Here is a 144,179-nt window from a genome sequence, read left to right as displayed (position 1 = left end):
GTACACAAATAATTGTGAGTACATGTTAGTTTTGGTGAAACTCAACGATATAAGTAAGGAGTCCTTTTATGTCGTGGCAAATTCGATAGGTTTACCTAATAAGTTCTTAGACGTACCTATCAACCAAGAATAGTTTCTAGACTATTAGCAAAAGGCTTTTGCTTACCTAAGATGTTCTAGGATTAAGTCGACAAACTGTGCTTAGTTCTTCAATGATTTTAGGATCTTGGAATCATTTTATTCACACCTGCCGGAACACATAACTTGAATAAAATGCTTAATAAACATTGAATTATGCATGAATGCTAGAATTTAAGTTTATTAAGAGAAACTGTGAATGGTTATTTATTTGTTTATTCTTTTCAATTGTAGTTTTTAATATGGCAAACAACAATTCATTCAACATTCGATCAATTCTCGAAAAGGAGAAGTTGAACGGGAAAAACTTCCTTGACTGGCAAAGGAACTTGCAAATAGTTCTTATGCAGGAAGAAAAGGAGTATGTCCTAGATGAGGCGATGCCCGAAGCTCCAGGCGACGGGATCACTCAGGCAGCCCTCAATCGTTGGATTGATGCCAACAAGGATGTGAAATGTCTAATGCTCGCCACCATGAGTGCGGATCTGCAGAAAACGTTCATCAACTCAGATGCTTTCACAATCATCAGTGAGTTGAAGAACATGTTCCAAGATCTGGCTCGAGTCGAAAGATTCGAGACTCATAGGCAAATTCTTGAGACCAAGCTTAAGAAAGGCGAGCCCGTAAGTCCACATGTTCTCAAAATGATTGGACTCATTGAGAATATGAGTCGGCTGGATCAGCAATTTTCTCAGGAAATGGCTATAGACACCATCCTCCATTCTCTTCATAGCGGGTATGATCAGTTCAAACTGAACTACAGTATGAATAGTCTGGACAAAACGCTCACTGAGCTTCACGGTATGCTGAAGACCGCTGAAAAGACGCTCAAAAGTGATAAGCAAGATGTGCTTATGGTGCGTGGGGGCAAGTTCAAGAAATCTGGAAAGAAGAGGAATGCTAAGAAAGGTGGCAACAAGGCCAGCCCAACTAAGCAAACTGGCGCCAAATCTGCAAAGAGGAAGGTCAGTCAACCCACTTCTGAATCCGAATGCTTCTACTGCAAGAAGAAGGGGCATTGGAAGAGAGATTGCTTGAAGCTAAAGGAAGATCAGAAGAACGGAACAGTCGTTCCATCTTCAGGTATTTTCGTTATAGACTGTATACTTGCTAATTCAACTTCTTGGGTATTAGATACAGGTTGTGGCTCACACTTATGTTCCAATCCACAGGGACTAAGAAGAAGTAGAAAGTTAAGCAAGGGTGAAGTCGACCTACGAGTGGGAAATGGAGCACGGATTGCTGCATTAGCTGTAGGAACATACTATTTGTCGTTGCCCTCCGGGCTAGTTTTGGAACTGGAAGAATGTTTCCATGTTCCAAGTCTTACTAAAAACATCATTTCAGTTTCTTGCTTAGATGCTAAGGGATTTTCCTTTATAATAAAAGACAATAGTTGTTCGTTTTATTTTAAAGAGATGTTTTATGGATCTGCTAGATTAGTCAATGGACTTTATTTATTAGATCACGACAAACAAGTATATAACATAAATACCAAAAAGGCCAAAAAGGATGATTCAGATCTCACCTATCTGTGGCATTGTCGATTAGGCCATATAAACTTGAAACGCTTAGAAAGACTTCAAAGGGAAGGAATTCTAGAACCATTTGACTTAGAGGATTATGGTAAATGCGAATCATGTTTACTTGGCAAAATGACAAAGCAACCTTTCTCTAAAGTTGGAGAAAGAGCAAATGAACTATTGGGTTTAATCCATACAGATGTATGTGGACCAATGAGTACAAATGCTAGAGGTGGTTTCAGCTACTTTATCACTTTCACTGATGACTTCAGTAGGTATGGTTATGTCTACCTAATGAAGCATAAGTCTGAATCCTTTGACAAATTCAAGGAATTTCAGAGTGAAGTAGAGAATCAATTAGGCAAGAAGATTAAGGCACTGCGGTCTGATAGAGGCGGTGAATATCTGAGCTATGAATTTGATGACCATCTGAAAGAATGTGGAATTCTATCAGAATTGACTCCTCCTGGAACACCACAATGGAACGGTGTGTCAGAACGGAGAAACAGAACCTTGCTAGACATGGTCAGGTCAATGATGGGTCAGGCCGAACTTCCATTAGAATTTTGGGGACATGCACTAAATACAGCTGCACTCACTATAAATAGAGCTCCGTCTAAAGCTGTCGAAAAGACTCCATACGAATTATGGTTTGGAAAGCCTCCAAATGTGTCTTTTCTTAAGATTTGGGGATGTGAAGTATACGTCAAACGATTAATTTCAGACAAACTTCATCCAAAATCTGACAAATGTATCCTTGTGGGCTATCCAAAGGAAACAAAGGGGTATTACTTCTACAATACATCTGAGAACAAAGTGTTTGTTGCTCGAGATGGTGTCTTTTTGGAGAAAGATCACATTTCCAAAATGACAAGTGGGAGAAAAGTAGACCTCGAAGAAATTCGAGTCGAACAACAAACTCTAGAGAATGCTCAAGATGACATTCAGGATGAAACTCAGAGACCTTTAGAAGAATCTGGTGAGAATCATGGTCAATCTAGAAATGTTACCCCGCGTAGATCGCAAAGATATAGATCTCAACCGGAAAGGTACTTAGGTATTTTGACGAACGAGAGCTATGACGTTCTATTACTTGAAAGTGATGAACCTGCGACTTACAAGCAAGCTATGACGAGCCCTAGCTCCAAGCAATGGCAAGAAGCCATGCAATCTGAATTAGACTCCATGTCTGAAAACCAAGTATGGGATTTGGTCGATTTGCCAGATGGCTACCAAGCCATTGGAAGCAAATGGGTTTTCAAACTGAAAAAGGACAAGGATGGGAAACTTGAAGTTTTCAAAGCTAGATTGGTTGCGAAAGGTTACAGGCAAGTCCACGGTGTGGATTACGATGAAACCTTTTCACCAGTTGCAATGCTAAAGTCTATTCGAATAATGTTAGCAATCGCTGCATATTACGATTACGAAATATGGCAGATGGATGTCAAAACTGCTTTCTTAAACGGCGTTTTAACAGAAACTGTGTTTATGACACAGCCTGAAGGTTTTGAGGATCCAAAGAATGCTAAAAAGGTATGCAAGCTAAAGAAGTCAATCTACGGATTGAAGCAGGCATCCAGGAGCTGGAATATACGTTTTGATGAAGCAGTCAGTGACTTTGGTTTCATCAAGAACGCGGACGAATCTTGTGTATACAAGAAGGTCAGTGGGAGCAAAATTGCTTTCCTAGTATTATATGTCGACGACATATTGCTTATCGGAAATGACATTCCTATGTTGAACTCTGTCAAGATTTGGCTTGGGAAATGTTTTTCGATGAAGGATCTAGGGGAAGCACAGTACATATTGGGCATCAAGATTTACAGAGATAGATCTAAAAAGATGATTGGACTTAGTCAAAGCACTTATATCAATAAGGTGCTTGATAGGTTCAAGATGGCGGACTCCAAGCGAGGCTACCTACCCATGTCTCATGGAATGACTCTAAGCAAGACTCAGTGCCCAAAAACACTTGATGAGCGTAGACGAATGAATGGGATTCCATATGCATCATTGATTGGTTCAATAATGTATGCTATGATATGTACACGCCCGGATGTTGCGTACGCACTCAGTGCTACGAGCAGATACCAGTCAGACCCAGGAGAGGCGCATTGGACTGCTGCCAAGAACATTCTGAAGTACCTGAAAAGGCACAAAGATGACTTCCTGGTCTATGGTGGAGATGATGAATTAATTGTTAAAGGCTATACGGACGCAAGTTTCCAAACCGACAAAGATGATTTCAGATCACAGTCTGGGTTTGTCTTCTGCCTCAACGGAGGAGCAGTAAGCTGGAAAAGTGCTAAGCAAAGCACCATTGCGGATTCTACAACTGAAGCGGAGTACATTGCTGCACATGAAGCAGCAAAGGAAGCTATATGGCTAAGGAAGTTCATAGGAGAACTTGGTATAGTCCCCTCCATTAAAGGACCAATAGCCCTGTATTGTGATAATAACGGAGCTATTGCACAGGCAAAAGAGCCTAGACACCACCAGAGAGTCAAGCATGTACTTCGTAGATTTCACCTTCTACGAGAGTTCGTTGAAAGAAAAGAAGTCGAGATAAGCAAAATTGGAACTGATGACAACATATCAGATCCATTAACTAAACCTCTGCCGCAAGCGAAGCACAACTCGCACACTGCAGCTATGGGAATCAAGCATATTGGAGAATGGCTTTGATGTCTCTGTTTAATGTTTTAAAGTTTTAGAGTTTAAATCTTTGTAAAACATTATTGGTTAATCATTCACAATAAATGAAAGGAATTCATTTTTCCATTTAATTTGTGGTTTATTAAATGATGAGTCCCTTCAACTTGACGATATATTCAAGATAGACTGTCAGGACCAGTCCTGTGACTAAGAAATGTCTATCAAGTGAACTTGAATGTCAAAGGTTGAAAATGGTCCCTAGTCGGAGTTTTCTATAAAATTGGACGCATAGAAAACGTTAGACGATTAGAATGCAAGATGACTAGTAGTTCTGTTTCTTGAACTATGTGGACATGGCAATGTCATAATCATTTGCATAGATACTTACTTTGGGAAGACTAGTATCGGACAAGACCTATGAAACTTTACTGTAAGAGATGAAAGTCTGTCATAAGTAAATTTCATTAAATTATTAGACACTAAATCCTCAATACCTGAGTGATTTGAGATTACTTGTTTGAGAACTGGTTGCTTTGACGTTGACCAACCGTCGCACCGTAAAAGGAGGCTATAAAGGCAACGCTCAGGTAATCACCTATCAAACGAAGTCTAATCTCAAGATCGCAAGATTGGGATTGTCCTCCCATAAATCGGGATGAGATGCTTAAAAGTTGTACAAGGCCACTCGGAGAGCTAGAAACTGTGAAATGCATGGCCGTGCTCGGATGAATCATAGGCTATGATTATCTGTTTATTTGATCAGTTGAACTCTAAAACCGAGGAACACCTCTGGACATAATAAGGATGACAACTCTTACCTTATGTTCAAGAGCAAGCATCGAGCGACAAAGGAATTAGGAAATGCACACTTGTCCCTAAGGACAAGTGGGAGACTGAAGGAAATAATGCCCTTGGTCCAAGTATGCATTCTATGTTAAGTCTAATAAATGCGGTTCAGTATTAATTAACAAGTTAATAATTCAGTGAGATCAAGTGAGCTGAATGCCTAGCTAGAGGCCGCTTCAGTTCAAGTGGAATTAATGATATTAATCCACAGCTTACTCTTGACTGAACCCGTAGGGTCACACAAATAGTACGTAAACGGATCAAGTATTTAATGGCATTAAATACTCCATCTATGAATATTCGGAACCGACGGATCTTGGTTTCAGTGGGAGCTAAGATCGTCACAGGCAAGAAATGAATACTCCGGAAACGATGATATTGCCGGAAACGGAAATATGGATCGTATCGGAAATATGAATATTATCCAAGTCGTAGATGTTGCCGGAAACGGAAACATGGTACGTATCGGAAAATATTATTGGAAATGGAAATATTACCAGAATCGGAAATATTGCCGGAAACGGAAATATTGTCAGAATCGGAAATATTGCCGGAATCGGAAAATAATTCCGAAAACGGAAATATTAAATATTTGTTCGAAACGGAAATTAATTCCGGAATCGGAAATATTAAATATTGTTCGTATCGGAAATAGATTCCGGAAATGGAAATTTAATCGGAAGCGTATCGTACGAATTAGCATCGGACGAGGCCTGCCGGACGAAGGCCCAGCACGAAGCCAGGCCATCGCCCAGCAAGCACGCACGCCACAGCCCAGCGCGCACAAGGCCGCGCATGCGTGGGCCGCGCTGCGTGGGCTGCTGCTCGCATGCGTGGGCAGCCCCTTGTGGCTGCCGTGTGTGTGTGAGTTTGAGCTCATGCGAGATTCCTGAATCTGCAAGAGTCAGTGTATGATTAAATGTCTATTCCTATTGGATAAATTGATTAAGTAGAATTCATGTAGAATTCTAATTCCAATTAATTCGCATCCTACTAGGATTACGATTCCTTTTCCATAACTCTATAAATAAAGGCCTAGGGGTCATAATTTATACATAAGTTTCAAAGTATTCAAAAGTGAGGTTTTTGAGAGAAAATTCAAACACCCATCTTGCCCCAAAAGTGCCGAATTTTCTGAGTACCTTAAGGGCGATTCTAGTTGGTCAATCTTAAGGCGGATCCGGACGTGCTGTGGACTTTCTACGGAGGGACGACACTTGGAGTCCTAAAAGACTTGTTCTTGTTCGGTTCGGGCGCAGCTAGGGAAGGCACGCAACAAAGAGTATGCATCTAATTATGCTATATGATTATGTGTAAATAATATGTTTCCTGGGTTAATGGTTGTTTCCGCATGATCTATGTAAATGTCATATGTATCATAACCTAACAGGGTGAAGTCGACCTACGAGTGGGAAATGGAGCACGGATTGCTGCATTAGCTGTAGGAACATACTATTTGTCGTTGCCCTCCGGGCTAGTTTTGGAACTGGAAGAATGTTTCCATGTTCCAAGTCTTAATAAAAACATCATTTCAGTTTCTTGCTTAGATGCTAAGGGATTTTCCTTTATAATAAAAGACAATAGTTGTTCGTTTTATTTTAAAGAGATGTTTTATGGATCTGCTAGATTAGTCAATGGACTCTATTTATTAGATCACGAAAAACAAGTATATAACATAAATACCAAAAAGGCCAAAAAGGATGATTCAGATCTCACCTATCTGTGGCATTGTCGATTAGGCCATATAAACTTGAAACGCTTAGAAAGACTTCAAAGGGAAGGAATTCTAGAACCATTTGACTTAGAGGATTATGGTAAATGCGAATCATGTTTACTTGGCAAAATGACAAAGCAACCTTTCTCTAAAGTTGGAGAAAGAGCAAATGAACTATTGGGTTTAATCCATACAGATGTATGTGGACCAATGAGTACAAATGCTAGAGGTGGTTTCAGCTACTTTATCACTTTCACTGATGACTTCAGTAGGTATGGTTATGTCTACCTAATGAAGCATAAGTCTGAATCCTTTGACAAATTCAAGGAAATTCAGAGTGAAGTAGAGAATCAATTAGGCAAGAAGATCAAGGCACTGCGGTCTGATAGAGGCGGTGAATATCTGAGCCATGAATTTGATGACCATCTGAAAGAATGTGGAATTCTATCAGAATTGACTCCTCCTGGAACACCACAATGGAACGGTGTGTCAGAACGGAGGAACAGAACCTTGCTAGACATGGTCAGGTCAATGATGGGTCAGGCCGAACTTCCATTAGAATTTTGGGGACATGCACTAAATACAGCTGCACTCACTATAAATAGAGCTCCGTCTAAAGCTGTCGAAAAGACTCCATACGAATTGTGGTTTGGAAAGCCTCCAAATGTGTCTTTTCTTAAGATTTGGGGATGTGAAGTATACGTCAAACGATTAATTTCAGACAAACTTCATCCAAAATCTGACAAATGTATCCTTGTGGGCTATCCAAAGGAAACAAAGGGGTATTACTTCTACAATACATCTGAGAACAAAGTGTTTGTTGCTCGAGATGGTGTCTTTTTGGAGAAAGATCATATTTCCAAAATGACAAGTGGGAGAAAAGTAGACCTCGAAGAAATTCGAGTCGAACAACAAACTCTAGAGAATGCTCAAGATGACATTCAGGATGAAACTCAGAGACCTTTAGAAGAATCTGGTGAGAATCATGGTCAATCTAGAAATGTTACCCCGCGTAGATCGCAAAGATATAGATCTCAACCGGAAAGGTACTTAGGTATTTTGACGAACGAGAGCTATGACGTTCTATTACTTGAAAGTGATGAACCTGCGACCTACAAGCAAGCTATGACGAGCCCTAGCTCCAAGCAATGGCAAGAAGCCATGCAATCTGAATTAGACTCCATGTCTGAAAACCAAGTATGGGATTTGGTCGATTTGCCAGATGGCTACCAAGCCATTGGAAGCAAATGGGTTTTCAAACTGAAAAAGGACAAGGATGGGAAACTTGAAGTTTTCAAAGCTAGATTGGTTGCGAAAGGTTACAGGCAAGTCCACGGTGTGGATTACGATGAAACCTTTTCACCAGTTGCAATGCTAAAGTCTATTCGAATAATGTTAGCAATCGCTGCATATTACGATTACGAAATATGGCAGATGGATGTCAAAACTGCTTTCTTAAACGGCGTTTTAACAGAAACTGTGTTTATGACACAGCCTGAAGGTTTTGAGGATCCAAAGAATGCTAAAAAGGTATGCAAGCTAAAGAAGTCAATCTACGGATTGAAGCAGGCATCCAGGAGCTGGAATATACGTTTTGATGAAGCAGTCAGTGACTTTGGTTTCATCAAAAACGCGGACGAATCTTGTGTATACAAGAAGGTCAGTGGGAGCAAAATTGCTTTCCTAGTATTATATGTCGACGACATATTGCTTATCGGAAATGACATTCCTATGTTGAACTCTGTCAAGATTTGGCTTGGGAAATGTTTTTCGATGAAGGATCTAGGAGAAGCACAGTACATATTGGGCATCAAGATTTACAGAGATAGATCTAAAAAGATGATTGGACTTAGTCAAAGCACTTATATCAATAAGGTGCTTGATAGGTTCAAGATGGCGGACTCCAAGCGAGGCTACCTACCCATGTCTCATGGAATGACTCTAAGCAAGACTCAGTGCCCAAAAACACTTGATGAGCGTAGACGAATAAATGGGATTCCATATGCATCATTGATTGGTTCAATAATGTATGCTATGATATGTACACGCCCGGATGTTGCGTACGCACTCAGTGCTACGAGCAGATACCAGTCAGACCCAGGAGAGGCGCATTGGACTGCTGCCAAGAATATTCTGAAGTACCTGAAAAGGCACAAAGATGACTTCCTGGTCTATGGTGGAGATGATGAATTAATTGTTAAAGGCTATACGGACGCAAGTTTCCAAACCGACAAAGATGATTTCAGATCACAGTCTGGGTTTGTCTTCTGCCTCAACGGAGGAGCAGTAAGCTGGAAAAGTGCTAAGCAAAGCACCATTGCGGATTCTACAACTGAAGCGGAGTACATTGCTGCACATGAAGCAGCAAAGGAAGCTATATGGCTAAGGAAGTTCATAGGAGAACTTGGTGTAGTCCCCTCCATTAAAGGACCAATAGCCCTGTATTGTGATAATAACGGAGCTATTGCACAGGCAAAAGAGCCTAGACACCACCAGAGAGTCAAGCATGTACTTCGTAGATTTCACCTTCTACGAGAGTTCGTTGAAAGAAAAGAAGTCGAGATAAGCAAAATTGGAACTGATGACAACATATCAGATCCATTAACTAAACCTCTGCCGCAAGCGAAGCACAACTCGCACACTGCAGCTATGGGAATCAAGCATATTGGAGAATGGCTTTGATGTCTCTGTTTAATGTTTTAAAGTTTTAGAGTTTAAATCTTTGTAAAACATTATTGGTTAATCATTCACAATAAATGAAAGGAATTCATTTTTCCATTTAATTTGTGGTTTATTAAATGATGAGTCCCTTCAACTTGACGATATATTCAAGATAGACTGTCAGGACCAGTCCTGTGACTAAGAAATGTCTATCAAGTGAACTTGAATGTCAAAGGTTGAAAATGGTCCCTAGTCGGAGTTTTCTATAAAATTGGACGCATAGAAAACGTTAGACGATTAGAATGCAAGATGACTAGTAGTTCTGTTTCTTGAACTATGTGGACATGGCAATGTCATAATCATTTGCATAGATACTTACTTTGGGAAGACTAGTATCGGACAAGACCTATGAAACTTTACTGTAAGAGATGAAAGTCTGTCATAAGTAAATTTCATTAAATTATTAGACACTAAATCCTCAATACCTGAGTGATTTGAGATTACTTGTTTGAGAACTGGTTGCTTTGACGTTGACCAACCGTCGCACCGTAAAAGGAGGCTATAAAGGCAACGCTCAGGTAATCACCTATCAAACGAAGTCTAATCTCAAGATCGCAAAATTGGGATTGTCCTCCCATAAATCGGGATGAGATGCTTAAAAGTTGTACAAGGCCACTCGGAGAGCTAGAAACTGTGAAATGCATGGCCGTGCTCGGATGAATCATAGGCTATGATTATCTGTTTATTTGATCAGTTGAACTCTGAAACCGAGGAACACCTCTGGACATAATAAGGATGACAACTCTTACCTTATGTTCAAGAGCAAGCATCGAGCGACAAAGGAATTAGGAAATGCACACTTGTCCCTAAGGACAAGTGGGAGACTGAAGGAAATAATGCCCTTGGTCCAAGTATGCATTCTATGTTAAGTCTAATAAATGCGGTTCAGTATTAATTAACAAGTTAATAATTCAGTGAGATCAAGTGAGCTGAATGCCTAGCTAGAGGCCGCTTCAGTTCAAGTGGAATTAATGATATTAATCCACAGCTTACTCTTGACTGAACCCGTAGGGTCACACAAATAGTACGTAAACGGATCAAGTATTTAATGGCATTAAATACTCCATCTATGAATATTCGGAACCGACGGATCTTGGTTTCAGTGGGAGCTAAGATCGTCACAGGCAAGAAATGAATACTCCGGAAACGATGATATTGCCGGAAACGGAAATATGGATCGTATCGGAAATATGAATATTATCCAAGTCGTAGATGTTGCCGGAAACGGAAACATGGTACGTATCGGAAAATATTATTGGAAATGGAAATATTACCAGAATCGGAAATATTGCCGGAAACGGAAATATTGTCAGAATCGGAAATATTGCCGGAATCGGAAAATAATTCCGAAAACGGAAATATTAAATATTTGTTCGAAACGGAAATTAATTCCGGAATCGGAAATATTAAATATTGTTCGTATCGGAAATAGATTCCGGAAATGGAAATTTAATCGAAAGCGTATCGTACGAATTAGCATCGGACGAGGCCTGCCGGACGAAGGCCCAGCACGAAGCCAGGCCATCGCCCAGCAAGCACGCACGCCACAGCCCAGCGCGCACAAGGCCGCGCATGCGTGGGCCGCGCTGCGTGGGCTGCTGCTCGCATGCGTGGGCAGCCCTTGTGGCTGCCGTGTGTGTGTGAGTTTGAGCTCATGCGAGATTCCTGAATCTGCAAGAGTCAGTGTATGATTAAATGTCTATTCCTATTGGATAAATTGATTAAGTAGAATTCATGTAGAATTCTAATTCCAATTAATTCGCATCCTACTAGGATTACGATTCCTTTTCCATAACTCTATAAATAAAGGCCTAGGGGTCATAATTTATACAGAAGTTTCAAAGTATTCAAAAGTGAGATTTTTGAGAGAAAATTCAAACACCCATCTTGCCCCAAAAGTGCCGAATTTTCTGAGTACCTTAAGGGCGATTCTAGTTGGTCAATCTTAAGGCGGATCCGGACGTGCTGTGGACTTTCTACGGAGGGACGACACTTGGAGTCCTAAAAGACTTGTTCTTGTTCGGTTCGGGCGCAGCTAGGGAAGGCACGCAACAAAGAGTATGCATCTAATTATGCTATATGATTATGTGTAAATAATATGTTTCCTGGGTTAATGGTTGTTTCCGCATGATCTATGTAAATGTCATATGTATCATAACCTAACAACCAGACCCTATAGCAACTAGACAATCTACCAGGACTCACAAATCTCCAGCTTGGTCCGATGATTATGTCTGCATAGTCTCATACAACATCTGGTGTAATATTGTTTCTTACAATGATTTACTAGTTCTGCACAAAGCTTTAGTGAATCAAGTTATTAAAGAAACTAAGCCAGCTAGTTTCTTTGAAGCTTCTCAATCCCATGACTGGGTTGCATCCATGAATAAGGAGATTGAAGCTCTTACTTCTAATAACACTTGGGAGATTTGTGTTCTTCCTAAAGGCAAGAAACCCATTGGTTGCAAATGGGGGTACAGAGTTAAACTGGAGAAAGATGGGTCTGTTGAAAGGTATAAAGCTAGACTTGTGGCCAAAGGTTTCACACAGAAGTATGGGGTGGATTATGAGGAGACCTTTTCTCCAGTAGTTAAAATGGCCACAGTTAAAATGGCCACACGTGTCTAATTGCTTTGGCAGTCACTAATGCATGGGTTGTTCATCAATTCGATATTAACAATGCTTTCTGCATGGTGATTTGACTGAAGAAGTGTATATGAAGATCCCTGAGGGAATTCCTAATCCTGATAACAAAGTTTGCAGGCTCAGAAAGTCTCTATATGGATTGAAGCAAGCTAGCAGACAATATGGTTTGCAAAGCTCACCTCTGAACTAAATATTCTTGGTTTTATTAAGTCAGAGAATGATTATTCTTTGTTTATTAAACGAGTTCACAATATTCAGAATTTGGTTGCAGTCTATGTTGATGATATTCTGATCACTAGTCCAGATAATACAGAGATCACTGCTTTGAAAACTCACTTGCACCAAAAATTCAGCATTAAAGATTTGGGAGAGCTAAGTTACTTTCTTGGAATTGAAATCTCTAGGGTTCAAAATGGTGTTATTCTAACACAATCTAATTTCACAGGGGAGCTCCTTTCAGAAAGTGGACTAGATGTCTCTAAGACAGCCAGAACACCTCTCCCAATCAACTCAAGTTGACTGCTTCAGATGATGAGCCTTCTGCAGATCCCACTAAGTATAAATGCTTAGTTGGCAAGCTTAACTTCCTAACTCACACTAGACCTGATCTATCCTTTCCAGTACAAACCCTAAGTCAATTTATGGTCTCCAAAAGCATCTCATCAACAAGCCTTGGATCACTTACTTAGGTATGTTGCTCATACAGTGGGTCAAGGAATTACCATCAACTCCTCTTCACAATTGGTTTTACAAGCTTATTGTGACTCTGAGTTGGATGCTTGCCCTGGAACCAGAAGATCAGTCACTGGTTATGTAATTCTTCTAGGAAACCGTCCCATTTCTTCGAAATCCAAGAAACGAAACACCATTTCAAGATCATCTTCTGAAGCTGAGTACAGAGCAATTAATGGCTGATGCAGCTTCAAAAATCACTTGGTTAGTCAGATTATTGCAAGAGATGGGGTTACCTAATCTTACTCCTATTCAACTAAAGTGTGATAATTAGTCTGCCATACACATTGCCAAGAATCCAGTTCATCATATTGAGAGAACTAAACACATAGAATTGAACTGTCATTTCACCAGAGATAAGGTCTTAGAAGGCCTAATTGAGCTCACTTATGTTCCTATGTTCTCACCAAAATCGTGTCCTCTCCTCAACACTCTGAAATTATCTCCAAGCTAGGAATGCTTCCTATTGAACCAGTTCCTAGCTTGAGGGGGGCTAATGGAGAACATGATGCATATGCAACAACACATGATATAGATGCATCGAGCACCAACAAACACAACAAACACAACAGTGAGCTACTTGCTACTTTGGTGACTCAATTACTAAACCTTGAAGATCAAGACACATGGATTACTGACTTGTAATCAATGCGCATGGATTACTGACTTGTAATCAATGCACATGGATTGCTGACATGTACTAGGTTGTTAGAGGTTGTTGTAGGTTGTTATAACTAACTGATCCTAATTATCAGTTTTGATGTAGGCAATCACACTATTATATAAGCTGAGCAACTTGTTAAGCTTAGTTCTTGTAATAAGAGTTTTAACTCTCTCGATAAATAAAGTATAGTTCTCCTCTCTTTCTTTCTTTCATTCGAAGTTCTGAATTAAGAATTTCTTCATGGTGAAAGTATTTGTCATTTACACCTAATTTGTTGACACATATGAACGATAAATAACTCCCTCCTTGATCACATCTCATATAAAAAATGTGCTTTTTCTCTAATGGAACACTAAATGTTGGGTAATGAGAAGAGCAAACCGACTATCACAAAGTATTGTTAATTATATCTTGATTGTCTTCCACTCCTAAATTTTTTTGTAATTGTTTTAACTCACATGGCAACGCTGATGGTATTTTGTTTCTTAGTATTCAAGGACATCGGTGAGAAACCAAGTAACTAACACGAACTATCTAGTCAGCGAGTGATGAATCGACAAACAATTCAATTTGAGTCACATCATCCTGTTAGTCGTAATGTACTATCAGAACGTAAAGAGAATGTTTTGACCTCGACCCTTTTCAAGTATCGTACTACACTCAATGCTCGTCTTTCGATGTTTGCATAAATTGGAATAAACTGTGCACCGAATATGTCAAATCTGGCCGAATTACAATTAAGTAAATTAGACGACCTATTATGCACCTATGGTATCAGACCCTAATGAGATCCTAGAGACCATCTACAAAATTACCCCCTGCCAGTGGGTGAGAAAATACAACCCACCGGCAGGATTTTAATATAGCTTGTAAGTAGCTTGTAAATAGCTAGTATGGGCATTTCAGATTATTTCATAGGGAACACCAAAAAGTCGATCATTTACAATAATAATTTCAGATGTTTCATTAACCCACTTGCTTTTCTTTTCCTCTGTTTGTTTTTTTTTAGTAAAGTGGGAATGTGGTTTGGTGCAATCTTTTAGGGACGGGGGGAGTATAAACCATTTTTAATGAATGGGTCAAACAATTAGAGATAGAGGGGAATGGTAGAGTATCGTGTTACGTACGTAGTTGTTAAAAACATTTCCTATACATAGAAAATGGCTTCCTCAAGCTTGCCAACACACTTTCTCATTGCTCACAGAAACTAACTGGAAAAAAAATTAGCCGGAAAAAAAAATGGGGATTATGGAATTGGGGTTGAACAAATACTTCATCCGTAGTTTCGATACAGAAGCTCTGTGGGTGTATGAATTATCAAAAGATTTGGGAAACACGGATGCATTCGAAGAGAAAGATTGGACCCGATATGAAGGTCCAATCGGGTTAACCCATCCTTTTGATAGCTTGAGTATTGCAAACCAAGAAATCAAAGGAAATAATCTAAAGAAACTGATAAAGCTGCTTTGCTATTCCAGGTTGATAGTTAACAACCAAGGTACGTGTTTCTTAGACACAATGGGATTAGACAATGATAATGATTCTGAATTCCAGTTGCAGTATCAAATGATCCGAAGTGTACTCGATTGGTCCAACTTTCATCTAAACAAACCTTCACCGGACACCACAGTAGACAACAACGACAACGACGACAACAACAACAACAACGACGACAACAACGACAACGACGACGACAACAAGGAGTGTGGTGAAAAAGTTGTCGATCTTGAGAAGGAGCTGAAACAACGTGTTTTTGACAAGAGTGGTCAATCTGGTAAGGATTTCTTTTCTGGGACAGTATCTCGAAGTCGAGTACCCTTCCCTTCTGGTAAGTTTTCTGTAGGATCTATTGAAGCTACTGTAGGAACTATGACTAATAAGAACAATAATTAGAACAAGCTTATCTGTAACAATGTCGTGGCGTGACACCAATCACTGCCCTAAAGTCGAATTTGCCCCGCTAAGTACACGCGGACTCGTAGCAACCGACCCCCAGGGATACACTACTCCAATCCTTCGGTGTACGACGAAGAACTAGATTGAGAACACCCTTAAGCAATGCCCAGAACAATGGAGGTTTTGTGTTTTTATTTCGGAGAAGAGGAAAAGAACAATTTTTTTGTGTGTTTTCTGTGGAAAAAGATGATGAATTTATAGAGAGGTTTTTGGGGAACTGTAACAGCCATAAACGGCTAGTGGAGCAGTTACCGGAGTAATGGGGAACTGCAACAGTCATAAAACGGCTAGTGGGGTTAATGGAGCAGTTTCCAGAGTTAGTGGGTTGATTAAGTCTCCTGATTTAATCAAAACCCACCCCATGCCCGCGGAGGCCCAAGGCCCAAGGCCCACGGCCCTCGCCCGAGCCCGGCGCGCGCGCGCGCGTGTGTTGTGACCACCCATGCCACTCTCAAGCACTCTTAAACAAATGATTAAAGGGTAGTGCAATATATAAAGAAGGTAGTATGTGGGTTTTTTATCAATGTGGGACAATTGGTTTTTCATTCTTTTGAAGCATTCCTTTTTGGAGGAACAAACTCCAACATTCCCCCACATGATTCAAAAGAAGGACGGCTTTGGTAATGAAAGATGTTCTGGGCAAGGGATACTTCGTTTTGCAAGTATCAATGTCTTGTGGACTTGAATTGATACCTAGTGCATACTAGTATGTCATACAGCCATATAAGGTGGATTTATCCTTGAACCCTGCATGGGGATTGTAGTAACACAACAGCGCACCAAACTTTTCTCAAAACAAGTAGTGTTCTCGCGAACTTTAATAGTCAGTGCCCCACAAGTTCCTGGTATTTCATGAACTCTCTAGAGGTCCTAAGCCAAGGGACCTCATAGGGGGTTGGGAGTAGCCCCCACATTCACATAGGTAAGTTCATCAGGTTTATACTGTCATAAACCACCTCAATAGGCTATGAACTTATTAAGAGTTTTGGCTCATCCTTACTCATTTGACAGTAAGACAAAATACTATATCACTTTATTAATAGGAATGGCAGTAGTATACAAAACGCGAGTTCTTTTGTGACTTAGTTTGACCCATTGAACTTAGATTTCTCCAAGATGGGTATCCATCACAATTCACTCCTCAATAGGCTTTAAACCCATTCCATGTGCTGACTCATGCACCATTTTCTTACAAAGGCCTTTGGTGAGAGGATCTGCAATATTCCTCTCCGACTTTACATACTCAAGTGATATCACATTATTTCTGATCAGATCTCTAACAATTGCATGCCTCACGCGAATGTGCCTCCTTTTTCCATTATAGGATTGATTGTTCGCTACCCCAATTGCAGCTTGTGAGTCACAATGCATGGACACTAATGGAGTTGGCTTCCCCCACAATGGTATGTCAGCTAGCAGGCTCCTTAGCCACTCGGCTTCTTGACCTGCCAATTCTAAAGCAATAAACTCAGATTCCATTGTAGATTTAGCAATACAAGTTTGTTTAGATGATTTCCATGAAATAGCACCACTAGCAAGAGTGAAAACATAGCCACTAGTAGAATGAATCTCATCATTATCTGACACCCAATTAGCATCGCAATATCCTTCTAAAACACATGGTGTCCTATGATAGTGCAAACCCCAATTGATAGTGCCTTTCAAGTACCTCAATAGTCTTATTAAAGCATTCCAATGATCACGATTAGGACTATGAGTATACCTACTCAATCTACTAACAGCATATGCAATATCTGGTCTAGTATAATTCATTAAAAACATCACACTTCCAATGATCTTGGCATATTGTTCCTGGGACACACTATCACCTTTATTTTTCTTCAAAGTAATATTAGAATCATATGGGGTTTTCGCAGGTGTACAATCAAATTGATTAAATTTCTTTAAAATTTTCTCAACATAATGAGATTGGTTTAAAGACAGCCCATATGAAGTTCTAATAATTTTTATGCCAAGAATAACATCCGCCTCTCCCAAATCCTTCATTTCAAAACAAGAATTTAAGAAGGCCTTAGTTGCATTAACAACATCTATATTGGTTCCAAAAATTAACATATCATCCACATATAGACATATGATCACACAACCAAACTTGTCAAGTTTAGAATACACACAAGCAACAGAATCATTAACACAAAAACCATCAGAAATAATAGTTTGATGAAACTTGTCATACCATTGCTTAGGTGCTTGTTTTAGACCGTATAACGATCTAATGAGCTTACATACCTTGTTTTACTGTCCAGGAGCAATACATCCCTCTGGTTGCTTCATGTAAATCTCCTCTTTCAAATCACCATTCAAAAAAGCAGTTTTCACATCCATTTGATGCACAATAAGATCATGAATAGATGCAAGTGCAATTAAAGCTCTAATGGTAGCAACCTTTGTCACAGGAGAATAGGTATCAAAGAAATCTAGACCTTTCTTTTGATGATGACCACCAACTACTAATCTAGCTTTAAACTTGATCAAATTTCCATTAGTATCCTCTTTCTTTGTAAAAATCCACTTACTTCCTAAAGCTTTACAACCCCTAGGAAGTTCAGTCAAAACCTAAGTATTGTTACTCATAATAGACTCTATCTCACTATTTATGGCCTCTAACCAAAAACTAGAGTCAACAGACCTCATAGCCTCCCCATATGTCCTAGGATTTTCTTCTAAAATAAATGCATCTATCTCATGCTCATTCAGAAACTCATTTTCAATAAGAAATGCAGTTATGAAATCAGGACCAAAACTAGACTCAGTTCTAGCTCTCTTACTCCTTCTAGGTTCTACATTAGATGATGCAATGTCATGATGCACAACAGAAGAAGATGGAGATGGAACAGGTAAACTTGCTTGCACATTCAATTTCATAGGAAAAATATGCTCAAAAAATTCAACATCCCTTGACTCACGAATTGGACCAAAACCAGATGCATCCTTAAGAATGAGTCTATATGCAGCACTGTTAGAAGCATAACCAATAAAAATCCCATCAACAGTCTTAGGCCCAATCTTACTCCTTTGAAAATCAGGAAGTCCTATTTTTCCTAGACACCCCCACACTTTAAGGTAACTCAGGTTTGGTTTAAAACCTCTCCATAGCTCAAAAGGGGTTTTATCTAGTTTTTTATGGGGAACACGATTAAGCACATAGCAAGCAGAAAGAATGGCCTCACCCCACATGTTAGTAGGCATACCCGAACTAATAAGCATAGCATTCATCATATCCTTAAGGGTTCTATTTTTCCGCTCAGGTATTCCATTTTGTTGGGGGGTATAAGGAGCTGTAGTCTCATGAATAATACCATTAGTTTCACAAAATTTCTTAAGGGGATTGCTATCATACTCTCCACCTCTATCTGATCTCAGCCTTTTAATCTTAAGGTTTAATTGGTTTTCAACTTCAGCCTTATAGATAAGAAACTTTTCTTCAGCCTAATCTTTAGTACTCAACAAATAAACCTTAATAAATCGGGAAAAATCATCAACAAAAGTAATATAGTAATGCTTACCTCCTCTACTCATTGAATTCTTAAAGTCACCTAAGTCACTATGAACTAACTCAAGTAAAGAAGAAGTACGAGATACACTTTTGTTAAACACTTTCTTAGGGTGTTTAGCCTCCACACATACTTCACACTTATCGAAAGAAGTATTGCTAAAGTCAGGAATTAAACTAAGTTGTTTAAGTCGTTTAACAGATGCAACATTCACATGACCTAGTCTAGAATGCCATAAAGAAACACTCAGCAATATAAACAGAAGCAGTAGGAGTTTTATTATCAGAAACAACATCAAGCACAAACAAACCCCCATTACAAAATCCCTTTCCCACAAAATCCCCATTTCTGGTGAGTACAAGTTTATCAGATTCAAAAGTTAATTTGATGCCAGCTTTGTTCAATAATGCACCAGAAATGAGGTTTCTGCGAATATCAGGTACATGTAAGACATTTTGCAAAGCAATGGTTTTTCCGGAAGTTAATTTCAGAAAAACCTTTCCTTTGCCAAGAACACTCACAGTGCTTGAGTTGCCCATGAAGACACATTCTCCTTCAGAAACTTTTTCGTACTCCTTGAACATCTCCTTGCTAGAACAAATATGACGAGTTGCACCGGTATCAAGCACCCATTCTGTTACGTTGCTCACCAAGTTTACTTCCGACACCACAGCAGCAATGATTTCATCCTCAACAAGATTGGCTTGAGCTTTATTCTCCTTTGCTTTGTTGTTCGGTCCATGCCCTTGTCTGCAATCTTTAGCAATATGCCCGAACTTACCACAAGTGAAGCAGTTTCCCTTGAATTGCCTATTTCCCTTGAAGTTGTTGTTGGCTTGTCTGGTCCCATGAAGTTGATTAGAACCTTTGCCTTTCGAACCTTTATTATAACCTGCATTTTTAGATTCATCAAGGTTAGCAGTAGAAGAGGAATGATCCTGAGATTTCCCTTTGGTTTGGATGCGATTCTGCTCTTCTATCTTGATCCCAGAAACCAACTCTTGGAGGGTGAAATCCTTCTGTTTATGCTTCATGGAGTGAACATAATTCTGCCAGGAAGGAGGTAGTTTTTCAAGAAGACAATTGGCTTGAAACTGATCACAAAACTTCATTCCTTCATCAATAATATCAGCACATAGATTCTCATACTCATGTACTTTATCTAAAACAGGCTTATCATCAGTCATACGAAAATTTAACCAACGAGAACAAGCATACTTCTTAGTCCCAAAATCATCAGTACCATACTTAGATTTCAAAGCATCCCAAATATCCTTTGCATTCTTTGACTTACTATGAATCATGTAAAGGGAAGTAGTCATATAATGCAACAACATACCACGACACGTCTTATTATCCTTATCGAAATCCCTAATAGAATTAACAGGGGCTACATCAATAAGGAGAGTATAATCTACCCCAATTTGACCCAAGAAAAATTCCATTTTATCAGACCACATCCTATAGTTTTTCCCATCAAAATGTTGCATTTTCGACATATCAGGAATGAAAGCATGGGAAAGCATGGATGAGGAAAGGGGTATAGCAGTAGGAATATTATCAGCCATAATTCACGAAAAGAAAACTAATTCGACTTTAGATTGTAGGAACTATGACTAATAAGAACAATAATTAGAACAAGCTTATCTGTAACAATGTCGTGGCGTGACACCAATCACTGCCCTAAAGTCGAATTTGCCCCGCTAAGTACACGCGGACTCGTAGCAACCGACCCCCAGAAATACACGACTCCAATCCTTCGGTGTACGACGAAGAACTAGATTGAGAACACCCTTAAGCAATGCCCAGAACAATGGAGGTTTTGTGTTTTTATTTCGGAGAAGAGGAAAAGAACAATTTTTTTGTGTGTTTTCTGTGGAAAAAGATGATGAATTTATAGAGAGGTTTTTGGGAAACTGTAACAGCCATAAACGGCTAGTGGAGCAGTTACCGGAGTAATGGGGAACTGCAACAGTCATAAAACGGCTAGTGGGGTGGTTAATGGAGCAGTTTCCAGAGTTAGTGGGTTGATTAAGTCAGCCCTACCAAGGCCCAAGTACACGGCCCTCGCCCGAGCCCGGCGCGCGCGCGCGTGTGTTGTGACCACCCATGCCACTCTCAAGCACTCTTAAACAAATGATTAAAGGGTAGTGCAATATATACAGAAGGTAGTATGTGGGTTTTTTATCAATGTGGGACAATTGGTTTTTCATTCTTTTGAAGCATTCCTTTTTGGAGGAACAAACTCCAACAGCTACAAATGAGTTTAGTGGGTCTGCAATAAAACAAAGTGAATAGATAAGGCAGTGACACCCATGGACACCAAGACGGATACTTCATCTTTCCCAGAAGTTCCTGTGGCGGTTAGCTACGGAGAATTTGACACCAATAGTTGGTGGGTGATTACGGTTGCAACTACTAAGAGTAACGGTTGGGAAACTGATGTGAAGCGACTCATTTACTATGACCATGAAACCGGAAACCGTCGTCAGAGGATTGGTGATAGGAATATTCCAGTTCCTTTTCAAGTTGGAGCCGAATTTAGATTCAAAGATGGCTTCGGTTTACATGTCATTCATGGTGTTGGTGTAAGATTTGTTTTCTTTGTTTAAAACTTTGTTATCTTAATCATCATGCATGATCCATGGAGGATCAGTGGAAACTGATTTTAGTACACTTACGTGTGAAAATATCACCCCAAAAAAATGCATTATTATAATAATAGGTGTGTCAAAATTCATTTGTGGCATGAAGTCATTTCCTAGATGATTGATGCAACTTGTATTGCAGAATAATCACGAGTATATCAAAATATGTGTGCTATTTTTATGTAATCCATTTTTCAAGTTGGCCAGTACTCCGATGTGTTGTAATAATGAAATATTTCCAACGATATTTAATTAGGTGATGAATTTCTATTTATTATAATTATTAATCAGTTAGGGTGTGACTGTTATTCTAATAGAGGGCAAGTATTGCTTTAGAAAATTTGCTCTAGAAAATAGTTAGGAAATAAGACTGTAGAATCCGAAAATGATAAGAAAATGTGGGCCGAATATTTGATGTATATAAAGCTGCGACGTGTTATAAAACATTGTCTTATAAGTGAAATTCGTCCCGACAACGGTGTAATCGAAATAGGCGTTGCCCCCCAAGATTTTACACAGCAATTCGTTTTAATTTGCACTCAAATAAAACCCGTTTTCGTAAATCAAGCGACAGTTATGAAGTGGACTTTGTATGCCACAAACCGGCCGGACGGCGACGGCGGCGCGCGTGGGAATGTCTCCTTCTAGTCCACTTCAAACATAATAAAGCTTACTACTTTATTTAAACTAAAGGAAACATCATTTTCCCCTCAATGTGGGACAACCACATTAATATTTAATAGTAGGCTTCAAAGCCATCCTTTTGCATTTCTACCAATGTGGGACAAACCCATTTTCACAAAATGGTGGAGTTTAAAAACTAACTCTTTACATTATATCCAACAACCTTATAGTATATATACCAGTTTACCTTTTAGAAAATAGTTACCTTTTACCGAGTAGAAAATTTCCTTTTAGAAAAGTTAAGGCTCGTTCAGTATCACTGTAAGTTTTTAGTTTTTGGTTTTCTGGTTTTGAAAGTCATATGATTTTAGATTGAATCATGAACTAAAAATTAATTAGTCATACTAGTAATCGTGTTAATTTTGAAAAATGACAACAAAAAACTGGAAACTACTTTTTATGCTTTTCATATTTTGGTTTTTAGTTTTATAAAAAACAGAAAACTGGAAACAAAAAATGATACCGAACGGGACCTTACCTTTTAGTTTACTAGTTTTGTAAACAACTACTTTTACTTAGTTTTTTTATTTTTTTAAAAACCTTTAACTAGTTTTTTTAAGGATTGTAGCTCTTACAAGTGTCTTCAAGCCCAAAGTTATATAAATGTGTAACTAATCAAATTATTTTACTATCAACTATATATTTTTACTATGAAAATATTTAAATATGGTAATCCGTTAGAAAGAAGGAAATAATTTTTATTTGTAATTATAGTACATATATATATTTCCTTTTATCTTGTAAATTAAAAATTAAAAAATAGAAATTACAATCAAATAATATATTTTTATGTAATTACACTATAAAATTTTGTATCTTTAATGAAAACCTAATTACGACGGGTCAAAAATCTCGTCGCAAAAGCCTTTTGCGACGGGGCTAACAGCCTAACAACCAAATAAAGACGGGAATAACCGTCGCAAATGTCTTTTACGACGGGTTAACGACGACTCCCTTTTATGACGGTTTCGCGACAAAAAATCCCGTCATTAATCAATGATTAGGCCTTTAGCGACGGAATTTCCCGTCATTAATGGTACAATTTCTTGTAGTATTAAAAAAAAGTTACGACATAAATAATTTGTCGCAACTTGCAACTTTTTGCTATAAAAAATGTGGTGTGCTAAAATTATTTTCTTAAATGATTTCAAAATATGTGGGGTGTTAAAATTATTTTTCTTGAATGATATGATTGATGCAACTTGTATTGAAGAATAACTACTAGTATATCAGAATATATGTGCTATTTTATCTAGTGTTCTCCAGTTGCTCAAGTATGGTTATAACCGATGGGTTCACTACAAGAAAACGTGTTATTAACGACTGCATTTATCGACCTCCAACGTTGTAACTTAATTTGGTGATCAACGAATATATATTTGTTTGATAACTTAGCCCGTATGTTCACCTCATTTTCACTTATTTTAGCAGAAATAAGTTCAAATTTAAATAAGTTCAGTAAAAATAAAGGTTATCTAAGTATAATTTATGCTGATTAACTTTTTTTTTTTTTGACGGGCTATTTATAACTAAAATAAGTTCAAATAAGCCCGGGTAAATTCATATAAGTTCGGATAAGATAAGCTAGTAAAAATTAAGTGCAATTCAGATGAGTAGAACACACGTACCTTTAATTCCAGATTTTAATTACCCATCAGTTAGGGTATGGGTATCCTACTAGCTAATGGGTAATTATGCTATTGAATGTTTTTTGATGAAATAATGCGAAAAAGTGAATAACTATATATTGCATGTGAATATGTGATGGTGAAATGTGAGAGAGTATACCTTAGATTGTTGTTCTCCAAATCTCCAATATTTGGGCTTTCCCATACAGTTTTAAGCATTGTACATTTGTACGTACGTAGCTCGTACGAGTGTCTTAAAGCCTAAAATTTATACGTGTATAACAAATTCCCTCCTAATTATTTCCGAAGTTGGTATCAAGAAAATGAGTTCACAAATTCTTATTTATAACTACACCGAAGTAAAAGTTGACTCAAAATGCTTAAAAGTTACATTTATATATGTAAAAGTTATCTATTTTTTAATGATAAATTTTTTCATTTGAATAAAAATTATTTCTTCAAAATCACTAATAATATATTAATTAATCATTTAACCCTTTAAAATGTCACTACAAAGATTTAACATTTTCAAAAAAAAGGTTTTTCTCTCTCTCGAGCTTGGGCGCACGTTAAGGGCACTTCACTAACGTACACCACCCTCCATTGATGGCGAAGAAAAAGAAGCCTGCACTCAACATGGGTTCTGCGAAAGTTTCTACGAAGGATTCCATATTGATTCCATGTATTTCTGAAGCTAAATCTGACCAGGAGGAGACCCAAAAATCATACCCAGATGATAATGCTCTGGTTTTCGATTCAGATGGGGAAGAACTGATGCACTCGCCCTTAGTTCATCCATCTGCTGGTATGATTTCGCGTAAACTTCATAATACTATTATTCAATTGAATCGTGAGTTAGGACTTGTGGGAAATGACCATGTGATTGGGATTCCAAACCCAAATCAAGGTAGTATGGGAAATGCTAGCAAACCAGATGGGTCTGGAAATGTGACGCGTGTAGTTGCACCTACTGAACCTTGGAAGAATTTGTTTAATGGGTCAAAAATGGCTGCCAAAGGGGCCTCATTGACATTTGTTACTCCAGTAGTTCAGGAGGGGAAGAAGGTGGCTCAGTTGCAGAAGAGTGAGTTGAGGGATTTAACTGAGAAGTGGCAAGCATCTATGGTGATGTATGTAGTAGGAGAATCGCCTACTATAGCTTCTGTTAGGAGATTTATGGAGGGGGTATGGAATACTGTAACTCAACCACAAGTTTTCTATCATGATGAGGGTTACTTCATCATCAAGTTTGCCACTATTGAGGATAGAAACCAGATTATTGCAGGGGGGCCATATTCTTTTTATGGGAAGCCTGTGATTATTAAACCATGGACAGCTGATTTTAACTTCTATGAGGAAGTTCTAAGGGTGATTCCACTGTGGGTGAAGTTCCCTAACTTGCCTCTTAATTGTTGGGGAACAGAATCATTGAGCAGAATTCGTAGTTTGCTGGGTGTGCCATTGTTTGCAGATGAATGTACAACCAGGCAGGATAGAGTGTCCTTTGCTAGAGTTCTGATTGAGATGGATATTACCATCCCTTTGCCTGATCATGTCTGGATTGAGGATGCCTCTGGAAGGGTCTTTAGACAGGTAGTGATGTATGATTGGAAACCTGTGTATTGCAAGAAATGTGGCACTGCAGGGCATGATTGTGACAAGAAAACCAATCCAGTTGCTCCAAAACCAGCTCCTAAGAAAGTGTGGGTTCCAAAGCCAGTTCAGAAGGTTCAGCCAGTTGTGGCTCAACAACAGAATGGTACCACTCATATCTATACTCCCCCTGTAATGCACAACTCTGTTGTGACTGAACCGAACCCCTGGAAGATTGTTACTAGAAGGACTAAAGGCTTGTCTAGAATGAGATCTTTGACTCCCAACAACCCATTCAATGTGCTATCTGGAGAGTTGGGATTTAAGGACATTTCAGATGGAAACATGGAGAATGAAGATGAGGGACTGGGTGATCAGGTTGACACTGTTAATGAAGAAGGTTAACCTGTGTAGCTGGAATGTGAGGGGCCTTAATGATCCTATTAAGGTTCATGAGGTAAAGAATCTAATCAATTTGCATAATATTCAGATTATTGCTTTATTAGAAACCAGAGTTAAAAGTAACAATTTTAATAAAGTCATTAGTAAATTTGGTAGGCACTGGAAGTGGGAGAATAACTATGCTATGAATACTAGGGGAAGAATTTGGCTTGGTTGGCAATTTCTGGAATTAGATGTTCAAGTTTTGCTTGTGCATGAGCAGTTTATTCACTGTGAAATAAAAGATAGAACAGGTATAGTGGTTATGTTTGTTACCATGGTGTATGGTTTGCATACCATTGATACAAGGAAACCTATGTGGGGTTTCCTTCTGTCCCTTGCTGGTAGTGTTGGGAGTTATCCTTGGATCATTTCTGGGGATTTGAATTCACCTCTTTCTGTAGCTGATAGAATCAATGGAGCACCTGTTACAGATGCAGAAACAAGAGATTTTGATGAATTTGTTACAGCAGCTGGTTTGTGTCCTCTGAAAAGTGTTGGTCATTACTTTTCTTGGCATAAAGGTGTGGGAGAGGGGAAAGTAGCCAGTAGGATTGATTGGAGTTTGGGGAATCCAAGTTGGGTTCACCAATATGGTAATGTAAATGCTGAATATCTAAATCCCTCTATCTCTGATCACTCCCCAATTGTAATCAATTGTCTACCTGATAAAGTTGATGGTGGAAGGCCTTTTAGATTTCTTAACTACTTGGCTGATCATAGCAAGTTCATGCCTATCATTCACTCTGTATGGGAGGATAACTCTATCACTGGGTCAGCTATGTTTAGACTGTGGTGTAAGCTGAAAAAAGTGAAGTATCACCTTAAGCAGTTACACAAGGAAGAGTTTGCTGGTATTACAGATAGAATTTCCCAAGCTAGACAGGATCTTGATGTGGTTCAGTCTGCTCTACAACATTCTTCTACTCCTGATCTGCTCAATAAGGAAGCTATCTGTGTTGAGAACCTCAGGAAATGGTTGAGAGTGGATGAGATTGCTTTGAGACAAAAATCCAGAATTCAATGGTTGCAGCTTGGTGACTCTAACAATCAATTCTTCTTCTCCAATATGAAAGAAAGAAATAGACTGAACAGAATTTCTATCCTCTATGATGATAATGGTACTAGATTGGTGGATCCAGAACAGATTCAAAATGAAATTTTGGCTTTTTACAAGAAATTGTTGGGGTCTTGTGCTCAGAATCTTTCCTCTATTCATGTTCCTACAGTTAGAAGTGGGCCTACACTATCTGATGCAGCAAGAAATGAGCTATGCAAGGAAGTAACAAATTATGAAATTGATTCTGCAATCAAAGGCATTGGCAATGACAAAGCACCTGGCCCTGATGGATTGAATGCAGTGTTCTTCAAGAAAGCTTGGCCTGTTATTAAACAGGATGTGTACCAAGCAGTGAGAGAAGTTTTCAGTTCCAACCAAATGCTTGCTCAGTATAACTGCACTTCTATTACTCTCATCCCCAAGATTCCAAATCCCACCAAAGTGAAAGAGTATAGACCCATTGCATGCTGTAATGTGGTATACAAGATTGTGTCTAAGATTTTGACCTCCAGAATGCAAGGTGTTATTGGTCAAGTGGTGAGTGACAGCCAGTCTGGGTTCATTCCTGATAGGCTAATTTCTGACAACATCTTACTTGCTACTTAGCTCATTAAAGGCTATACTAGAGGCCATCTGTCTCCTAGGTGCATGCTGAAAATAGATTTAAAAAAAGCTTATGACTCCATTGAATGGAGTTTTCTATATAATGTCATGATAGAGCTGGGGTTTCCTAAAATCTTTGCTGATTGGGTGTTCACCTGTATATCAACTGTTTCTTACAGTATTTTGATCAATGGAAAGCCAAGTGTACCTTTCAGAGAAAAGAAGGGATTGAGACAAGGTGACCCTATGTCTCCTTTTTTATTTGCTATTGGCATGGAATACTTGTCTAGGCACTTGCATCAACTGAAACATCAGCCTGATTTCAACTTCCATCCAAAGTGTGAGAAGCTGTCTTTGACTCATATGTTATTTGCAGATGATTTGCTCATGTTCTGTAGAGCTGACTCCATTTCTATTGCCTTTCTCCTTGATGCTTTTAACAAATTTTCTTTGGCCTCAGGGCTAGAAGCTAACATGGATAAAAGTAATATCTATATTGGGGGGGTGTATGGTGATGACAAAGCTGCTATTCTGGATTCTGTTAGTATTCCTGCAGGATCTTTCCCTTTTAGATATCTTGGTGTTCCTCTTACAACCAAGAAGTTGGGTTATAACCAGTGTAGACCTTTGATTGACAAAGTGATTGCAAGGGCTAAAACTTGGACTGCTAAGCACCTTTCCTATGCAGGCGGGTTACAGCTTGTTCAAACAATCTTGTTGAGTCTGCAATCATTTTGGTGTCAGATTTTCATTTTTCCCAAGAAGGTCATTAAAGAAATTCAGAGGTTCTGTAGGATCTTCCTGTGGACTGGTAATATTGATCCCTCTAAGAAAGCTCTGGTGGCTTGGCAAACCATGTGCTTACCTAAATGTGCAGATGGTCTGAACCTCAAAGACATGTGTATTTGGAATAAGGCAGCAGTGACTAAGCTTCTCTGGGCTATTACTTATAAGAAAGACAAGATGTGGTGTAAATGGGTTCACACCTATTATATCAAGGGGAGAGATATTAGGAATGTTCAGTGGCCTAAGTCTATTTCTTGGTCACTGAAGAAGGTGTTGGGATCTCAGAAGATGATTGATGATGCTGGGGGGGTGGTCTGTTGTGTGCAAAAATAGCTCCTACTCTATCAAAGCTATGTACCAGAGGTTATTGGGGCCATATGAGAAAGTCAGATGGAGAAGGCTTATCTGACAGAACAAGGCTTCTCAAAAAAGCTTATTCATTACTTGGGTGGCTATTCGGGGTAGGCTTCCTACACTTGATAGGCTGTTAAGGTGGAAAGTGGTGGATAGCAACATTTTCCCTTTGTGTAGCAATCAGCCAGAATCTGTTCAGCATCTGTTTTTTGAGTGTGGTTACTCTGCAGTCATTTGGTCTCATGTGTTGAGAAGCTTGCAGTTTACTAGAACAGTGGGGAAGTTTGATGATGAAATGACTTGGATGATGAAAGCTGCAAAGAGAATAGGAGATAGGTTTAAGCTGTTGATCAACTACTTTGCTGAATGTATCTATGGTGTATGGTTGCAAAGGAATGCTAAGGTGTTCACTGGCTCTTGTAGAAGTCCCCATGAAATGCTAAAGGATATCAAGTTCAGAGTAGCTTGTAGGGCTACTGATAGGCAGCAGCTGTTGTTGCTTGATTAGTGTTTCTTTGTTGTTTTCTTTGGCTGTTAGCTTGTGTAGTTTAGCTACTGATTAGTGGTGTTTGTGGTGTTTTGGCTGCTGGGCCTTGTATTCTTTTGCTAGTTTTCTAGCTCTCTTGGTAATAATATATTATTATTTGCTAAAAAAAAAATGTCACTACAAAAATTTGTATCTTTTATGACAACCTAATAACAATGGGTAAAAATCCCGTCGCAAAAGAGCTTTTGCGATGGGGATAACACCCAACAAAGACGGGAAAAACCGTCGCAAATGTCTTTTACAACGGGTTAATGACGGGATTTTCCATTAACGACGGCCCCCTTTTATGACAGGTTCGCGACGGAAAATCCCGTCGTTAATAAACAATTATTGGCCTTTAGCGACGGGAATTCCCGTCGTTAATAGTACAATTTCTTGTAGTGTGTTTATCTATCAACTTTTTAATTTTATAATATAAAAGTTACAGAAAAATAGGTTAAAGTTACAAAAAACTGCATAAAAGTTATCTTGGTGTACAATAAATTTATTGTACACCTTGTGCGCGCAAGACCTTTTGAAATTAGTTTGATGTCCGTTTTGTGGTTATACCTCTGGTTATTTTAGTTGTTCCATTCTTAATTTTAACGTTATTTATCTACTTTGCTTATTCGTAATGACGGATTAATTCAGTACTCTTTAAGTTTTTCCATACAATTATGTTACTGGCTAAGATAACTACTACACCCGTCTGATCCAATTTGAGGGATACGTAGTATATATGTATATGACAACGTGCACTACAAGAAATTGTACCATTAACGACGAGAAATCTCGTCGATAAAGGTAAATAATCATTGATAAATGATGGGATTTTCTGTCGTGAACCCGTCATAAAAGGAGGCCGTCGTTAATGGAAAATATCGTCATTAACCCATCATAAAAGACATTTGCAACGGTTGTTCCCGTCTTTGTTTGGTTGTACCCCGTCGCAAAAGCCTTTTACGACGAAATTTTTGACCCGTCGTAATTAGATTGTCATTAAAAATACATATTCTTGCAGGGGTGAATAGGTGGATGACGCTTTCATATTAGGGCCAGGTTTTAAATAATCTCTTGTTGGATTTTAAAATGGTTAAATTGCATGTTATATATAATTGAATAATCTCTTGTTGGAGTTTTTAAATAACATGTTATAATGTTATAACTAGTGTGTGGACCGGGGGATGCCCCGATTGCTACATTGAATAACTAAAGTTTTAAATTTTTCTTGAGCTCAATACTTGACCAAAATACTTGTATTCTATAGAATGAAAAATATCCGTTATGTTCGTCAAACACAGACGTGCTAAGTCATTTATCATGGCAAGTAAGTTTTCAATCATATCATCTTACAATTTGTATAATTTGTTTTTACGTGGAACTAAGTGCGTCAAATTAATAAACACCAAATTAGATATATATGCAACTATGTAAGGCAATCTTATAGTTGATTCTTATGAGTCTTAAGACATTATGTTTCTTCATGGTTGTCATAATGCTTTAATTTTTTTTTCTTTTCAAAATAGTCCATAGACATTAAAAAGTCACATACAAATTTATTTGTTTTAGACTTCATGTGAACATTTATTTATAAATTAATGTGAAGAGATAAACCACAATTGGTGGTTGGTTAAGATGGTAATGAGAACTACCATCAACACTTGAGGTTTGGTGTTCAAACCTCATTGTAATGATTTTTGGTTGTCTATTATATAATACTTGGTGAGTGGATGATGTGGCGTAAGGAGAGTAATACGTGACACATATACATTTTCCACAACGCCTTTTAATATATTAGTATAGATTGGACGAACCCGTCTTGTCATTGCTTATATATATATATATATATACTTAATGCTACAGGCATATGTAACTATTTAAGCAATCTTGTAATTGCCAACTAATCCTACCGGCCACCATTTTAATTAGCAGATACACCTACCATTTTATTAAGTAAGGTAAATAAATCCAAGGACTGTACATGCGAACAAAATATCGAAAGTTATAAATATTAACTAGCTTAGTTGGTTGTCGGGAATGTTATTTATTTAATATTTAACATTTATGACAAATTCTTGTCTACATCATTGCTCTTTTGAGTCTTTCTACACCAAAAAATAATTCGTAGTATTAGGAGTTGGCCGGTTATGATAATCCCCAAATTAATTATAGATTTATAGTACTAATTAAGGAATAATAAAAAGTTTCGTCGGCCTCCAACTTTACATACGGTCTATAAATGTAAGCTTTTCAAAGCCAAAAAAAGTTGTAGATTTCCAAATCCATTTGGTTTACAAAATTGTAGCTAGCTGTGAGTTGTATTGACCTGGTCTGTTGGAGCAATTCTCTTCATCCCATCTCTCTTTTGGTATGTACACTTGTTTCAACTTTAACTTAAGTATATAATCATTTTCTTCAAATATTTATTTCTTTTGTAAAAAGAATAGTTCAATTTGACTAGCTTGTAACCATTTCGCAGAAAATATGGCAGCTTATACAATGAATTCAGACAAGGTTTTTCTACGATGTTTAGACATGGGAGAGATTCAAGTTTATGAGTTAGACAGCCTTTACATGTTACCGGTGAACGGAAAACATTGGCTCCATCTTGGAATCATTATAGGGCCTGGAAAAAAGTATGAAGCATTGAAGATCGGAAACAAAGAGATAAAGGGTGTTGATTTGCAAAGACTTATTAACGAACTTTTCAATTCACGATTGATAGTTAATCGTGAAGGACTTGGGTTCCTTGGAATGACAGGTGTCACAGCTACGCTCTTTGAAGTAGAGTATTACAGGTTGTTTGATCTTTTCAATTGGTCTCAATATCAAGTCATAACAATAAGGAACACTAGATGGGTTAAAAGAGGCATTGTGGATGGTCGTCCCATGGTTATAGAAACGGAGCAAAATTCTAGCAATAGTAATAATGAAGATAAGAAAAAATTGAGGGAGAAGGAAAAGGAATTAGAGGTGGAGAAGTGTAAGCATGAAGGGGAGTTAGCGGAGGCAAAGAGCGAAAAAGAGAAAGAATTGAGGGAGAAAGAGAAGGAATTAGAGGAGGAGAAGCGTAAACATGAAGGAGAGTTAGCGGAGGCAAAGAGCGAAAAAGAGAAAGAATTGAGGGAGAAAGAAAAGGAATTAGAGAAGGAGAAGCGTAAGCATGAAGGGGAGTTAGCGGAGGCAAAGAGTGAAAAGGAGAAAGAATTGAAGAAGAAACAAGAGGAGATGGACAATTTAGTGAGAGAAGGGTACAGAGATCGTAGGCTAGATGACTTGAAGAATAGGAAGATGGAAAAGGAGATACGTGAGTTGAAACGTAAGCACACGGAGGAGGAACAAAAAAAGCAACAAGAGTTAGAGAAGAAAGAAGAAGAGATTAATGAGTTAAAGAAGAAAGAAGAGAACGTAGATAAGTTGAAGCATAAGCATAAGGAGGAGTTAGAGGATTGTGAGAAGGAGCTAAAAATGTATGTATATATGAGAAGTGATTTACAAGGTAATTATATCATTACGGACTTTTACAAAAATATGGTGCACAAGTTGCAACAAACCTTACCTCCTTCAAAGGTTGTCTTTGAGCGGAGCACTAGGGTTCGAAAATATAAGGGGCATCCAATCCGCGAAGGTCAATCTCCTAGTATATATGTGCCTTTAGCACCAATTCAGTCAGGAATCAAAGATATAAAGGTATCATATGTTGATCCTAATATCCCAATGGCTTTTGACCGCAACAATTGGCGAGTTCTTCATGTCGCAGAGGCAAGAACATATCCATTAAGCAGTGGTTTTCAGGTTTATCAAAAACACATAGCATATTACAATGGAAATAAGTATCAAGCGGATGCCTACGTTGGTCGTTTTTATAAGGATAACACGGTATCAATTCCGGCTCCATGTTCTGATGAACACATGTGTGCCGCCATACACTATCATGATATAGCGCATATTCTTGGTGTCGGTTTTAGGGTGTGTTTATCTGTTAACATCGCTTAAATCGATCCTTGTTTTCTTTCCACATTGTTTAGGGTTCGGAAAACTAACATACTTTGTTAGTAGATCGATCCTTGTTTTCTTTCCACATTTTTTGTGTTTTGATGGCCTTGGCATTATGACATACACATATTTGGTAGTAATACTAAGTACGGAGTATTCGATATACAAACAACATGATGTATAAAAAATTATTCTATGTTCTTTATATACGAAGTATTAAATAATTTGGATACAAAATAATAGAAGTCTAATAAAAAGTTTATTTGGCATGCAATCTTAAAATAATAAAGTGGTCTACATTTGATCGTGAACTCAAAAGTCAATCGGTCCATAGAACACAAAAATTCAAGCCTAACCCGATCTAAACTCGAATTGCAAACTCACCCGCAATTGATACGAATTCAAGGTACATTTGATCCGTACTTTAGCGGAACCTGAGATTCACCGGTCCAAACTTGAACAGAACGCAAGACTTATCCGATACTAACATAAACCATGCTCGACGTAAATCCGGTCAAAATTGTACCACAATCCGAAATACACCAAAGCCAAACTCGACCTGAACCAAATCAAACTGGTACTAAACCGTTAAAACCCGAACTAGTTCAAACCGAACCCGAGATAACCCGAATTGAAATTACTGGAATCGAAACCGAACCAGACCCGATATAATGTATGACCCGAATTCATCTGAATTCAAAGTTACCCGAGCCGATTTGAATTGTCTTGAATAGAACATCGACCCGATATTATCTGGTATTGACATGACCCGAACCACTCAAAACCAATCCGTTGACCTGATTTGACAACCCTAGGAAGTCCCATTCAGCTAGTTTTGTGTGTGATTTGTCCCAAGAGTGTAACGACCACTTAGTCTTTATTCTTCTGAACTTTATTTGGCTGAACTAAGGTGAATTGAACTTAACAGTATGAAACTGAGCTGAAATGAATTTATGGAGAAAAAATGAACTGAGATAATGAAATTTAAATAAATCCCAAAAGAATATGTGTGAGGGGGGTCGGAAAAGACGGGTTTAAGGCATTTTCTTACTTCTTCCCTCGCGGATGTGTAACAAGCAATTTTAAGTAAAATCGGACTAACTATGGGCAATTAGTCTCTTTTTACTAGCTTATGGAGTCGTCAATCAGGTTTACAAAACTGAAAAAACCCGGTTATTGTGATACGTGAGTACAAGCATGTGAGACCCGGGCTCAACGTATTTGACCACAACGGCCTTAGGTTCCCTTGTGATTCCTGGTGTGGGAATCGCTCAACATACATCCATCGGAGTAGAGATTGAGGGTTCGGGGGACATTTACTAATACGGGGAGTGTCATGCGTTAGCCCATGAAGCGGTCTTTACTAGTTCAATGTAACAAAGATGGGACATGTGTTAGACTACATTCCTAAGGTGATTTAGATTGATTTAAGGTACCTAACAATAAATTCGGATTGTCCAAAGAATATCTTGTTAGGCGTGATAAATAATCAAATTAGGTTTGACAGATTTATAAGTGATTAAAGCAATAAATCAGATTATGGCACTTTACAATATAGTTTTGGCTATATTGCTGTTCTCAGAAACTAACCACTTGCCTTTACTCGTTTTCCTTTTATTCAGCGAATGTTCCTCAACTTGACTAGACTCTTGGGAAGGATCCAGGCTTTAATTCGGGCGCTTATTCGGACAACGTTCCGCTTAACAAGAGTTAAAACGGCGGAACTACGGGACGTATAGGCGATTTTAGGGAGTATAGGGACCTTTGGCTTAAGCTTAGAGCTGGTGGGTAGTATGAGAATATAATTTGGTTCCTTTACTTCGACTGATTTAGCCTTTATTTATAGTGAAAAGGTGGGGTTAAAGATAGGGATTTGTAGGAGTTTCAGATATGCTAAAAAGCATATGGGCGCAAGAAATAATTCGCGCCTGGAAGCTGGGCTTGAAAAATGTCTCACGCTCAACACCTGGCGCAAGATTTGCTTGGGGTTTGAGTTAGAATTGAATTAGAATTGTGACGTGAGAAAAGAAATTGCGCATGAATGTTGGCGTGAATAATCAGCTGCGCTGGGCCCAGTGCGTAAGAAATTTCTTGCGCACGACTCCGATTTCATCTGTTTTTCTCTCTTTTTCTGATTTTAATTCGGTTTTATGCCGCATTAAAACTCTTTTTCATCCTTATTTTCTAGTTTATTCAACTAAACTCTGTTTAACCCTTTTCTATATTTTTAGGATTTTAGGAATTCAATCGTAATGCGACTAGAATTCTCAAATGCTTCTCAATCTTTCTTAGGATTTTAATTGCAACTAAAATTCTCATAAATCTTAGAATTTTAATTGGAATGCAATTAAAATTCCGTTGATACAAATCTATCTTTGGATAGTTTACATTTTAGCTGTTACTTAAAGAAGCAGCTACTATAAATAGTAGTTACTATAAATGGAAACTTTAGGCTTTGTAATGTTCGTCGTTTAGGAATGCGTTTGCCAAGTGGTTGTTATGTTTCATCATCGAACTTATCGCTTCTAGCCGAACACCAAATGTAAACGTCTACAATATGAATAAACATGTTCGTCCATCTCTTCCGAATTGAATCGGTGTATTTCCTACCCAGACGAATATTTTCTTCTCCGCTGAAGCCGAGTGATCGGAGTCATACGGACATACCAACCAAGGTATTGAAGGTAGTACTAAATCATTTTCTACTTCAGTCGTGGTAATACGGACATTTCGCCCAACAACTACCACTTGTCCACTTCAAAATCACAAGCGTTTACCTTAATGGCATTATACAGAGTCATACAAGACTGTTGGGGCAAAACTTGTTCAACCATAAAACCACTTCTAATCGGTTTTATCAATTGAAATGCAGAGATGGAACTGTACAAACGATGCACATGGAAATGAAGAATGGAAATATTTTGTTGAAAATGAAGATGATTCTACACAAAACTAGACTTTAAGACTTAACCCCTTTCGTTCTTTTACAACTCCTACGACATACTCTGTAGTACTCTGTAGCAGCAAAAAACAGAGGCAAAAGATCATTCGCAAAATTTTCTGCAACTGTTCAGTTTTACTTCCTAAAACAGTACATACCGAATTCCTCTCAACAACATGCAAAATTTAGCAGCTGACAAAATTACAATACCCACTTTCCAAATTACAAGCCCATTATCTTCTTGAGTTGAACACAGGTTCTCGAGCTTCCTCTGAAACTCGGTGAGGGTTACCAGCAAACTATTCTTCCTCGTCACCTTCTTCTTTTTCATCGTCTTCTTCTTCTTCTTCTTCTTGGCTATCTTCCTCTTCTTCCTCATCATTTTCATCCTCTTGAGTCCTCTTACCACCACATTTTCCTATTGTGGATCCAAAAGAGAAATGAGAAACTGATAAGATGAATAACTTAAAAAAGTGAAGCACGCAGAAAAAAATCCTAGCAAATTCAATTATCGAGAAATAAAATGAATTCAGAGAAAGATGGTTTAAGTTGCAATGAGTGTCACGACACACAATGACGATGAAGAAAGTATGATTTACCCTACGGCCTTGATGGAATTCTGCTTCCTCCTCAGGGAAATATAATTTTCAACATAAAAAAATTTCAAAGGAAAATATAATTTTTCCATGGAAAACAATTTAACATCAAGGGAAAATAGTTTTCCGTTGTTTCCTTACAAGAAAAATTATAAAGAAAAAGACATAGAAGTAGAAATGAGAGGAGAGAAAAGGAAATGTAAAGGATAATGGCATTCCTTCTTTTCAAAAGAAAAGCTAGTTTTCCTCTAAAGAGAGTTGTTTTCCACCGTTGGGGAAATTGTTTTCGACCCTTAACAAAGCAAAGGAAAATGGGAAAATCATTTTCCGGGAAGTGTTCCCATCAATACAAACGGAGCCTTAATGAAGATAGCCCTTCTGATGGTAAAGCACAGAGCTCACAACAAAAGAATGGTCTTCCAATAACATGTATGGAGTAAAAGAGTTTGAACCGCCAGACACAAGAAGAGCCATAACCTTTTAACAGAAAAATGCTGCTGCTGAGTGCTGCGTCTTCCATGTACCATCAAGTATATACAATAATTTATAAAAGATGCTCCCGTAAGGCGATAACAAAAACATATGACTCAAGCAGCAGCCCCACTTAAGGGTATCGGTAAATGCTAAAGAGTGGTTACATTTGTTTCCCCAATGAGGTAAATGTTTCCTTGCGAAAAAGGGAGGGCTGCTGAAGCACGGATAAATTTACTGGTTCTCTAGGCTCACTTAACTCCAGCAATACAAAATTTTGTGAACAATTAACCCAAAATTTAAAATACCAAGTGTCCTCGATGTTTTTCCATTCCAAAATGGGACAAAACAAGGGAAGAACTTCCTTTAGGCACAAAGGGGCTTGACCTGTCCAACCTATACTAATATTTTAAAACAGAAAAACTTGCACACTACTTGTCACATTTTTAAATTTATTTCATTTTTCATTTTTTAAGAATCTTGAATATTTTTTTTAAATTAAAAACTCATTCACGATCTCCTTTCATCATATTTTAAAGCATGAAATTTTACATGCCTTTATCACATTTTTTAACTTCACAGATACTTCCACTGTATTTATTTAAGGGATACACTTGCCTTTTCCGGCCGTATTTATTTAAGAGATACACTTGCCATTTTAGTAACTTATAAACCCCACTATCTAATTAAATAATCTATCTACACCCCACCCCCACTCCCTAAAATGACATGGTCCCCACTTATTTTTCTTGTTAAAATATCTACTCAACTCTACTTGTTTTATTACTTCATTTCATTTAATTCTTCTTCTTAATACCCGTGCCCGGCCAAGTGTATCTCTTAAATAAATATGGAGGGAATACTTCCTCAATTCTTTTTACTTGCACCATTTGGGTTGGGCACAAAGATTAAGAAAAATTGTAAATATCAAAATTGTTTGTATGATAACAAACAAAAGAGTGGAAAGTTTAGGTAACAATAGTAGATGTGAAGTGTGAGTAAGGGTAAAGTGGGTATTTAGTGTGTGAATACACCAACAAGAATGTGAAAATATACCGTAAAAGGAAATGGTGCAACTAATATGCAACGGAGGAAGTATATCAATAGTCTCTCTTGAAATTTTAATTAGGAAAACACTTAGTACTTATAAGTTATAAAATCAATTTATTCATCAATCTATTTACATATCTTTAGTTTCATTTTTCCTCGAACTTTTTCATCTAACATCTTTGTGACAAGTATTAGATAAATGGTTTTCAAATGTCAAATTTATGTGAACGTAATAGGTAAAAACATGCCCGTGGGTCGCAGAGGCTAAAGCCTAGTTCATTTAAAGGGTACAGGGGGTTTAGGGGAGAAAATGTTGATATGAAATTGGACCCGTCGAACTCTGATATGGGATCAACGTTCCTCATAAAGGGTGAATGATACAAGTAAATTAGAACTCAGGATGCTTTTTTGGACCAAAAAACCTAGATAAACCTGGTATGCGTCAAGAGCTTTCATCACCCATACTCTGATTCTAAATTTATTATTAAATCCCACGACGCCTCATTGTACAGTGTATAGTTTCGTATTTTGACAAATTTAGTTGTTCACTTATTTCAAAAATAAAACAAAACTAATAAAATCACATCACATGATGCTAAGCATTTACAATAGGAAATTAACTTCTGACTGATTTTATCTCCAACGCGTTTACTACAATTTTGGTGATTTTATTGGTATGTTTGTATTAAGAATATATAAAGAGCACCCCATCCCCACGCCTAAAGCTATTACTAAATTTTTAAGACAGAAAATAGAGCGAATAAGTCAAAAGGAGATACAAGATGCGCCTACCATCATTACTGAACAGCATTTGACCAGAACACATTCCATCCTCAATTTTGATCAGTTCAAGAGTCATCCTTGGTCCAATCTCTTGAAGCTTGACAGCACTTTTAGTAGATGCACGGTTGACTCTACCAAGATCACTCACAAGGCTAACAGTTGCAGCTTCATCATCGGCTTCACTTTCAGATCCATAACCAGCCCTACCATAAAGAAAAAGAATACATTAGAGCAAAAGATGAAGGTAAAAGTATAGAAAACAGTCATTTAACTGAGAAGTTAAAGACTAGCAAAGGTTTCTGAACTTTAACATGTTCATTACCCATTAACATAATGATCATCCATCAACCAGGACAAGTACCTAAATGTGGCATATGATAATATTAATAAAATAAATTCATATTGTTATCAAGACCACCAAAAGACAAAAAAAGCACCTTTTAACCTATTTCAACCATGCTTAAACACATTTATAAGAAACAAAAATGAGGGATCATCAAATTTTTGGTATAGAGAAATTATGACTCACAGATGCTTACTATCTATACAACATGGAGAACATGCAATTTAAAATATCCAGAAGCCTGGAGGATAGAAGAAACAAAGTGCCAAAACTCTGGTCAATTGTCAAAGCAATCAATCAAATCCCAAGTTTTATAGACGACCAAAATTAGTGATTTCCTATTACGGTAAAAGAAATCAAAGGCAAGGAAACTCAGAGACTTGTATTACCTTGTTACAAAATCACTAACATCCTGCAGATTCCTTAAATCAGGAACCTGGTGGTTCTGCACAAACTTTCTGAGTCTACGGGATACACCAACAGGTTGTAATCTTATAGAATAATGCCGAAAGTCTATGCGCTTACTTTCTTTGTTGTAGTGAACCAACACTATTCTCTGACACAAAGCAAGTTTGACCTGTAAAAAGAAAACAACAAAATGAGTCCAAAATAGCATAGTCCAACAAGTGAAATACTAGTTGTTTGAATCATGTCACTTACTGTGTTAACATCAATAGATGGAAACATGTGTTGAAACATTCTAGTTATCAAAGTCAAATGCTCCTCGCCGGTGCCAAAACCAGACAGAACAAGCTGCCAAATTTTATAAAAAAAAATTAGGATAAAGATTAGTTACACATCAGAGAAGATCGTGCATGGATAAATGCCCAAGATTAGTTACAGATCAATGACCACTAGATAAAAGCCTGAACCATTCAAACCCAAACAAAGAAGCAACATAATTTACTCCATTCCACAACATTCCAGTGCTCTTTTTCTCCTGAAAACTCCTAAATTCAATTTAAGAGAACTCAGGACTAAGTAACTTAGATTTAAACTTATCTTAACATTTAGGACTTATCTTAACTTTTAAATGAACTTGTTTTTGGGTGAAAATTGAACTTACTAACCCTTATAAGAAACTTACAAGCCTTACCACAACATATGTAAACTTACAGACCTAAAACTTGTTTTTTTAAGGTGAAACTGCCTAGCTTAAGTTTTTTGGTAGAAAGAAAACAAAGAACAAATGAATTCCAATTTTGAGAAACAAAGCATAGAATCACCATGTCAACTTCTCTTGCTCACTTCACATATCCCACATTCCCACTTGCATCAACCCCACCACAAAAAAAGTATGATCCTTAGTAGACTTAGATTTAAACTTATGTTAACATTTAGCTCTGATATGAAATTGTTTCTGGTGAAAATTGAACTTACTACCCATTAATCCCTTATCCGAATTCATTAGTCTTGCCACAACATGTCTACACTTAAAGACTTGAAACTTTTTTCTTAAGGGTGAAAGTGCATAGCTTAAGCTTTGTGATTGAAAGGAAGCCCAAAAAATATACGTGAACTCCAATTTTGAAAACGCAGCATAGAATCACCATGTTACAAGATATATTTGCCTTGGTCACTCCCAAATCCCAGTCGCATCAACTACACCACAAAAATATGGGCAGACCCGAAACGCAACACCCCGATCAAAGAAAAAAGAAGTCTTCCAAAAATAATAAGCATCATGACACTTGACAAAGATGGAAGACATGCGCACGGGTCTCACAGAAAGCATGGCTAAGCAAACAAATATTACTTGCGAAGTAGCCAACCTTGGCCTCCTTTGGAACATATCAACCGTAATCATAACATTTGCCAAAGCTAGCACCCACACAAAAGATCTCACCTTAAGCAATACCTTTAGCTTCAAAATGAAATAGGCCACATGAAAATGGAATACTGAGGCAACAAGCTCAAGCAATAAGCAACGTAGAAGAGATTTTCATTAAAATATTCTTGAAGGATCCGCTGCACACCCTATAATCACTGATTGAATATTCAAAACTCCACTAACAACGTAAGTTACAGGACCACCATTAAGTGTTGGAAGTTAGAAAAGACTAGGGAGTCGAATGTAGATAGGCTACTCCCCTCTCCATACATCCTCCCAAAACGTTGACCGTTTCCTAACTTATACCTGACTGACAGGAAAAAGGCAGAGGCCCTCAGATCGAAGAGATTATCTTTGACAAGCATATTGAGAAACAAAAGGGGCTTGGATTTGAGGAAGGATAAAGAGGGAAAAGAAATGATACTGTCGCTTAACACGTGCCTTGTAGTTCAACTTAGTGTACTTTCCTTCAAGGACCCCCTCCCCCTCCCCCCCCCCCCCCCCCCCCCCACCCCCACCCCCACCACCCAAAGTGATATGAAAGGTTAATCAACACACTAAAATCCATCTTTTTGTCCTTATTTCTTTCACATTCAATCATATTCTAAAAAGCTGTATTAGCAACTCAAGCTGTCACTAAGGAAAAACCTCTAACTTGGTGACTATACCATCTCACATTGTTTTCATGGTAGCACATCATCTGCAATTCGTATTGCATGCTTCAAGTACCAACACAAATATACTTAATACCCATGTTGATTGTACTCAACTTCATAAAAGGAAACTAAAAAATACTTCATATCAATATAAAATAAAGTAAACCTTCCAGAATACACCGCTGCTCAAATGCTACTGTAGTTGATTTGCAGGCATAATACACCATATGATAAAAAATAAAATAAAAAAAAGGAGAATTCAACAGGATCATATATTCATTATAACAACCAGAAAAATTATTACATGCGCACACGGCACATCAAACCGAAGCAATAAGGTGTAAACTCTAAATAGATTGTGCACTTGTGCAGAGACTCACCAGTGGAGAATTTTTGAACAGATCTTGAGGACATCGAGGTCGTAATTGAGATCGAGCAACGTCAACAGCCAATGAGTATTCATGGATCTTAAATGTAAGAGTTGGACCCTGTGGGGTCTTCGCAACTCTCAAATATGGTCCAACGTTGGTTTTTGATAATATAAGGAAATGAGTTACACCCATAGGCCCGGCAACATTCAAAAAATCCTTGAGACTGTTCCTCTTCTTTTCCTGAATTACATCCAAATCATTAAGATCCAACCATAACCTCATCATATAACTTGGCATTCATTTAAAAATAATTAGTCTTTGCAGAAATACAAGCACGCGCCAATTACGTGGTCAAAAACCAAAGATCATAATGACATTTTATTATTCAAGAAACAATCCTCATATTCAAGGGCCTACTAGCGTGCACTGAGATAAGTCCATAACTTTGGGTAACTTTTCTTGTTAACTACACAAATGTACAACCATAGCAAAAGATTTTAATGTCAGATAGGATCACGCAAGACTATTTGAAAACAAATTGAAAATAAAAAAAGAAATCTTCTGCTTCACTGATAAAGGCGTGGCAGTGGCAACTACTAAGTGAACAGAATGATAATTAACTCAATAAAGACCTTGCAAAGTACAAAAGGTCTTGCGCGCACTAGGTGCACAATAAATTTATTGTACACCAAGATAACTTTTAACCATTTTTTGTAACTTTAACCTAGTTGATTAACTTTTATTTTTGTAAAAAAAACGTTGATAGATAAACATTTTAAAGAGTTAAATGATTAATTTTATACATTATTAGTGATTTTGAAGAAATAAGTTTTATTAAAATGAAAAAATTTATCACTAAAAAATGGATAACTTTTACATATATAAGCTTAACTTTTAAACATTTTGAGTTAACTTTTACTATGGTGTACAATATTTATAGTACAACCTTTATAAATAAGAATTTGTGTGCAAAGTATTGATTAGCAATAGCAGGAATTTGCTAAATCTCAAAAACCAAAGGAGGCATCAAATTATAACGAGTATATCGAATCAAGGGAAAAAGTCGTACTTTGTGAATGCTTTATTTTCAACCCTTAGCTGAAACTTATTTATCAAAGCAAGTTAAGCAAGAGCCAAAACATAATCTCATTGCATACAACTACTTTAAAATCTTAATTTGCAATTGCTCATGAATATATTTCATTTGCATCCAATGATTCTTAAATATTTAGAAGGGTAAAAAAACATGAAACATTCTATCACATAAAAGCACCCCAGCAACAAAATCAAAACAAAAATAGGCAAAAGGTATCAAACCTTGAGCTTAAGAGCAGTGTAAGGAAGCATCAATTTCCTCAAATCCATTTCGAGTTGTCGTAAGACAGGAGGAAGCTTAGTTCTCGAGAAAACGAAACTTTGGGGTATCTTCTTCCCAGTAATTTGATCAACAGTTGGCAGCTGTTGGTTCTTCACATTTGGTTTAACAACTATCTTTCTTTTCCTCTGTAATTCCCCAAAAAAAAAAAAAAAAAAAAAAAAAAAACCAATTCGTAAAACGCATTTAAAAAGAACCTAATCATAATGCCAAAACAACTTACATTAGGGCTGCAAAGAAATGACAAATTCTTACATGGCGAAATCGACCCATCGTAATTCTTCAGCTAATGCGAAAATTGGTTGTGCTCCTGTAAGAAATTAATTCTCAGCATCAATTGTATTAATTAATCAACGAAAAGCTAACTGAATCATTTGACAACAAAGCTAACAAAAACAAACCCAACAGAATATATTTAAAAATTTTAAAAATCACATTTTAGTCAATAAAAATACAAATAAAATCAACAGAAATCATACAAAATACTTGTAGATAATTAACGAGGATAGCAGAAGCAGAGAGCTGAGAGAAGAGTGGTGCTTGCAGAGGAGCCGCCGTCTAGAGGTGGCGACACAACTAGAAGATGGTTGTTATGCTGGAGGAAGGCAGTTAGGGTTTTAGGAGGAGGAGGCAATCAGAACGAGGAAGGAGATGAAGAGCAGCTGCGAGGAAGAAAATTCATTTGGGGTTTTACGAGGGTATATGCCAAATAGCCAATAAACGGACTACTCTCATCGTCCTGAAATACTTCAACCGGTTCGACCGGCACATAGTTTAATACAAAAGTAATTGACTTATTATTTAATTAGATGGTAATTGATAATAAGGTATTTTTTAATATAGATAAGGATATGGGTCAACTTTTTAAATGAATAAGGGATGGGTATATTGGACCACAAAGTGACATATGAAGGGATAGTTGATATAATATTAATAAAATTTTACTATTTATAGAAACGGTGCAAGTAATTCAGGACGAATTTATAAGGAAAGCGGTGTAAATATTCCGGGACGGAGGGAGTACAAAGTAAAATCCGAGTCTTAAGAATTAGCCTAAACGTAAGAAAGGTTTTTCAATTGCTATATTGGTAATTGGCTACATAAATATGGTATATTTAAGCGTCTGGATGTCAAATAATATGGTTTACACAAGTTCTTATTTACACGAAGCATTTAAAACTATGATTTTCGTTAATGTTTAGGCTTGCCCATTTAAAAATTAAAAAGAAATTCTTATTTACAAGTGGTGTACAATAAATATTATACACTAAAGTAAATATGAAGCCAAAATGCTTAAAAGTTACGGAATACATTTATCTAAAAAATATTATCTAGGTATCTAGTTAACTAGTTTTTTGGGATAAAAATTTTCATTTTAATAAAAATATTTTTTCAAATCACTAATAATTTATAAAATTAATCATTTAACCTTTTACCATATTTATTTATCAACTTTTTTTTAATATTATAATTAATCAAAATGCATTAAAAGTTAGTACAAAAAACTAGGTAAAGTTACAAAATATATGGGTAAAAATGCTCTTTTTGTTTTTTACGTTTTCCTTTTTGGGTATTTCAAAATGTTCTTTACTTTTCCTTTTATATTATCACATAAATGACTTAGTATTCTATCAAAATTTGTGTCCAATTATTATTTTAACCAATTAAATTCATTGGGTCATTTAATATCTCACACTTTTTCATTTTTCTCATTTCCCAATATCAGAATGTTGATAAAAGTGAAAACATTATAAATAAACGTAATTTATCTTGTTTAAATTAAAAAAAATTGAGGAATCCCGATGCAAATTAATTAATCGTTAAAACGCGTGAAAAATACTAAACGTAAAGAACAAAAAGAGACGGAGGGAGTATATAATAAATTTATTGTACACCTGGTACGTGCAAGACTTTTTGTATTATACACCTGGTCTTTATAAAATGAAGGTGGTATTTGGTTGTTAGAGGATTGGCAAAAATTAGAGAATTTGGTCAATTTAGAGGTTTGTCCATTCAATCCTCTAATCTAGGTGTTTGGGAGTAAGATGATTGAAATAGAGGATTGGGATTAATCCTCTAATTTCAAAAAAGTTGCTCCAATGAGCTTTTTCAATTAGGGGATTGTATTAGGTAAGATAAAAAGACAATTTGGTCCTCAAGTTGCAAAAATTACACCCATATCAATCATGCCCATACATTTATCATTAGATTCACCAATTCACAATAACTTAATCAAATAATTACAATGAAGGTAACAACCCTTGCAACAACATAAAAGATGAAGCTAAACAATGATAGAACAATACAAAATGTCAAAAATATTTGAGTCGACTCGAACTTTTAAACATCTTGATCGTCCAATGAACATTCTATTACCGCTTAATAAGTCCTTACATTTGTTGAACTTATCTTATTTGAATTTAACAACCTTGTTAGATGAATCATGAATGATTTGTAATGCTCAACTTATTTTGACTTATTATAGCCAAAAAATTACTCTGAAGATTACTTCAACTTCCTTTTTCTAACATCAAATATTTGGTGTTTATAAAATGTTTTTATGAAGTCATTTTCTATTCGTTTCTCAGCTCTCTCCTCTTTCTTATCTATATTATTAAAGCAAAGTAATTGTGAATGAGAGGTTTCGAAATCTCAATCCACCAACTCATTCACCCGCTTATTTTATAGAAGTCTCGTATATTAGCAAACACACATACTAGTAGGCCAGGGTGAGCAAAAATTGGTCCGGACTGAAAAATGGACCGGACCGGACCGACCCAGACAGGATCGGAACGGATTGAAGGCAATCGGTCCGGTCTCCGGGTCGAGAAATATCAAGTTCCGATCTTCGGTCCGATCCGTCCAAAACCCAATTTTTGACCGGACCGATTTTTCCTTAATAAAATATAATATAAACTATTTAAAAATTTAATTCTCTCTTTTAATATGCTGTAAATATTACTATATTGTGATATATTTTATTTTAGCTTCCAAAAAAGCCCTTAAACAATAGGTTTTTTATATATATTTTTTCTTTTTTACCATATTTTTTAGAAAAAATAAAAAATATATAGAAATAGATGTACAACAAGTCCAAACTGGTCTGGTCCGGGTTTTGGACTGAATTTTCCGGTCCGGTCCGGGTCCGATCCAAGCATAATCGGTCAGGTCTTTGGGTCTTAAATTATCAAATTTTCGATTTTCGATCCGATACGGATCGGTCTGGTCTGGTCCGCTCTGGGTTTGGACCGATAAACACCCCTACATACTAGTTATTGTTTAATATTTTAATACATTCTCTTTCCTCACATCCAGGCATTTGGATGTTACTAAACATGCTCTAATTGTTTCAAATCCCTACCCTTCATTTGAAGAACTAATATTATACATACAGTTGAGCACAAATGCACACTACTTGTTAGATGTCGCGCAAACTCCCTAGTTGTTAGTCGAAAATTATTATTTCACCATCTTTCTTTCTTATAATATATTTAACTAAAATATTTATCCCCTAAGTTAATGTTTAAGTAATAAATCTTGAACATACTAATTTGAAATCTAATATTCAAGTCCCGTCCTATTACGTATTACATAATTTATATATGCGCTTATTAATATGATAATTTGACAAATATATTGGATATGCTAATTTAACATAAATAGTAAGGGGTAGCACATCCTATAGGTTCTTTTTACGAACCGCGATAGTGGCATGCAGTGGCGGAGCCAGAATTTGAATTTCTAAGTTGGAGTGTCAGCATGTTAACAAAATAATTATCTAATCCATATAAACGATCTTATAATGACTTCGTCACTGGTTGCTCTTCTCACATGTTCTTTCCCGGACCGTAAGTTTATGTAATATCTTGAGATAAGATTTGGAGACTATACCCGAGTTTTTCCTATTGATAGAGCTGTGTTGCAAGATTCATTGGAATACTCGCAACATTTTTTGCCATGCGTATGTGGATTTTGGTCATTTACAATTCTTATTTGATCAATTGCTACCATAATTGAGGTTAACTAAGCAACGAATTTCAATGACTACATTAGGGTACATGTACCAAACTTAATGTCTTATATATTTCATGACTAGTTTAGGGTACATGTACCAAACTTAAGTCTTGTATATTTCATGACTAGTTTTCAAAAATAACATCATAGTTTTACTTGCACAATATTAAATTTGTAAGTGATTGTATAAAATACGTTTGTATAAAAAAAAAGAACTTTAGAAATTGATTGTTTATCATCAAGCATCAGGGCAAATACTGATCATGCTCGACACATCGGTGAAGGTTCAATTATCATAATCAAGTTAACGTCAATTCAGGCAATAAACCCGAGGGCACCAGCCACGGTTATTTTCAGAATTTACCTCAGATTTATCATCAGCGAAGGAAAGGATGATTAGGCTAGTAATGACACCCACATAATCCAGTAAACCATAAACATCTTTCGACATAACATTAAAATGATTGAACACATTACACATATCTCACGGAGGCAACTAGGTAAGTTGCTCATAATGTAATAAATCTTTTATAGTATTCACAAACACTGAACTCCCAAATGCTTTTCACCCCCATATTCATTCAGGCTTGGAAATGATTCACAAAAGGGATAGAGATAGCTTCTGTTACGGCACAATCACCCCATCGCGTATTTCTGAGTCCAACTGCGAGCAGAGGATTCATACTTTGACCGATCTGTCTTGTACATATGAGCAATCTCAGGGACAAGGGGATCATCTGGGTTTGGATCAGTCAAGAGTGAACAAATTGACAGAAGAACCTGCAACATTTTTCAAGTTAAAATCATTCATCTCAAAAAGAAACCAACTGATATTTATACTCAGGTTCATTGCCGTTGATAACTAAATCATTAGCCTAAAAAAGAAACCAACTAAAAATATGCATTTAAGATGATGAGGTACAGCTTCTAATTCCACATGTAACAGAATGAGATTGTTTCCTTGCTGGAGAACACTATGAGGGGTTTTATGGCAAAGCTAAGTCTCAGCTTTTACTAGTCTGTTGGTAGCACTACTCGCTAGGAATAGGATACACAATAAGAAATGCAGGGACATACAAATTTCATTATTATAAGACTTTTTCACAAATACTCCATAATCAGCCCAACTTTAAGCATGGACCACCACAATATTAAATATGATCAAGGCTTTGACATTATTGTCATATTGTACGGATCGGACCATCACAACCTTAAAATTTGACATCAGTTTTCAACGTCCAAAAAATAATTAAGCCTGTAAATTAAAAAAGCTAGGTCTGCTAATTGGCATCCTCAAGTTATAAGAGCATAAGCCCTTCAGGTTCAGTATGGTAAAATATATAACACCTAGCATTTTCAAAGGTAACAGAAGGGTTTTTAATATTTACAATTAACCCTATGACTATGAGGCTTATGACCTTGCTTCCTAAGTTAATATATAATTAAGTCCGTAGTGAATTCATCCAGTGAGTGAGGTTGATTGGGAAAATCTCACAATGGAACATACGCTCTCTCCAGGTTTCCACTAAGCAGCACTTTACCCATTTAACTACAGAATTGATCTCAATCAAGCAGCCCCAACAGCAGTGCATCCACAAATCAAGGTGAAAAAGGCCAAAACATAAGGGGCATACTCATCTAAAACCTACGAGGGTAATATTAACAAGATCCTGTATAGAACCTATGTTTCAGGGATTGAAAAACTTTTGAGTCTATAATTTTACTCTGCTTGAACCTCTACGGAAATATAACAAAGAACTCTAACACACCAGTCATTAATGTGTTAGCAACTTAGCACTAATAGCGTACTAAAACAGAGACAAAACAGACCTTGGAAATAGTAAGTGCCGGGCTCCATTGTTCTTTAAGGATATCGAGACATATGCTTCCATTACTGTTGATGTTGGGATGGAAGACCTTTGTCTTGAATGCAACCTGCATTATTGGAAGTTTGAAACAAATCATACCCGTACTGAAAGGAAAACCAAATTAACACAATACATCTTACCAGAGAGAGAGAAAGATAAAATGACTTATTTCTATGTTAGATTTCAATGTTCAATTTACGTCAGTAATTTAGTACCAACATCATAGCAGTAGCAAGACTAAACTTTAAAGACAAGAAGTCCACACAATTATTTAAGTAACAGATGCTTCAAACGTCAGATAGCCTCATAGCCCTGTGCTTTAATGGTTTAATTTAAAATAACATTTATCCCTATGATATATGTACATAAAACCAGTGCATAACAAGGTCACTGAAGTAGGTAAGAGTTCCAACTTCCACAGTTCCACATTCCAACTGTATCCCTCGAAAACCTTATTTTCCCAAGGTGACTTCTGACCATTCTCTGCCTTGGTCACAAAAACCATGTGGGTCAAAATACCAAGAAAAACCATCTTCATTACCATCGAGTTCTAGAGTTCCACTCTTTACATCAATGGTGTTTAGATTCAACAAGACGAAAGAACAACAAAAACAACAATTGACGATCGCAATCAACGCGTATGTCCATCAAAACAATATCCCAACATATTTTATCTTTATCGCCTTCCCGGACCTTCAATCGGTAAAACTAGGGTTTTGGTTTGGTTCGCGGTAACATCACGAATTGGATCGTCGGCGAACCGGCGAACAGGTTTGAGATTCGCGAGGGGTACCAGCAAACCAGATAACATTGTCTACATCAGAGCCAGGGAAATCACTTTGGTTCTATGTTTCTTTGATCCCTCAGTGCTCACTTTAATATGATGAACCTAACAGTATTCACTGCGACAAAACCTATATGATACGGCTCAGAACAATACAAGTCTAATTTCTATACGGTTTTCATTCACATGATGGGATAAAAATCTTAGCCGCAGAGTGGGAAGACCAAACACATGCACCATGATTCATGTCCACATTGGCAATCCAATCACCAAAGAGGACCAAAAAGGAAGAGACAGAAACTGCTTATAGGTAAGTGATTCACACCTAGTGCACAAAATATACAGAAAAATGAAATCACTCAACACTCAGTTTCCTTCACCCAAGAAGCTCGACACTCGGCAAAATCTACACCTACCAAAGATGCATTTATTCGGAATAAGCTTCTAATGCGAAGGCTATACTGCACAGAACTGTCCAAGCAGCCTACACGCCACCCCCTGCCCTATCAATTCATACATTAAGAAAAATGTATGTTTTACCTGCAACAAAAAAACAACCCCCTCCTTTCTGCAGTGTATCTTTTACCAGTGACCACCTATTGTGTGTAAATATACCATCAGTGTCACTGCTCTCAGATGATACAATTAATCTTTTTCTCCCTCTCATCAACACTATATATCAATTTTAAAAGAAACTTCTACATAAGAAAATATTCTAATTTCTTCATCGTTCATTATCCCAATGCCCCTTACCAGACTCTAGCCAAGGACAGGGAAAACATGAAAGTGAAATTTAAGTCACTGAAGTCCATCGGTTGCAGAGAGAGAAAAATGGAAGGAAGAGAGACCATAACAGACATATCAATATATCTTTGAGGTTCTGAATACATTTTATAGCAAGAGAAGTTGAATTATGCTGCATACTTGTGTTAGCGACATGGTCTAAAAATGCGGTATCGGTCGCGGTCGCGGGATCGGTGCGGTGATGCGGTAACGGAATAGTCTCGGTGGTCGCGGATCGGGTCGCGGTGGTGGTCGCGGAACGATTAGTGGGGAAATATAAAGTAATTAAAAATCTTAGTGAGGAAAATGAAAAATAAAAATAAAAACAAAAATAAAAAGAGATAGAAATCTCATGGCAGAGGATACAAACAAAGGAGTTAAAACTTTACAGTAACTTTAATGGAAAAGATAAGTACCATTACTATTTTATTTAAAATAAAATAATTATTTTTGGAAAAGATTCCCCACCAAAAGTGGAAAAGTGTACATGCAGACAACTGTTTGTATATTCAAGCCTCACCTACCTCTCAGTCTCTCACGTTGATCCCTAAAAAAATGGGACGCTGAAAGCCTCTTGAACTGGTGGTTCCGGTGGCTAATATGGCAGATTCCGGTGACTAAAAGCCTTAGCTTTCTCAGGCGACTAATAATTGGAGATCGCATTTCTCAGGTGTGCAAAAGCCCCAAGTTTTCGTTCTCTATATCCCTTATTTGGTGCCCCAATTTTCAGATCTGGGTTTTCAAAACCCTAACTAACAATTTGTTTTTTCTTCTGTTTCTTCACTCTATTTTCCTTTTTTCAACCTAACTTTCAAGGATGCGGTCAATTCGCGAGTTTCTCTCTTTGTCTCGGGCGATTTTGGTCCGTATCGGTCGGATCGGGCGATATATCGCCGTTTTAGAAAACGGCAAAACGGCGTGACAAATCGGCAAATATCGTATCGCCAACGTGAAAATCCGAGTTAACTCGGGCGAACCGAGTTAACTCGGCCGAGTTTTTATTCTATGGTTAGCGATAAAGAACATGCTTCCTCAGACATTTGATGCAACAAAGAAAACACTATAAAGAGGATAACAATTGGAAACTACAAATTTACCTTAGGAGGCTTGAATGGATAATCTGGAGGAAAATGAATAGAAACAAGAAATACACCTCCAGCATATGGGCTCTCAGTAGGCCCCATTATTGTTGCTTGCCAATGGAACATGTCTTCACCAACTGGCCCTGCAACATTAAAAAAAAATAGACTTAGTCAATCAAAGAGGAAATAAACTCGCTAGTGAGTCATACACTCATACACATATGTAGGGCATTCCCTAAATTTTCAATGAACATGGACATCAAAAATCTTGGATACAGCATCCCATATGGTACTAAAGATCATTTTCTAATACTGGAACAAGAAGTAAAATTGACTATTTTTATGAACAAAAGTGAGTGAAATTTTTATTTTAAAAAAGTCAATTTATCTTCTAGCAATAAGGAACGGTTTTGGATCATGCAATACATGCAAGTGCTTATTGGGCCTTTCCCATTACCTAATGTAAATAGTCAAAGTACCTTAGAAGGCAGGGGCGGAATTTGGGGGGGGGGGGGCTGGCGGGGGCCATGACCCCCCCATGATATGTTTAACAATTAAATATGTAATTCTAAAGCACATGTCAAATATAGCTCAAGTGGTTATTTTACCTTCATATTTAGAGGTTGTTGGAGGTACAAGGTTCGAATCTTAACTCCCACTTGGAGAGAAGCAGAATGGAACAGTGACTAGCCAGAGCAATTTTGCAGGTAATGTTACAGTCATTTTTATACTTGTTTTTTGTATTTTATTTTTGTTTCTCATTGTTATAAAAATTATAAGTTAAGTTTTTGCCCTCCCTATATATGATTTCTGGTTCCGCCGACACCTCACTGAAACTGAAGCTCCTAAAATCAAATACCCAAAAGGGAAATTTTAGGTTACATTGCCTTAGGAAGTTTATAGTGAGGGGGGAAAAATGTCACCGAACTCTTAGATTGGAAATAAGTACTGAACCAAAGAGTTCAACACGCCCCTCAATTCTCTCTTCCTCTGCAAGTCTGCAACCCTCTCATTGACACCAGCAAGACAGCAGCACATCAATCTCTGCATAAGACTTCATGTCATTTGAAACTTTGAAGCACACCATCCACACCCAAACTAAACCTCCATTTTTCAACTTTTTCGACTTCTTTCCTCAAAGATGAAAATCTTAAAGTTCTAGATTTCCCCTCTTTTTTTCTTTTTTTTTTAATCTAGGGGTGATAAATAACAGAGTAATATATAACCAAAGTATATTATCAAGTGCAGAGCCTTTGATGTGAACTCATAACATAATCATGTGCCATTAACAAGCATTCAAACCCAATAGAAAGAAACAATACGAAACATTATGATTTTTTTTAAAAGAAGCATTAGAAGCAAACCAATATATTCAATAAATGTTCTAATAACATGCAATATAACAGGTCAACTCAGAACATAATATCCACAGAAAAAACATGTTAAGGGGAAACTATGAATTATGCTAATCCTGACTTGAAGAAAGAACCCATCGACACAACGGCCAACAAACCAAAACATAGGCAGGCATTAGAGAGCCAAAACATCAAAGCTAAAAGCTACCAAATCATGCACACAGACTACTGCAACAGACACACAAGAATGCGATTAATTCCCACCTAAAGCAATGCCCCGATTCTAAGAAAGAACACAAAGGAAAAAACATGCAACACAACACCATATACTACCATATCAACTCAGGCATTTTACAACCAAACAACGGCACTCAACACACAATATATAACTCATGATTCAATCCAAGATTTAAATAGTAAATGCGGAAAAAATTTCATGCTTATTTTAGTGTTTTTCAAAATTCAATCTTCTCAGCTTAATTTATTGAATTTCTGGTTTTTTTTAAGTTCACCCTACAAAAATAATCTGGAAATCCAATTATTGCCGTCCTCGAACTAACTAAACATCAACACGACAATACCACCAAATTAAAAAGCGCACAATTTTACAATCAAATAAATTTAAATATTTAATCTTTGAGTATTTATAAATTGTTCTTACCTGCACTGCATGAAGTAGGTGGATCCTTCTGCAGATCCTTAAGCTCCTTCAAAATTCTCTTCGACGCCATTAAAACAAACTTCTACAAGCAAATCACACGATATATCTCCACACAAAAAATCAACCTGTGACGCAATTCGAAGAAGAAAGTCATCAATTTACTTGATATTACCAAAAAAAGCTTAAATAGATTGGCGATTACATTTCAATTTCATGAATAAAATCCAATTAAAATTCCCCCCAATAAGATTAAATTCTAATTGATCAGGGCTTCAATTGAAAATCCCAAATCCAAACATATTAACGATGAATTTCAATAAGCAAGAACCCTAATTAACAAAACCCCAATTAGACATTACCCCCAACAACCACAAATTCTAATTGATCGGGGATTCAATTGAAGATTCTGCAAGAAATTGAATTGAATTGAACTGAAAACCCTAAAACCAGATTAGACGAATCAATCACTGAATTGAAAAGGTGGAGAGAGAAGATTGAAATTAAACCTGAAAGGATGAAATTGAAGGTGAGATCTGAGAATTTGTGGAGAAAAACAAATGGGGTTGACTGGGAGTTATAGTAGGAAGAAGTAAAAATCAGAACCCCAGTTGTTGAATTTGGATTCTCTGATTTTGGAGGATCCAACTTAAGAAGGGTAGCTCAATTTAGGCCCAATATATATTACCATTTACCAACATTCAACTACTTGTTTCACACGTGAGTACGTGACCATGGCTTTGCATTTATCACGCGACTCGTTTCGCATCTTTATAACTAGTCTTTTATACACTCGATGTGTGTGTAAATTTTTAGAACACATACTCCCTCTGTATTTATTTAAGAGATACACTTGTCTTTTAAGGCCGTATTTATTTAAGAGATATACTTGTCATTTTTAGTAACTTATCAACTCCACCATCTAATTAAATAATATATCTACACCCCACCCCCACCCCTTACTCCCTAAAAATTTTAGTAACTTATCAACCCCACCATCTAATTAAATAATATCTACACCCCGCCCCCACCCCTTACTCCCTAAAATGACATGGTCCCCACATATTTTTCTTATTAAAATATCTACCCAACCCCACTTGTTTTATTAATTTATTTCATTCAATTCTTTTTCTTAATACCCGTACCCAGCCAAGTGTATCTCTTAAATAAATACGGAGGGAGTATTAGCCGATATTAATAAATTAATATTTATTATCGTAAAATAATTACACCTTTTTTTCTTCTTATGAAAGCATCTTAATCAATTTCTTAATACCCATTTCAAGACTTCGTCACAAACTACTAATCGAAAACTAAGAAAATGGTTTAAAAGATCTATAGCAATGCAATGCAACAAATGTGATTTTTATCTTAAAATGACTTCTTTTTAACAATTATCTGAATTATAATGGTATATATTATTCATCATGATTAAGGTCTAAGGGCGTGTTCGGCGGTAGCGTTTGAGGTAGCGGGTAGCGTTTTGACCTAGTTAAGACACTACTTGTAAAATATGTTAGTGTTTGTTAAAGTAAGGTAGCGTTTGACAAATTTATAATAAAGTTTTAAATAATATTCTTGCTTTTAATTTTATTTTATAATATCAACCGCTACTTTTACCGAACACTCATATTAGTTACCCGCCACTTTGACAGCTAACCGTTACCCGCTACTATTCACCGCTACTCGCTACTTTAACCGCTACCCGCTACTCAACAACTAACCGCTACCCGCTAGCGCTAATTTTGCCGAACAGGAACTAAATATTAATTAATTAAAAAAATCTAATTTCTTTAGTCACATACCTTTTTCTTATTTTATAGATGTTAGGTTGTAATTATATATAGTAGATAAAAAAAATGTTAGATTGTCGATCATTTTTTCTAACGTTGTTTCTTAAAGCAATAAGTCATAAATAATTTAGTTTTACGCGCTGAATACATGATCTTAAAATTTATTTTAAATAAGTTCATATTGTATGATGGATGAGAATGATATAATCTTTATTGGATGCATTAGTTTTTTATGGATAACATATGATAAAAGAAAATCAAAAATTGTAGCAGAAATATGGGTCATAATGTGAAAAAGGTTAAACCGATAGGAGTAGCAAATGGCATATGAACATCATAATCATCTTTTTAGCTTCTACAATAAATTAGTTATAAAAAAAGTAAAGAACTTAAATAGTACGTTATAATGGAGTAATAAATAATTGTGAAAAAAATAAGCAATAAAAGGCATAGGTTGAAAACTTAAAAAACTAAACGATAGATTGAGATCCACCAAATGTTGATGTATAATTGTAAGGAAACTAATATTATATTTGTACAATTAGTAGTCATTAAATTACAATCAATAATGATACCCAATGCTCTATAGAGTGAATGTATAACATGGACATACATTAGAGGTCGAATAAACGGAGAGAGAAATATAGATTGTGGTTTAAGTGATAAGAGCAACATCAAGGGGAGTCTTGTCTTAAGACTTTTCCATATGCCATGTCAGCTTTCCACTATCATTTAATATTATTTTTATATTTTATAATATTTTGAGACTCATTACGACTCAACCAATTTTAACTCTTCAATCCTAAGATTCATTTAAGACTTCTTAAAACGTGTATCATATTTTGTTTCCAACTCATATTAATTTACTCTTTATGCATATAATAAATAATATCCCCGTGTATGTTATCAAAATAGAGAAAAATATAACTATTGAAAAAAATTATTATAAAATTTTCCTTAAAAAATTGAAATACATAAAATTTCATTAAAAATACTTAAAGCATAAATGAATTAGATTAATTATCATTTTCTCCGAAAAGCCCCCACAAGTGCTCGACCAAGTTCTGCTGCAATTTGTGATGTCTTCCCCTATTTCGAAGTCTTCGATGATTCTCAAATTTATTAATTGCTCCATTGATGGTCCACGTACCAATGTTGCTTGCAATGGTTTGGTTCTCTTGGCGCTTGATCCTCCGTCTTATTTTCATTGTAGAACTCTGACACTTGTATCCAATAATCATCTGATTTTTGTGAATTGCCAACGACTTTATTTTTAGTACTACTTAGCCATGCGGTGGCAAGAAGACAATCATCATTAATTGTCCAACCAACTACTTTTCTTTTTGTTACATGTGTGGCGTTTTCGAGTTCGAGTAGTAGTATAAGTTTGTACGTCGATATTATCCAACCCTTGTTGGGTAGAAAATTCTGGAAGTTGGGTAGAAGTAATAGACTCTATGCTATTGGGTAGCATACTAACCGGATAGGAATGGGGTTGAGATGGAGTTTGGAGAAAGATGGATAAATTTTGCACTTGGGGACTATGAGAATTATGCATTTGTTGAGAAATTATATTTTGAAATTGAGAATTTTGAATCAAATTCATAATAGAATTCAAATCGAAGTTTTGATTTTGATCCATATATATAGACAAAAATAATAATAATATGAGATTATTTAAAAAATTGGGTACACTTAATTTGTAGACTCTAATGCAATATAATATGAGAAAAGTGGTTTTTTCTTTTTGGTAAAGTATGTGAAGGCAAAACAAATTAGTAGGCCTGGTACATTTTATAGTCTTGTTTAGACTAATGGGGAAAGTTTTAAAAAAGTATCTGTTGGATATGGGATTTTGGAGTAAAATATAGTTGTTGGAGTAAAATATAGTTGTTGAAATGCCAGATTTTTAGGATATGAAAGGAAAAAGTCAATACAATGACATGTGCTTACATCATTTACAAGTATCAAGTCACGTCTTGAATTTTCAAGACTCCAATTCAGACTTGCTTAAGATTCCAACACATCAATGGACAAAATAATGCATCCTTGTCTTAAGACATGTGGACTCCTCCATTTATATGATATCAGCTTTGTCTTAAGACCCATGCGCTGATGATGCTCTAAGGATGAGGAGGGAGTTGGTCAAGTTTATATAGTAGGGAAATGCTAATTATTTTTTACTAACTTCTTGAGAGGTGATTGACGTGAATTATGGGTTCATTATTATTATCCCCAAAGTTACCTTAGTCATAAATTATGATTGCAATGATCATAAAGATAATTGAATTTGTCTAATTAATTAGTTTTGTATTGGAAATTATGATTGATTTAATTCGAGCTAGGATTGGTTAATTGCTGTATTTTTTTAATTTCTAATTTGCAATTATGCTTTAATTTGTGTTTAGTTTGTAGCAATTGCCTTATGTACAACTAAATTTGAGGTAATATGATTTAGTATTAAATTTTGTTTGATTTATGCCTTTTTCCAATCAAATTTATGTGAAATGGTTATTCTAATAAATTTTTAGTTAAATTATTTTAGTTGATTGTATTGAATTTAATTAATCATATTTATTTAATTGATTGTTTAATTAATGGGTAAAGAGTGTATTTTATACTATTGATATATAGGGGAGACACAAAAGTTCATTTACTATAACGACCTCAAGAGTTCTCTTATAAAATAGTGATTTGTGTATAACGTATACTAATGTTACTATTACTTTTAATTAATTAATATTCACACAATTTTTTTTAACAACTTAACATAATTATAAGAGTGATTTTCAACTTGAACACTCTCTTTTGCCTTTTATATTTCATTTATAATTAATGTAGTATTAATTTAAACTTTATAATTAGTAGGGAATTAATTAATTAAAATGCGAATTAATTGAGAGTATTGTGGACTATTATATAGGGGGACACCAAAATATCAATTAATAAAATGACCTCAAGAATTCATTTATAGAATAGTGATAATAATACTTCATAACCAGCTTTGGACTCATCCAGTATTCCAAGATACTATACATGTTATACCCTTTTTGAGAAAACATAAATTATACTTTCATACTTAAATAGTTAAATATCATGATCAAAGCTTTGTTTGATTATTTGTTTCGTTCTATTTATTGTCATTTATTTTATTTTTATTTTTTTGGTAAAATAACATGTGAGTTTATATAGTCTAGTGGTTAAAGTTGGGTTACTTAAACTTGACATCGTGGGTTCTAAATTCTAATCTTACATATATTTATTTATTTATTGATGCATGAGAATGAGAAAGTATGGAACACTTTAGATGGAGAAGACACTAGTGGAAAAAACGCCTATTGTAGCCCCCTTGTTGAGGGGGGCATACATAAGTGAGCCTCAATAACCACTCAGCCAACGCGGGTCAAATGTTTTACTAACAGGTTGAGGCGGGCTTTTGTGGTGTTCGCTTCTATAGATACTGTTGAAGGGGGCTTTTGATTGCCCGCCTCAATAGACACTAGTCTAAAGGGGCGGGCTTATGTTTGTTCGCTTCAACAGGTCTCCTCCTCACCGCCAAACAGATAAGATCTACTGATTTTAATTCTCTCTCCTCATTTCATCTGTTTCATTTCTCTCTCTTCTCTCCCCTCTCCTCTCTCCTGGTTCAAAACTCCTCAAACCCGCTATTTCGTCAACAAATCGGGCTCCCACTCGCTCTCCTCACAGTCGTTGGCTTCCATGGAAGCTTTTCCTCCGCCTTCCATGGAAGAGTTACAAAGCTAGGGTATCTCCGCGACCTCTCTCCCTCGACTCTTCAAACTCGTCGATTTGTCTCCCTCCTCAAGCTAGGGTATATCGATTCTATCGTTTCTGCTTTCTTTTTTCTTAATTTTATGCTGGTATTGCGAAAAATTAATGTTATGGGTGTTGAATTCGTTCAATTTGAACTTTTGATGCCGCATTTTGGTATATAGTATAGATCTATGATGTTTTGTTGTTTTTAATTGGTTAAATCTAATTTTTGATGCCTCGTTGCATAATATGAGAACATGTATTTGAAATTTATTAAGTTAGGGGTTTCGATATTTGCAATAATCGCAATTAAGGTTTATTTCAATAATGTTCCTCTTTTACGCTTCTAATTTGCATACTGAATTTCTTCGTTATTCATATTAATATAATAAGTCGACATCTTAGTATCTGAAATAGAATTGGGTACTTTCAGCAAATTGTTGCTAGTAATATTTTTGGTTGACTAAGTTGTTGAGTATGATTTAGCCTAGAGGGTGGAAATCTTGAGTACTTGTCTTCAGAGTTTTCCCTAATCATCAGATTAATAATAACAATCTCAGAAAGGTTTGATTCGATTGTAAAGAAAACTCTGGATTTGAATATGAGTGCACATTATGTTCACTGGATTCTGCTTGTGATAAGCATATAAGTTTAGTGTAAATATGTATCCCTGCATTGTAGGAGTAAACTTCAAGCATTTAGAGGGAGTATGTTTGGATTAGGTACATTTCATAATGAACAAAGTATGGAGGTGTAGTATTGTGAAACTTTAGATTTTGGTAGTTCTTCATTTCGAATCATCTAGTGTGGGCGAAAGGTGCTATACTAGTATTCGCACATAAATGATTCAATTTTGAACTTAAGTTGATTGTGGAATTTGCTAGACTTTCCTCCCTGCAAAATAAGCTGGTAATGTCTCAGAACTTATGAAGTTTGGTACAGTACTATCTATACTCCTGTATTGTGCAAGAAAGGAAGTTAAACAATTTGGGATGAAAGTTCAAGACAGTCAAACAGACTCTTCCTGAATGTTTCGTCTGAATACCAGTAAATGAATTAGATCACAGGCACAGTCAATCTCCTCGATTTCTCAATTTCATATAGGGAATTAGTAGAATGGTCTAATTTGGTATCTGATGTAGCTTATCCTGTCTTCTGGGTGTTTGTCCTGTCTTTTAATGAACAATCCTTGTGATGCGCACAAAATTTTCTGAAGTGAAGTTTCACAATGAAACAATATGTCACATATAAGGCAGGAATTTTATGTTTTTTCACTGGTTCTTTAACTTACTGAAATAGCATTGCTGGATAAGTCGTTTTACAAGTGATATACAATACAACTACTACCTACTGTTACAGGGGATATGATGCTACAGTCCCATGATGCTCTTGTAACATTCATAAAACTGTATTTTTTTGTGCGCTGTATGTTTACACTAGTAATTTCGCTGCTCATAATATCTGGCTCTCTATGTGTTGCACTAGAATGACTAGATAAATCTGATTTTATTTAAGTAGGTATACTATGTGTTTGATGAAGCAAACATGGCTTTTGTGCTTCCTGTTGATGACTATAAGCATGCTCATTACTATTTTCATTATGAATAGTACTAGCTGCGTTCCTCCAAATTATATGGACAGGCAACCTGACATTAATGAAAAGATGAGAGCCATTCTGGTTGATTGGCTGATTGAGGTAATTTTGCAAGCATTACTTATTTCTTATAGTCGAGAGAAAGTTAACTATAACCAGTGGTGCCACTAACTGTCTGATATTGAACCAAAAGGTCCATTATTAGTTTGAGCTCATGGAGGAGACGATATATCTGACAGTTAACCAGATCGACCGCTTCTTAGCAATTAAGCCAGTGGGGAGAAAAAAAGCTCCAGCTAGTAGGTGTCACAGCAATGCTTCTGGCTAGGAAATATGAAGAGGTGTCAGCTCCGGTTGTTGAAGATCTGGTACTGGTATCTGGTAGGGCTTATAGTAGGCAAGAAGTTATTAATATGGTAAAAATCTACAGAGTGGTGTTATGGTAATGTACATTCTGCATTGTTGGATCAGATATTTGTATCAACATCTTGCTATCTTTTTCTTCTGGTGATTAGTTTCTGAAACTGATGGTCTTTTTTAATTGTTGGATCTTTAACAGCTCGAACTCCTGTCCTTTTTGATTGAGCTTTGCCTGATTGAGTAAGAAGTGTTGAAGTTCCCACCTTGTCTATTAGCAGCAACATCAGTATTCAGTGCTATGTGCACTATGAGTGGGTGCAAGCATTGGAAGAAGACCTGTGCGTGGCACACTGGTTATTCTCAAGATCGGTTAATGTAAGCACTCTTGTACTTGTCATTTCCTAAATTTACGTCTGAGTAAGCCAACAATTATATATTCATTGTTTATGGTTTGTTTCAGGGACTGTTCAAGACTGATGATTACTTTCCATCTGAACGCTGCATCAGCAAAGCTCACTGGTGTACTGTCCATCGGAAGTACAACACTTCTAGATATGGCTACACAGCAAAATGCGAACCAACTCTCTTTCTCTTAGAAACCATTGGGTTCAGTGGGTGGACATACAAATAAGGAAGCCAAATGAATCCACCGTTCTCTTGGGGTCTGGCATTAAGGACTTTAAAGCAACTGAAGTTGTGCCCTCTTCTACTGAAGTTGTGTGAATTTATATTGTAAAATTACATTAAACAATATTATTTCAATATTAATGTGAGCGAAAGATTTATTGTTTACAATTGTCTATTTTATGAGTATTATAGTTCTTTTATTACCTAACAAAAAAAATTAAAGCAGAATATTAGTGGTGGTAGCCCAGCTAAGCTGTGATTAAGACAATGTTTGCCTCAACAGGCTTGTCTGTTGAGGGGGGCAATTTAATGTTCGCCTCAACAGGCTTGTCTGTTGAGGGGGGCTTTATAAATGCCCGCCTCAACAGGTGTTAATTTCAGCATCAACAGGCTTGTCTGTTGAGGGGGGCTTTCAAATGCCCGCCTCAACAGATATCTTTTTGAGGCGGGCTAGGCCCGCCTCAACAGACCTCTGACCTGTTGAAGCCCCCTCTGTTGAAGCGGGCCATGTTCGCCTCAACAAGCCCGAAATGCCCCCCTCAACAGGGGTTTTTTCCACTAGTGAGAGTGTTATGTGACACATGTACTTGACTCACAACACTTTTTAATATAGAAAAATTTGATAATATTAATTCAACATTTGGCCGATTTTCTTTTATTAATTTCACCTACGACATATTTTTTTTTTTTTTTAATAATCCCACCTTTACTACCAAATAATTTTTATTGGGTTTAAGTGACCGGTGACCTGTGAAAAATTCAACAAGATACTGATGTATTGATGATGATGACTAAATATATCGAAGGTTAAGATAGAGGTGAGAGTACTGCCACGTAAGGACGTACTACCGCCTACAACAGGTTTATGACCTGTTGTGCCCATAAAAATCGTTGAGATTATTAAAAAACATTTCGTAGGTGGGCTTAATAAAAGAAAATCGGCCAAAGGTCGGATTAATATTACTAAATTTCCCTTTAATATATTTAGTATAGATAAACTCTTTATTGAGCACCAATCACTCTACTTTTCACATAACTAGTTTTTATCAGTGCATTGTACGGGTTCTCTTAATTAGAAAAAAAAAACTAGCTTTTGAGTCCGTTCGATGAACGAGTAATTAATAGTGGTTGTTAAGTAGTCTTTTAAAATGTTACTTTTGTTGAGAGATTGTGGTTTTAGTGATAATATATGAATTATATAAAATTTGAAGTTAAAAATATATTTTGTATAAATTAGACGGTAAACTAATATTGAGTATCAAAAAGCAAGATGGAGTGGAAGATGTTGAATGAATATATTAATTGAATGGTGAATTGATGTTGAATGAGGAAGATGAAGTGGAAGAGGCACTAAAATTGTAAAACATAGAAACAACAAAAGAGAAATTAGGGAAAAAAACCCAAATTAATGGATGAAAGGAGAGATGACACATGACTTCTAATAATATATGATTTTTCCTTTTAAATACTAGATATAGACTATAAGAATTTTAGGGAAACACATATTGTTTTCATATTATTCTATTAAAATATACGAGCTATTAACGAGTTACAAAGAAGATGTTCGTGAACGCTAACGAGTTGAACACGATGGTGTTTGAGTAAACCTCATTTTAGTAAACGAGCCTTACATATTTGCTCGAGATTATTCATTTTCTTAATAGACGAGTCTTGACCGAGTTTGTTCGCGAGTTATTCATAATAGAGATAGAAATCTCTTATGATATTTGCAGAATAAAATATCTGCAAGAGTGTTATTGGTGAGCGTCTTAGTAGGTAAGATATTAACTAAGTGTGTTGCACGTTCCTTCGCGTTATCGGTTTGTAGACATTTTCACAAAGGGCCTCCCACAACATTTATTTTTAGATTTCAGATCCAGTATTAGCGTACGACCTCCTCCCGCTACGAATGCAGGGTGTGATAAATATATAAATCTCTTAGGATATTTACCTTAATTTTGATTCATATTAGACTTTTAGCCATATCAGTGAACCTAATTCAATTCGGACTATGACTATAACCAATATATTTGATCAATAGCCTACACTCCAACTTAGGGCGTGTTTGGCGGTAACGTTTGAGGTAGCAGGTAGAGTTTTTACCTATTCAAAACACTACTTGTAAAATATGCAAGTGTTTGGTATGGTAGCGGGTGAAGTAGCGGTTATTAGTAGAGGTAGCGGTTGGGTAACTTTGGTCAAACGTTAAAATAGTAGCGTTTGAAGGTAGCGGGTAGTGTTTGGTAAAATTATAATAAAGTTTTCAACAAAATATATAAGTTTGATTGTATTTTACAATCTCAACCGCTATTTTTACCAAACACTCATACTAATTAGGGCGTGTTTGGCGGTAGCGTTTGAGGTAGCGGGTAGCGTTTTGACCTAGTCAAGACGCTACTTGTAAAATTTGTAAGTGTTTGATAAAGTAGCGATTTAGGTAGCGGTTAGCGGTTGAGGTAGCGGCTGGGTAGCTTTTGTCAAACGTTAAAATTAGTAGCGTTTAAGGTAGCGGGTAGCGTTTGACAAATTTATAATAAAGTTTTAAATAATATTCTTGCTTTTATTTTTATTTTTATAATATCAACCGCTACTTTTACCGAACACTCATATTTGTTACCGCTCCTTTGACAGCTAACCGTTACCCGCTACTATTCACCGCTACTCGCTACTTTAACCGCTACCCGCTACTCAACCGCTAACCGCTACCCGCTACCGCTAATTTTGCCGAACCGGGCCTTAGGGCGTGTTCGGCAGTAGCTTTTGAGGTAGCGGGTAAAGTTTTGACCTATTCAAGACGATACTTGTAAAATTTGGGAGTGTTGATAAGGTAGCGGTTATTGGTAGAGACAACAATTGGGTAGCTTTTGTCAAACGTTAAAATTATTAGCTTTTAAGGTAGCGGGTAGTGTATGATTAATTTATAGTAAAGTTGTAAACAATATTCTCGCTTTTTTATGTTATTTTACAATATCAACCGCTAATTTTACCAAACACTCATATTAGTTATCCGCTACTTTGACAACTAAACGTTACCCGCTACTATCACCTCTACTCATTACTCTAACCGCTAACTGCTACGGCTAAATTTGCCCAACATGACCTTACCCGCTACTTTGACAGCTAACTGTTATCCGTTACCATTCACCCCTATCTGCTACTTCAACAACTACCCGCTACTCAACCGCTAAACGCTATCCGCTACAGCTAATTTCTCCGAACATGACCTTAAAAATTTGTCATAATCTAGCGGTTTACAAACGTATTGACTTACTTCCAGTTACGCTTATTGGATTGAGTTAAAACTTGAAACCCACAAAAAAACTTTTTGTAAAAAAGAAAAAAAAAAGAAAGGAAAGTATTGTTTCAATATTTCCTAAATTTTCACCGAGAAAGCATTTATACACAGGGAGCAAACTCTTTTCTTCATCAAAACCAATTTCTTGGACGGTACTCCAAACCCTCGTAGTTCCAAATTCTCTCTCCTCCCAAATCCATCAAAAAATCTTCAGCAATGGCGGCATCAGCCATGGTGCTCGACCCTAAACCAGTCCCACCTCCACCACAACCTTTAGAACCACCAGCAACTGTCTCATTCACGGCGTCGGAGGACACCTCCGTCGTTGAAGAAGAAGATCTCTACGGCCGATTGAAATCCCTAGAAAGGCAAATCGAATTCAAAGGAATTCAAGAAGAATATGTGAAAGACGAGCTGAAAAACCTCAAGAGAGAGCATCTAAGAGCTCAAGAAGAGGTGAAGCGGATTCAATCGGTGCCGCTTGTAATTGGGCAGTTTATGGAGATGGTCGACCAGAATAACGGGATCGTTGGGTCCACTACTGGGAGTAATTATTATGTTAGGATTCTTAGTACTATCAATCGTGAGTTGCTTAAGCCTTCGGCATCGGTCGCGCTTCACCGACATTCGAATGCGCTTGTCGATGTTCTTCCCCCGGAAGCCGATTCGAGTATCTCTCTTTTGAGTCAGTCTGAGAAGCCTGATGTTAGTTATAATGTGAGTTATCTCTCTTTCTCTTAGGGTTTTAACCCTAGGTTTCCCGTTTCAGGTTATTGAATTTTAGGGTTTTGTTCAAGATTTGAAATGGTGGGTTTTCGATTAGGTAATTGAGGTGCAGTTTGGCTATTGTTTTGATTCGATTTGTGCTTTTATGTGGTCTCTTGATTTTATTGTTGTATATTGCTGATCTTTCAGTGAAGTTGTATTCGTTTCAAGTTTGGAAGAATTTCATACTTTAACTGGAATTGCGGTTTGGGTTTTCTAATGCATGTAAAATGAGAACTTTTTGGTGCTAAATTGCGAGTTAAGAGCTATAACGAGGGATCTTGAGAACTTTGTTTTGAAAGTATTGTGTATTAGAACCGAAATTGGTCGTTAGTTTTGTAATGTTGTGAAAAAGGCGAAGGGTATTTTCTTATTTCATGTGTTTTGTTCAAGAATGGAATTGTGGGTTTATTGTCTTATCAATGTGATAATTGAAGTGCATTAGGGCATCCATTTTGGTTATAGATTTTCTTTTATTGATGTTTCTTGAATTCAGTAGTTATAGATTTTGCAGCTCTCTAATACCTACTGTATGTAAAATTTCTGATATTTTGCTATAGGTTTATTGATTTATTGTTTTGGGGTGTAACAGAAGGGGTTATATTAGACCAAGGCTTTGAATTTGGTAAACAAAGTCAAGGAGGATTCAGAGTTTTTATTCTTGATTTTGAGTTTTTTTCTTCTTCTTTTCAATTTAGAAGAATTTCATACTTTTACTAAATGTAGTTTTTCCGTTTGGGTTTCCTCAATCATGAACCAAGAGACTTTTTGGTGCTGAATTGTGAATTTAGCAAATACAGTAAGTGATCTTGAGAACTAAAGGCTTTGATTTTGGAAATATTGTGTACGGGAATTAAATGGTTGTTAGTTTTGGTAGTTTTATGTGATAGTAGCCATAGTTTTTTGGAGCAATGTTGAAAGCTTGGCTAAGGATTCGTATTAGTGGACTTAGTGGTAAATTTTAAATAATAGAAGGACTACGTCAAACAGTAAAGAAATATCCAGTTTATTATGATATCTTACATCATTCCCTTGGTTTCTAGAGGTTGGACATTTTTCTGCCATCTTGAAGTACTCCAGTTTTTTCCGGGCAGGGGGGGGGGTTGTTTACTGCTTAGTATCCACTATCAGTTTGATGCAGTGGTCCTGTGGTACACAAACAATAGCTTACTTGGTAGTTGAAAGGATTATATGTAAAGATGTTGTATCCTGTGGTAGAAAATAAGTAATTTTACCACACCTTTTGTCCTCTCAAATTTTATCCATAGGAAAAAAAATTAACATTCTGGAAAGTTAACATATACAAGGAACAATAGATAGAAGGCTAAAGGAAGCTATTTCAGAATGTTGAAGTATCACTACCAGTATTAAAATGTAATATGCACCTTACTAGTCTTTCTTGTCTCTTTATTGGCACCTTAACTTATGGCCAGGGTACTTTTCAATGTCCGTTGCTAGTTGCTACGTTCAATTCCAATTTGGGAACTTTTTACTTCTGTAGTTCTGTTTAATCCATTGTTTATCTCAAAGGTGTCGTATAGCTGTAAATTTCTTAAAGTGCAAATTCAGACTCCTGAACAAAAAAAGTTGGGCATGTATAGTATCACTACCAGTATTCAGTTCCGGATTTGAGATCTCAAACGTTGTACTCCCTTAGTTTCTGAATACTTGCAACACTGTGTTTGCGCGTAGTTTAAGGAAAGTTTGTGGGTATTACATCCAAATGAATAAACTAATGTGCATGTGGATATAGAAGGATATTTTAATTGTTTTTGGGAGAGAGAAATAATAAATAATTGGTGCAAGTGGTGTAGTAAGAGAAAGAAACAATAAAGAATTGATACAAGTTGGGTAGTGGGAGAGAGAAACAATAAAGAATTAGGGGTCCCATGCCAAAATAGGAAGTGTTGCAAGTATTCATAAATGACCTGGAGAGAGTACAAGTGTTGCGAGTATTTCGATTCTGGTTTACTCTAGTTTTCTTATTGGATTGATTGCACTATTTTCTATCTTGAGGAACTCCTCAGCTGTATGCTTTTGGTAACAACTAACAAGGACACTTGTGATGTTAAAGCTGCACTGTGTTTATCAGTGCGCTATATATTTTCTCGTGGTCTGTGGATATACTTGTCCTGGGGTTTGTTGTTAGATGGTTCATTGTGGAATTGTCCTCCTCTGTACTTTTTTTTGTACTAGGTGGTCAGTAGGCTTAAGAGTGTTGAGTTTGTTTTGCTGCAGCACATAATATTTTCCTCATTGTTCAATGCTTAGTTCTACATATATCAGATTGTTATATACCTATATTAGACTAACTTTTCCTTTTATCTCCGAGCCTATTGTTAACATAGTTTTGTTAATGCTCTATCGGCGATAACCTTTCAGGATATTGGAGGATGTGACATTCAAAAGCAGGAAATTCGTGAAGCAGTTGAGCTGCCTTTGACTCATCATGATTTGTACAAGCAAATTGGTATTGATCCACCCAGGGGTGTTTTGCTTTATGGTCCTCCTGGTACTGGAAAGACAATGCTTGCAAAGGCTGTTGCCAATCATACCACTGCAGCCTTCATTAGAGTTGTTGGTTCTGAGTTTGTTCAGAAGTACTTGGGTGAGGTGAGTCTTTTTTTTTCTTTACTTTTCTCCTTGTTTGTTATGTCAAAAAATTCCTAGTGATTTTAGAGGAGGGTATTGTATTTACATTAAGTTTATAGGTATTCATATTACATGTTTCACATATAGCAATTAGCATACTTTATTATATATTAACCAGTCCAGAACAGTACCCGAAACCTCTAGAGAGGCTGTTGATTAGGGCTAGAGAAACATTCAGATTATGCAGCCTTGCCTTTGAAGATAAAGCCTTGTAACTTAAATCTACTATATTTTACCTCTTCTTTTCTGCTCATTGATCCATGTTAGAAAATTGATACTACATATGGGTATGGGCACTTCAATTTTGGCTAAAAAGGGAAATTGCTTTTTACCTTTACATTAATTGATAAGTGTTCACTTCTTTCAATCATATATTCATATCTTTGTACACTCATAATCAAGTTTACAGTTTTCCATGCCAGACTCCTGGGCTTATACCCGCCACCCGTGTCTTAACCCTCTTATCCGAGTCTGAGCATCTTATAATCTAATATTCTAAGGAGATTAAATTGTTCTACTTCTATTTTATATTTAACTTGCATTGCGTTGTTCTATTTATGTAGGGTCCTAGAATGGTTCGTGATGTATTTCGCCTTGCTAAGGAGAATGCACCAGCAATTATCTTCATTGATGAGGTAGATGCTATTGCTACTGCTAGGTTTGATGCTCAGACTGGTGCTGATAGGGAGGTTCAGCGTATCCTCATGGAACTTCTTAATCAGGTATATTCAAGGGCTATAACGATGTTCAGATGCTTCTGCTTATAGAAAGATGGAACTTTCATTCTATATTGTCATCCTGTGTAAATTGTATTTATATTTACTAAGTTTGGCTGCTCCTGTAGATGGATGGGTTTGACCAGACCGTGAACGTTAAGGTTATCATGGCAACTAATCGAGCTGATACTCTTGATCCTGCATTGCTACGACCTGGAAGGCTGGACAGGAAAATTGAGTTTCCTTTGCCTGATAGACGACAAAAGCGACTTGTTTTTCAGGTGCATTTTGGTCCTACTTTGCCTTGACGACTCCTCTATTTCCTTTTCTTTAGGGGGGTGGGGGGGTGAAGGAGGCACCTTAAAACATTCTTGTTGTTCTTGTCAACTTTTAGTTATGGTCATCACTTTTTGCTACTCCTATCTTGCAGTGATCTATAACTCTAAATATATGAATTCCTTACCTGCCTGTGTTTTTATTCTAGGTCTGTACTGCGAAGATGAACTTGAGTGATGAGGTTGACTTGGAGGATTATGTTTCACGGCCAGACAAGATCAGTGCTGCCGAGGTCAGTAGTCTGATATTCTCGTGTCTGTTTTATTTGTCTCTTCTATGGCCACCTTCATATTCATGTTGCTGATATGGATTAGGCAAGAATAAGATCATTTCTGAATTTATCTTCTTGGTTGAGCCATATATAGGGTTTTCAATCCTTTACATCAGTCATAACTTCCCCCTTTGTTGAGTTCATGTCTAACTGTAAGTCCTCATACCTGGCTTGTTTTAGTGGAAGCAACTGTTTGATAGATCTACGTGTTCAACTGTTCCATGTTTTTGACTCAGTATAAATTTACTGTAGTCCTCATGAATCTATTGTTATGAACTGCTGGTTTTAGATATAGCTAAAAATAAGAGGTGCCTATCTTTTTTATCCTAGAAAAGTAATTTTGGGCTATCGATTGTTATGAACTGCTGGTTTTAGATATATAGCTAAAAATAAGAGGTGTCTATCTTTCTTTATCCTAGAAAATTACTTTTGGGCTGATTGGCCTCACACATATCGATCAGCATCATCGGAACGTGGGAGTTCGGGGAGAGGGGGGAAGGTGATGAATTGTGTTTCATAAGAGTTAGATCCAAATCTTGATATTTTATGTGCATTGCCAGTCTATCACAAATCTTGTTCGATTTCTTTATCAAACCGTGACCATTCAGTTAAATCTAGTCTAATGTTTACTTCCTTTTGGAAAAGTTGTGTACGTGCGGAATTGCAGAAAGTACCCTTGCTTGAAGTAACTAATGGAAACATAAAGACTGTTGTGTATCTAATGGGTTAACCTTGTAACTGTTGCAGATTACTGCCATTTGCCAAGAAGCAGGAATGCATGCGGTGCGTAAAAACAGATATGTTATCCTGCCAAAGGATTTCGAAAAGGGTTATCGATCCAACGTGAAGAAGCCTGATACAGATTTCGACTTCTACAAGTGATAATCTCCGAAGCAGCCCTCTCTTATGTTTTTAAGAGTCATTTATTATTTGGGACCTAGCTTTTGTTAAAAGACAAAAGACCTGTATGAAGTAGTTCTCTAACATTTGTTTGCCTTTTTGTTTTTGTATTTTGTGATATTTTAAGTCTGCTATTTATGTACAAGTATTTTTCTTACTCTCCTTCCTCGCATATTTATAGCCTGGATGAGAAGTCCAACAAAAATTCAAGAAATTATACTTTACTCAAGTGGAGCTCTATTAGATTGTCAATCCAAATATATGAGCTAAACCACCTGCCCCAAGTGAAATCCACCACTCCAGTACGTTTCCCACCTACCTCATTTGGAAAACTGATTACAGAAAGACAAAAGGTTAAATCCGAAGAACATTAAGAAAATGCAAAATGTATAATAATGCTATAGAGCAATGGCTCTTACAAGTTACAACTTGTGAAGTCAACTAGATCGGTCAGCTTCTAAGAAAAAAATAATAATAAAGCAAGTGGGGGAGGGAGTATAAACAAAGAGAAAAAAAAGATGATGGGAAAAATATTTTTAATCAAAGTAGAGAGAGGGAGTTTATTTTAGTAATAGTTCTCAGAGGAAATTAAATATACGGAGTATTAAATAATTAGAAAGTGGGGTAGAAAAGTTACTAAAAATGGAATTGTGACTCCTAATAAAATATGGTTGGAGATGGTAAATGTGATTCCTAAAAAAATTTACGCATGGAGTAGTTGGTTTGATTAGATAGTTGAATTAGCTGTTTGTGTAAAAGTGTTTGGTAAATTAGCCATTAGCCGTTTAATATGTAAAATGACCATCAAGGACATTGACCTGATTTGTTGTGGATACTTTGTTTCTTATTAATATTAGACAAGTAGTGTATTGTGTTGATTATTTTCCTTTTATTTCTTGGATAAGCATTGAATAAATAAAACAAGTTTATTTAAAAAATAATAATTATTCTTAATTTAATATTTAAATATATAAATTCTTGATTTGCAAATAGAGAAATATTACTAATAATATTACAAGCATGATTGCAATAATTTTCAAGTGTTTCAAAGTTCTAATATAAAATTTAATACAATACACGAGTCTAGTATAACAAATCATTGAACATTCAAACATCAAGTAAGACGAAAATGGAGGTTAGATGAAGGAGGCTAATGTAAAACTAAAATTCTGAATTTAAATTGTAAAAAACATTAGAATTCTATACTCAATTAGAATTAGAAAGTTAAAAAAAAATAGTTTACTTGGATACAAAGCTTCATATAGGAAGAAGAAATTGAACTGCTTATATGGGGGCATAAAGCCTTTAAGAGGGAGAGCTACTTTATTAGCCAAGTGAGTTTTTAACTTTTTGGGCAACATGCCAATTGAGAGTCAATCGGACACCTAAACAAGCTGTATGTAGTTGAAGTCAGGCTTTGTGCCACATCAGATCTTCTGAATTTTTGAAACTGTCCTGGCCCCCTGGTGAAGCAACTGCCTGGCTGTGTATCATCCCAACACGCATTTTTCTACTTAAATCCTAAAGCGATTCCTAGCAATGATGGTTTTGATTTTAGTTTTGTCCTAGAGTCAGCAACAAAATCATATTATAAGTAAGAAACGAAGATGTTTATGACTTTATGGGTCTGAGGCCATTATTTTAATAAATGAAGCTGTTTAAGTTGATACTTCGTATTGCTTTTGTTCGATATTATAGATTCAAGATTTAATTCATCATAGTTTGAAATTGTCTATCTAATTTCTATAATGCAAATTCCATGATGAAAACATGACAGAATAATACTTCGTAATAGTGTACATACTCCATTTATTGGGCCACTGAAATAACATATTGTTTGCCCATTTGTCCTGAGCCAATTTTACGGTCCAAATGAGACCGAATATGTGAATCAATTTCCTTTAGTTAACGTGTCAAAGGATTTTTAATAAAGGACATGATAAGTAAATACGAAAATATTAAAACAAACGCTCTTACAAATTACAACAGAACCAAGTAAGACAAGCAAAATAAACACACATATTTGATATGGTTCATTAACTATATTTAAATCTATTTGATTAGATTTAAATATGTGGTCGGGTTAGTGTAGTTGGTAACTTTTTGCGCATAAGAGATCTAACAACTTGTATTGAAGTAGAAGGTTCAAACATATAGTATATTTTATACACAATATTGTACATATATTATATAAATATTATACATATATTATACATATACTATATTATATAGGTACATAAATTGACATATGTAACAATATATCTCTGAAATTGGTGATTGCATCGAACTCACATTTTATCTTTATCATATATTCATATTCACATTCATATTTGAAGAAAATTTATGGATTAAGTGATGTCAAATGACCTCTATTATTTAATCATAACTTTGCCCAGTCTCAAATTATAAACACAATTTTCGTTTGAGAACAAAATATAGATTATTTTATAGTATGCTTGTTCTAACCTTTTTTGAAAAAAATTAAAAAATTAACTTTCGGCTCACCTAAAATAAAAATGTTGTAATTTTATAAACAACTCAGAAAAGTGTGACATTACTACAGGTAGGATCTGCAGAATGCTACCAAATTCTCTCAAAAACTTTATTCTTTCTTTTAATCCATCATCCGAAAATTTAGTTAAGTTCTCAACTCTGCTCTGATCAGTAGCAATCAAAATTTACACGCAATGACCTGCAATGGTCTGCGTGGCGTGCAGAAACAGATTAAAGTTCGCCAAAAAAAAAAAAAACATAACATGTTACATATATCAACTGATAATAAGGTTATTCCTAGCATCAAATTCAATAATTATTAATAATCCAATAAAAAATAACATGATACAGAGTACTCAAGCATCATACATTTAATCTTGATCAAACTAGCCTAGCTATGTTCATTAAGTAGACTAGACTGTAACTTGTACTGATTTACTCATCATTCTCAGATGATTCCTCCTCCACACTTTCTTCCGAGTACGATGCTGACTTCTCTCCACTCTTCAACACAATTTCTTCCCCAGATTTCAACTTGTTTGCTTGCTTTGCCTTCTCCTCAAGGTATACTAGTAAATTTCTTAAACACTCATCTTCAGTAGTAGTTTTGAGTGATCTTGGCAACAGATTCTCTGCTACATCAGCAGGAGTAACATTAATTTCCTCTAACAACTTCCCAATTGATTCAAACAACGAATGTGATTCAACCCTCAAATAATTCCTAGCCAACACCTTAAACGCTTCATATCTACAATACGACAACTCGATATGCAAGTCCATTCTACCCTATAATCCTCTCTTCTCCACAAGCTGACCAAATTCCATCAATAAAGTTTAACAAACCAGACAATGTTACTTCACTTCCTTTCTTGTTTTTCCCTTCTGCTTGTTTTATAGGGTCCTTTTTCTCAACTTCTTCTGTTTTCGACGACGTTCTTTGTCCTGTTAAATCCAATGAACAATCTATATCTTCTATCAAAATAATCGACTTACAACAACCTTCTTAATTCCTTGTTACTCTTAACAGCTGTTAATTCAATATCGTAGATGTCGTAGTCAAGAAGATTAGCCATGGCTGCAACAAGAGTTGATTTTCCAGTCCCTGGTGGTCCGTAAAGAAGATAACCACGCTTCCATGGCTTTCCGATTCGCGCGTAATAATCTTTCGAGTTCTTGAACCATTGTAAGTCGTCAAGTATAATCTGTTTCTTAGATTCCTCCATTGCTAACATCTCGAATTTTGCAGGGTGCTTGAAATCAATGAAGTTATCCCACATATCTTCATCTCCTGAATTTGAATACAGTTTTCGCTTCTTGTTTGTATCTGAAATTTCCTTGCCTTTCTCCATAACATATGGTAAGTACTTGTCCAGTACAAACTTTCTGTGTTTAGCATGAAACTCTAATACGTAGTACTACGTACCTGTTTAAATAACACAAAATTATTAAGCTATAAACTATGATTCAAATTTTCGAACAATTATCCCACATATTATTATTGTTGTTGAACGTGTAACTCAAAAGTCAAAACATATTAACCTTATTTGATTCGTCTGGACTCCTAGTTTAATACAAAAACGTATGCAGGATGGTTTTATGCATAAGACCAACTTAGTAGTTATTACCAAATAGTTATGTTCTACTGTATTAATTATATTTGTAATCAAAACTAACTTATAGTTTTTATTCTAAAAGTTATATTTTATCATTAATATACTTTCTCCATACCTGAATATAGATTTTAAGAGTCAAAATTATATGTTTGGAAGAGTAAAGTCAACCTAGTACAATATTTAAAAAACGGAGAAATTATTTATGTTTTTAATGATGACATCACCTTTTTTTTATGTGAATAACGTGGTCTTGATCTTATGAATAATGAAAAAACCATATTAGTTTCAAAAGTTAAAAAATAAAGTAATGTTAAAAGGTGACAAAGAGAGAAAATTAACTGTTTGGCAAATTGAAGTAGAAAAAATTGAAAGTAGACAAACCTTTTGTCATTGTTGGAGCGGGCGTAAGAGATAAGTGGTTGTTTGGTATGTTCTTTGACAAAAGTCCAAGAGACCTTAACAGCATTGTAGTCATCCTTGATCTCCTCATTATCACCCAATTTTAGCAACAATGTCTTTGCATCTTCATCATAATCAGCGTTCATACTTTTGGCTTCGATCGGTAGCAGACTTATCACCAAGGTAGCATTGAATGGCGTCATAAGCTTCGTTTTTATTGTAACTATTAGCGTACTCACGAAAGGTAATTTTAAGGTAAATTTACGATAATATCGGGAAGTGAATGAATCGATGGGTTCATGTAATATGGAAGGAAGATGTTGATATATCGTGTACGATACCATTAAGCCTGCAACGCCTGACCCAACCAGCTGCGACAACATCTTCATCTTTTATTATTATTATTATTATTATTATTATTATTATAACAAAACGTTACAAGCTTAACAAGCTACAAAGATCAAGTAAACTACAAGAAGTTGGTGGGGAGCCGAGATACAATCTGGGCCCCCACTCCTCTAGCTATGGCGAACCCGATCCTGCTGAAAATGTGGGCAGCTGCCCGTGCCCCTATGTCTTGAGCCCTGGAGTACGTCTGGACCCGCTTCAGCAACGAAACAGCCCCTTTCTCTAACTCCCCAAAAGAAGAGAATGAAAAAGGAAAGAAACCGTAACCCAAAGCCCTACAACGTGCCGCATACTTAACCTGCTTCCGCTGCGCAGCAACCGCCACAACCCGACCCGGAACGAAGTCTGACAACCCAGATTGCGTCATAGGTGAAGACCCGGTCAAGTCAACACACACATCTACACCGCCATCCCAAGAATAAAGCAATATATCTGCAGGACGAAGAGCTCCATCACTCTCACTAGTCAGCCCAACATCAACCTCCTTTCGAGCAGAAATCCCCGACCGGTAGCAAATATCCAAAAGGGTATCACGAACAACATTATGTCGATGTTTGATACCCACGATCCCAGCACAAGACACGGCATGATCCCCATAAATATCCCCATCGAAAACCCGAGAGCAAGCAGAACACGGCGTCGAATCAGAGAACAACGGAATACCCAACCGATAGCAAAGAACCGAACGATAAGTCTTACCGTTCATAGTCTGGCCTAAACCCGAGATGGGGACTGCCCGCAACCAAGCTGAGGAGTGATCCCCCTGCTGGGATTTCCAAAGGGCAACATGACGCGAAGATAAGGAGTAGGCGGATACCGCATCAGCAGTAACCTTCGTGAAATATATGTCTGCCAATTTCTTCATGAGAGTGGGGGCAGCGATTTCACTAGGGCTACTCATAAGGTCGCTCTCCACGGTCCTATTGAAAAGACCAAGAGCATCATCAAAGGCCGACCCCGGACCATCAACACCTGAAAGCCGAAGAAGCGAATCCTGCAAACCAGAAGACTGCAAACGGGATGCAAGAAAAGCATAATGCCGAACATCACCAGCTGAATAAACACCCAATCCTCCATACGAATAAGGCAAGGTAGCAAGACGCCATTGCCAGCCACCGAACCCAGGTCCCGAAGCAGTCACGATACGCTCTAAAGAAGCCCGAAGAGCCACATCAAAAGAAACTTGGGCCGCTTCAAAAAGATGAGGTGGACAAGTGCGCATAGCAAAATAGAGTTTAGAAACTCCAGTGCACGCACGAAGAAGCAACAACTCACACTGGGGATCATTAAGCTTAGCTACAGCATCCATCAACACAACAGTCTTCGACACCCGTCGCGAAACCAACTCCTTACAAAAAGAGGAATCCGTACTGACTGGACCACCAAGCAACTTAACACCAAGCGCGGGACGAGCAATATCAGTAGGAAAGACACCCTCTAGACGACTGCGTGGGTCCTCCGAAGGCCAGAAAACCTCTGTCTTCTCAACATTAACATGGAGACCTAAATGAGGACCCTCCTCCAAAATCAACTCCAAGACCTTTCCAACCACCAAAGTGTCACCAACGATAGTGCCATCATCCAAGTACCACGCCTGCAGAGATAGATCAAAAGAGTCCCTGATTCGACACACCAATGGATGTAGAACCAAAGAAAATAGCAAAGGGCCGAGAGGATCCCCTTGGTGCACACCTTGACAAGACCACAAGGTATGCTCCCCATAATACAACCGTGCTGGAGAAGAGTAGCAAAATTCAACCCAACGCGAAAGAGCAGGACAATGTAGCCGAACCTCACGCAACAAAGCCGAACGATCAACCAAATTGAATGCATTCTGAAAATCCACCAATAACATAGAGAGGCCAACATCGGCCCCACGAGCCTCAACCAAACGATTGACAGCATGGAGAATAGCCTCACCACCTGCTGTGGGCACTATTTGGAGGCGTCTTGTTTCTAAGGTTGGGGCTGCTATGATTGGTCCGCGTTTAGGGAACTACTTTGGGGTATTATTATTATTATTATTATAAGAAAACACCAAAACGTTACATGCTTAACAAGCTACAAAGATCAAGTGGACTACAAGAAGTTGGAGGGGAGCCGAGATACAATCTGGGCCCCCACTCCTCTAGCTATGGCGAACCCGATCCTGCTGAAAATGTGGGCAGCAGCCCGCGCCCCAATGTCTTGAGCCCTGGAGTACGCCTGGACCCGCTTCAGCAAAGAAACTGCCCCTTTCTCTAATTCCCCAAAAGAAGAGAAGGAAAAAGGAAAGAAACCGTAACCCAAAGCCCTACAACGTGCCGCATACTTATCCAGCTTCCGCTGCGCTGCAACCGCCACAACCCGACCCGGAACGAAGCCTGACAACCCAGATTGCGTCATAGGAGAAGACCCAGTCAAGTCAACACACACATCTAGACCGCCATCCCATGAATAAAGCAATATATCTGCAGGACGAAGAGCTCCATCACCCTCACTAGTCAGCCCAACATCAACCTCCTTGCGAGCAGAAATCCCCGACCGATAGCAAATATCCAAAAGGGTATCACGAACAACATTATGCCGATGTTTGATACCCACGATCCCAGCACAAGACACGGAACGATCCCCATAAATGTCCCCATCAAAAACCCGAGAGCAAGCAGAACACGACGCCGAATCAGAGAACAAAGGAATACCCAACCGATAGCAAAGAACCGAACGATAAGTCTTACCGTTCATAGTCTGGCCCAAACCTGAGATGGGGACTGCCCGCAACCAAGCTGAGGAGTGATCCCCCTGCTGTGATTTCCATAAGGCAACATGACGTGAAGATAAGGAGTAGGCGGATACCGCATCATCCGTAACCTTCGTGAAATATATGTCTGCCAATTTCTTCATGAGTGTGGGGGCAGCGATCTCACTAGGGCTACTCATAAGGTCGGTATCCACGGTCCTATTGAAAAGACCAAGAGCATCATCAAAGGCCGGTCCCCGACCATCAACACCTGAAAGCCGAAGAAGCGAATCCTGCAAACCAGAAGACTGCAAACGGGATGCAAGAAAAGCATAATACCGAACATCACCAGCTGAATAAACACCCAATCCTCCATAAGAATAAGGCAAGGTGGCAAGACGCCATTGCCAGTCACCGAACCCAGGTCCCGAAGCAGTCACGATACGCTCTAAAGAAGCCCGAAGAGCCACATCAAAGGATAATTGGGCCGCTTCGAAAAGATGAGGCGGACAAGTGCGCATAGCAAAGTAGAGTTTAGAGACTCCAGTACACGCACGAAGAAGCAACAACTCACACTGGGGATCATTAAGCTTAGCCACAGCATCCATCAACACAACAGTCTTCGACACACGCTGCGAAACCAACTCCTTACAAAAAGAGGAATCCGTACTGACTGGACCACCAAGCAACTTAACACCAAGCGTTGGACGAGCAATATCCGAAGGAAAGACACCCTCTAGACGACTACGTGGGTCCTCCGAGGGCCAGAAAACCTCTGTCTTCTCAACATTAACATGGAGACCTAAATGAGGACCCTCTTCCAAAATCAACTCCAAGACCTTTCCAACCACCAAAGTATCACCAACGATAGTGCCATCGTCCAAGTACCAAGCCTGAAGAGATAGATCAAAAGAGTCTCTGATTCGACACACCAGTGGATGTAGAACCAGAGAGAAAAGCAAAGGGCCGAGAGGATCCCCTTGCTGCACACCTTGACAAGACCACAAGGTATGCTCCCCATAGTACAGCCGTGCTGGAGAAGAGTAGCAGAATTCAACCCAACACGAAAGAGCAGGACAGTGTAGCCGAACCTCACGCAACAAAGCCGATCGATCAACTAAATTGAACGCATTGCGAAAATCCACCAATAACATAGAGAGGCCAACATCAGCCCCACGAGCCTCAACCAAACGATTGACAGCATGGAGAATAGCCTCACCACCAGCTGGAACCCCAACACCAAACTGAAGCCCTCCGAAGTAGTTTCCTAAACGCGGACCAATCAAAACAGCCCCGACCTTAGAAACAAGGCGCCTCCAAACAGTGCCCACAGCAATAGGCCGAATACCACCACCAGGCTTAACAAGCGGCGTAAGAGGAGCACTAGCAATATATCCTCCAAGCACACCAGGACACTTTCCAGCAAGAAAGAGATTAACTACCTGAGTAATAGCATCCACCAACTCATCAGAAACAGCTACAGCAGCACCACCCAAGCAATCCAAAAGGTGTTGAGCACGCAAGCCATCTCTACCGCACGAAGTACCCCGTGGAAAGCCCCTAATCTGCTCCAACACAACAGCGGACGAAGCAGTAAGGTGATGATCAACAGGGATATCCGGTAAGGTAGGGACCGGAAAGGAAGGGTGTTTTTCTTGCAAATTAGCCAGAGTAGCACCACAGTAAGGAGCAAGGCCAGAGGACGAAAGAACTCTAACAGCAGCAGTGTAGTGACCGTCAGAAATCTTTCTCTTGCATTGCTTAATATTACGCTCCGCCAAATCATGGTCTTCGTCAACATCCAATGGAGACACGCTAGCCAATGTGTCGATGACAAGCTGCTCAAAACCACCAGGCTCACCCCAAGAACGAATAGCAGAGGTGATACTCTCTTCCTGTCGCCGCCGCCTAACACCAGAGGAACACTCGCGATTACTTCGCGGAGAAAAAGTCGAGAGCACACAAAGAGGCAACACAAGCAACTGAACCCAACAAGCAATGTCATCTGGTCTGCAAATCACCTTATCAAGCGCCCCTTTTAGAACTCGCGAAAAACCCAAACGACATTTGGGAGGGATGGATTTCACAGAACGCAACCGGTTAGACAATAAAGTGTCTAGAAGAGCAACATCAAAAGAAAAATGATGTTCTCGAGGCGCATCAGAAGAAGACAGCTCGGCAGTAGGAGCTTGAGGCTTTTGAATACCGTAGAGAATAAAACGAATAATACCATCCCCAGAATTAGGTGGGTCCACAAAAACAGTACTATAACCACTGCCATGTCGACACCTAGTACGATGAGTATGCGTCTTGAAACAATCTCCACACAGCCAAATTCCCATACGACGAAAAGTCACCTCAGCCGCAGAAAAAACCTGCAAATTGGTAGTAAGGGAATGACGGGTTACATCCCGCACACCAGAGCAACAATGACGATCCCGTAAGTGAGTGATCAGAGAAATCCTTACCATACCACGCCCACCTCCATCCTGGCACCCGCTAAGACCCACAAAAGGGCAATGAAATTTCTCCACGGAAGCCGCCATATCGAAGCACTTCAACCAAAAAGTAACACCAACGTACCCACTACCAACAATGAATAAACAATGACACCCACAATGCACTGACACCAATCAAATATGAACAGACACCAACAAATAACCACTGCCGAAATTCGAAATGACACCCACAAAACAAACAGCGTACCGGAACCAAAAACGTACCGGACCAAACAACCTGCCGGCTGAACCAGACCCCCGAGCAACTAAACAACCAGCGTCAAACTGCACCCAGCCAATGCACGACTTACACCCTGCCGAACACCGCACACCAACCTCGTAACCAGAACCTCCTTAGAAACACCACCAAACCAGAACCCCCTTCGAAACTCCTTCGAACGTCCTTCAAAACTCCTTCAAATCAAAACGTACCTGATGACTGCTTTGCCGCCTGTGAATTTCCGAGAACCAGACCACCAAACACCGCCTGAAACACCCTGTAAAACGCACCCAAAGTCCCAAACACCGCGTGGAACACCCTGGAAAACGATCCAAACCACCGCCTGAAAACACCCTGGAAAACGCACCAAAACAAGGCCTGAAAACGCCGCCGTCAACCTCCTACACCGGACCCGCCGCCGCCACAGAATCCGCCGGTGAATGGACGTATCCTAAACGGCCATAATCGCCATAATCGCCATTATTTTTATTATTATTATTATTATTATTATTATCCGTACATTAAAATGTAAATATACGGAAAATACGTTAAACTACGGAGCACAATAACGTACAATGCCGAAATATGAGGGAACTAACAACTTTAACATCTCATGGCCATCACCGGGAACATAACGCGGAGGAAACTCAACCTCTTCTGAATCAGGAACGAAATATTTGTTGCGCGGTTCTGGTTACGTTATAATATTTTAATGGACGTATCCTAATAGTTGTACTTTTTAAATCAAATAGTTACGTTATAATATTTTCATTCAAATAGTTATGGTTTTTATTCTAATAGTTACATGTCATCATCCTATATCTATGTTACTTTAATACTGACATCAACCGTCTTATGCATACGGAGGTCTCATAGGAGATTCTTGGTCTAATAGTTTTTGTTGCGTTAACTGTTGAATTTTGTGTTAATAGTTATGGTCTTATACAAACTTATTCTATTTTGTTTGCTACGGATGTTTTTTTGATTTTTTTGAGTTCTTACCCATTATTTTGCTAAGTTTTGTGTCAACTGTTGACTTTTGTGTTAATAGTTAGTATAGCGCGAGATAATTATTGGGCTAATGCGGAGCAGCGTGAGCAACCATAAAATAATCCATAGTTTTCACCCTTTTATTAGCATATAATAATCCATTACACATGTTCTGGTATCTCAGACACTGGTCTGATGTCCAGATGAGTGAACAACCATAAAACAAATGGAAACAACAGGCTTGAAGCCCATAGTCAAAGGTGTACTGATAGTTTATGACACACATGAAACAAAGCATTATCGTCATCATCATCGTCTAGTAACCCCCTTGAATAAATGCGTTCAAGCGGTCTAATTCATCTCGGTGCTCGCTAACCACTGCACGAACTACATCTCCAATGGACACCATACCTTTCATCCCTTTATCATCAATCACTGGGATGTGTCTGATGCGGTTATCTGCCAACATAAACACAGTAACAAAACATCCTTACTTTGCAAGTTACTCCTTAAAACAAACAGTAAAAAACTGCCAATTTACTAACCTGTCATCAGCTGCATTGCCTTCAGAACTTTGGTTTCAGGTGTAACCGTAATAAGCTTGTTCTGCAAGCACACCAGGAATTCCATTAGAGGACATATATCAAAGTATAAAACACATTAATGAGAGTATGATAGATGGGACATACTTCCTCAGTCATGATGTCGCCAACCTTGGTGGACTTTGAGGATCTTCCTTGCACTATGATTTTCCTCAGATAATCTGGAACACAGAACATATCATTTAGCTGGCTAAAGTCATGTCATTATGATTTTGTCAGCTGCATTAACCATGAAATTAACCAGTATAGTGTGTAAAATTGTGTCAAAGAGAACTTGGAAGTTAAATAGCCAGATTTGCCAACAAGACTTTATTATTAATAAAGACGTTAGACATGGTATTTGCTAGGATATAATGTTCAGAATCCACATGGATAACACAATATAATAGGATAAGGCTTTCTTATACACTTATAACGGAATCAAGAAAGGTAAGCAAATAAACAAGCACAAAAACACAGATTTAACATGGTTCATTACAATGCGTTGGTGGCAGAGGAGAAGATCAGTTTTAGTGATCTTGAAGAAAACAGATTGCATAATTAAGTTAGTGAATTCATATTCACTATACACAGCAAGCCACCTCTTCTAGGGATTTCTAGTGAATATGGGTGTTGAGCACTTTATCATTAAAGACTTTTCCTTAACCAATCCAGTGAATCAGATGAAACTTTGGAAAGCCTTAAATCTCAACTTAAACCAAAAATAAGTTCTCCAACTTCAAATACCATAGGACTGCCTTCAAATGAGATGCCGCCAAAACTTTCGAACAGAGTACAACCCAAATTATTCTGACGAAAAAATTAAACAGCTATGACAAGTATTAACAGCGCTGCAAATTAAAATCTTCAATTGAAGTCCGTCTTATGCAGGATGGAACCTTCTGAGAGAGCTTCGGGTAGAACAGGGGAATGTTTGTCCTTGTAGGATGCAGAATGCTATCATTCATATGCAATAAATACTATTCCACTTCGAATGCTCAGAGAAAACTTAATTATTTTGTTCTTTCAATCCATCCCATCTGAGAACTTAGCTAAGTTCTGTAGTATTCGTTATACTGCACGCCAATGGGACCCTCCAATAAGTCTATTGGAATTGGCTCTGTATCATTGTATCAATAAACAATTTAACGAAACAAATTTAATCATTAGTAAAGCTGAAGTTACTTCTGGCACTAAATCTGCCCATAGCCCCTTGTGTTCCTCCAGCTCTGGAATCATGAACCTGGTTCATAAGCTCTCAACTTAACCTACCTACAGTGATTGAACTTTTTATGTGTAGCTAAAAAACTCCGAACACAGGCACCACCTAGTCACCTATTTGTGATCCAAAATCCAAGTTAACTTTAGATGAAATTCACTATATATGTTCAAAATTATTGACGTAATCTTATCGATAATCCCAATTCCGTAGCAAGTCTACAACTCAATATCTCAAGCTAGATTTAACAATGATCAATTAGTCCAGGTGCCATGCAATGAACTCTTAAGCCATCAAGAGACACTGAGTTCTATAAAATGCATCTTGAAACTTCCGCTTCCTCACATGACTTGGAAGTTTCAAACCCTCATTTGATGTAGAAGTAGAACTAGGTTACTTAACTAAATTCTTAAACCAAGTTACATCCTTTTCTTTGTTGGTACTTCCCAACATCTTTCACCTCTCTAGTTTTATCTTACTAAATCTGATAACTTTTGCTCCATGATTCACCTCCTTTGATATTCCTTACTTCCAACGACATTAATATTCAAATTTGGTAAGTAGCGTTAGGGATCAAACAAAAGACTTAATGTAGCTCAGTAAAGCATCTATCATCGCAAGCCTCAAAAGTAGCATATCCTGACAAGAAAGAAAAATAAGCTGCTGGCTTATCCCAGGGCTTTTTAGCATAGCTTAACCTCAAGAAACTGCATAAAGAATCAAACAAAATGATGATTGATGAACATACTACTTGACCTTGAAACAGGATTAAATGAGCCCCAGAAAAAGCACACTAAACTTGCCGGAGACTTTTTTTTTTTACAAATAGGTGTTAATGATACTACAAACTTCACTAAAAGTACTTAATTTGCATGGTCCAAGATCATTTGCACATACATCTTGATAAATCTTAATCATCAACCAAAAGTCAAGACTGTACATGCAGGAAATTTTCGTAAAGAGCTAGAGTACTATGTTGAAGGCAATTGCCTTTCGAGGTCTACAAAATTGGTAATCAGAAATTTTGAAATTTTAGATGATTCCGCATTCCTTTAATTCCAAGAACAAGTGAACATTTAAAGAACAATCCCAAAAGATTATTTCATCCAGGATGCAAAGGTTGGAGGCATGTTAAGCTGGAACGGGTACAATGTATGTGAACTCAGAATTAATGAACATAAATTGGTGTCTTCAACCAATTGTGTCATTTTGAAAGTAGATAAAATAAAAATGACGGTCGATGTTGCCATCGAACACAACGAATAGCAAACTAAGGAGCACTAAAGTATTATATTTAGCAAGTGTTAATGTGCCTCATTGAGCTTATTAGAGCGAGCAAGACCACATAACATGAATACATGTTTAACAACTTATTAATTAGTTCTGGTCAAAATTTCTCACTCGTACATCATATAAAAGCATGGTCGATTTGCAGTCCACCTTCATGCCAAAGCTGACAAATGGTTACTCTACTTGTAGCTCAAATTCAAATTAAAAAAAAAGAACCCAATGATTTCATATTCTTTTAGAATATTTGTGCATATACCTCTTTCAGTGATGATACCAGCAATTGATTTTTCCTGCTCAGGCTTCACAACCACCAAAGCACCCACGTTGTGCTGTGTCATCTGCAAAAAGGAAGATGGCTTCCACATTTAATCAAAACCCTGCTGATTGAACTCACCAAGCTTCCATCTGAAGAAATAAAATACAGGACTGGGAAGCAAGAGGGAAGATACAAGATGCATACCGACTTGACTGCATCGTAAACAGTGTCCTCAACTGTGCACCAAAGCCACGAGCCATCAGCCCCTTTACCCTTTTCTTTCAAGATATCAGAAATGGTGGTTCTCTCAAAGCCATGCTCATCTATACGAGCAGGCACAGTTGACTCAAAATGCGCAGATGCAATAGGTCTCAAAATTTGATTTCCTAGGCGTACATGTTGCAAGACAGCATTTTTTCCATTTAAGAGAAGACTTCTAGCTGCCCCTTGCATTTTTTTCTGTCAACAAAACCGATATACTGCTTAGCCCTTAACTTCTAGATTTTTGAAGACCAATACTATGTATTAACTTCAAGAAACACCAAATAATTTTACATGATAACGTAAGCAATACAATTTACTGAAGTAATTACAAATTAACCAGCCACAAGACAGGATATAATGGGAAGGTAGGGAATGATTGGAAAGATATAATAGGATGTCATTGTCTGGCTATGTTACTCGCTTCATTTTACCTCACAAAACCATGTCAAATCCTTGATAATGCAACACGGGTATCGACATTCCGGCTGTCCGACACTTCATATTGGCCAAAATCAAGGAAGCTTTTTACGGAATAGACGAATCCGACACTTGGACACTACTTACCGCTCAGTACCCAAAAATCTAAATAATAATGTTTGGGAGAAGTCAATACTCAATAGGGGTAGCAGGAGAGACAACATAAAATAATTTATTTTTCTTATTTAAAAAGTCTGAAGCACTAATGCACTCACACCTCGTTCACGCTCCGAGCAATTGAATGAAATCTGTTTCACTCGGAATTTTTTCTTTCACAGAAAAATCAAACTATGACAACAAAATCACATAGCTGCCACTCATGCATAGTGGAGAAAATAGTTATTCAAATGCGCTCTCTTAATTGCGTTTTGTAATAACAAAATCATTTCATAAGCTATACACAACTTCTTTTATGGAAACAATAAAAGCAGCAACCCTCAAGCCATGAACCAACAATACCTAGAAATCCTAAGTTTCATACTACCACAGTCTTCTCGGATCACAGTAGACTCCCTATGGCTCCGTTTGGTTTGGTGTAAAATGTTTTCATTGTCAAATGATTTTCCATGGAAAACATTTTTCAAGGGAAAATACAATTCCAAACTAAGGGGCTTGCGCTTCGAGGCCAGAGTGGGCTCAGCAATTTTCATTTGTTTGGTACCTTAAAATAAAATGGGAGAAGATAGTGAAAATTGAGGGGATGATAGGGGAGGAAGGTAAGGAGGAAAGAAGGGAAAGTGATTTTCCTCCATTTCAAATGGAAAAAAATGGAAAAGGGTTTTCCACCTTTGAGGATTGATTCATGAAAAAGTGTTTTCCATCCCTTACCCAACTAAACCATGAAAAAGTGTTTTTCATCGCTTACCCAACCAAACAACCTAAGATGATTGAAAAGAGAAAAATCATTTTTCACGAAAACGTTTTACGCCCTATCAAACGGAGCCTATATTACATACTCCCTTCAACCAACAATATCAATTACAATACTTCTTACAAAATGCTTGTCATTTTAGAATATATATATAAGTCCATGCCTCGGAGAAGAGTCTGACCACACATAAATCGCAAATCGGTCCACGAATCCTAAAAATTTCAATCCGTCTTTTTCAAATGAATCTGAACCCGGCATTAAGTTGAAACTTCTAACAGATTAAATGTGATCTAAAAAAAATACACACGCTCTAACATTATTAAAAACAACGACCCAATTGACCGCTGCCCATCTTATTTTGAATTGATAGCATATCTTTTTCTTCGACAAACAAGTTCAACATAAATTAAAATGCAAAATCACAAACAAAAATACGATCGATCACAATATTATCAAGATCTCAAATATATAAATAAAAGTCCAGAAAAATGATCAAATTAATAGAATCGATGACATTTGTAAGAAAACAAAGAAAATCGAGAGAAGCGTCGGGAAATGATGAAAAAAGTTACCTAACGGTGGAAGAAAAGCGACGGCGATGATGAAGGGTTATAGAAAGGTTTGAGGTTTGAGGTAAGAGTGGTTTGTCTGAGTGTAATCGGAATGAAATTGGAGAGACAATAAACAACATATGAGATATGACTCACTCACTTACTTTATGGATAAGACCTGACAATTTGTGGACCCCATTTTAATCCACCTGTCTAGGTACAACGGACAGGGGATTTCAAAACGCCAAACGGAGTACGTGTATTTTATTTTATTTTATTTTATTTTTTAAAAGGAAAAGATTCCGTTAGGACGAATAAAATAAGTACGGAATGGTCGGCAAAGTCGATTGATAAGGATTGTTTCATTGTTTGTTCGAGCCAACTTTTTTTTTTTTTTTTTTTTTTTTTTTTAACGGTTGTTCGAGCCAACTTGAATTCGAACAAGGTTTAAATTTGGTATGAACTGTTCATTTAAGAATTTGGTTTGTTCGAGTTTGTTCACGAATATGTTCGTTTTTGTTTAGAGTTTGAGCTCGGCTTTGAATAAGCTTAAATTTAGCATTAAATTACCCTTAAAATAACACTTTATGTGGAAAATATTGTTTTAATTTAATTTAAATTTTTTCACTATTCCTATAATAAAAATCTATAGCATACTAATATTTTAAAACGGTAATTTTTGCATACCATGATGTCATGTATTCTATTTGATTTTTTTTTTTTGTTGTTGTTGTAGTTGTAAAACCGCACTTTCCACTTCTTCTTAATTAGAGGTACTCCTTAAATTTCTCGCTTCTCCTCTTTAATTAGATGTTCTTAAAATTAGCATTATTTGTTTCACATTCTACTTTTAATTTCATTACACTCCAGAATTATAATTTATTACGGAATATTTCTGAATTTTCGTATCCTCCCCTATATTAAGTAGACTATATAACCAAACTTTAAATTAAGAAACTCGTACAACACACGAGATAAAATCTACGTAGTGTATTTTTAATAAGAAACGGAACCTTTCACCTTAATTAAAATACAGATATTTTTTCAAGTGTGAACAAGGTTCAAATGAATTACGGAGTATGCTTGAAGATTGAGTTGTTCACATACATTAAGGAGTCGAACATGACTTGTTCGAAGTTGGCTTGTTTACTTAACAAGCTTAAAATCTTTGTTCAGACTTTCTTATTAACTTAATAAATGAGTTTTGACCGAATTTGTTCACAGGCAAATCAAAAACATATCAACTCATTTGCAACCTAATACAAAGTACAGGGTGAGCCTTTCATCCTACATCGTAAAGATTACTTATTGACCCGGCGCAATATTGGTTAATCGGAATTCAATCTGATACCAACTCAATCCCACACACGTCCCAGCAGCGTCGCCGACTAATTAACAACACTTACGAGGCATTATATTGAACCGAATTGAGGGCAAAAATACGAGTTATTTTACGACCTTAACAATGTTTCATGTTTGTTTGTTTTTTTTTTTTTTAAAAGGGGAATAGGAAAATAAACGATTGATTAAATCCAATTTCTAACAACCAATTCCCACCCTCAACTCCTCAAGTCCCCAACTTCCACTCCCATAAGCCAAACGCCCCCTTAGTACAAATTAGATAGAACTATACAGGTCGGCAATAATATAAAATCAAATTATTTATTTATTTAAAAATCAACTTTTTCTCCTCTTATACTTATGTGAGCATAATACATTTGCCCAAACAGCCATGATTAGGCCCCAAAAACACATTTTCCCGTTTGCCTCTATCAGCTAAACAACAGTATTCCAAATCTAATTTAACCAAAAAAATAAAAAATATAAAATAAAAATTGCATGAAATATAATTTCTTTTTATCTCAGACAGACTCTAGCACAGATAAATTTCCTGCCTATGAAGGCAATTTTTACTCAGTGTTCAGCTGTTCACATGATATGTTACAAAGTTGTTTCCCCAAGATATCGAAACAAATAATCAGTAAAAAAATATTACAGGCTTAAATCAGCAATCTACCCCTGACCCCTTTTTCACACAAGCTCAACAAAAGTTACGGAGTAAGAGTTGATAAATTTACAATGTGGCTTCCGGAACACCCTCGTGTATCATTTTACATGGAAGATTGCCAAAAAAAACTTCCAATACCAATAAGGCGATAGCGCATGTAAACGTACAGGGTTGCCAAGCTATAGCTTTCTATTGTGTTGGTGAACAGTAGTAAAAATCGAGCTCAAACAAATTCAGGGATTACGCACGCTACTTAAAGAAGGGGTTGAACCATCATCTCACAGAAGCCATCATTCTCCAGTCCTGCTTCTTTCTGCGACCTCTGTGATGGGATTTCTGCTCTGAGAATGTGTTCTCCCCTACAGTCTCTATCTTGGTACCTATATCAAGAGTGTAAAATGAGCAATGCTAGTAGATTTTTTCCATTGTTTCCTCAGCAATCACTCAAAAGTTTCTGTGGTCTCCCTACCTATTTTTGTCATGCAATTTTCCAGATATAGCTGAAGTATCAATCAAATTTTGAAATTTGGAAGTTGCTAATGGACAGTTCTACTGAAGATGCTAAGCTTATCAACTACAATCAATTCATTATCCAACAACAAAAACCTCATAATCAGGCAGCATGAACAACAGGATAGTCAAGCTTTGAAAAACTGGGTAGATAGAATATATAACCTATCAAAAATTAAAAGGAAAAACAATGTTGAAACTGTAAAACACTGCCAGTAAAATATCAATCAGAAACAGGTGGAACTACCAATTAGTGACAATAATCAAAGGGACCACACAGTCCATAGCTAAAAGTTCCACATGATCAAACACGGCCAAATGGCCAATCTATTCCAAAGATTGATTCGCATTTTGGGTCATATTCAATTAACAGCAATGAAGTTGAATCTCTTCATTTTAGATGGGTCATGTTGATGAAAGTCGTCAAAGAAAACGATAACATACCACAACTGGATACACCAAGAGACTTCTTAATTTCTAAACCTCTTCCCCAGGTGATACAGACATCATATTCTGTTGTTCTGGGTAAAACCAAATCAAGTATGGTGTTGTTTGGACAAGTATTTGAAAGTGATTCTCAACTTATGAAACATAAATAGGCCAAACGGGGAGAGGAATTATCTTTTTTATTTCCTTATATTATGACGTGCGGCTGTTGCCAATATATACACAAAACTAAGCTTATTCTAGCTAAGATTAGTTAGGAAATTAAGCTACCAAATCGAAAATGATACAACTATATATTCCTATTTATGAATAATATTTGCCTAATATAATATGCCTAATAGTCCAAACCTCCCTCCTCGATTCTGCTACAAAAAGCATCAGATCTGAATATTTGAGTGTAAGGGTATAGGAAGCTTTAAGCAGGAGATGGAAGTGAAAGAGAACGAAGTATTTTACCCTCAATGGCGGTGTCGCGACAGCCAAGGTGGTGGGAGCGAGTGACACACTGTGAGAGCATAATATGTACTTCATGGGCTCACCTTTTTTATAAGAAGAATGGCATTTACAAGTTTGAGCAGGGTAACAGGGTCCACTATCAAAATATCATTAAATGATTAAACTTCTTCCCGATAAATGTTTTGAGAAACTACAAAATGGAGCTTCTATTTCTACCCGCAAAATCTGTTTGGACTTGTTTGGGCTTCTGGAGAAATAGAAACAACAATTATTTAAACCTATCTAGAAACCATTTCTGAAGAAGTACTTCTAAGAAACTGCTCTATAGAAGCTTGGTAGTGTTTGGCCTAGCTTCTCAAAGTGTTTTCACCGTAAAAAGTTGGAAACGGAGCCAAACTAAGGTATATGAAGAAATTGTTTCTATTTCTCAAGAAGCCCAAATCAACTACCAAGTACCAAATCCACTAGAAACAAAAGCTACAATTTGAAGCTTCTCAAAATCATTTCTCGCAGAGCTCTTTCATTAATTAAATGAAACTTTAGTGCAAACTATAATGCCCATCATGGAAACGGGAAATGATTTCACCATTTACCCACCTTTGCCTTTCTCTCCTCCAATATTCGACCATTCTTCACCTCTTGATCAACACCACCAGCTATAATTCAAAGTTTCTCCCACTATTTAAATCCATTCCCCAAAACTCAAAATTTTCTCATCCTCCTTTAAATTTCTTATTTTTGTTATAATTTTACGGGTAGATTGAAGTATCCTCTCTTAAACCGAGTACTTCAATTTTCTGGATCCTTCAACTTGCTGGATAATATCAAGAATTGAGACAGTAGTGTTTCCGGGGGATGAAAGTTAAAAATAAATTTAAAAGGGGGAAGAAAAGAGATGTAGAGGAGAGAGAAAATGAAGGTATGATGCCAAATTTGGGCTATTGATTGACATAGTTGCATAGATCAATAGCATTTCCCATTGACAATTGTGTTGGTGATAGTCGAATTAATGTTATTGTAGGCAGGAATAAAAAGAGAATTTATTTGTGGTTCGGTGGAGACTGGAGACTCTCTCCATCCTCATTGTTTTCCCCCAAAACATTTTTATTTATTAATTTTTGGTCGAGTGGAGATGGGGAAAGACAAAAATGGTGGGCCAAATGTATTTTAAGTGAGAGTAAAGTCGTGGTTCCCACTATCAATTTTAAGTGGGGCAATCTTTTAGAAGTATAGATTTACTTCATCTTTTCATATAATTCTAGTGTTGAAACTTGTAAGATTTTGCTGCCAATATTGATATTATTTTAACTAATAATTAATTACATTTTTACTAGGTCCCCCCCTCCCACTATCAATTTTAAGTGGGGCGATCTTTTAGAAGTATAGATTTACTTCATCTTTTCATATAATTCTAGTGTTGAAACTTGTAGGATTTTGCTGCCAATATTGATATTATTTTAACTAATAATTAATTACATTTTTACTAGGTCCCCCCCCCCCCCCCCCCCCCACCCCGGAAGCTAACATTTTTACTAGTTATGATTATAATGTGGTATAAAAAAAGAGTTATACTACAATCATTATTCAACAAATGAGTTTGAAAGTCTTGTTGTTTCTTAAAAATACTTCTAAACTTTTGGGCCAAAGAATTATGTTTCTCAAAGTATTCCTCTAGAAACAGTTACTACAATCATCATTCAACAAATGAGTTTGAAAGTGTTGTTCTTTCTTAAAGTACTTCTAAACTTTTGGGCCAAAGAAATATGTTTCTCGCAAGTATTCCTCTAGAAACAGTTTATGTAGAACTACTTTTGAGAAACATAAATTGTTTTCCAAAATCTTGGCCAAACAGTGCCCATGTTACAAAAATACTTCATAGTTCATATTATACTACTCCCTCCGTCCCTTAATACTTGCACCGTTTTCCTTTTCGGGCCGTCCCTTAATACTTGCACCGCTTCTATAAATGGAAATTTATACCAATATTATATTCTTTCTCACACTTACTTACTAACCCCACATACAACCATATTCCCTACAAAAAATCATTTAAAAATTCACACCCCCACTCACCACTCTCCACCTCTTACACATTTCCCACTAACTATATTAAAAAAACCCCACTATCAACTAACACCCATTAAATTAATAAGTCAATTCAAATGTCTTAAACTCCGCACCGGTCAAACCGGTGCGAGTATTAAGGGACGGAGGGAGTACTATGTTGAAGAAACGAGAAACATTAGGCGCATGTTGTTAACTATTACTCTTTCTAGGTGATTAAATCAGTCCTCCACTCTCTCTCTCGGTCTCTCCTCCTGGGATATCCACAAAAGGAGAAGTATTACGAGTCTATGACCCTTTTGAGAAAAAGAACATGCAACTGCGAGCCAAAATTTACTATGGTCATGTTTAACTGCTCTGATATCTCTTTGTAGTATCTGATCTATTGATATTCTTCCTTAGTTTAAAAACGCACAGCCTTTGGCGCCTCCAGCTCTCCAGGCTCACTGATGTCAACCAGGCGCGCGCCTTCGTGCGCCTTACCTAAGGCGCAAGGCGCAACGCCTTGTGCACCTTCAGTCTTCGGGCGCAGCGCAGCAGGCTGACGTGGATTTTTTTTTTCCTTTTTTAACGACATAAACACACCCCATGGGACCTATAAAAACGATCATATCTCTACAACCTAAACTTTTTGGGTAGTGGCACTAGCATAATATGAGTTAATTTTCATATTTCCAGCTTTTAATTACCATGGAAGGTTCTAATTCTGGCACTCAATCGACGGATCACGCGATGCTTATGAACCGACAAGAAATATGGCACTCGAATAGTATTGTCTTGTTTTGAGTATAATCTGTGTTAATTTTGTTCTATATTGAATTTTACGGTTTATTAGGAAATTATGTGAGCCTCGTATCCAAAAGGCGCGCATCTAAGCCTTGCGCCTTACGCCTAGGTCATGGACCCTTGTGCGCCTTAGAGCGCCTTGCGCCTTTTACAATTTCTTTTTTCATCCATCCTAGAAAACTCTTTAAACTTCTATTTTGGGGATGGTCATTATATTTTATTACCCTTTACACTTTCTCTAATTTAATAATAAAATACCACACTAACTCCTATAGTCCTATCACATCTACCTCTCCAGTAAAACAATAATTGATAACCAAACATTATCTCATAAAATTATGTGCCATGATGAGTGTGACAGACAAAGTAAGAAACAAGTCAATTCTTCCTTAACTATCAGAGCAAAATACGAGTTTTCATTTGCAAAATTATACTACTCAATACTATTTTGTTGGTCACTGTATAAGATGTCATCACCAGGACTATCTAACATATGAGAGCCTAACACTTTCTCCGAACTTCTAAAATATTGGCATGGTAGAATGATATCTATTCTTCATTCGAATAAGGGAACTTACAATAAAATATACAAAAAGATTCCCTTTATCCATTGAATATTAGCCATATACAAGTAATACACCCTTCACTTTAAGTTTCCCCCTTGGCTGCTGTCAGCCTAACAATTTAGCCACTTACGTCCTATATCATCAACCAGCAAAATTATAGCATACCAAGTCTATTTACTACTCTCTTCTGCCATAGATGATTCATTAAATAGATCATATGAGTCAATCCAGCAAATAATAACTTGGTCTGCAGACATTGGTGGAACACTCCCGAATATCTTTTCGTTCCTTTCTCTACTTCTTTGCCATGTACTCTCCAGTCTCTCCTACTCCCCAACCTCTCCAGTTTCCATAGCTTTGAACAGTCAGAGGATATTATGTATCTCCTAAGTCCTACCTCCATCTCGTTTTCTTCTTCTACAACCATAAGCAAAATAATATCCTTAGAAACTCCAACTATGGTCATCATACATTCACAGATGCTTATAAATGCTCTCTTTTCTTGATTCTTCGTACAAACATACCTCTCCTTTCTCTTCACATTTCTCTCCTCTTACTCTCTAATTCCCACATCACAGCACTTTGTAAGAGTTAATTATAGAGATGGCCATAATACACAACGGATAAATGAAATGTTGTGAAATTTTGAAGTTATAAAATATGAATCTGCGTATTTGAGCCGTAGTCGGTAAAACACCACCTTTTAAATGTGTAAGAAAGCCCTCCCCTCTTCCCCCCCCCCCCCCCCCCCCCCCCTCCCTCCCTCCGAGAAAAACATCCTAATCATAACAATGGACATTTTTGCTCTCAATCTTTGTCTGTTTAGACTTCTCCTATTTGAGTTTCCAACCACGTGCCAGCAGTAGGTGAATTTGGAAAATGGTAAGAGTCCTAACAAAGTCAATAAGGATTAGACAGCTCTTACCCAAAAGACTGGCATTGACTCCCATGATGGTATATATTTTCAATTCTACAGTCGGAGTGTGGTAATACAAATTGTGAAAGATAAGTTAAAAGACAGAAGAACAATGACATGTAAATGGTGGTTTCAAAAGTCTTTCTTATTTGGAGAAAAACACTCTTCACAAATCAAGACAGAATCTCTATATCGTTACACTATTTTTAATTTTAGGAAAGTAAGTATCCTGTCACATATTTTGTTCATCCAGATCGTAACCCACTGCCAACCATCAACCCATTCTTTTCAATCAGCAGGCACGTAAATCAACAGGGTTTTAGCTAACTGAAGTTGCAACCAGCTCTTATTCACTCGTATGGACACATTCAATTGACCTTAGCTTAGTTCCTGTTACTCTGTTAGTTTCTACACTTGTATACGGAGTATCAGTTTTCAAACCAAGAGTTATCGTCTTCTCTAACATGCTTTAAACTATACTCTTAAGGTAAACCCAATAATCGAATTGGTTAATAAAGTGAAAATTAAGAAAATTACCAACTTATATTAAATTCAAATTGAGAAATTTCTGAAATTTCACACGATTTTTCCATGAATCATAGTCAATGAGAAATGGAAGGGATCAAATGCAATAGATAAACATACTATTCTAAATACATTGAACAATTTGACTTGCTAATACAATCACACACAAAAGAACCAATAAACAGCAATACTACAAAATTTCTCAACTAGAGGTCGATGTCCCAAAAATGAAAATAACAGAAACCAAAATCCAATTCAAAACAAGTGCACTAGGAGGTTAAAATACATACCTCCAAATCTGTCACCCCACAGCAACAACCTGGTATCATCATCCTCGTCATCAACCTCATCGCCATACCCAAACTCGGCATCCCCACGATAACCGGGCTCACTCCCGTACCCGGATTCGCTCCCCTGAGCATCAAACCCGAAACCCAAATTCAAACTCTCCCTCTCCCCAACTCCACTCCCCCTCTCTCTCCTAGCCTCACTCACATCAGAAGCCCATCCATTTCCGTTCCCATTTCCAATTCCACCACCATTCACAAACAACTCACCACTGGAATCCGTCCCGCCGGCCGCCACCATAAAGTCCGAGCAAGTAGCCGTTGCCGTTGCCCCCACTGAGCAGCACCTCCCATTGCGGGTCCCACTAATATCACTACTCCTCCCAGAAACAGAACGTGACCCGCCTCGGCGGCGTCGCTTCTTCGCCATCCACCGGAACTTATCCTTCCTGTTATAATTACGGGACTTATCACCGCCATCGTCGAATAGGCTGAGCTTGGAGAAATCAATGGAGTCAATAGAAAGTGAAAACAAAGAAGTAGCTCGGTCAGATAAACAAGGACGCTTAGGGTGAAGCCCAGATGTCTTCTTGTGATTAGGGTTCGAGTTGGAATTGGGGTTTGCAGAAATGTAGGGATCGGAATCTAGGGTTTTGGGATTTGAATTAGGGTTTGTGTAATTGTTGAAGGGTTTCCATGTATTGAGTTGGAACAAACATGAATCAATCGAATTACGAGATGTTAGGGATTTTGGTGACATAATTTACAGAAAATTCCCACACTTTTGAAGAAACTGAAAAAAAAAAAAAAAAAAACAGAGAAAAGGGTTAGAATTTGGAGTAATGAAAATCTGTGCGTACAGTTGCAGCCTTGTAGTATAAGTTGCAGAAGATTGAGGTTGAAGATGAGTATAATTTTTTGTGTGTTCGCTTGTTTTTCATGGAGTTTTGGGTTTTCCTTCTATCGCTTTAGGAAAGATTTGGTTTTTTTACCGGAAAAGTACCCGAAAAAGAAAGCAACAAGTATTTCCATAGTAGATTCGTAGAGCGGACAAAAATTATCCACTAACACGACACAAATCGGACACAAAATAAGCGTATTCGTGTAAAGTCATTTTCAACTTAATCCTAACACTTTAAAACATACAAACTTCAAGTTACTATTGCAGCAATAGTGTGCTGCCTATTTTACCCCTACCTATATCTCTTTACTACTCATTTACCCTTCTTTTCGGATCATGCCAAGTGCACCCTTCATCCATCGTTGTTTCTTGCGTCTGTTCTCCCTCTTCATTCTTCACTGCTTCGGTGCTTCCCCCCCGCCCCCTTTTTTTAGGGGTTTTCCCTTTCCTCCTCTCCCTTTCGGCGCCTCCTTTTCTGATCTACCCTTCCCAATTTCTTTTTCTTCGTTCTTCGTTTGATTCTCAAAGGTGAGTATGTCTCTTTTATTTAATTCTTACTCTGTGAATTCTCAAAATGGTAGATCTAATTGCGGAAATAATTTCCCCATTTCGTTGCCTTTTCTTTTAATTGGGTGTTTGAATTTGCAGGGTTTAATTGAGGGTTTGGAATCGAAGGATTTGATTAAGGTCAGCGAAAATTCATGAGTCGGTGGTCGATCTCCATTCGCGAACTATTAAAAAAAAGTGAGGATCGTTGGTGAAATAAAAATGGGATCGTTGAAAAGTGAGGAAGAAATTGAATGATCGAAGCGAAAGAATCATATGGCGCTATAATTTACATCGATGGTGTTAGGAAAGTAATTCCTGATGGTTTAGCTCACTTGACTCTCCTTCCTTTAGTATCTTCGAGGTACTTTGATTATTATTATTACTCCTTAATTTCCATTTTTAATTGGTGATTTGACTTGTTTTTTTATTTTACTGGGTTGAAAATATTGTTCATAATTTGTATTGATTTATGTAGTTTGTAAAATTCGTGATCTTTAAGGAATTATGTAGTTACTATTATCATTATTATTATCCTTAATTTCTATTTTTAATTTGTTATTTAAATTGTTATTGAATTCGTTGGGTCGAAAAAATTGTTAATAATTCGTATTGATTTATGTAGTTTGTGAAGTTTGTGATCTTAAGGAATTATGTATTTGTTACTATGATTTATTATCGAGGATTGATGTTTGGCTTTGCTGGGGAAATCACTGACTTATGCTTGTTAGGGTTTGGCACTTTAGTTTTAGTGGGGGACTCTTGATCAATTTATAGTCCCCGAGCCCCTGGTTGATTGTTGATTGTTTATTGGTTATATATTGGTTGTTGTATACCCTGGTTGTCCTTCCATGATTGGAATGTTTATATCTTCATGTCTAAAAGAATTGAAATCAAGTTGTATTATTGTTTATTAAACTTGGGATATCTGCATTTCAATTTCCGGGTGATATGTTGTGAGGTAAAATTCTTCCTCTGATATGTTCCAAGGACCTTAACCTTTACATTTAAGTTTCTTGTAGCTGGTTCTAATCTTATTAGTTACTGTGGTGAATCACCTTATTTATCTGGCAGCTATTCATTTTTTTTTACCAGGATTTTTGTGCTCCTGCTCAATTTTTCGGTGCATCAATTTCGGTTTGTTAATTTTTTTTGTGTGTTCCCTTATTTTAGTTGAATTCTGATGAACTGAATCTCTTTGTTTTGTTTTGTTTTTTATATTTTTATATTTGTTTCTTTTTTGGTGATATAAGCGGACCTGATTCTTCGAGATATGTTGAGATTTCAATTGATATTTTTTTTGAAGTAATTGGTCAATATTAGTTCATTGTGTATTTGTAGTTACGAGTTATGACTTCTGACGCGCGTTTTCTATTTGATTAAAATCTTTGATATAATTCGCAACACGCGTACCAAGCTTTGATGCTAAATAAGATCACGTACCTAAAACTATTCTCTTTTGTTGCTATTCTGCATAAGTTCAAAATTTGAGAGTCACTGTTTTCATCAATTTTACGGTTGAGGTTTTCGGATTGCGACGAGAAACCATTTGACGAGTGAGTTGTTATTTTTGGTATAAGAGGCATAGAGCATGACCGGGTTTTGTTCTTCTATTTTGGTACTTTTTAATTGAGAGTGTATGATTTTTTTTGGTGCTTCACAAATTTCTCTCCGTCTCCATAACTATATTATTACTTTTATTGATGTAGATTCGAAGGTTATAGGTTATATCATGATGGTGTACAGATCTTGGTGATGTTGTAAGCATGCAGTCAACTGAAAACACTCCTTTACAATGTATTGAACACCTTAGTTCTGGTTAAGGGAATGGGGGTGGGGCTTTCGAGTGGCAAGGTGACGCCGGTGTCGATTAGTGGGAGGTCGGAATCAGTGGTGTTTATGGAGGAGGATGAGCCTAAAGAATGGGTGCCTCAGGTGGACCCTGGTCTTCTTATTACTTTTGTTTCCATGCCCCAAGGTGGTAATGATCTCAAGCGCATTCGTTTCAGGTATAATTTATGTTTTTGGTGGTTTTTTTTTATCTGATTTTTTGTTAGTGGGTTGATATACCTCGTTCTCTTGAGAATTTCTCTTAACTCTCAGTATTTTAAGTGTTATCATTTCATCTAATGGCTTCCAGATTTTTATTAGTTAATAACCTATGATGTTAACTGTTCAAACCTATAATTTTGTGCATATAAAGAGAACCAGGTTCAAGTGACCCTTTATGAGTTTATGGCTGGCAAGAGGCCGGACATCTGGACCATCCTCCAAAATGTGTAGTAGTTCGATAAAATCCTTGAGTACATTTTATGCCTTTGCTTCAAGTGGGTTTTTTTTCCTAATTTGGTCCTTTGCAGGTAATTAGTGTTGTGCGCCTGATGTGCATTCTATAGTCACCGTGGAAATCGAGTTATTGTGAAAAAGAAGCAGAATTTCAACTGGTTTCCCTTTTGGAAGAAGGAAAACAGGAACACATGGCTTGCAAAGTTTATGCAAATGAATGAGTTGAAAGACCAAGTGTGCTGTTCTTGGTTTGCTCCTGTTGGATCTACAAGTGACTACCCTTTATTGACGAAGTGGGTAATTTACAGCAAGGTATGTGATCAAAATTTTAAAGAATTTTTCTTGGTAATGTTATGGCGATTAAGCTCTTCGTAATTTATCTTATAACACTGCGTGCTTGTTGGTCTATTCTTTTGTTCCATGGCAGCTTGCATGCAGCAAGCGAGCAGCGGCACATGTGCAGAGTCGCCAGACAAAATTTCCCCTATATAGTCCTTATGGGCCACCTTTATAGGGATTTGCATAGCTAAGTATGTAGTGGCAAGGTCAACTGGGTGAGTTATTACTCTCTCTATTCCCATTTTCGTTACCAACTGATATTTTACCTGTTACTGAATTTATAGCTGCCAAAATTGTATTAACGATGTTCAGGCAAGAAGGGACTAGGCTAAGACATCTAGGAATTCTATCACCTTTACCTATGATACTTGACTTCTTCATTTCAACCAAAGTGCCGTTTCCAAATTTTATTACTTCCTATAACATGAAATAATTCACCTCCAGCAAAGACTGAAATGTTTTAGAAGTTGCAAGATCCGGTTGCTTCTTTGTGTAAATAGTATCTATCCCTTTTTATCATGATTTTGAGGTTCTGCACTTCAATATTGTCTTGCAGTCAGAGAAATCTGAGCTTTACGACGATTTGAATGCTATTAAGGGTGAAAAGGAACAAAACTGGGCATTTATAAATGAAAAAAGATCGCAATTGAAGCTCTTGCAGGAAGCGTTGGGCTCCTTACGTGGTGATGGTGGTGGAGAGAAGAGATTTCTCATATGTTCACTAAGAAGGGTTGTATTACTTATGTCCAGCCTATCTACGTGCCTGCTGATGATTTGACAGATCCTGCTACAACTTCTGCTCACTTGGATGCCACTACTGTGTTATCCCAACAGTAAACTGAGGAGCTTATTTGATATTTGCAAATAAAAAACTTAGATAAAAGGATTTGTTCTTGTCTGCGTCTTTTGAGTAATATGTACCTTGTGTGGAGGATCATTCTTTAATATAACTCAAATCTCTCTCTTTCTATCTCCTGACATAACTCAAAACTCAAGTCACTGTCACAATTCGCATTGTTATTTGTCTTACATGCACGTCATACAGAAGGGAACTGTCCTAATCATAGAAATTTCATGTTTTCAGGGACATTTTGAGCTGCTAAATTGGTATATGCAGCACCTAAAAAGAACAAAAGAGTTGGTTTGTTCTCTTCCCTATTCATGTCCTGCATTGTTTTCAAGATTTTATTTATCACCAAAGACCATGTAACTGACCTGCCTACTTTTTACTTTACCTTCTATGCAGGATGCTCATTCGAGCTTCTCACTGATCATCCTAAGGTTTCTTCTCGCGCAGAGAGATCTTAACCAAGAGGTGTAACTTCTAATTTTGTTTGCATTTTAGTAATTTTGATATCTAGGGTTGGGGTTCTATCTATTTGCTTTTGCATCTCCCATTCTCTACTCCCTCGTCCTCTTTAATTATATCTCCTGCATTTTCGATTTGAATTGGATTTTAACTTCTTTTTTTTGTTTTTCTTGTAAAAATTTGACAGTGAGAGTACAATGTCCACAATACAGCAATTCGCGAGCGCAAAAGTCGATGAATCGGTTAGTCGTTGATGAATCAGTTATTGTTATGCATCCTGATACAATGAAAACGCTTCAGCCCTTTCGCGGTGATACTTTTCTAATCCAGGTATAATTTTTATCATTGATGTGTTTATATTGTTATAGTTTTTGTTGTTTCTATAATTATATAGTCAATTGTCTACTTGAGGGCTCCTTTTCTAATGTTGCAAGAACTAAAATAAATTAAGCATAAATAATTTTTGTTGTTTCTATAATTCTATTGTTAATTTATGATGGAAGAGTGTCGTATGATCATTCAATAATACACTGGTGTGAAACTGAACCTTGAGTAATTTTGAGTTATTCCTTGTATTTGTATTGAATTTATATCAGTTGTTCATATGGAATTTGTCTGACTTGTTAGTTTTTACCTATGACAGGAAAAGAGAAAAACATTTGATACGTCATCAGTGTACAAAATAGGACAGACGAGCTGTTGTTCCATGCATCACGTGCAAGGAAAAATAGTACTATGTGCGATGTATCAGACAATGGTAAGAAGCTACTGCAATGCGCTGTGCGTTTTGCTGCACTTACAAATTCGATTATCGTGCAACTATATTTCTTTTTCTTTTTTTTAACTGAGGTGTTTTCTTCGGCGAGTAGGTATCCTCGTGCTTCTGAAGTGGAACTTGCACAAGCCAGTCCCTTCTGTCAAATTTGTGATTGTAATGAGAGCAATTTGACTGAGCAAGCCTGCCCATGTATTGTTAGATTCTTATGTTTCTTTGAAGTTGAATAGGGTAGGATGACATATCTGGGTTCCTAATTGGAGATAGTGAGATACTTGGCATGTTTCCTTGATTTCTCCGAACAACTGAAAATTCTTGGAAGTATGAGGTAAAAGCTGGTTTTGTCTTGATGTTATCTACTTGCCAGTGTTCATTTGGATCACTTTCTTAACCTCTTTGTTGCTTATTATAGTGTGTAGGTCGTTTTTCTGTTTGGTAAAGAGTGATAAAGATAATAAGTTTTCCTGATAGTTTTTTCAAGTATGTTTCGTAAAACCACTGCAGTATTAATGTGAAGGCGAGAAGTTGTTTCCGAAGTGTGGCAGAGACAAAGCAAGAGCAGAAGAAAAAGGAACCCAATAAAGTGACATTTTTCGATAACTGTAGACATTGCTCAAATTACCCATCTACCAAGATTTCAGAGCATGAGAACTATCCAGCTACAGGTATTTTTGTTCCTTGTGAACTCCTTTTCTCTCTTTTTTCTGAATTCATTTGTTGTAGTGATTGCTTTTATGTAATTCTTAGACATAGATAACTGATTTGTGATTCATTCATACTATGTGGTAAATGTGATGCATTCATACTATGTGATAACTGGTGAAAAGCAGACATGACTATCTGAGGAATATCTTTATGGAACTCATGTTTTCAGTTCAATAAGATCATATGCTAGGTTTATCTGTTCTCTTTCCCTTGTTTAGGTGTGGAATTAGGGGCTCATTAGCATGGGTTCCACTTCCCCACCCCTTCCTTCCACCACATATGTTTAATTCTATCCCACAATTAATTTTGAATTTAGTGTAATAAGAATATTCGAGTAATGAAAGAAGTGGAGTACTACACATTCAATGATTCAAAGATATAAAGAAGTATTACTCATCCTTCATCCCTGTTTTTGCATTTTAGAATATTTTGGATGACCTTGTTCTAACAATAGACTAAAGGCATTAGTGGTACTTAAATATTTCTCTTCTTGTCTTTTGTGACAGTGACATAGATAGCAGTTGTCAAATATTTAAATTTGTTGTTATTTGTGATGTAGGAAGAAGATGTTGCTGTTTTGGAGTGCATGTTTGGCGAAAGATAACTTGAAAGTTCGAACGTGAAATTAGTAATTACCGTCTCCAAATTCAGATCAAGAAGGATAAGACACAGAAGAAGGATATAAATTTAGTAATTTTATTAGTTTGGCGGAAAAAATACTTAATTATTTATTAGTAAGAATAATTCTTTAAAATAGTAGTTTGAAAACAACTTGGTGTATATATTAAACTTTTGTGGACAATAAGGAGAAGGTAGCTACATTGATATACTACCAAACATCGTGTATTCTAAAGTTGTCTAAACTTGAAAGCTTTATTTTTCTTTTCATGGCTCCAAAACCTTAAATGATACATTATGATATTCTCAATGCAGACTTACCCTCCAAAGATGAACTCAATTGGCAATTCTTCCTCTTAACCAAGTGAATGGCTGAATAATGTCAACAAAAGATAGCTTTCACTTATGTGTAGCTTTTTTATTTTTTTCATAAGCATTTTTTTGTTGCTGCTACAAATATATCAATTAAGAAAATTATAATTTCACAAAACATACCATTCATATTTTAACAAAATAGATTTCTATACCTCGGGGGACGGCGCGCGTTAGCGCGCCGGCCAACGACTAGTGTTTATACAAAGGGGCAAACATGATGCGTTTTACCGCGTATTATTCCCTCTGTCCTAAAATTATAGTCATGTTTGACTAATTTCAAGATTTTTAAAAAACATATTTGGATTTAATAAGTGTAATGATTAGATTGTACTTGTGTTGGAATAAGCAAAAAGACAATATGCCTTTGTTTCCCAATATTCTGATCTAATCACCCCCCCCATTTAATTAAAAAAAAGATGCACATGGATCATAATAAACATAGGTTAACCAATAAGAGTACTTTAATATTTATTCTCAGCCAATAGAAATGCTCAGATTTAAGCACATAGGTTCAACACAATTAGGGGTAATTTGGGAGCGTTTTTTCCAGCAACACAACATATCAACGCCCTTTTTTTTGCTTTCTTCTTCCTCATTTAAATACAGAGGTTTAGAGCCAAAAAAAATATTCACAATTTCACCCAAAAAAATCTCAGAAAAAATTGGGCAGCACCTCATTTAAATACAGGTGTATAAATCCTAGAAAAAAGAAGAAAACTGTGGGAGGAAGAATTTGTTCAAGAAAAAAAATCAAAGTAAAAAATAGAGAAAAAACAGAGTAAGGATTGCATAGTTGTTTAGGGGTGTGCAAATGCGGGTTCGGTTACCCGTTAGTAATTTATTTCGGGTACCCGTTAGTTTCGGGTTGCAAGAATGCCGACCCTAAACCGTATCCACAACTACCGGTACCCGCTTTTTCGGATATCGGGTTTTTCCGGTCGGGTAATAGTTCACATTAATTTGTAAATATTTAATACTATAATCACATTTCGTTGAAGGAAAAAAACCAACTGTGTACATATGTTTAACTTTAAAAATATCTGATTCATACCATATCGACTTCAAAAAAAAAAAAAAGAACAAAAGCATACATCAGATGAGCATAGTACCAACTGATCAGATTCACAAAACTATGCAGAGTACCAATATCCATTTTCCAACATTAGCAGTCAAATACAACAGTAGTCAGTAGATTAGCATACTTAACATCAATATCCAAACATACAAACATCATTAATAAAAAATAAAGCAAAATATTATCCAACATTAATACATACTAACCAAATGGTGCATGATCCAACATCAAATACACCATTAATTAATATCTAGAATTAGCAACAACATTAAACAGCTACAACGGCAACAAACTGATGATTTCAGCAGCAAACGGGCAACGATCTTCGGCATTAATCATCATACATGTTCAAGATTTCAATTTCATTGAGGAGAGATGCCTCTACCAAATCTTAAACCAACAACATAATTACTTTATTAATTAATTACATAATAACATAGAGACAAAATTGAAGGAATAGGAGGATGAAACAATTGAGATATAAGTAAAAATGAAACAAAATTCAAACAATCAAATAACTTATCAAACAAGATGGATGAAGTCGCCGGAGGTGGAGATTGGAGAACGCTCAGAACGGCGCTTACTCGCTTAGGGTCTCTCTTTCTCTCTCAATGTTTTGAGGAAGTTGAAATGTTGAAGGTGAAAAGTGAAAACTAAAAGTTGAAAGCCTAATGTAAAACCCTAAATTTACTTTGCTATTGCCTATTGGAGTATTTGACGGTTGGGCCTATTAGGCTGGAGTATCCTGTGAAAATTCAGGGGGGAAATCTAAAATTTCAATGCTTTAAACAAAAATTGATTGGAATAAATGGATAAAAATTTATTTTTTTATTTTTTTAAATTAAAATTTATAATTTCGGTCGGTTCGGTTACCCGCTTTTCGGGTCGGTTACCCGCATGTTCGGTTCGGGTTTTTTTTAAAGCAAAAAGCCGACCCTAACCCTATTATTTCGGTTCGGTTACCCGCTTTTTCGGTTCGGTTTTTTCGTTTTTCGGGCTCGGTTTCGATTTTCCGGATTTTTTGCACAGCCCTATCGTTGTCTGCAAGGGGAATGGCTTCAGATTTTAATCTCAACAACGCTTGGTTTCCAGACGATGAAGATGAAGAAATAGGTGGATATCTCGACTTTAACTTAAACAATGCTCTGATTCCATAATCAAAGATGGAAGAAGACTATGGATTTGATGGTAATCATCACATAATCAGTTCTGATGGTGATATGGAAGAAGTTGGGGACATACTTCAAGGCAATCCCTTTTATTTTGATTTGAACAATCCACCACAAGAGAATCAACTTCATCATATCAAATAGAAAATCAGCAACAAGCAACACATAATTGTCCTAAGCGTCGCAGGCTCAGTAGTCATAAGAAGCTTCACATTCTCATATGGCTCCTATATAGAGAAACAAGGGGCAAAAAAGAACACGGGTCAATAACAGCAGCAGACAATCACTTTGGACTCATGCTAAGGACCATATCTAGGATATGGAACACAACAAGGAGGCAGAAAGAAGCAATGCAAAGGTATAATCTTACAACTAGACATCATAATGATGGCAGAAAGAGAATTCAATTAGAAGTTAATGAGCTAACCAAACTTGCAATGGGAGACATAACATGTACAAGGGACTTGGCTGAAATGATTCACATAACGAGGGGTACAATTCATCGCATGATTAAAAGGGGACTCATCAAGCCACATACAAATCCATTACATCCTGGATTTGGGGATCAAAACAAAATAGCAAGGATGGCATACATTTTGGGTATGCTAGTGGGGGACACACCAGAAACAAAGAAAAGGTACAAACCAATGTATGACTACGTGCATCTAGCTGAGAAATGGTTTTATTTGACAAACAAATCATAGAGATGTTATCTTGAAAGGAATGTAAAAGCCAAATATAGTGTTGCACCATCAAGCAAGTGGATACCAAACGTAATGTTCACAACAGTTGTTGCAAGACCAAGATTCAACACACAAAAGGAGTGCACTTTTGATGGAAAGATATGCATATTCCCATTCACATATAGTGAACCAGGAAAGAGAAGTTCAAAATACAGAGAGAAGGGGACATTAGTGACTAAAGTCATTGAATCACTAAATCAAAAGGTGACAAGGAGCATGTTAATCGACCAAATCACACCAGCAACATTAGCAAAATGGCCACCTAGTGAAGGTCCAAATACAATATTCATCCAGCAAGACAATGCAAAGGCACATGTGACGCAAGATGTGCTATAGGCAACAAGTGTATCAACAAGGTGATTTCACATTCATACTAGTGCAACAACCACCTAACAGTACTGACATAACATATTGGACCTCGGTTTTTTCATAAACTTCAATCATTAATGCACAAAAAATGCTAAAACACGTAGATGCAATAATGCAAGCAGGTCATGATGCCTTTTATGAGTTGGAGCCTACAATATGTTTGGAATGATATACTAAAGTCACAAGAGGCAAATGAATATGTCTTGCCACATGTAAACAAAACAAGACTTGAAGCTGAAGGTAGGTTGGAGGAGCAAGTACAAGCTCCAATGTGGGCAGTCATTCAGGCTTGGGATGCAGACCATGTAGTACATGGGGAAACAAATGCACAGCCAAAGACATCACAACAACAAGACATTGTAGCAACATGAACAAGAAATGCACAGCCCAACAGAGATATACCAGAGAGTTCTAATGCAAGGGAGTTAAACAGAAACATAACAACAACTACACAACCCAACAGAGACATACTAGAGAGTTTTAATGCAAGGGGAAGAAACAGAAACATATCAAATTCACTTAGAATTTTGGGGTAGTGGGGCTTAAGCTTGTGTTTTGGGGGCATGTAGTAAAACTTTTGTGTTTTGGGGCCATGTATTAAAGCTTTTGTGAACTTGAATGTACGCAATACATGTATTTTGAAAGCTCTCTGGTAATGATGATTGATATATTTTGAAAACATTTTAGGGTTTCAATCTCAGTTGTGTTTATTTGTATCATTAATCATGTGTTTCACATTTGGTTGATGACTTTAACATTCTGCTTCCGAATATAATGGAATGTTTGATATTCACATTACCGAGTTTGAAATGACATTCATTCCATTCGAAAACAATTTTTCAAATTTAATTTCGAAACGATCTCAGAATTACAACAACATCATCATTGAAAGAAAAATCATAACCACTAACAAGCATTATCGCAGAATGTCCCCAAGCATCACAGAAACAAACTCGACCACTAACCACTTAGCACCGAGAAGCCTCAAATCAGTCAATATTGATTGGTTGCTAATGGCAGGGAGTAGTTAGTGGCATTTCGAGTTTGTTTCTCAGCATATATTTGAAGACACATAATTGATCTATCAAACAGGACTATAAATATGGGACAATCAACCATAACTTAGCACACAAAAAGCATCAACTCAATCACTAATGGAACAAAGTAGTTTATGACATTTATAGTTTGTTTCTCAACATTTTGAGAAATCATAAAGAGTACAAAGGTGTTGCAAAACTTAAGCATAGAAAATGGGAAAAATCCCAGAATGCCCCCAACCATCACAGAAATAAACCCTATGGCTAACCACTTAGCACCCGAGAAGCCTCAAATCAGTCATCATTGACTGGTTGCTAATGGCACGGAGTACTTAGTGGCATAAACAGTTTAATTCTCAACATATATGAATATTCATCATTGATTTAAGGCATCACATAAATCTCAGAATGCCCCCAAGCATCACAAAAAAACCCTACCACTAACCACTTAGCACCCGAGAAGCCTCAAATAAGTCAACATTGACTGGTTGCTAATGTCACAGAGTAATTGGCATAAAGAGTTTAATTCTCATCATATATGAAGACTCATCATTGATATAAAACATCACATAAACCTCAGAATGCCCCAAGTATCATAGAAATAAACTCTACCACTAACCACTTAGCACCCAAGAAACCTCAAATCAATCAATAGTGACTGGTTGCTAATGGCACAGAGTAGTTAGTGGCATTTCGAGTTTGTTTATCAGCATATATGAATGCTCATCATTGGGAAGACACGACACAACAATCTCAAATGTCCAAATCAAACGTCATACACAAATCAAAACCAACACAAACCCACCACCCCACACACAATGGACAAACAAAGGACATCAAAGATTTAAAACAAGGGGCATCAAAAATTCAAAACTCGGCAAATTAATCGACATTAAATCAGAAAACAGGGGCATCAAAATTATCAAGGGGCATCAACAATCAGATCAATAAAAAAATTAAGAGGCATCAACAATCAAATTTAAGGGTCATCATTAAGGGGCATCAATATTCAATAATTTAAGGGGCATCATTAATCGACATCAATAATCAAATTAAGACTAAATTATCAAATTTAAGGGGCATCAATAGTCAAATTTAAGGGTCATCATTAAGGGGCATCAATATTCAACAATTTAAGTGGCATCATTAATCGGCATCAATAATCATGATAAGGCTCAAATTATCAAATTTAATCGGCCTCCTTAATCCATTTAAGGCTCGAATTATCAAATTTAATCGGCATCAATAATCAATTTAAGGCTCGAATTATCATATTTCCCTTCACTCTAGCTAATAAGTATGATCAAATTATCAAATTTAATGGGCATTATCAAATTTAATTACTCCGTATTAGAAAATTTAATCGGCATCAATAATCAGGGGCATCAATAAATCCTGGCTATAAAACTCAATTAAGGTCATCAACAAACAACCAAAATCAACCAAAATCAGGGCCATGAACGAACAACCAAAAATCAACCAAAATTAACCAAAATCAGAGCCATCAACAAACAACCAAAAATCAACCAAAATAAAACTATAAAAAAATCCAGCATGGCCAGCAAGAAATCACACTTGCTGGCAGTCATATCAACAGGAAATAATCATCCTCCTCCATCAAAAATTAAATAGAGAGAGAGAGAGAGAGAGAGAGGGGACTTAGCTCTAGTCACCAACAACTCGATCCAGCACCACCGGATTCGGTATCACCAAAAATTAAATGGAGGTTCCATCCGTCGCCGCCCACCCGAACACCAAGAACCACCAGAACTGGATCAGGAGCACCAAGAACCACAGGATCTGGTTGATTTACCTCATAATCTTCACAAGGGGCGATTTTGGAGGCGTTTTTTCCGGCAATTTTGGAGGCGGCTAGTTCCGTTGGATTAGATGAAGAATACTCATTTCTTCTCCATTTAAACCAAACATACTCATGAGAATAGCTATGCTCGCCCTCACACATGGAACCAAGATCACAATGATCGGATTCAGAGCAATATTATGGCCCAAAATAGGGTTTATCATCATCAGAATCATGAATCCATGGAAAGACATGGTTTACTTGAACAAATCATGCAAATACCACAAACAAATGAGAAATTTTAGGCTTAATTTGTGTGATAACAGAGGGGATCTAATTATTAAGCAGATTTAGGAAGAGTTTTCACAAAAAAAATTGAGATCTGAGTGGAAGTTTAGGGTTTCAAGCTAGGGTTTCTAGAAAGGAAGGGACGGAAGAACATAGATAAAGAGGAGAGAGACGAGAGGCGAGAATGGGAGTTTAAAGAAAGGAAGGGGTGGGTTTAATATGGGGGTTGGTTGGAAGGTAGAGTTATTATGACCGTTGAATTGTCTCCATACTTTTCTGACTTTTGCTTTAAAATAATTTTTTTTAGTGGTCCCAAATAAGGGTAATATGAGAAGTATTTTATGTTCAAATAAGGAAACAAAACTATAATTTTGGGACGTACGATTTGGAATACAACTATAATTTTGGGACGGAGAGAGTATTAAATTAGTTGGGTTAGTATTGAAATTTTCAACACAAAACTATCACGACTTTATCAACTTAATAATATAAACGTATTATTAACATTTTAATACTACATACCGTTACAAATTAGCACAACATGAATTGATTTTTGATTGATTTCCGTCAAAAATGTTAAAACATGTTAAAGTTCCATAAATACGTCTCTCTTTCAATAATTCTCAATCTACCGTCCACGTCGGTATTGATTTAAAGACTAATATTTGTTTCCCGGTTCAGCACTAAATTGCCAATTGAATGAGTGATGTAGAATAGAAAAACCGTCAATTCAAATGGCGATGTTGTATAGTAAAATCACCAATTGAATTGGAGTGTTACCATTGGCGATTTTTCTATAAAACATTGTCAATTCAATTGGCGATTTTGCTATACAACATCGCCAATTCATTGGCAATTTTGTTTGTCCACTTTCGATGTCTAAACCAAAGGTAAAGTATTACATCGTCAACTCAATTATCCAATTGAGTAGGCGCTGCTAAAAAAATAGACTGCTTTTCTTTGTTGACATGGACGGTAGATTGAAATAGGGACGTATTTAAAGACGTTTTACATCTTTAGCAATTTCGCTCAAAATCGCTCTTGACTTTTCAAACGTTGAATATATTAGCACGTTAAGGGATAATAATATTAAAAAACAGAGGTTTTTGTTGAAGTTTTCTTGAAATTGCTAATCGTTTAATTGTGTGAGGGATTTTGACCAGTTTATTAATTGAGACGACACGATCTATTTGACAACTATAGGACTTATTTGGTAAAGACATGTTTAGAAAAAATTTAGAGGTTTGACTAGTCAAAACCTCTAATATGTGTGTTTGGCAAAGAGATTTTGCAAAGAGGATTGAGCTAAAATCTCTCATTTTGATAAAAACTACGTTCATCAACTTTTTGCTTAGTGGATTGTTTTTATTTAATTTTTTATTTTTTTGACAAGTGCTTACTGAAAAAAGTTACGGAAAATTAGAAAAGCAATGTAAATGTCGTAAAGCTCCAGTTGCAAGTAAATGAGCCTGAGTCACCCGTTCCCGGTCCACCTTGTGGATGCTGCACCAATTGAAATCCTTACCTAAGATCTTGATTTCTTCTACCGTCCATCGAATCTCAATGTGCCGACTCTTTTCATCTAATAGCATGTGCACCAACTGCTGAGAATCTGTAAGAATTGTAACCTTGTCCAAATTTGCCTGTCAGGCCCACTTCATACTGTAAAGGCAAGTCATCGATTCAACTTGTAAGGCAGTCCGAGTAGTACCCGAAGAGGCGTCGCCCGTTAATGTTCCGGCTGTCCTTTGGTGATTCTCCCAGACCCAACCCATATCTGCATTACAAGTTTGTTTGTGCCAGGAACCATCTACCTGGATCAAAGCAGTTGATTCCTCAGTATCAGCAGAATTAAGCACAACTCTGAGAAAATCTGGTGGAATACTTGGATCATTCTCTGGAGGATGTAGAAACTGAAGTGAATTGGAGTTGTTGCTAATGAACACCTCGTGTTGGTGAAGGCCTTCTTCAACAAAGGCAAAAACTGAATCAACAGTGGTGGTGTCGTCCCTAAAAATGCGGTTGTTCTGCGACAACCAAAGAGCCCATAAAGTACTAATAAAATAGATGCTTCTTAAGCTATTTTTCCCGTCCTGGCGTTGAAAAAGCCGGACATAGAAAAGAAACCAATCCTTGAAGATAGTGGTTTCATTGATTTCTGAATGGATTGCAAGCCGTCCATCCCTCCAAACATGTTGCGCTATTGTAAAAAATCGAAAAATGTGCTGAGTATCTTCTTCTCCATTCGCACAGAAATCACATTCAACCTCCATCCGGATACCCCTTGAATTAAGGTTAAACTTTGTTGCAATTCCATTATGGAGAAGTTTCCAAATAAAAAGCTTCTATTTTGGGGGAATCTTTAAAGACCAAAGATTCTTGTAGAAATCCGACGGTGGTGTGTTGTTAGTCAAAGATAAATCTTCTGAGATTAGCATTGCATAAGACCGTCACACAAAAAAAAACATTGTAAAAGACATTTTTGTCCATAATTACTTTCTTACCTAATAAAATTAAATGAATGCTAAAATAAAAAAAAAAAGAGTCCATAAATGTTGTTTTACATAATAAAATAGTTAGAAAATTTTAGCAAATCTCTACATGTTACTACACACATATATACAATCAGGTAGTCAAATCTGCAGTTAAATCTGCTAAATAAAAAGGCAATCCGCTAACTGCTAATGCAAATAGTAAACAACTAAACGCTAAACTCTAATTGTCAAAGAGGGTCATAAGCTATATTACTCCCTTCGTCTCAAATTACTCGTTACACTTGCCTTTGCACAAATTGGGAGTTATATTTGTAATTAAAAAATGAGTAGTTCTTAATCAATGCAATTGGGAGTTATATTTGTAATCAAATTACATAATGATGACGTTGTGAGTAACATAGAAGTTCAAAGAGCAATGAATTACGGAGTAATCAAATAGCCTGGTCATTGATGGATACATCCTTTTTTAGACTGTAGAAACTTCCTTTTTTGATTAACAAATCACAATAACACTAACGCGGACCAAGTCCTTTTAAGTGTATACCTAATTCCAAAAGGCAATTTCAAGTTGATTAGTTACTTGGTTAGTGATGGTGCAATTCTTCCCCAACTAACGTTCATAAAATGCTTCACAAGATACATACAGCGACACAAAAGGATTAGTTATTAGTAAAACTGCACATATTGCACCATTTTAAACTTTCGAATCTACTATGATCAGGTTGATGTAGCCAGTCCAATTATTTACTAAAAGCTGTGTAGACGATCATGCAAGGCAGAAGCATAATCTCCAAACTGCAGGTCAGTTGGCGGACGCAGGATGAAAACATAGGAAACGGGGATGGATGTTACTAGAGGTTTCTTCGAATTGACAGCATCTGGTAAAACTCCAAAGGTTGTTTCATCAAACTGAAAAGACTCCTTGAGAAAGAAGAAGCACTCTCTACCCAATTTCTCCACCTGAAACACATTTAATAAAATGTCAAAAATACAACATAAATGGGGTAAAACGCAGACAGCTTTAAAGCACATTGCCTGGAAGATGTAAGATGCATAGTTGCATACATAATTCGAAATGCGCCTAGTATAATCAACCAAGGATAAAATATAGAATGTGCATGGGAGATCATTGCATGTTGTTCTGAAACAATCCTTATGCCCCCATTATTATTAAGATTCCGGGTGAGTGATGCATCAACCAACTTCCATGGTTCAACTATCTAATGATAATATTGAGTGAGGTCAACAAGAGACTTCCTAGTTCCATGGTTAAATGTCTAATAGTAGAATACCACACGAGATGGACATTCAACTATCTAGATAATGCCCTAATATTACTCTTATAGGTTATTGACCGTTAAGCCTGCTGTTCAGACATGAATAGCTGACTATTCCTTATTCAAGCAGTAACCCAACTGTCCAAGTCATTGTAAAAAACTAAAAAAGTATTCTCAAGCACTAAATTTCTTATGGCAGCCTGCTGACTAGATCAAACCAGCAGTTAAAACACATGGAACAAGAAATTGAAGGTTAAAGTACATTAAGTGGTATACCTGTAGGTGTGAGAACCTGATATTGTTCATGGTAAGGATGACATGCACGTCAAACAATGTATCAGCCAATATGCGTACAGCCAAATGCTCAAAGAAGTTCTGAACAAGATGACTTTGCCTTTCTGCGCTTTCTTCACAGCTACCAAAATTTGGAAACCAGAAGACACGCTTCACCTTGTCCCAAGATATGGGATTTTCAACTGCTCCAAAGCTAAAAATCTTGAAAGGTTGACTAATATCCCACAAAATTTGAACACTAGACAGTGATGGATCAAATATCGTGGTCTGTGAGAGAGAGGTGGTGGCTATAATTTTTGTTGGTTCATAATGTTGGGTGAAGTTTGATGAAAAATGGAAGTCTGTGTCATCCAACAGCAATAGACAACCATCGGAAGGTATGGGAAATAATTTAATAAATGCTGCAGCATCAGCAGCCTCATCTTCTGGAATGCATAAACTTGATTCAGATGACACAACTTGAGCACCATGTTCATGAGAAAAGACACATTTGTCACCATTCCGACAACCCTACATATTAGTTCTTACAGCAGTTAACAATGGGAGTACCAGAGGATAAACTAGATACCGGTGGAATAAATTAAAAGCAGAACAATGATATTGAAGACAGCAGCAAATAACAGAAGGTCTGAGAGGTGTGGCTATCCAGTTCCTTTATGCCCAAAAACAACGGCCAGTACTTATACTTCGTATTTGTACTTATATATGCATTAGTTCACTGGCATTAAGAGCATGTGCCACGTGTCTTGGAAGAGCTTCTCCAAGCGTCTCTCAGAGGAGAGAGAATTTGACGAGCTAATTCTTCCCCAACAATGGGGCTCTTGGGCCTCTCTACGGAGACTGGAGAGACACTGGAGAAAGACTCTTGGACAAGAACTACTTAATTTCTTTGGAGAGCTAGTTCACCTAATATTGTATATGTTATGTATCCATGACTCTCCAAATTTTGTGGGACCATAATTAGGTGTATCTTCAAGGAGAGACAATTAAAATTGTTGGGAGTTTTGGGGGTACGTATCTTAAGGTAGAGAGATAGAGAGAGGAGACCCCTTTCGGGACCCATGTACGGATGTACCAATATACATGCTTACAGTTTATGCAATTATGGTTGCTGTTTGTGTTCATTCACAAGGGAATGAAGAGGAATAAAATTGTCAGTTTCATTTATATTGATGGTTACCTTGCTCCCCAAACACAAAGCAGTATTAACAACAAAGTAACCCTGTTATATCATCGGACTAAGTTTAGATCATCAATTTGAAGCACCAATGATGCAGTAAATATTATTTGAGAAATCTGCAAAATGTTGCTTTGTATAACAATTAATCGCCCTCTACAAGGAAAACACAAGCAAAATTGTTAACAGAGATCAATACCTGTAACGATGCAAAAAATTTGCACACAGGTCTTTTGGCTTGCAGTGAATGGGTGTACATGCAATCACTTCCCCTCCTACAAAACCCTTGGACAAAAAACCTACACATTGGTGATTCCTCATTATAAAATGATCCCCTCTCATCAACATACTGATGAGGATCCTCAACCAAGGCTTCTGCATGCTGAACTCGGATCTGAGAAACAAAATTTACTAGACAAGTGAGATTGCATATAATCAATGGGTGGTGGGGGAGGGGGGAGCATGCAAAGTATGCTACCTCTTTAATAACATTTGCAAACTTCTCTGCTATAATTTGGCTTCGAAAGTGGTGAGGGGGTACAAATGGAGTAGCAAGGCATTTTCTTGTTTCTTCATCCTCAGGAAGAGCAGTCAAATCTTCGTTTGGTTGACATTCTAGAAGGCACTCGTGTCTGAACTCATAAGGATCATCATAGTAAGAGGGAAAGCCACAAGATGTGGCAAGAAATGTAGGCCTATATCTATGCAACGAACATAAAATGTCGTTATCTGCATCGAAAAGTGAAACATATTAAACTAAATGATAATGAAGAGTTCCAACTTCGAGAAGTCTAAACAAGCGTAACAACATACATATTTCAGAAATTTGATGCATTGATGATTGCAGCAAGTTATGGGAGAAGCACCATTCTTCTTCAATTCTACTGAGCAATGTGTGCGGCGCTTTTATCTCATCAGCATTTAAAAGTTGCTTCAAATGTTGCAACCGATGCTTATCCTTCATAGAAATATAAAGGTAAAAAAATGTCATATATATCAAGAAAACAAATACCTTTGATTCTAGAGAATTGCTGAAGCCTGAAGGAACATCACTCTTTACCTTAAATACTCGTTGCCAAAATTGATAAGCGCATAGATTCGCCAAGCAAACCACCTCCTTCCTTCCAGACACAGAAGGATTCTCTCCACTTACTGAAAAGTAGGAATCTGTATATTCCATAAACTGTAGATGATAGTCAATACTTAGAAAGACAGATGCATACAGACACCATGTCAAATATTAACTAAAAAAACCATACCACGATTCCAAAATTAATTAAAAATTATATAAATGTAGATGATAGTCAATACTTATAAAGACAGATGCATACAGAAACCATGTCAAATATTAGCGTAAACAACCATACCACAATTCCAAAATTAATTAAAAATTATATAAATGTATATTAATATACACGCATTATAAGAAAGTACCAAGTTTTCTTGACCAAAGGGACGAATAATTGGTTGAGGCTGCATATCCATCAATATGCCAAGCAAAATTCCCTCGCGTAACATTCCAGCACCACCAAATCTAAGAATCAGCACAGAAGCGTCAAAGGATAAGGAGAAACTGGCAAGCAATCGCCCATAAAAAGTGGGTTCATATCGACCCCTAGGATGTGTTTTGTGTAATGCTTTTAAATGCACAAGTAAGTTCAGTGCATCCTCTATAATCTCAAGATCTGGTGGGTCCAAAGCCTTTTGGGACAAAGCTGAAATCAAAAATCAACATATTAGAAGCTCTACTATCAAAATTAAGAACAGAACCATATAAGAGCCTTAGGCAAAACAGAAGAAAACCATGTACTTGTGATATGATACTATGACTGAGTCACTGACAACATAACTACTCCGTAGTGAATTCAGTAATGAGTAATCTAATCCTAGGCAAAGTGTGAGTACCAAACCCAGAGTGATTTATAGAATATCAGACTGCACCAACATGTGTTTTTCACATGACACTAGGGGAAAAAGAGGCATGGAAACTAGCATACTCCTGGAAGAAAAATACAACACCAACAAGCAGAGAAAATTCAGACCCTTTATGCAGGGGAGATTTGGCTAGAAAATAAAAGGAAATGATGACAAATGACTAGTATCAATTCAACGTTTGGCCTCAAAAATGATATGGGGATAGGTAGGAAAGGAAGGAAGGGAAGTGATTGAAAACGCCCTTCATAAAATTTTCACTTCTCGTACTTTTATGGAACTCGGCCTTTTGACCTTCTCCTATTAGCTTAATAACAATTGAATATCGCTTTCTTACTCTATGTTTATGTTCGCTGTGTAGCTCCCCCCTTCCAAACTTGGAGGAATTTGGGAGGAAAGAGAAAATAAGAAACTGCAAAAATATTTTTTTCTTCTTTTTCCTTCCAATGAAAAAAAACACGGGGTAGTAAAGTTCATTTGCTTTCGCTTCTCTTCCTTTCTTTGCCATATCTGTTACTAGTAGAATACCAAACAAAGCGTTGAGCATGATCAAATAGAAACTATTTGCTGTTTACTAAAGAAATAACTTAACACACTAAACAGCTGGAGAATAGGCACAAGCTTAAACAGAACAACTGTCCCACAAAAAAGGCGACAGCCACTGGTGGTAATAAATCCAAACAAAGAAACTCCGGGCTTTTGGATTACATTCCCATTAAGAGAGGCCCTTGTTCAAAAGAGACAAATGAAAATAATAAAGAGAACAGCGTGTGAGGAGACACCTTACCTTTCGGGTCATTAATAAATTTTGATTCAGCACAGCAAATGGAGAGCACCTGTAGTCTTAGTGATAGCTTGAGAATTGCAGGAGACTCAAAATCTGGCAGCTTATTGTAAAATGTTCCTGTAACCAACCTATAAATCTGGCCATCACAAGTCCTGCCAGTTCTTCCTTTACGCTGATCAGACTACAGGACAATCCTTTGTGCAATTAGAATTCAGATTTTGACTACAGAAACTTGAGTTAAAGTTATGATGATACTCTAGCAATACCTGAGATTTAGAAACCCAACCAAGCTCAGACGTATCCATTTTTCGGTTTTCGTCCCAGTAAACTTGTAGTGATCGGCAAGAATCAATGACATATGCAACTTCAGGTATTGTCACTGATGACTCTGCAATATTGGTAGCTAATATAACCTGCATAAATCATTTGATTAGTAGCATGAATCAGACAAACTCGATAGCTGCTCAGGATCCAGAACAACACAGAAACAGGGGAACTCTACATACACAAAGGCCTAGAAAATATCAACTAATTAAGGGAGATCATTTGCAAAAGATTCACCTAGTAGGCCTAACCTCAGTATGCCAAATTCTTAATGATTTTCCATAACATGTGCATGATTGCCCGTGTTAAATTATAAGGTGAGATATGCATGTCAGGATATTTGGAAAAGAAGGGACCGACTACAACGTTCAAAGAAACAAACCATTAGAAGCAAAAGAGAAGAATGCTTTGTAAGACAAGATGAAAATGGGAAGTTGAACACAAAGATTAAATTCTGAAATTAAAAACACTCCCTCCATGCCATAATGTTACATAAGTTACAAAACAAGCATGTTAAGATATTCATCAAAGTAGATTGAAAAGGAAATGTTTACCCTAAATTTGGTTTACTTGCACAAATTCCTATTTAATTAATGCGCAAACTTCAGAAAGGGATGACAGAGAGAAAGCAAGTTTGATGGTATCAAAATGGTAAGGCTGCTTACTTTGACCCCTCTATCCCACGTAGGGTGACAGTCTCGTTATAGGCATTGGGATGATGTCTATGTCAATGATATTAATGTTGTTGTAGTGAATTTATATCATGATAGCTTGATTGTAATCCATGAAAGTGGAAACAATCAGATATTTCCATTGACTCCATTCCTAGTATTATTTAATGACTCCATTCCTGATGCTTACAAATTTAAAAGTTACCCTTATCAGTTATTATTGCAAAAGCCGGCTATAAATTGCATGACTAACAAACTTTTTCATCAGTGTTTGAACTCATAATGATTAAAACCTGCATGGCTAGCATACTTTTTCTCTAGTGTGAACTCATAATGACTACCAACATAGTATCACTATGACTGACAATATTTTCTTTAGAGCTCATGATCATAATAAATCTTTTTTTTTTAATCTTCATGACTAACGATACCCAAAATGTTATTCATATATTCCCTTTATCCCTTAAAAATAGGGCACATTTGATTAAAGGTAATTTTAAGGAATGGGGTGGAAGAACAAATATTATCCTTCTTTATGTAAGGTTTTACATCTTTATCATGCCACAAAATAGTCTTTCCTTCTAAGACGCCACCCGTCAAATTTTGAATCAACTGATTTGATAAAGCTACCCATCTTCAGTAGATGGGTGAAAGATGGACAAGTTGTAATCATACAAACTAAATTTACAAAATGGAGTTATTTTGGGACAGTCAAAATATGATGTGGCGTAATGTTTAAAGACGGAGGGAGCAATAATCAAGGAAACTTTAAAACTTGATAAATTTAATTTCATTCATTTTTAGTAAGGAGAAAAAGAAAAAAAAAAAGACAAACATTTTAGGCCGGAGAGAGTTCCAAGTAGGGAGAAAACACTGCAAAGAAATATCCTTCTTCCCTGGAGACCCAGTGGCGGAACTATACATCCCTCAGAGGTTGCAATTGGACCCCCATTTATAAATCTATTGACTAAGTTCTTGGGCTATTTCACTGAAGAATGAAAAAAAAGCACATAGTTCGCTCTCCCTTTTAATAAAAGAATACAGCCCATTGGGTGATGTGCACTATCACGTCTAACAAGATGTCATTGCTTTTTCATATGAGCATAGTTTTTTATACATGTAACTGCATTGTCTAACAAAGACATGTAACAAAGACATGTAACAAAGAGATGTGCTATGTTGCTGTTTTATATGAGTATAGTTTTATATAATTATAGCTTTTGAGAGATGTAACTAGTACAGTAAGTGAACCAAAAAACAATAAAGAATCTATTCTTCAAATTTCAGACTTGCAGCCAAACCTTAACCATTGTTTTGATTTTCACTGGTGCTGCAACCGACTTGAAGCGGTAGTCTTTTGCTCTTAAATGAGGCTTTGGTCTCTTCGCCCGGTCTGGTCTGGATGGTCTAGTATTGTCTGATAGTTTTTCTAGTTTATGGTCTAGCTGTTCTGATCTGGTTTTTTTAGTTTATGGTCTGGTCTGGGTTTCCTGGTCTTTTCTACTGAATGTTTTTGTGTGTGTTTTTTTTCTTTTTCTGATCGGGTTGGTCTGAGTTTTTCTGCTCTGTTCTGGTCTGATTTTAACAAAAATCAGTATTAAGTAATAAGCAATAAGCATAAGGTAAAGAGAACATAGCTTGAATTGAATAGAAAATTATTTTTCCTCTAAAAAAAGACAGATCGTAATATTATTTTATTCATGCTAACAGTTTGTTAATTTAAGTTGCCTATGTGAGAGTATGCAACGGTATTACGTTCTATTACATTTTTGTTATATAAAATCAAAAAAAATTGGACCCCCCGTTTTTAAATTCTTGGATGCGCCCCTGTAGAGACCCTTTAGTTTTTGTTCTTTATTTATTCATAGCACATTCCATCCAAATCATCATTCTGGGATACATAAGACCAAATCAGTAATTCATAGGACTCATAGAAGTATACTTTAATACCAGTACTAATTGTATCTGCAACACCCATGAAAATAAAACAGACTGACCAACCACACGGTCCACACTAAAACAAAAACAGAGAAAACCAAAATGCACCTTACGACGAGACTTTGATATCTTCATAGCCATTAGAGCTTGGTTTGTATCTACACTGCTGTGTAAAATATGGACCTTGAAATCTGAACTGAAGGGCTTTAAGAGGAACCATTGTTGCTCCAAGGAATAGTATGTTGGAAGGAAAATCAAAATACTCTTTTCAATGTCTGGCTCATTTTTATGTATATACGAGACAAGTTCATGGATAAGATTGTGTACATCACGTTTGATATCAGCCTTAGCCATGGATGGGGCTGTCCCGCAACAGTATTTCACACACAATGAATCTGAAGATTCAGGTATCGCCTCAAGAAGTTCAGCAACCTGCCAGCAAACAGGGAGTAAAATAAATTAATAGTATTTCATATTGTAAAAGAAGAAAATCTGACAATAAATCACTACAAAAAAATTATTCTTTTCATCAGTTGGCTCAGGAAATACAAGAAAAACTGTGAATCACTGAATCAGTAATAAACAATTAAAGAAAGAACAGTAGAGTTTAGTTTACGACAGATCACTGCAGGCAACAACAAGAAAATCAATGAAATTTTTTGAGAGCAAGCTTTATAACCAAGAAAATTACAGCTAACACAAACCACCAAAATTAGGAAATACCACATTTCAGTGTAATTCCCCCTTACATAAGTTATATAGGGAAGAGAACATCTAGGTAAGATAACAGTTTCCTATAACATAATTACTTCCGGAAAATGGAGCCCCGTGAGTGTTTATGGTAAGTATGTCAGAATTCAAGGAGCCAGGCAACTGCTCCCAGTCACCAAGGATCCCATATTTCTTCGGATCCTAGAGCCTGATAGCACTTCTCATAGGTTAAACTCTTCTTTGTCTAGTCTCAATAAATTCCCTGATTCTCCGTCGTGATTGATGAGTTTGTGTTTTGTGTGGTTGCATTGAAGCTTCATTTCAACCGTGGTTATGAGCTACAAATCTGGTTATTTGGAGATGGACTATCCTATTCAATCTGCTCTACCAGTCTTTCACTTTAATGAAAATGATGATGACAATGTACTGAGTTTCATCGTAGGAGTTGCTCCATTAAATTCTTACATTTTCAGAAACCTGCTAAAGTTAATAAAGAAAGATTGGTAATTTCATAGGCATAAAGTTTGTGTGCTTTGCTTTGCCTCACAGTGAAGAGAAAACTCATATTTTTTTCAGCTATACCTCTTTTGATATGTGCAAGCAAAATAAATGGCATGTGAGAGAAAAGAGGCTATGCTCGCAGGTATCCAATCCCGATCCTTATAATGTAAATGCTCTTTACAGCAGGAATTTAGGGAAGAAGAGTTGAAAACCCTTTTAGAAGAAGGCAAGAATGATTCGGTTAAGATTTAGTTTACAAATCCAATGTAGATAATAATGGGCTGGAAACTCAAAGACTCTCTTTTAATGAAGTGAAGCTTCTGTTGTTTCAACTTCCAAAGGTCTTCAATTGACATTATATTGCCCAAAATCAAACTACCTATTGCCACAGTACAGGGTCAGGTTGGGACGTAATTGGTTATGAGGTGTTTTCTACTTTGGACATAGCCAATTATTACCCTACAGTAACTGCTGATCAGGTCTTTGTTATCCTTGCGTTAGTCGCGTACTCTCTTGGAAGAATCATGTTATCATGATATCATCAGTATTACCCAGAAAGGAGTAAGGAGGGTACATGCCCTATATAGTCAGCAATCAAAAATCATTGATACGAAGAGTCTCAACTCTCAAGTGCAGAAGTAAGGAAAATAGGAAATATGGATATTTGTGCGAAACGGAGCCCGAAGGTTCCAGAGTAAATGCTCTCACTGAAAGCATGCTGCCATGCTCTGTGAAAGAAAAAGAAAAAGATATTGTTTCTTTATTGTTTCAAGTAAGACGGAAGCTGTCAAAATCCTCATTTACATTTAATTACGTACTTGTGAGTGTTGTGACTGCTGCCAACAATGGGAAAGAGCTTGGTTGCTGTCCAATGCTTTCATTGTTCATGGTACTCTCTGTCTCTTTCTCTCTGAAGAGCAGTTCTATCTGGCAGTAAAGATGGTTCATATTCCTAATTGACAGGCTTGCCTTTGTCTGCTGGGGGACTGGGGGTTATCAGCTTGACTGTTCATGCAAGATAATTAAAGATCTCTCTCCCCCCCTCTCTCTCTCTCTCTCTCATTAATACAGAGGATTACCTTAGCTAATTTGGCTTAATTTTTCCCCTCCTAACCTTTGATCCTGGTTTCACCCCATGCATACACCTACTAACCATTTCACCATAATGTGATTAGAAAACTCATCATTTTCTGGCACAAAAGAGGTGCCTTATTAGAAGCGATTTTCCCTTCTCCCTCATGTTGCACTAAGGCTCTGTTCTGTTTACCTTATATCCACTTATTTAAGGAAAAACATTTTCAGATAAGATAAGTTCGGGAAAATAAGGGCTATCCAAGTACGATTTATAACTTAAGTAATTTTGATAAGTTCTAATAATTTCAGAAAGATAAGTTCAGGAAAAATAAGTGAAAATCAAGTGAATATAATACACCCGACTAGAATCGAAAGGAGATAACAAATGGCAATATTAAAGGCTAAATCTTTTTCACTTTTTCAAAATGATATGGCCTTAAATAAATCCACTTCATATGTCAACCAACAAGGTTATAAACTGATTTACACTTTAAAACATTGGAAAACGAAACATATTTTCTCCAACTAGTGCTTTTGGCTCTATACATATGATCTTTGGTTCCAAAACACTTGAACAGAAAATCCATTCATCAGTCATAGACATACAGCAACAACAATACAAAGCCTTAATCCCAATGATGGTGACAATTGTGACAATATTTAAACAAATTCTCTGCTTTTAAAAGTCATGACATCTAAAAAACATATCACCTAATTTATGACCTACTGCCACATTGGTGAGGTTCCAAAGTCCAAACAGGGTAACAGAACATTTGAAGAAAGCAAGCATCCATAGGATGACGGGAAATATCTTGCATAAGTCTCAAGATGGAGTAGAGATAGTATTCACTTGTCATATAAATCACATGGGGTGGACATGATAACATATTAACATGTAAAGGGGGTTTTACAAAAATGCACACACTACTCATCGTTACTGTAATGTACTTTCTAGATTCTAGAAGCCTCCTCTCGGCCTCTCCTAGCCAGGAGTATGACAGAAAAATCAGGTTCAAGGGACATGTAAACATTGAAGGTAGCCTCAAACAGTTCGGTCCTTCGGTGGTTCAGTCATATGTGCCCTTAAGCCCACTATAGAAGTTTTCATAAATCAATGTAGTGAGAACAAGTTAAAAGAAACTACATTGACATGTAGGCTTCAATGAATAGACAAGATAACATCCAAGAACAAGGATTTAAAAGTTTACCTGTTCGAGATACAGGACCCTCCGCTGAAAATTGGTATGCTGATCGGGACTAGGGATAGCAAGGACTTCCACTCTTTCATCCCTACCAAGATCCTTAAAGTAATCCCGGTATCTCGATATATCAGCGGTTGCAGACATCAACACCAGCCTGAAAATTTTAATTTTCCATCAGACGACTAAAAGCAAATGCATCGTCATATGTCTCAGCAATGTGCTAAAAATCATACACGACAATCAAAATAGTGGTGTTCTTTCAACTTACACATCGTCCAATAACAATGTCAAATTTAAGATAAAAACCAGCAACGGTCAACATAAACCAATTAGAGAATAAAATCTGAAAATGAAGAAAATCAACAGCCCTCTAACTTCAGGTTTGCTAGTTTCCCTCAGATTCTATTTCAAACTTCTACACAAGTTCTAAGAACAAATGTAATACTTGTTATACTCTGTAATTGCAACACAGGAAAGCATTAAACTCTTCAGAACTTCTAAATATATACGGAGTATCAAGGCAGTGCAAGCAGATGACTAAGACAGGGGAGCCACAAACACTTGCAGGGTTCCAATGGTAAAGATGAAAAAGAGGGGATAAAAAGAAGGAAAAATAATTAAAGCAAACAGACAAACGAACAAGGAAACCTTATGTCTTTGTTTCTGAGAAGAAACTGCTTCACACAGACAAGAACAAGATCGGATTCTACTGATCTCTCGTGCACTTCATCTAGAATGATAGCCTTGTACTTGAGAGCATTTATTCCCTTCTCTCGCAATTCCTCCAGCAGTACACCAGCAGTTTTAAAGATGATTTTTGAACTGCATTGATTAAAAAAAAAAAAAAAAAAAAAGATGTTAGCATAAGAGCCACTTCACTGGTAAAAACATAGCTCACAGAAGCAGAACAAATAGACAACTGCCTCATGGTTTCCCCCTGGATGCAATAAAACAGCCGATATTCGATAATCTACACAGAGATGCAGAGTTGTATGCACAATTGCACATACATACCAGGAAAAGCAACCCTAACTAGACAAAACGCATAACAAAGAGACATATTAAAAATTAAAGTTCGTGCCAACTATTAGAATACAAGGGAGAACAGGTCCTTTTATGAAAAAAAAAAAAACATTACCATGACATTCATGAAACTATATTATGTGTAAGCTATAAAAAATTAACATAGTAGAAAAACTAAGGCAGTGTGTCCTTTTTCAAATAAAAAGTAGTTAGGAATAGATTTCAGAAATAATTAGGCATGTGCCCATTGATGAGCACCAATACCTGGATGATACGACCTTAGAGTGACCAATGTGATAACCAACCTCGCTTCCGACTTCACATTGAACAATATTTGCAACCATTTTAGCAACAGCAACAACAGCAAACCTCCGAGGTTGTGTACAGACAACTGGGGTCATATTTGCTTCGCGAAGAAACAGTGGAACTTGTGAGCTTTTCCCTTCAACACCCAGAAATTTTGCACGTTGTCAGCAAACAAGATGAAAAGGAATGTCAGTCTCAAAATAATTAGGAGATCATTGCTTTATATAGGAAAATAGTGTTCTTCCTACCCAGAAAGGTATAAAACAACCCAATCCCAATTAGTCATAACTCGTTACGTGGAATCTTAGATAATACGGTAGCATATTTTTGTGTAGCGCCACAGATTTTTGTTGAAAAAGAGTAGTGAGGGAAGATGGATGGGGGACTACACCGCCTGTGTAGTAACTAGTACCACAGACAATTGTGGTGTTATACTGTTATACGCTTTGCAATGATACTTAAAATGGTTGTGATTATACCTTAGGTGGCAGTGATTTTAGAGACATGAACAGACCAATAGAACAGGGTGTCGCTTTTGTAAGGGGCCCAAAACCTGGAGAGCTCTTAAAAAAGGATAAATAATGTTTGGCATGCAGTTACACTTATTACAGCAATGTTGGTCCGTGTAAGGTGTAATACTATGAATACTAAAGTATGCAGATCGAAAGCCTGCACTTTCAATGTTTCATTTTTGCTTTAATCCTTTTCATTATTGCCCCTTTGATAAAAACTGTGGCACTTCTACAGTTCTACTTCTTTCGCTCAACTCATTTTCATATCTCATCTTTGACGTTTTCCTTTTCTTTTAATCAATTCATTTTGGGATTGTTTTTCAGTGAGATTTGACAATTTCACTTCTTTAGAAGTATTCCACATCTTGATGCATATCCCCCCTCCCCCCCCCCCCAATCCAGAACATAAGTCATTGAGCTACTGATCCAATAAGTCATTTACAATTCCAACGCAATATTAAATGTCAGTTTAGAATACCAACATACTGTAACACTATGCTACATACATCTGTAGTTTAGTTTATATGTTCACAACGTACTTTGTAAATGTTAAATGCTGATTTCAACATAGTTCTTGATATGTGCAAATATTTCTAAAGCAGCTTATCATTTTGGATCAAAAGGGAGTTCACTAGTTCAGTTTTTAAAACTAAAAAGACGTAGTATGCATAATTTTGAAAATTAAAAATGGTGTAAGTTTTTTAAATTAGGGATCCATTTTCAATAATTAGGCACGCCCCCCAAAAATGTTTAAGACGGCCTTCAGATGAACCTATTATTTCTTCATAACATAAAACCCCCCTAAATGTTTAAGACCGCCCTAAAAAAACCTATTATTTCTTCATATTATACACCCCTCTCCATAAAAATTTAATCTTATTTCAACACAACACTGATTCATCTCAGCAAAATCTTCCCTGTCCTTAAATAATCCATACATTATCTAACCACATAACACAAATTTTTGGAAGAGAACAACTTGAACAAACCTAAAATGGTAAGATAAAAACAAAGCAATACACTAGGTAGTAGACATTCCAGTACCCGAAATTGTACAGAAACTATAAAAGGCCAATCTGATATCAAAATTATTACTCACCAGTCACCACTCACTACTCACTATTCCTGAATTCCGGAATTCCAAGTTACATTACTAGTTCAAAATTACTGGTTCAAATTACACCGTCAACACGATTATTAAATGCTCCAGTCCGGAATCCGCCCATATGGTATTAATTCACATTATTAGTTCAAATTACATCATCAACACGACAACTAATTCCGAACCTCCTAATAATTTATCAGCAGAACTACGCCTCGACCATTACCAAAAATGACGTCTCTACCAAATTGAAAAGCCAAAAGTTGTTGCTTTTCGATCAAACAGAAAAAACAAAAAACAAAAACTGCTTGACTTTGTTAAACACAGCAGCAATTATCAAATACGCTATAAACAATGTCGAATTAAGAAGACAGTGAAAAGAAGGTGAAGAATTTATACCGCAACCAGTTTCGCCGACGATAAGAGTGACTCTATTCTCCATAATCTTCTCAACAATTTTCTCTTTCATAGCCATAATTGGAAGAGAAGCGAACTTCGACGCCGAAAATGGCAAAGGATACGACGAAGAGGACGGCGATGTCGGCGGCTCCATTGAACTCCGGCGAAAGAGGAGAGAGAAAATGTAAGAAAACGTCGGGAAACACTCTTCTTTTTCAAAGTCTTTGTTAATTTATGAAACACTCTGCTTCGCCCTTTTTTGCTTTGCTTCTGTCTCGCGCCTAGAATAAGGGTGATTATGATTAGCTGTGGTGCGAGTGCACAGGGGTAAAGGAGAAGACTCTGATTAGAGGTGTGACTTTATTAAAGGGGGTAGTTTTGTGTACGTGGAGTGATCAGTGAGGGGAGGTGTAAGGGAGTCTGGTGTGCTGCTGTTGTAGGAGATTATTGTTTTACACCCGTCACTTGGGGTCCCACTTGTTGAAGGTGCGTAGACTGAGGAGTCATGGGAAAGGGAAATACGGGAGTGTGGGGATTGTGAAGAGTCGCGGAGGTTGACCGGTTGTTGACTTGTTGACTAACATTTTGCTTCGGTGTAGTAGAATTTTTGTTTTCACATTTAAAAAAAAAAAAATAGCAAGTCTCTGTTCTTTTTGTTTGAAATTCAAAATAAAGCAGTTCACTTCAATTTAGTACAGCATTTAGTTTAGTCTAGTAAATTCAATTCTATTTAATTTAATTTAATTTAAATCAATTTACATTGTTATCGTTCTTGTTATTATTTAATAATTATTTTTTATTTAATTATTATTATTATTATTATTTAATTATTATTATTTATTTATTTATTTACTATTATAATTGTTATAATTTATTACTTATTTCAAGGTGTAACTCAACATTTGAGCAGTCGCCTTAAAATAGTTTTATGACATTTTTTCCAGTTTTTCCTGTTATTATTCAGTTCCGTAAATTAAATTCAGTTTTATGATTATTAATTATTACTCGTATTTATTACGAAATACTTATTATTAGTTATTTTTTTATTATTTTATTATATATATTTATTATTTGTTACTATTGTTTATTTCGGTCCAGTTCAATAATAACATTCAATAAAGTTCAGTAGCATTCAGTTCAATTAAGTAAATTCAACTTAAAAGAATAGGGACTTATTTTCGATTATTCGTGAATAGTCTCACATTTAGTGAGTACTCGTACTTTTTTCAAAATGGTCTTCAAAAAATGGTCCTTAACTCGTTGGCAACCGATACTACAAGTTAAACATAAAACGTATTTATCTCTGGAATATAACAACTTATTTTAATTTTAATTAAATAAAATAAAAGAATAGTCATTTTCTCTTTATCTTTCTCTGTCTTCCTCCTTCCCCTCACGCCCTCACAATCTCGTCTCTCTTTCTCTTTCAGTTACCCACTTACCCCCTTTAGAGCACATACATTGTTGACTTGTGCTTGCTGTCAAGTGGTGCTTAACCTCTCAAAATACCCACAATGTTAACTTAAGCTTGTTGTCAAGTTGAACAATAACTTGACAGAGGTCACATATGTGACCCCTTGGTCATTTGGCTTCCTTGAGGTAATGATGAGTGGGGGAATGTGCAAAGATGAATTAGATGATTTTAATTATTTTTGGATGGGAAAATCGAATACAAAATCTGTTATTGCGGTTAGTCATAGTGTTAATTATTTTGCCAAAATTTTCTGATTAATTAATTGCTACTTAATTTATGCTCATTATTTGATAATAGTATTTAAAAGTAAATGCTAATCGCCTCATTTTACTTCCTCGTCTCATTTTTCTTGTTTCATTTAACTAATTTTGTGAGAGTTTCTTAGTTAACTTAGGGGAAAAACGAGACAAATGGAGTGACGATAATGTCAATTAATAATATAAAAGATGAACAATTTTTTATCATTATCGATATTGTGTGTTAATGATAAATTTTAGGGATGGTTGAAATTATTAATTGTGTAGGTGAGAGAATTTGATGTAGGATTTATGTAAAAAGTAGGTGAGAGAGTATGGTGACCTTGAGTCAAGGTTGTGGAAGAAAATTAAGGGTTTAAAGCAAGAGGTGAGTCAAGTTAGTGGAAAGTGAGGTGGAAGAAGAAGAAGGATGAGAGAGAAATTGTTTTACACTTCACCGTAGGTCAAGGATGCACATGGTCTTAGCCATCGACTCTGTCTATACTATATATTAAAAGATGTTCCTACAAATGTCTATATGCCACGTGGCGCTCTGCCTCAACTCATAAGTACATCCTATCAATCCACTTTCACTTGAAAAATGAGAAATATGTTTTATATAAGATTCGAACATGCGATCTCCAATTTCAACACTTGAGCATTATCCAATTTACCTATAAACTTTACATGTTATTTTTGCAAAATTAATATTAATACTATATAGAATATTATTTTGTGAAAATATAAACACAATTTCATTAAAGAATATAATAATTAGTTGATATTCACATAACAACCTCGGGCCTAATTTACAAATTTACCAAAAGTGGATTTACTCAAATACCCTCGGCCCTTCACTTATATAATAGAGATGCACGTGTCATCCTAGCAAGCTAAACGAGTACATGTGTTGTAGGCACATATTGGCGACTTTAATACTTCGTTTGCAAAGGCCATATATTTATATACTTCATATGTTCCCTAAACATTGCATTGCTCTTCCAAACCATGATTGACACTTTAATACCTTGAAAAAATTATAAAAGTTGATGATTGAAAAATACATGTTAATACGAATCTAACAAGAATAGAAGACCTTATATTACTACACTTTGTCTATCACAAAAGATGGCAAAAGATTTTAGTATGAATAGTGTAAAAATCAACATAGTACAATATTTGGAGAACGGATGAGATATTTTTAATTTGTAATCAAATACTGGTAACAAAATTGAAATATATAAAATATCAAATACACAATAAAAACAAAAATAAAATACATACTTGTAGTTCCTTAAACAATCACTTTTACCAAACAATCTCATGCAATAAGTTATGTTATCAATTTTCACACCTTATCAATTTCAGCTAAGTTATCCGCTTCCTCTCTCTTTTAGGAATAGTTAGTTTTGTCAAACAAAGACTTACTAAGGGGCGTTTATTTCACAGGATGAAACCTGAACTTATCTAAACTTATTGGAACTGATTAAACGTGATAGGAACTTATGGTCGTTATGGACCTGATAAGACCTGCTAAAGAGTAAATTGAGAGAATAAACTTATAAGACACGTTTAAACTTATTATACATAATTGCAATTTATCTGAACTTATTACACTTTAATTTATTTTTGAAGGTGAAGAGACCGCAGGGATGTTTAGTATTTGGTATGAAACGCGCCCATTCGTAAACCAAACTGTTTTTTAGAAGTTTGGTTTGGTTTATGATTTCAAAATTACGGTGTGGTTTAAGTTTTTTTAGACCGTAGTTTATGATTTGGTTTGGTTATTTAAAATTGAAACAAAACCAATCCGCATCAAACAATATTATACGTAGTACATAAGATACTATTTATTATTATTTTTTAAAATTAAATCCAATGTAAAAATGTCCAATAATAAATAAGATTTTTTTTTAAAGGTCAATAATAAATAAGATTTAGTGTTGACTTATGATTATTTTGTATATAAATTGATTTCCTCGAGCATTTTTTTTTATAAAAAATATAGTTAAACATTTATGTTATAAACTACTTTAACAAAAATATAAAAACTTACTATAAAAAAAAGCCATATAACTTTATCGAGTTTTGGTGGTCTGATTCAGTATGTAATATGGTTTGGTTTGGTTTGCAAAATGCCAAACGATAATTTACGATTTGGTTTGACTTTTTAGTTTCGTCCTAACCGCAATAAACTGGACATGTTCACCCCTAAGAGACTGCACCCTCAATTGTACATCGGCTAACTTTTACCTTTTTTTTTTTTTTTATAACTTTATAACTTGTTTTGATATAATTATAAAAAAAATTGATGGATAAACATTTTAAAAGTTACATGTTTATCTTTTATACACTATTAGCGATATATTATGTGAGATAACTTTTAAACATTTGTAGTTAATATTATTTCTAGTTAATATTATTTCTAGTTAATATTATTTCCTCGTTACAATAATTATTGTACATCAAAGATTTTATAATATCACACGGTGTGATAAACATTTTTAGTTAATTTTATTCCCTCGTTACAATATTGTTGTGTATCATAAATAAGATTTTACCATTTCACAATGAGCTAATCTATGTGTGAAAGGATAGGGAAAAAAAAGAGAAGGAAAACCCAAAGTTAAGGAAGTTTTGCAATAATTTGTCATTCCTCCCTCCACACTCAACAAACAAAGTCGTATTTCTTTGTGCCGCCGCGAGCACCCGTCTTCTCCCCCCCTTCTTTTCGTGCACTGCTGCACTCTAATCTTCTACCGGTAAATCTCTCTTCGCTTAATTCTGCAAATTTTCGATTTAGTGTTCACCTTTTCCCAATTAATCATCATTTTTTCATGTAAATTTCACCTAATCACATAGCAATTTTACTTCACCTCCCCAAACCCTAGAATTTCAATTTATTTACAGTACCCGGCTACACGTGAGTAATTAATTTTTTATCATACTGTTTTGATTTTCTTGTTCATTTCCTCCCAGATCTTTGTATGATTTTGTTGATAATGATTCGAAATTAATGCTGAATTGTTTGTGTTACTTTGTGAATTTGGGAGCGAGTTTTCACAATGTTGAGATTGTTTACGTATCAGGAGCTATGAGCAGCCGTTCAAGAAGGACTCTGTACGTGGGTAATCTTCCGGGTGATATTAGAGAGAGGGAAGTTGAAGATTTGTTTTACAAGGTATAATATTTAGGAATTTTGGCTTAAAATGTTCTTATTGTGTTTTTAACAATGCTATTATCATTGTTTACGCTTTGTTTGGTTCAGGGGATTTGGGAGGAAAAGGAAAGGGATGATTTATTTATTTATTATTATGTTCCCCTATTTGGTTTTAAAAATGACATGAGATTTGATTGGAAAGGAAAGGGAAATGGGAGGTATGCTCCTTTACAAAATTTTTACTGTATTTTCCGCCCAGTATTTAAGTAATTTGAGAGGAAAGTGAAAATTAAAAGTTGTCACTTACATTTCCTTTCTATTGCCTTCACTTCCTTCCATTAAACCGAACATTGGAAAATAAAATCACTTCCATTTCTCTTCTTTTCTCTTCTCTTCCCTTCCTTTCCTTTACTAATTTTGAACCAAACATAATGTTAACCATTAATTACTTGTATCAACATGTTTGGATGAAAAGATTTGAAGGCGCATTGAAGCACCTTCAAAATGTGATTACCCATTTTTGTCTATTTGGATATGGGTTGGGGTCCAAGATCTTTCCCTTTTAGTAATTATGAAATCTTAACAACTTTGAAAATTTTAGGAAAAATACGAGTGCTTCCCCCCTCTAATGTGTTTATTTGAATGCATTGGGTACTCCCTCCTCTAAAAGATTGCCCCATAGAGAAACTCCACTTTATTAATAGTTGAATGAAAAATGTGCACATGAGTTGGTAAAATGGACCCTTGAGAAGAGCGATAGGGAGATAGCAAGTGGGAAAAGTTACTAAAGAAGCTATGGGGCAAACAAATAGAGACACTCGAAAAGGAATATGGGGCAATATTTTAGAGACGGAAGGAGTAAATGTTTGTTTGTTGGAAATGCATCTGTTAACGAAGATTATATTTATAGTATGGAGTAGATGTTAAGTGCTTTTATGAGCTATTGGTGTTTGGTTTTCTCAAGTCTGTCTCTAAGATATGAACTGAGGTTTTTTTTTGTTCGTATATACCTACTAATTAAGATCTTATACATTCTTAACATAGAGCTCTTTTCTGTGGGCGAGTGGTTGGTATGATGGGCTACTATGTCAAGGGTGTACTTTTTCTTTTCTTTTCGGGGTACAGTTTTCGAGTATGTCTCAGTGATGACATCTTGGTCTGTGTAGTTAATTCCATCCTATTGATATTGAGGCTTTAATGTCTTTGTTGTCGTTGTTGTTGTAGTCATCAATTATGATGAAGCTTCTTAAACATCATCTCTCCTTTTTAAAAAAAGTCAAATACTAAAAAACAATTTGTTCTTATGATGTTGATGATTTCTTGTTTTAGTATGGACCCATTGCTCATATCGACTTGAAGATTCCACCAAGACCTCCTGGTTATGCATTTGTTGAGGTATAGCTTTTCTTATTCAAGAGATATTACCAGGAAAATTGTTAGCACATTTTCATGTGGCAGGCTGGCAGCATGATATTTTTGATTTTTTTTATATATATTTGCTGACGTAGGAGTAATTATTGCTTGTTTATAACAGTTTGAGGAAGCTCGTCATGCTCAAGATGCTATAGATGGCCGGGATGGTTATGACTTTGATGGGCATCGCCTGCGGGTTAGTCTATATTGCATGACCTGTAATTGTTTACAAAATGTATAATTTATTTTCCATAATGCATATTGATGTGAAAAATGTATTGTGTTGTTTAAAAGGTTGAACTTGCTCATGGAGGGCGTGGGAACTCATCATCGACTGATCGCTATAGCAGTCAAAGCGGAGGACGCCGTGGTGTTTCTAAACATACCGAGTATCGTGGTAAGTGCTGGATTTGATGTGTCTCCATGGAATTAATTTGAGTTGGTGAGCTATTATCCTTTTCTTACTTCTAGTCTACTACTGCCTTCTATGCAGTTGTGATAAGTGGATTGCCTTCTTCTGCTTCCTGGCAAGATTTGAAGGTATAGACGTATTTCAGTTAATATCTGTCTATCTCATGTTAATCTCTACATCTGCAAATTCATGCATGAGAAACTTTTTTTTTCCCCCTTCTATTGATGAGTGTGAATCTGACTGCCAATTTTCCTAGGATCATATGCGCAAGGCAGGAGATGTTTGCTTTTCCCAAGTTTTTCGTGATGGGGGTGGTAAGATACTTTCAGCCCTGAAATATTTTTTATGGAAGTTGGAATTATGCACTGCAGGGTATGCTTGAACTAATTTGGTGGCAGTTTTTAGTTACACCTTATTTAATGTAACACTACTTTTTTCTAAAATGTTTGTGAAACATATCACCTTTGGTGGGTGCCTTGCATAGCACTAAGGTAATAGTTAACCTTTGTTAAATTAGCCCTTTACCTTGTCAATGCAAAGTCGAATTGGCTGCAAATAGTTTCCTGTTCTACTATAAAAAGGGTGCAGCAATTGACTATTGGTGTAATGGTGAATGTTTGTGAACTGAGAGCTCTTATGCAGCATGCGGAGTAAGCTTGCAGAACTGTTGTGGCAATAATTTGGATCATACAGCTATTGGAAGTTGGTCCAAGGGATTTCCAGGGTGCTCTTTTGATAAGTTATAGAAAAATGCATTGTGGGGAAAAATTCTATGTCTATCACATTAAGTTTTTTGTTTTGATTCCGATTCATCCGCTGAAATAAAGTCCCCTTTTAATATACCTTTGCACTTAATCACTTATGGGAACAAACTCTCTCTCTTCCCACTCTTTATTTATGTAGTCTTCATGCTGTATGGATCTGGCCGAGAAGAGGGATAGGGCTTTTCTATGAGTTCAATTGACTTAAGTTTGATCTCCTTAAAACGAGAGAGGTTTCGACCCATTGAATTCTTAGCTGGGCTATAGTTTATTTTCTTCTTCTGAATTGGACTCATATATTATAGCTGCTCTGATTGTGTGCTTTTGGAGTCAGAATTGTTTTTAATAAGCTTTGCTTATGCCCCTTTGTCGTTTAAAAACTGCCTGCCCATTTGTTTCACCGGTGTTCATCTATGGAGAGAGGGTAGGACCGCAGGATTGCAGTAATGGGACTTCTCTGGACTTCATCTAACTGGTACTAGTTGTTGCCCAAGCATGCTTAATCTAACTTCCAGAAGGGATATGTTGGTTTAAGTTTGGTACTATCTTATTGAAGTGCCAACTAAGCCGAATGATTGAGGAAATGAATCAGAACCTTACTACAGAGGTTGGATAATTTGTAAAGTGTGTGGTGACCAAGTATTAGCTTAAGAAAATATTCACGGCATACCTTTCAATTCATTTTGTGATCCTAGTTTTCTCCATTCTCTTTCATATAGTTCTAATCCTATGTGAAATTCCGAACTTCAAAATATTGTGATTTTATGATGTAGGAATGTGAGTTGATTCCTGTTTTCTTTTGAGATTGGAGGTGGCAGCCATGCAGCCAACCTTTACGCTCACTTTCTCTTTTAGTGATTAGATTAACTACCCTCCATGCCTCATTGTTTGCCCCATTTTCCTTTTAACTCTTTTAAGAGTTGTGTTGGTGAGGTAAGTAGTTTTGGTTTTTTTGTATGTGGTAAAAATGAAGTAGAAAAGGATTTTGTGGACGTTGTTAATAACTCAGGAAATGAAACATATTTTTGGGACATACGTAAACAGAAAACGAGGCAACAAAGGGAGTAATTGTCAAGATCTACCCTTCAATGTTGTGCTCTTTATATTTCCCGTTCCTTCTTTTTTACAAGCCAACAGTCGTTCCACCTTCCTTGACTTTATGGTCACTTTCTCTCTCCCAAACCAGCATTCTTCTCTGTCCTCTACAATTTCAGGCCTGCATTTCCAATGATTTTCATCCCCACCACTTCTTCTTGCAAGCCCTAACATAGTTACATGTCTCCCTTCCCCCCCCTACTCCTTTCAACATGGGACCCATGCTAGTGCGGTAGTGCCTAGTGATTGGTCAACGCGGTCGCAACGCCTGGTGGAAAAATATGGGATTCCCCCCAGTATTATTGAATGTTCAGCCTTGAAATCTATGATTGTATTTGGTTTCCCCTGGTGTTCAACTGTTCATTGCATTGGAGAAGGTTGGTACCATCGAACCAACTCCACAAGCCATGACTATACCTATATTTGGCAAGTGGTACAACGACTAAGGTTGTTCAGTATTATTGAATGTTCAGCCTCAACGCGGTTGTAACGCCTGGTGGAAAAATATGGGATTCCCCCCAGTATTATTGAATGTTCAGCCTTGAAATCTATGATTGTATTTGGTTTCCCCTGGTGTTCAACTGTTCATTGCATTGGAGAAGGTTGGTACCATCGAACCAACTCCACAAGCCATGACTATACCTATATTTGGCAAGTGGTACGACGACTAAGGTTGTTCAGAACGGCACGCATTGGTCATTTAACGAAATTCCTTTTTTCATTTTTTTTAATAATTAGTGATGAGTTGATATTAAAGCACCTAATATAGGAACATAGTCTATCCTAATTACCAATCCCCCCCCCCCCCCTTTTTTTTTCTGGTAAACAATTATGTACTTATTGTACTTTTCTACTCCAGGTAAAATAGAAAGACTACTTGCGGGATGGGAATGCTAGTCTTCCTGATAGTATGTTAGGGTTAGTGATCTAAATAGTACAATATGAGCATGACCAGTAGGCGGATGTCTAAAAGTTACAGTAACCCTTGGGCATTTGTAGCATCCTAATATCCTATAGGGGTGTGTTGAGATAGAGAATACTGTTTGTGGATTGATACTACTTGGTAAGTGTTTATGGCCCAACACTGCCTGAGAAGCCTTTCTGATTATTTTTGCACCCACCAGGCTTCAAAGAATCTCATCTATAGGTTGATGGCACTCCCTCTGGTCTTCGATCACAGTATCGGTGCTTTATTTTGGGGTTCTTTTCCCTTGTCATTTGGAGAGGTGAGTTGTTGGGACAGTAAACTTTGGACCCTCTTGTAATTATGATAAAATTTTATTAGTATATATAGATCTTGGGAACTCAGACTAAATTTTATGCGTCAGATAGAGGCCAAGAAAATGGAGAAGGTGGTCTATGGAAAATCTGTTCATAGCTAGCATAAATTTGACTCAACTATAGAGTCTGCTCTAATGTTGAGGCCTGTTAAGGAAAATTGTTGTGGATTTTATTGAACCATTGTTACTGATAGTAGCATAACCATTCATTTAGAACTGTTGTCTCTAGGGGTGTGCACGGTCCGGTCCGGACCGGAAATTGGACCGTAACCGGACCGGAATTGGACCGGACCGGACCTGACCAATAGATTCCGGTTCGGTCCTTGGTCCTTGAAAATATACGATTTCGGTTTTCCGGTCCGGTCAAAACCCGGAATTTTCCGGTCCGGACCGGTGACCCTGAATATAATTTTAAAAATTTAAATCTTAGATAGAAGAGCCCAACTTGTAGCCCACGTACACTAATCTCCCCACACAAAAAAGACTTTGGATATTTTTTGTATGTCATTGGCCTTTATCCCCTTTAAATTAAGCTTATGATGTGATGTATGACATACTTAAAGAGAAATATAGGTTGTAAAAAGATAAAATTGTAAAAACAAATTGAGTTTAAGATTGTATTCGCAAAAATTAATAAAAACCGGTCCAAAACCGGACGGACCTGAATTTTCCGGTCCGGGTCCGGTCTGGACCGGATTATTTCCGATCCGGTCCTCGGTCCGTGAATGCTAAAAATTCCAGTCCGGTCCGGTTTTGTATCTGAAAGAAATCCATTACCTCTTGGCAGTCTGGCCGATAAGAGGGATTGGGCGTTTCTACGAGTTCAACTCACTTAAAGTTTGATCTCCCTAAAATGAGAGAGGTTTTGTCCCAATGATAACTCTTAGCTTATACTCCCTCTGTCCCTTAATACTCGACCTATTTTGACCGGACACGCTTGCCAATGCACAACTTTGACCACCAATTTCTTTAATTACATATTATAAAAACTTATAAAATATTAATATTTTGAAAATATATATTAAGATGAATCCAACAATATATTATATATTAACACTTGTTTTCATATACTAGAAATAAAATAAGGTCAAAGTGAATTATGTGAATAGTGCAAAAAGTCAAAACAGGTCGAGTATTAAGGGACGGAGGGAGTAGTTTATTTTCTTCTTTGAGTAGACTCTTATGTTGTTGCTGCTCTATTTGTGTGGTTTTTGCAAATAGCTGTGATGCCAGTTGTCTTTGAAGAACCTGATGTACTTGAATGACTGGATTTGGCATTTGCATCTCTGTTGACTAAAATGGCTGATAATTTTATGCGCAGGGACTACCGGGATTGTGGATTACACTAATTATGAAGACATGAAGAATGCTGTATGCTCGTCTTGTCTTTTTTTCTCTTCTTTGCCTCCTTCCTTTTGTAACCATGGTCTGCTAAAATTTGTAGCTACTTTTTTTACTGCAGATCAGAAAGCTTGATGACTCGGAATTTCGCAATGCTTTCTCCCGTTCGTATGTTCGTGTATGTATCATTATGCTGTCACTTGATGCTTGTTTATCATAGTAAACCTTAAATCTGTGCCACTGCTTCATCAGTTGAACTGTAGGTGCTATAGAACATATTCTGTATGTCCCTCACATTTCCTCTGCCTCTTGCCCCCCTTCCAATTACCTTCAGGTGAAGGAGTATAAAGGCAGTCGTAGTCCAAGGGGTAAGAGCAGAAGTCGAAGCAGGAGCCGTAGCCGTGGTCGTAGTTATAGTAGGAGCAGAAGCCCAAGGTTTTATTGTTTTCATCTGCAAGAATAAGTTTAAGTTAAATAACTGTTTTACAATGTCTGTGGGTCTTATTTTCTTACTCTTCATATTATGCAGCAAGTCTCCCAAGAAGGCCTCACGCCGTTCACCTGCTCGATCTCCATCTAGATCCAGGTCTCGCTCTCCATCTAGATCCAGGTCTCGCTCTTTGTCTAGGTATGCCATTTTCTACCCCTTCCGTAATGCTATTCCAGACTATTTTAATTGAATGCTATCCGTAGTTTTGTTCAGTATATCATTCATTATCATTACCCCATTGCCTCAAAAAGGCTCCCGCAAGAAGCGGGGTAAGGGGGTTTCGGGTGTACGCAACCTTACCCTAATGCAGAGAGGTTGTTTCCAATTGACCCAAAAGCGATAACGGGACGACAACGGGACGACCATCTTCTACTTCATGGAAATGAAGCGAAGAGGTTTTAAGGGCCATTTTGATTTAGTCCATTACATCCTAGAGCCAAAAGAACAAATGAATCTTTGGCTCCATCGGAAACCACAGGGGTGTACGCAACCTTACCCCTGTAGTTTTGTTCAGTATCTTGGGATTTATTTCGATAGGTGATAAAATTGAATGTCTAAGGTGTAGATGGTTTTGTGAAGATATTGCTTAAGCTGCAAGACCGCTTAAACCATATAAGTTTTGTTATGCCCTTGTCCAGTCTAAACTTTCTTATCTAGTATTTGATGTTCTATTGATGTTCCCTGCTTCACCCCCTTCTTTTGGGTGACAGGAGTGGGAAGAGTGGAGGTAGGTTTCCAACTGCTTCTCTATTGGTCCCACAATACCTCTACCCCTCCCCCCCTCCCACCCCCACCCAAAAAATAGTCTGAAAAAGAAAACAGAGCCTTAACCTTCGGGGTGAGTGAGGAATCGGAGGATGGGGACAACAAACAATTATGCAAAATAATTGTTCAATGTACTAATATATGTGGATAGGGTATGGCTCAGACCTTCTTAAACCATGTTGATTGAGTGGGAGGAATCAGAGGATGGAGACAACAAAAGCATTTTGCAAAGTAATTGTTAATATACTAATACAATGTGGAACTTGATAGGGTATGGCTCGAACCTTTTCAAACCCTGTTTGTTGTTACAGTGGGTGGTTACTGGGAAGATAATCTTCGTGAACTATTCACTTGTACTTGTCATTATGTCATGGATACTAGCACATCATTATCCTTGCTGGTGGTATGAATAGGAAGTGGGTTAGACTGCTTTCTTTTCCCCTTAAATATTTACGTGTGAAGGTTGCATGTTTGTTTGTTTAGATTTGGATATGTGCAGCAATGTGGGGATTGCAAATTAGGATCTGGATATTTGCGGCTTTATGGGATTGCAAATTAGGATCTGGATATTTGCGGCGTTATGGGGATTGCAAATTAGGATCTGGATTGGTTATATTTCAAATGCCTCTTTACTCTTTTGGTTGTGGAGGTATGCGGCTGTTTTTTTGAGTGGCAGCTTTGGATACCTTCATGGTCTGTTTGTTCTAATATATTTAGCATCACATGTCCATGGGTGCTAGATTTGGGACACAGAAGATCATGGACTGCTTTGTTAAAGCTGGAATACTGGACTAGTTGCTTATTGGATTTTGGAGCATTCTGGATTCTCTGGATATGACCGTACTATCTTGAAGGGATGCTCTGCTTCCTGTTTATTGATGCCTAAAATTGTAGTATGGTGCTGTTCTTAAAGGTTTATGTTTCAATGTAGAAGCTTGGTTGCCGGGTTTTAAAGATGTTAAAAGCTTTTATGTTTCTTATCCTCTTGCTAAATATAATCAATTTTTTTTTTTTCCTGCTTGAGTATGAATGTGGTAACACTGTCGTGCAAGAGGAATCAAGGCTTTTGGGTCAAGGTCTGAAACGTTGTTGAGGACATGTGGATATTAAATTGCGTTGTTTCTGGAACTTTTGCAGATCACGATCAAGATCCAGATCACCAGTGCCAGCTGTAAGTATATGTTTGTTGCTGCAGTAGCAGAGCCCATTTTGTTACTGGTTAAAAATGTTTGAATATAACCTATTCCACAGCAAATCATTTCCCGTGAGCCATTTTTTGGAACTCAAGAAGTGATTTGGCTGAAACTAGTTGACGGGTTCTATGCTAATTTTTTCTGAGGGGATAAGGAAATTATTACTCCGTATGTTAGTTAGGCTTGTTTTATGTTATTATGTCTATGTGCAGCAAAAGAAAAATTTGAGCAAAAGTCCCAAGAAGGTGGTTAGCCCAAGCCCTCGTCGGAACCGGAGCAAGAGCCTGAGCAAGAGCCCGAGCAGGAGCAGAAGCAGAAGCAGGAGCAAGAGTCCATCCAGGTACAAGTTTGCCGGATTGCCAATATTCTTGCTTTTGTTGAGCATTGCATGATATGATTTATTTATTTATTTAGAAATCATACTTAACTTGTGTGATTATAGGTAAAGCTACTAAGCTGTTTCAAGTACCCAATTGGTCTAAGTGGTGGGAGATCAACTGCACGTAGAGATATTGGGAGGAGGATGGTTTTTCTCAAGTATGATTATGTACTTAGCGCAGTCTTATTTTCTAAGTAATGCACTTTTATTGGCACTTCAATTCTGCTAATGGCAAACATTAGTATATTATTCTGATACTTATGATACTTATGATACTTATGATACTGGTTAAACATGAATTTGCTTCAGTAATTCCACCAGCCGTTTACTTTTGGTATGGATGATATGCGTTTCTAATCTCGAGATCATTTCATAGAAGCTAGTTTACACTCGATGTTTTGTTAAAATCAGTATCTTCTGTAGTTTTTTTCATGAATAGGAAATTACCCCTCCGCCCTTCAATCTGGATCGATTTGTGCATTCGTTGTTTAACATAACTGGTTGATGGTTGATGGTTGATGAAATCCAGTGATTAGTTTCAACCAAATTAGATACGGAGTGGTTCCAATAAATAAGGCGCTTGTGCTCGAAAAGTAATGTTAAATAGAGGCATCTTAGCCTAATGTATATTTTGATAAAATCAAGTTGATATCTTCGTTTTTTGAGTCGTTTAAGAGGGATTTCGTGGAACAATCAAGCTCTTCCACTAGCTTACACTCCCAGTAGATTCCTAATATAAAAAAATGAGAGAATTCTATTTTTTCAGTATCTGTTTCCTAGATTTAATTTTGCATTTACCTATTATTCAATTTACGATACTAAAAAGATCGAGCTAAAATAGTTATTTGATGGAAGCTAATTCACAAGAACCCCCAAAATCTACAAACAATATTGAGTTTTCGTTATTTGGATGTATAGAGGTCATTGACTTATTGATTTTGACACAATACAATAAAATTGAAAGTAATTTTGACACACCTTTTTGTGAGTAGATTACAAGAATTAAGCTCCTATAGTCGATATACCTAAGTTAATATTATACACAATGTGTCATTTAACAAGGATCTTATGCGTTTCTAAGTGGAGGCGTTAAAACCCCCCACCCTTCGCCCTATTTAATTACCCTATTACCCCTCCATATATTAACTTTCCTTTTCACCTTACCTTTCACTAACCTTCCCACTCTTTAACCTCCCGGCAACTACTCCGTGAGGAACATTTTCTCGGTGACT

General features: G+C 36.8%; 9 protein-coding genes, 1 long non-coding RNA gene and 1 pseudogene across 15 annotated transcripts; 5 read left to right on the top strand and 6 right to left on the bottom strand.

Annotated features, from left to right (window-relative positions):
- Positions 1 to 31,648: 31,648 nt before the first annotated feature.
- On the top strand, positions 31,649 to 33,664 carry LOC110796019 (stress response protein nst1-like). 2 transcript variants are annotated; one of them, XM_056831452.1, is made up of 3 exons: positions 31,649 to 31,801; positions 31,913 to 32,164; positions 32,195 to 33,664. In XM_056831452.1, the coding sequence occupies exons 2-3, from the start codon at positions 31,918 to 31,920 to the stop codon at positions 33,427 to 33,429; spliced, it is 1,482 nt and encodes a 493-aa protein (XP_056687430.1). In that variant the 5' UTR covers positions 31,649 to 31,801; positions 31,913 to 31,917; the 3' UTR covers positions 33,430 to 33,664. The 2 variants fall into 2 exon arrangements, with proteins under 2 accessions (XP_056687430.1, XP_021856742.1); XM_022001050.2 differs by having other exon boundaries at positions 31,913 to 33,661.
- A 2,669-nt stretch (positions 33,665 to 36,333) lies between these two features.
- On the bottom strand, positions 36,334 to 44,559 carry LOC110796002 (peter Pan-like protein). 2 transcript variants are annotated; one of them, XM_022001033.2, is made up of 8 exons: positions 44,326 to 44,559; positions 44,102 to 44,156; positions 43,789 to 43,974; positions 42,481 to 42,711; positions 40,274 to 40,366; positions 40,003 to 40,190; positions 39,280 to 39,473; positions 36,334 to 36,788 (listed from the first exon to the last, which is right to left on the bottom strand). In XM_022001033.2, the coding sequence occupies exons 2-8, from the start codon at positions 44,117 to 44,119 to the stop codon at positions 36,670 to 36,672; spliced, it is 1,029 nt and encodes a 342-aa protein (XP_021856725.1). In that variant the 5' UTR covers positions 44,120 to 44,156; positions 44,326 to 44,559; the 3' UTR covers positions 36,334 to 36,669. The 2 variants fall into 2 exon arrangements, with proteins under 2 accessions (XP_021856725.1, XP_056687959.1); XM_056831981.1 differs by having other exon boundaries at positions 44,333 to 44,553.
- Positions 44,560 to 48,287: 3,728 nt separating this feature from the next.
- LOC110796004 (ubiquitin-conjugating enzyme E2-17 kDa) lies at positions 48,288 to 55,055 on the bottom strand. The gene is made up of 5 exons (XM_022001035.2): positions 54,900 to 55,055; positions 54,394 to 54,518; positions 52,393 to 52,520; positions 49,691 to 49,795; positions 48,288 to 48,640 (listed from the first exon to the last, which is right to left on the bottom strand). The coding sequence occupies exons 2-5, from the start codon at positions 54,461 to 54,463 to the stop codon at positions 48,497 to 48,499; spliced, it is 447 nt and encodes a 148-aa protein (XP_021856727.1). The 5' UTR covers positions 54,464 to 54,518; positions 54,900 to 55,055; the 3' UTR covers positions 48,288 to 48,496.
- Positions 55,056 to 58,682: 3,627 nt separating this feature from the next.
- Positions 58,683 to 62,675, top strand: LOC130463826 (uncharacterized). The gene is made up of 3 exons (XR_008923987.1): positions 58,683 to 61,653; positions 61,745 to 62,286; positions 62,372 to 62,675. It is a non-coding gene; the product is annotated as an uncharacterized lncRNA (long non-coding RNA).
- Positions 62,676 to 65,927: 3,252 nt separating this feature from the next.
- Positions 65,928 to 71,630, top strand: LOC110796005 (26S proteasome regulatory subunit 6B homolog). Its single transcript, XM_022001036.2, has 6 exons — positions 65,928 to 66,550; positions 68,981 to 69,211; positions 69,814 to 69,972; positions 70,095 to 70,247; positions 70,451 to 70,534; positions 71,321 to 71,630. The coding sequence occupies exons 1-6, from the start codon at positions 66,050 to 66,052 to the stop codon at positions 71,453 to 71,455; spliced, it is 1,263 nt and encodes a 420-aa protein (XP_021856728.1). The 5' UTR covers positions 65,928 to 66,049; the 3' UTR covers positions 71,456 to 71,630.
- A 2,503-nt stretch (positions 71,631 to 74,133) lies between these two features.
- Positions 74,134 to 76,367, bottom strand: LOC110796024 (AAA-ATPase At3g28580-like; annotated as a pseudogene).
- A 6,560-nt stretch (positions 76,368 to 82,927) lies between these two features.
- On the bottom strand, positions 82,928 to 88,500 carry LOC110796006 (CBS domain-containing protein CBSX3, mitochondrial). Its single transcript, XM_022001037.2, has 6 exons — positions 88,344 to 88,500; positions 86,364 to 86,618; positions 86,160 to 86,241; positions 83,503 to 83,576; positions 83,359 to 83,419; positions 82,928 to 83,272 (listed from the first exon to the last, which is right to left on the bottom strand). The coding sequence occupies exons 2-6, from the start codon at positions 86,610 to 86,612 to the stop codon at positions 83,130 to 83,132; spliced, it is 609 nt and encodes a 202-aa protein (XP_021856729.1). The 5' UTR covers positions 86,613 to 86,618; positions 88,344 to 88,500; the 3' UTR covers positions 82,928 to 83,129.
- Positions 88,501 to 90,196: 1,696 nt separating this feature from the next.
- On the bottom strand, positions 90,197 to 97,994 carry LOC110796007 (uncharacterized). Its single transcript, XM_022001039.2, has 2 exons — positions 96,891 to 97,994; positions 90,197 to 90,710 (listed from the first exon to the last, which is right to left on the bottom strand). Exons 1-2 carry the CDS (start codon positions 97,645 to 97,647, stop codon positions 90,604 to 90,606), a joined length of 864 nt encoding a protein of 287 aa, XP_021856731.1. The 5' UTR covers positions 97,648 to 97,994; the 3' UTR covers positions 90,197 to 90,603.
- Positions 97,995 to 107,335: 9,341 nt separating this feature from the next.
- LOC130463571 (uncharacterized) lies at positions 107,336 to 108,064 on the top strand. Its single transcript, XM_056832741.1, has 2 exons — positions 107,336 to 107,622; positions 107,707 to 108,064. Exons 1-2 carry the CDS (start codon positions 107,336 to 107,338, stop codon positions 108,062 to 108,064), a joined length of 645 nt encoding a protein of 214 aa, XP_056688719.1.
- Positions 108,065 to 114,118: 6,054 nt separating this feature from the next.
- On the bottom strand, positions 114,119 to 129,327 carry LOC110796008 (DExH-box ATP-dependent RNA helicase DExH8). Of its 2 annotated transcripts, XM_022001041.2 has the most exons (14): positions 128,949 to 129,327; positions 126,894 to 127,071; positions 126,255 to 126,428; positions 125,613 to 125,760; positions 122,227 to 122,550; positions 119,452 to 119,598; positions 119,186 to 119,366; positions 117,901 to 118,181; positions 117,527 to 117,649; positions 117,280 to 117,424; positions 116,945 to 117,195; positions 116,666 to 116,860; positions 115,272 to 115,799; positions 114,119 to 114,678 (listed from the first exon to the last, which is right to left on the bottom strand). In XM_022001041.2, exons 1-14 carry the CDS (start codon positions 129,100 to 129,102, stop codon positions 114,466 to 114,468), a joined length of 3,042 nt encoding a protein of 1,013 aa, XP_021856733.1. In that variant the 5' UTR covers positions 129,103 to 129,327; the 3' UTR covers positions 114,119 to 114,465. The 2 variants fall into 2 exon arrangements, with proteins under 2 accessions (XP_021856733.1, XP_021856732.1); XM_022001040.2 differs by having other exon boundaries at positions 116,666 to 117,195; positions 128,949 to 129,220.
- Positions 129,328 to 133,260: 3,933 nt separating this feature from the next.
- Positions 133,261 to 143,291, top strand: LOC110796009 (serine/arginine-rich-splicing factor SR34). Of its 3 annotated transcripts, XM_022001042.2 has the most exons (14): positions 133,261 to 133,420; positions 133,748 to 133,839; positions 135,148 to 135,213; positions 135,353 to 135,427; positions 135,526 to 135,628; positions 135,725 to 135,771; positions 135,900 to 135,957; positions 140,101 to 140,150; positions 140,242 to 140,298; positions 140,455 to 140,555; positions 140,650 to 140,748; positions 142,513 to 142,546; positions 142,781 to 142,908; positions 143,011 to 143,291. In XM_022001042.2, exons 2-14 carry the CDS (start codon positions 133,753 to 133,755, stop codon positions 143,012 to 143,014), a joined length of 909 nt encoding a protein of 302 aa, XP_021856734.1. In that variant the 5' UTR covers positions 133,261 to 133,420; positions 133,748 to 133,752; the 3' UTR covers positions 143,015 to 143,291. The 3 variants fall into 3 exon arrangements, 2 of the variants coding, with proteins under 2 accessions (XP_021856734.1, XP_056686579.1); XR_002535499.2 differs by lacking the exons at positions 142,781 to 142,908; positions 143,011 to 143,291 and adding an exon at positions 141,859 to 142,024 and having other exon boundaries at positions 142,116 to 142,546; XM_056830601.1 differs by lacking the exons at positions 142,781 to 142,908; positions 143,011 to 143,291 and having other exon boundaries at positions 141,859 to 142,546.
- Positions 143,292 to 144,179: the final 888 nt, after the last annotated feature.

Source organism: Spinacia oleracea, chromosome 6 (assembly GCF_020520425.1).
Source record: "Spinacia oleracea cultivar Varoflay chromosome 6, BTI_SOV_V1, whole genome shotgun sequence".
Classification (NCBI taxonomy): Eukaryota; Viridiplantae; Streptophyta; class Magnoliopsida; order Caryophyllales; family Amaranthaceae; genus Spinacia; species Spinacia oleracea.
Note: the sequence above shows the minus strand (reverse complement) of the source record. Positions and strands in the feature narration are given on the sequence as shown.

Bases quoted from the DNA above. Each gene is read 5' to 3' on its own strand.
- LOC110796019 (XM_022001050.2), top strand. From the start codon at position 31,918: ATGGCAGCTTATACAATGAATTCAGACAAGGTTTTTCTACGATGTTTA.
- LOC110796002 (XM_022001033.2), bottom strand. The intron at 40,367-42,480 runs GTGAGTCTCTGC...AAAATTTGGCAG, and splicing joins TGTTCAAAAATTCTCCACTG to CTTGTTCTGTCTGGTTTTGG. The intron at 36,789-39,279 runs GTAGGCGCATCT...GATCCACAATAG, and splicing joins AATGCTGTTCAGTAATGATG to GAAAATGTGGTGGTAAGAGG.
- LOC110796004 (XM_022001035.2), bottom strand. From the start codon at position 54,463: ATGGCGTCGAAGAGAATTTTGAAGGAGCTTAAGGATCTGCAGAAGGAT. The intron at 49,796-52,392 runs GTAAATTTGTAG...CCAATAATGCAG, and splicing joins ATCCATTCAAGCCTCCTAAG to GTTGCATTCAAGACAAAGGT. The intron at 48,641-49,690 runs GTCTGTTTTGTC...AAAATGTTGCAG, and splicing joins CGGCACTTACTATTTCCAAG to GTTCTTCTGTCAATTTGTTC.
- LOC110796005 (XM_022001036.2), top strand. From the start codon at position 66,050: ATGGCGGCATCAGCCATGGTGCTCGACCCTAAACCAGTCCCACCTCCA. The intron at 66,551-68,980 runs GTGAGTTATCTC...ATAACCTTTCAG, and splicing joins AGCCTGATGTTAGTTATAAT to GATATTGGAGGATGTGACAT. The intron at 70,248-70,450 runs GTGCATTTTGGT...TTTTTATTCTAG, and splicing joins AAAAGCGACTTGTTTTTCAG to GTCTGTACTGCGAAGATGAA.
- LOC110796006 (XM_022001037.2), bottom strand. From the start codon at position 86,612: ATGCAAGGGGCAGCTAGAAGTCTTCTCTTAAATGGAAAAAATGCTGTC. The intron at 86,242-86,363 runs GTATGCATCTTG...TCCTTTTTGCAG, and splicing joins TTTACGATGCAGTCAAGTCG to ATGACACAGCACAACGTGGG. The intron at 83,577-86,159 runs GTATATGCACAA...TCTGTGTTCCAG, and splicing joins TGGTATCATCACTGAAAGAG to ATTATCTGAGGAAAATCATA.
- LOC110796007 (XM_022001039.2), bottom strand. From the start codon at position 97,647: ATGTCACCAAAATCCCTAACATCTCGTAATTCGATTGATTCATGTTTG. The intron at 90,711-96,890 runs GTATGTATTTTA...CTCTTGATATAG, and splicing joins GTGGGGTGACAGATTTGGAG to GTACCAAGATAGAGACTGTA.
- LOC130463571 (XM_056832741.1), top strand. From the start codon at position 107,336: ATGCAAAGGTATAATCTTACAACTAGACATCATAATGATGGCAGAAAG. The intron at 107,623-107,706 runs GTACAAACCAAT...TTATCTTGAAAG, and splicing joins ACACCAGAAACAAAGAAAAG to GAATGTAAAAGCCAAATATA.
- LOC110796008 (XM_022001040.2), bottom strand. From the start codon at position 129,102: ATGGAGCCGCCGACATCGCCGTCCTCTTCGTCGTATCCTTTGCCATTT. The intron at 117,650-117,900 runs GTACTTTCTTAT...TATCATCTACAG, and splicing joins CCTTTGGTCAAGAAAACTTG to TTTATGGAATATACAGATTC. The intron at 114,679-115,271 runs GTATACCACTTA...AATGTGTTTCAG, and splicing joins TCAGGTTCTCACACCTACAG to GTGGAGAAATTGGGTAGAGA.
- LOC110796009 (XM_022001042.2), top strand. From the start codon at position 133,753: ATGAGCAGCCGTTCAAGAAGGACTCTGTACGTGGGTAATCTTCCGGGT. The intron at 133,840-135,147 runs GTATAATATTTA...TTCTTGTTTTAG, and splicing joins TTGAAGATTTGTTTTACAAG to TATGGACCCATTGCTCATAT. The intron at 135,772-135,899 runs GTATAGACGTAT...CAATTTTCCTAG, and splicing joins CTTCCTGGCAAGATTTGAAG to GATCATATGCGCAAGGCAGG.